A 144,179-nucleotide genomic window follows, 5' to 3' on the forward strand; every position below is an offset into this window, starting at 1 on the left:
TTTGATAGCACAACAGGGTGACTATAGTCAACAATAATTTATAGTACATTAAAAAATAACTAAAATAGTATAATTGGAATATTTGTAACACAAAGAAATGCTTGAGGTGATGGATACCCTATTTACTCTGGTGAAATTATTACACATTGTATGCCTGTATCAAAATGTCTCATGGACCATACAAATATATACACATATTATTTACCAATAAAAATAAAAAATAAAAACATCTAAGAATAATGAACTTTTTGAATAAGTTTAGATTTACAGAAAAGTTGCAAAAATAGTACAGATAATTGCTGTATACCTCTAAGTCGCCCTTAATTTTATCATCTTATTTTACCATGTTATATTCACTAAACCTAGGAAACCAACACTGATATATAACAAAACTCTAGACTTTCATATTTGTCCATGAATGTCATTTTTCTATTCCAGGATCCAATCCAGGATACCACATTGCATTTAGTTGGCATGTCTCCCAGTGTCCTTTGATCTCTGATAGTCTATTTTTGGTTTTCATGACCTTGACAGTTTTGAGGAATACTGGTTAGCCTTTCTGTACAATGTCCCTCAGTTTGGGTTTGTCTTATTTTTGTTTACTTGATTAAACTGGGTTTATGGGATTTTACATCATAACAGGGAGTACAGGATATCCACATGACATCATTAGTGATGTTAACTTTGATTACTTGGTTAAGATAGTGTTTGCTAGATTTATTCACAATCCTATTCACAATAAAATTACTATTATCCCCTTTCCATACTTTGTTCTTTAGAATTAAGTCACTAAGTTCAATCTACAATGAAGGGGTAGTTAACCTCCACCTCCTAGTAGTACAGAGTGGCTACATATTCTACTTGAAATTCTTCTTTAAGAAAGATTTGTGTCTTCTCCTACATTGATTTATTCATTATATTATTTATCAGTATGGCCACATGTATGTGCTTTAAATTTTATTTTATTATCCATATTTTTTGAAATCCAATACTACATCATTTATTTTCTTGCTCAAATTGTTTCAGCTTTGGCCACTGGGAGCTCTTTTGAGTGGGCTCTAGTGTCCTTTTGACATATCCCATTCCTTTGTTTTTTGAGTATTTCCTTACTTTCTTGTACTACAAGATGTCACAAGTTCACTTTGTATTTTTTTTTTAAAGCCTAGTCCTAGAATCAGTCATTTCTCCAAAGGGCTCTGGTTTCTTTTATTGGAAAAAAATATTTAGAAATCACTATCTAAGTGATGGGTTTACTAATTGTTATTGGGGGTGTTATTATTTCTAGGCCTTCTCAATGAGAGCTAGGGAATGTATTTCTTCTTTATGCTTAAACCATGTATGCATAGATATATTTAATTGTTTCTGTATTTATCCATCTGTGTGTATATTAAACTAAACATATTTTTTTTTGAGACAGAGTCTTGCTCTGTTGCCCAGGCTGGAGTGCAGTGGCCTGATCTCGGCTCATTGCAACCTCCACCTCTTGGGATCAAGCGATTCTCCTGCCTCAGCCTCCCAAGTAGCTGGGATTACAGGCATGTGCCACCATACCCAGCTAATTTTTGTATTTTCAGTAGAGACGGGATTTTGCCATATTGGCCAGGCTGGTTTCAAACTCCTGACTTCAGGTGATCTGCCCACTTTGGCCTCCCAAAGTGCTGAGATTACTGGTGTGAGCCACTGTGCCTGGCCAACTAAATATAATTTCATACTGGAGTTTCTGACTTCAATTCAGGACTGCATGCTGAGTTCTAGCCTACCCATCTTACTTATCTGTAACTTCTCTCTCTGATGGTAAGAAGTCTGGCTCCCACCATCTACCATCCCTTTACTTATTTATTGAACCCCAGTATACATGTAAAGCAGTTTCTAAATTACTAACCCACACTACAATGATGAAAATAATTTACAACCTAGACTACAACATGTATATAAAGTTCCTTTTGTCTTTAGCCTTTCAGTTTCCAGTCAAAACACAGTTTTCCAAAGTTACTTGGATAAGCTCTTCCTTTTCTTCACATCTTCACAAAGTTACTTAGGTAAGCTCTTCCTTTTTTTTTCCTTCACTTCCTTTTTCAACCTTCACCATGCAAATATATGTCATTGTAGCATATATTTGTAATATAGTTAGATTCACTTGTCACTGTCTATGTTTCATCCAGGGATCCCTGTATATCCTGGTTAATTGTTTCCTTTTTCTTTTTTTTGCGTATATTGATGTTTAGTCTTTGTGATGTATAGTTCTATGGGTTTTGATAAATGCATAGAGTTATGTATCCACCACCCCAATACCATATAGAACAGTTCCCAGACCAAATGCCTATCAATGATAGACTGGATAAAGAAAACTGGTATATACACACCATGGAATACTGTGCAGCCATAAAAAGGAATGAGATCATGTCCATTGCAGGGACATGGATGAATCTGGAAGCCATCATCCTCAGCAAACCAACACAGGAACAGAAAACCAAACACTGCATGTTCTCACTCGTAAGTGGGAGCTGAACAATGAGAACACATGGACACAGCGAGGGGAACAACATACACTGCAGCCTGTCATTGGGGGGCGAGGGGAGGGAGAGCATCAGGACAAATAGCTAATGCATGCAGGGCTTAAAACCTAGATGACAAGTTGATAGTTGCAGCAAACCACAATAGCACACGTATACATATGTAACAAACCTGCATGTTCTGCACATGTATCCCAGAACTTAAAGTAAAATTTTTTTAAAAAAGGAAGTAATGGGTTTTTCAATTTGGCTTTCATGGAATTTATATTGTCTTGGGGTAACTGAGATTCTCATATATGAAAATTTATCTTTCGCCTCATTTGGAAAGCTTTTGGTTATTACTTCTTCAAATGTATTTTCTGCCCAAGTCCTGTCTCTTTGGAACTCCAATTATACATATGTTAGCTGCATTGATAATGTTCATCAGGTCTCTGAGTTTTGTTTATTTTTTCCCCAACATTTTTCTCCATGTTACTCAGATCTAATAATTTTTATCAATCTATCTTTAAGGTAACTATTTTTTTCCATCTGTAATTGGCATTCTGTTATTGAGCCCATCCAATGTATTTTAATTTTACTTATTGCATTCCTCAGTTCTAAAATTTTCATTTGTGTTTTTCTTACAGGTTCTATTTCTCTTCCAAAGTTTCTTTTCCCTTCATTCATTTCAAGTATGGTTTTCTGTACCTTATGGAGTATAGTTACAATAGCTGCTTTAAAGTTATGTCTCATAGTTCCAACATTTGAGTCTTTTTTGTTTTGTCATATATTGATTTTCTTCTTCCTTGAGAATGGGGCACTTTTTCTGGTTCTTTGACATGGAGTAATTTTCTATCATATCCTGGACATTGCAAATGTTATTTTGTGTAGCCTCTGGGTTGTTATAATCTTCTGAAAAATCTTGATGCTTTTCTTTTAGTAGGCAATCAACTCAGTTAGATTCTGGCCATCAGTTCTGTCTTGCCTTTTCTGGGTTATAGTTAAAATCTCAGTATAGTTCTTAAAACTGGCATATATATATATATATATATATATATATTTGAGGCTGAGACTTTTGTAGGCGATTTAATTCTCTGCTCAGTTCCCTAAGCCTTTAAATACTTGTTTGGTTAATTCTTGAACATGCATTGTTTAATGGTTGGGGTGAGAATTGTGTGGTTTCATACACATATATGGGAATATTTTCTCTATCTCTTTTCCTTCTGAGATTTCTTGTTCATGCTGCATCCTACCTAGGTTATTTTTTGTGCTTCCTCTGGCCAGAAAGATGGCAGAGAATCCCTCAGAGTTTTAGTCATATTCTCTGCTCCAGTCTGTGAGTGGGACACACTCATGGCAAGGCTGAGAGGAAAAAAAAAACCTTGGACAACTTACCCTTATGCAGGTCACTTCTCTATGTTTTAACTCTCTTCCACAATCTGCCTGGTTTTAGTTACTTTGCAGAGTGCTTAGGCAGGTTTTCTTTTCTTTAAAAAAATTTGACCAGAGTTTTTAGGTATAATTAATGAGTGTGGTGGTGCCTGTAGGGGGTTTATACTGCCATAGCTGAGTGGGAACTTCTAAGAGCACTGTATTTTAAATTTCATTCTATTTCTCACTTCTTTATTTAACATTATGTTGATAACTATCCATGTTGTTATATACAGATTTAATTATCTTTTCCCACTGCATGAGATCATTGTATGAGATCAAATGCAAATGCTCATTCAACAATTTACATATTTATTCTGTGATTATACACTGCTAGGTTGCCCAAACTTTTTACTACCACAAATAATGCCATGATAAATATCCTGTACATGTCACTTAGTAGGCCAGAAAGAGATCTTTTCTGGAGTGGCATTTCTCAGTTATAGTGTGAATGATTCTTAATTTCACTAAATACTGCCAGATTGCTCTTCAAGATGACTTCACTGGTTTGCATTCTCAATTGAAGTACCTAAGGGTTCTTGTTTCCCCTCATCAGTTGACATAATCTGATTTGCTTATTTTTCCTATTTTATGGGTGCTGAATGAGGTCTCAGGCACCACATTGCCTGACTTCAAACTATGCTATAAGGCCATAGTCACCAAAACAGCATGGTACTGGTATAAAAACAAGCATGCAAACTGATGGAAATGAATAGAGAACCCAGAAATAAAGCCAAATACTTGAAAGCCAACTGATCTTCAACAAAGCAAACAAAAACATAAAGTGGGGAAAGGACACTCTATTCAACAAATGGTGCTGGCATAATTGGGAAGCCACAAGTAGAAAAATAAAACTGGATCCTCATCTCTCACCTTATACAAAAATCAACTCAAATGGAACAAAGACTTAAATCTCAGGCCTGAAACCATAAAAGTTTTAAAAGATAACATTGGGAAAACATTCTATACATGGGGAAATGCAACAAAAGCAAAGATAAATAGATGCAACTTAATTAAACTAAAAAGTTTCTGCACAGCAAAAGAATTAATCAATAGGGTAAACAGACAACCCACAGAGTGGGAGAAAATCTTCTCAATCTATATATCCAACAAATAACTAATATCCAGAATCTACAAGGAACTGAAACCAATCAGCAAGAAAAAACAAACAATCCCATCAAAAAGTGGACATGAATAGACAATTCTCAAAAGAAGATATACAGATGGCCAACAAACATATGAAGAAATGCTCAACATCACTGATTACCAGGGAAATCCAAATCAAAACCACATGCAATAACCAACTTACTACTGCTAGAATGGCCATAATCAAAACAATAAAAAAAAATAGATGTTGGCATGGATGTGGTGAAAAGGGAACACTTTTACACTATTGGTGGGAGTGTAAACTAGTACAACCACTATGGAAAACAGTGTGGAGATTTTTTAAAGAACTAAAGGTAGATCTACCATTTGATCCAGCAATCCCACTACTGGGTATCTACCCAGAGGAAAAGAAGTCATTATATGAAAAAGATACTTGTGCACGCATGTTTATAGCAGTACAATTCACAGTTGCAAAAATATGGAAACAGCCCAAATGCCCATCAATCAAGTAGATAAAGAAATTGTGATTATATATATATATAATACCATTAAAGGAGATTTTAAAGATCATTATATATTATATATACATTTATATATGAATATATAATTATGTATAAAATAATAATATAATATCTATATATAATAATGTAAGAATATATTATAATATAATATCTAATGTAATATATATTATAAATTTATATATAAATATTTATACATATAATATATAATATACAAAAATTATATATAATATTATATAATATATATTATATATAATATAATATAATATATAGTATATATACTAATTATATTATATATACATTATATATTATATATTATATATTATATATATTTTATATATATAATATATATATTATATATTATAATATTATTATAATAATATATTATATTATATAATATAATTATAATATATATAATATATAATATATATATTATATATAATATATATATAATATAATATGTATAATATAATATATAATATAATATATAATATATAATATATAATATATAATATATAATATAATATATAATATATATAATATAATATATAATATAATATATATAATATAATATATATATAATATAATATATAATATATATTATATAATTATAATATATATATATTATAATATATTATAATTATATATAATATATATATTATACATATCTATATATAATATATATATTATATATAATATATATATTATATATATTATATATACACATTATATATTAATATAATATATAATGTACGTTATATTATATTCTTATAATATACATTATATTATTATAATATATAATAATATAATATAATATATAAATTATATATATTTATATATTAGTGTATATATGAACTTTATATATTTAGTGTATATAATGAACTTTAAGATCTTCTTTTATGGTTATTATATATATATAATCACAGTTTATCTACTTGTTGATTGATTGATGAGCATTTGGGCTGGTTCCATATTTTTGCAATTGTGAATTGTACAGCTATAAACATGCATGCACAAGTGTCTTTTTCATATAATGACTTCTTTTCCTCTGGGTGGATACCCAGTAGTGGGATTGCTGGATCAAATGGTAGATCTACCTTTAGTTCTTTAAGGAATCTCCACACTGTTTTCCATAGTGGTTGTACTAGTTTACATTCCCACCAATAGTGTAAAAGTGTTCCCTTTTCACCACATCCATGCCAACATCTATTTTTTTTAATTTTTTTTGATTATGGCCATTCTAGCAGTAGTAAGTTGGTATTGCATGTGGTTTTGATTTGGATTTCCCTGGTAATTAGTGATGTTGAGCATTTCTTCATATGTTTGTTGGCCATCTGTATATCTTCTTTTGAGAATTGTCTATTCATGTCTGCTTTTTGATGGGACTGTTTTTTCTTGCTGATTGGTTTCAGTTCCTTGTAGATTCTGGATATTAGTTATTTGTCAGATATATAGAAATATATATTAGTATATATATACTATATACTAATATATATATTAGTATACATATACTATATACTAATATATATATTAGTATACATATTAGTATATATATCTATATATCTGATATAAGTTATTTGTCGGATATATAGATATATATTATATGTTATATTATATAGTATATAACATATATAACATATAACATATATCATGATATACTATATAATATATAATATTAAGTAATATATACTATATATTATATATAATCACAGTTTATCTACTTGTTGATTGATGGGCATTTATACAATATACACACACACATATTCTACCCAGCTATAAAATGGTATGAATGCTACCCAGCTATAAAAAGGTATGAAATAATCACATTCTCAGCAACCTGGATGGAATTGGTGACCATTATTCTAAGTGAAGTTAACTCAGGAATGGAAAGCCAAACATCACCGTATGTTCTCACTTAAGTGGATGTTAAGCTGTGAGGACGCAAAGGCCTAAGAATAATACAATGGACTTTGGGAACTTGGGGGAAAGGGTGGGAGGAGTTGAGGGATAAAAGACTATACATTGGGTACAGTGTACACTGCTCGGTGATGCATGCACCGTAATCTCAGACATCACCACTAAGGAACTTATTCATGTAACCAAACACGACTTCTTCCCTGAAAACCTATTGAATTTAAAATTAAAAAAAAGAAATACAACTGATTTTTGTATGTTGAATTTGTTTCTTAGTTATTTTTTGTGGATTCTTTATCTACATTTAAAGTTATGTGGTCTGTTAACAGGGACAATTAAACTTCTTTTTTTTCCAATTTGGATTACATTTCTTTCTCTTGCTGAGGATGTCAGTACTATGTTGAATATAAGTGGCGAGAGCAGGCATACTTGCTTTATTCCTGACCTTAGAGAAAAGGCTTTCCACTTTTCACCATTGAGTAGGATGTTAGCTATAGGTTTGTTGTATATGAGCTTTATTGTATTGAGGTATGTTTCCTTTTATACCTAATTTACTGAGAGCTTTTTTTTTAAATCAAGAATTATTGTTGAATTTTATCAATGCCATTTCTGCATCTACTGAGACGATCATGCCGTTTCTGTCCTTTATTCTCTTAAGGTATTGTATCACATTTAGTGATTTGCATGTGTTGAACCATCCTTGCATCCTTGGGATAAATCACACTTGATCATAATGAATGATCTTTTTAATATGGTGTTGAATTTGGTTTGCTAGTATTTTGCTGAGGATTTTTGCATCTATGTTCCTCAGGGATACTGGTCTGTAATTTTCTTTTCTTCTAGTGTCTTTGTCTGGTTTTGGTATCAGGGTAATTCTGGTTCTGTAAAATGACTTTGGAAGTGTTTCCTTCTCTTCAATGTATTGGTAGAATTTGAAAAGGATTGATATTCATTCCTCTTTAAATGTTTGGTAAAATTCAGCAGTGGATCCACCAGGTCTGGGGCTTTTCTTTGATGAGAGACTTTTATCACTGATTTAGTCTCCTTTCTCATTACATATCTGTTTAGATTTTCTGTTTCTTCATGCTTCAGTCTTGGTAGGTTTTATGTGTTTAGGAATGTACCCATTTCTTCTAGGTTATCCAATTTCCTGGCATATAATTGTTCTTAGTATTCTCTTAAAATCTTTTGCTTTTCTGTGGTATTAATTGTAATGTCTCCTCTTTCATTTCTGATTTTGAGTCTTCTCTTGTTTTTTCTTAGTTGATCTAGCTAAGGGCTTGTCAATGTTATTTATCTTTTCATAAAACCAACTCTTGGTTTCACTGATTTTTTTCCTATTGTTTCTCTAATCTCTATTTCATTTACTTCTGCTCTGATCTTTATTATTTCCTTTTTTCTACTAATTTTGAACTTATTTGTTCTTCTTTTTCCAGTTCCTTGAGGTGTGATGTTAGATTGTTTGGGATCTTTTTTCTTTTTGATGTATGTATTTATTGCTATAAACTTCCTTCTCGGAAGTGCTTTTGCTGCATTCCATAAGTTTTAGTATGTTGTGTATACATTTTCACTTGTCTCAAGATATTTTAAATTTTCCCTTTAATTTCTTCCTTGACATATTGGTTATTCTGGAGTATGTTTTTTGATTTCCATATACTTATGAATGTTCCACAATTCTTATCATTAATGATTTCTAGTTCCATACCACTGTGCGTATATTACTTGATGTGATTTCAATATTCTTAAATTTGTTAAGAATTGTTTTTGGCCTAACTTATGATCTATCCTGGAGAATTTTCTATGTGTGCTTGAGAATAATGTATATTCTATTGGATAAAATATTCTGTAGGTCCTTTTTGTCTGAAGTGTAGTTCTAGTTCAACGTTTCCCTATCGATTTTCTGTCTGGATGATCTGTGAATTGTTGAAAATGGGGTCTTGAAGTCTCCTACCATTATTGTATTGCAGTCTACTTCTCCCTTCAGATCTATTAATATTTGTTTTATATATTTAGGTGCTTCTATGTTGGGTGCATATATTAAATATATTTATAATTATTAGATATTCATGATGAATTTATCTCATTATCATTATATAATGACCTTTAAGATCTTTTATGGTTTTTGACTTGAAGTCTATTTTATTTGACATATGTATAGTTATACTTGCTCTCTTTTGAATGATTGAATGAATAAATAAATGCCACGAATTGTTTTCTGCATGGGGGAACAGTGCACCATGTCACAAGAGACAGTCTAAGTACAAGTCGATATTTTTAAAACATCAATATAGTCATTGTGGGATCAATAAAAACTTTTCATAGATTTTTATACATTACTGTTTTTATTCTGAATTGCATAAGATGGACGGGCACCCTATCTTTTAGTGTTTAGAACCTCTAAATGTTTTAATGTGGTAATACTTGAAAGACAGAAATGAATATGACCTAGTCCCCTGCTCCAGAGCAGCTCTAGGGAAGAGAGACATAGACATAAGGTATAACAACACTATGTAAATAGTGTTGGGATAGAGGGTCTGTAGGAAGGGTTGGTGTGGGAGTTCAGAGAAGCACATTCCTCCTAGGGGAAACAGGAGAATCAAATAGGAACAGAGATACACAGTGGGGAATAGAGAAGTCAAATGGAGAATAAGAGGGAGTGATAACTGAATAGGGGTAGTAAGCAGAAAAAGGGAGCTACACTAAGGAGAATGGAAAGTTCAAAGTAGGTATGGAGGGGAGGAGACTGACAGGCAGGAACGGAGACCCCCCTCTGGAGGCGGAAAGAGGCAGGACCACTTCCGGCCAGGGAGGGGGATAGGCTCAGACACAAGGAGAGGCTTGGAGAGAGCAGACGCCTTCTGGATTCAAGAAGACGAGGTGAGCTGAGGTGCCTGGCTTTAGTGAAGACCCTGTGGGGGCTTCCTGGCTGCGGCTCCGACGTGCCTGACTCCACACGCCCCTAAGGTTTGAAGAAAACCTGCTGGAGGTTTGGGACCTAACCGCATCAAAGTCGCCTTTAGCGGTGCCTGGACCCAGTTCGCACGGGAGAAAGTAGGAGGCAGAATCCCCTTTGGGCCACAGAAAGGAACGATCTGGACTCGGTTCGGGCTGTAGAAGGGAGGGATGCAGACCTAGTTGGGACCGCAGAAAGGAAGGATCGAGAAATCCTTCAGAAGGTAGCAAGAGGGGAGGAGGATACACACAGTTCGGGAGGGAGATAGGAGACGGCAGGACTCCGTTTAGACTGAAGAAAGGGGGCAGGACCCTGTTTGGGCCACAGAATGGAGGGATCAGGACCCAGAGAAAGGAGTGGGCAGCATCCCTTTTGAGCAACGGAAAGGACCAGACTCAGACAGGAGAAAGGAGGGGATATGACCCGGTTGGTTCCGGTTTGAAAGGGAAGAGACGGGACCTGGTAGGGTTTGAGAACAGGAATACACAGAAGGTTCATACAGTTGGATTTGGGGGTGAGGTATTCATGTTGCAGAAAGGGCGGAGCTGCACACTTGCAGACGTGGAAAGAGGGGGGAGTGGTGTTGGTTGGGGAAGGGGTGGTGCAGAGACGTACCGCAGAGCGGAGGGAGGGGGCTTATTAAAGGAAGGGAAGGTGAAGAGAAATGCTGCAGAGCGGAGGCGGGGGTGTATTGGGAAGGGGCGGTGCGTGGCAGTACTGCAGAGGAGAGATGGGCGGTGTTGGGGTAGGGGCGGTGCGGAGTGGTACTCCAGAGCGGAGGGAGGGGGCTAGTGTTGGGGGAAGGGTTGGATCGAGATGTGATGCAGTTAGAAAGAGTAGGTTGGGGTGGCGCCAAGATGTTCTGTTGCTCTGAGAGCAGGGGGCAGATGTGGGATTGAGCTGATTATAAACTGACCGGTTTACCAAGGCGCATGCGCGCGGAGGGCCTTGAAGAACCGGTTCTTTTGGGATAGAGGTGGGCCTAAGATGGGTGGGGGCGCCTCTAGTCGGTGCGCATGCGCACTATCGAGTTGCGGAGGGGGCGTGCAAAGGGGCGGGGTCGTAGAACTGACCCTCTTGGAGGCAAAAGGAGCTGGGCCTTGGAAACCGGATGGCCTGGGTTTTTTAGGTATGAAAACCCAGGAGTTGAAGGGATTAGGGCCCAAGGTTACATGAGACTCCCCTAAGTCAGGATAGGTGAGATGTCTGATGAATCTCCCCCTCCCTCTCATTCTCTATCTCAGGCCCATTCCCCTCAGGCTCACCTGTTACTCGGCCTCCCAGAAAGATGGATAGGAGAAATGACTACGGATATAGGGTGCCTCTATTTCAGGTGAGGCCTCTCTGCATTCTCTCTAGGCCATCTGCCCCGTCCTGAGTTCACTTACTGCTCTTCAGACCCCTTCCACCGTGTAGTTTCATGATTCCCTGCCTAACTCGTCTCAGTCCTCCCTTACATGGTGAAGGTGAGGAGAGGAAAACCTGCCTGACTCTATTCCTTCCTTGCTCCCTACCCCTTCCCCTACCCCATTTTAATTAACCACTGCTCAGAGGAAGGGAAGGCCTTTGTGGAAAGGGATGGGCTTTAGGGAGGCCAGATGGCCCAGAGGATGGTAATCCTAAGTGTGTAGGGCCCTCTGCCTCCCCCGGGGAGCCTGGGGCTTCCCTTCCCTCCAGATATACAGACTGAGACCACAGAAGAAGACAGTGTCTTGCTGATGCATACCCTGTTGGCGGCAACCAAGGACTCCCTGGCCATGGACCCACCAGTTGTCAACCGGCCTAAGAAAAGCAAGACCAAGAAGGCCCCTATAAAGACTATTACTAAGGCTGCACCTGCTGCCCCTCCAGTCCCAACTGCCAATGAGATTGCCACCAACAAGCCCAAAATAACTTGGCAGGCTTTAAACCTATCAGTCATTACCCAGATCAGCCAGGCTTTACCTACCACTGAGTTAACCAATACTCAGGGTTCTTCAGTCACTGCTCAGCCTAAGAAAGCCAACAAGATGAAGAGAGTTACTGCCAAGGCAGCCCAAGGCTCCCAATCCCCAACTGGCCGTGAGGGTGGCACTACACAGCTCAAGTCACCCTTGCAGGTCCTAAAGCTACCAGTCATCTCACAGAATATTCACGCTCCAATTGCCAATGAGTCAGCCAGTTCCCAGGCCTTGATAACCTCTATCAAGCCTAAGAAAGCTTCCAAGGCTAAGAAGCCTGCGAATAAGGCCATAGCTAGTGCCACCGAGGTCTCACTGGCTCCAACTGCCACCCATACAGCTACCACCCAATGCCAAATTACCAATGAGACAGCCAGTATCCACACCAGAGCAGCCTCCATCCGAACCAAGAAAGCCTCCAAAGCCAGGAAGACAATTGCTAAGGTCATAAATACTGACACTGAGCATATAGAGGCTCCACATGTCACTGAGGCAGCTACCAGGCAGATTGAGGCCTCAGTAGTAGCCATTAGGCCCAAAAAATCCAAGGGCAAGAAGGCTGCCAGTAGGGGCCCAAATTCTGTCTCTGAGATCTCTGAGGCTCCACTTGCCACTCAGATGGTCACAAACCAAGCCCTGGCAGCCACCCTGCGGGTCAAGAGAGGGTCTAGGGCTCAGAAGGCTGCCACTAAGTCTCGGGCAACTGAAAGCCAGACTCCAAATGCTGACCAAAGGGCCCAGGCCAAGATGGCCTCTGCTGAGACCAACGTAAGTGCCCTTGAGACTCAGGTTGCTGCTGCTGTCCAGGCCCTGGCAGATGACTATCTGGCTCAGTTGAGCCTGGAGCCCACAACCAGGACCCGGGGCAAGAGAAACCGAAAGGTGAGATCTCTGACATTGCCATCCTTAACTTTGTGCTTTTTTTCCATTTCTACCCTTCTAGTTTGTTCATTTCTTCTATAAAAGTTTTACTTTGAGCTAGTTCCTGTGTTCAGATAGGCTGTGGAAGATGCTGAGAAGAAGGTGATATAGTTTCTGCCCCCTAGCAGTTCACAGATTGGTGAGGAAATAAGACATCCATACACTCAGCTACAACCTGTATGTAATACTACTTGTATTTAAATAGTAGTTACCACGTGCCAGGCTTTGTGTTGGGTACATTTACACAGGGTATGTCTGAATGTCTTGAAAGTAACTCTTACCAACAAGGATCATAGGTCCCAGTTTTACACTTAAGAAAACTGAGTCCCAGAGAAATGAAGTGACTTGTCCAAGAGGTACCAGCCAGCATAACTGGTGGTAGCCAAAGGAAGAGAAAGACCCTTAGGCTCTTATCTTGAGTTGTTCCTGGCCTGGCAGAGGAATGAAACTCCTTCCTGGAAGACAGTGAAAGATAAGCTCAGGACTCAGGGTGGCCAATGGCAAGGTCAGGATCAGGCTCCACTACAGCAAGGCTGAGGGAGGGGGTTAGAGGGACTTTCTGTCTAGAGCAGGCAGGCGAGGTGAGGAGACAGAACCATCTCTTTCACCTGGTGACTCTGGACCTTCCTTCTTTCTGATGATGAAGTCCAAGCATCTGAATGGGGATGAGAGAAGTGGCAGTAATTACAGGCGGATCCCATGGGGCCGGAGGCCTGCGCCACCGCGAGATGTGGCCATTTTACAAGAAAGGGTAAGAATCCAATGCTGTCCAGTCTTTTCTCTTCTTCACCTGCCCTCTTCTCTGCCACCTTCCAAGTTTTCTGCAAGCATGTTAAGATCGTTCCATCTATTCCTGTCCTCCCAGGCTAATAAGTTGGTGAAATACCTGTTGGTTAAGGACCAGACAAAGATCCCCATCAAACGCTCAGGTAGTGTCCTACCAACCCTCCTCCTTGAGCTCTCCTCTCCAATCCCCTCTCCTCCCATAGTCTGGGAGTAACACTTTATGGCCTCTTTGTTCTGTCATATCTCCACACCTGCCCTCCTTGCACTCTGCCATGGCTGGCATCTCCCATTAACTCACTTCAGGTCTCTGATTGCACTGACCCAACAGGACTGGCAAAAGGGCTGCAGCTCTGTGGCCCCTGCTAAGCTCAGCTACTCTCACCTCTCCTTTTCTACAGACATGCTGAGGGATGTCATCCAAGAATATGATGAATATTTCCCAGAAATCATTGAACGAGCAAGCTACACTCTGGAGAAGGTGACGGGGCAGTGCTGGTGGATGGGCGCAATGGGGAAGCTTTGAATCGAGCAAAGACATACATGTCCCTTTTGGAGAGAATCAAAGAGACATGCTAATCCAGCCCCATTACGGTGTGAATGGGCAGACAGTGGCCTAGGGAGAGGTGTAGACTTGCCATGGGTCACACAGCATGTCAGTGATGAAAGCATGGCTAGGACAGAAGCCACTCAAATTAGTCTCAGCTTCTATTCATAGTTGGACACATTCTGCATGTATTTCAGATCTCACCTCTCCCTTGTATCCCCATTCTCTGTCTCCCTAGATTCCTGCTCATCACAAAGATGATGTTGATGACAATAGTACATTTGCTGCTTGTTTACTGGTTGCCAGGCACTTGGCTATGTGCTTTATGTGCATTATCTCACTGATTTCTTACACATGCAAACCCCCTAAGTACACTGGGAGTTTTAGGAAGCCCGGAAAGTTCACTGATACCTAAGCTGAATTTTGTGATCTCACAGGCTATTCTTTTACTTGGCAGATGTTTCGAGTCAATCTGAAAGAAATTGATAAGCAAAGTAGCTTGTATATTCTCATCAGCACTCGGGAATCCTCTGCAGGCATACTGGGAACGTAAGCTGGGAAAGGGCTGGAGTGGGAAGGAAGCTTCTGCTTTTATCTGTGCTGCTACCCCTTCTTTGTCCTACTTCCCCCATCCTCTTAGAGAGTCGGGAAAAACAGGGTCTCAAAAGCCCTGTCTCAGCACCTGCACATAGTTGGAGCCCTGCTCACAGTAGTGGCACCTGATTATGATTGACTGAAGGGTATAGGAGCCTAGGGTGGGACATTCCTGCTGTCAGGTTTGCTGTCTCTGTAGAAGCTTTCCAGGAAAGCAGGCCTGTCATTGCTTGCCTCTTCCTACTGGGTGCCTGGCCTGGCTTTGGCAGAGTGGTTCTTAAGGAGGGCTTCCTGGTGTGGATGGATCAGGATGCATGAAGCGCGGGAGTGTCAGTGGGGCTGAAGGTGCTGGGAGAGAAAGAAGGGACTCACGTTGACTGAGTGCTTGTGTTGTACCAGGTTGACAGCCATTCTTCCATCTTCTTGGCAACCTGAAGAAGGGAGAATATGATTTTCCCATTTTACTGAATAATAGACCAAGGCTTGCAAGGTCTAAGTGCCTTGCCCAGGGTGGTATAGAGCTGGAAGCAGAGACTGGGCAGAATTCTGTATCTGAGGAATCTGGGAGAGGTTGGCCTGGTGAGCTGGCTGGTGTGTCTCTTGCGGATGGCTGCTGAAACATAAACCTTCTTTCTGTCCTGTTGAAACATAAACCTTCTTTCTGTCCTGTTATTCCCTTAGGACCAAGGACACACCCAAGCTGGGTCTCCTCATGGTGATTCTGAGTGTCATTTTTATGAATGGCAACAAGGCCAGTGAGGGTGAGTGGCTGGGCATGCAGCTGAATGGGCGGCCATGGTCTGGATTCCATGTGTTCAATTTCTGTCCCTGTCTCCTCTTCCCTCTCCTCACAGCTGTCATCTGGGAGGTGCTGCGCAAGTTGGGGCTGCGCCCTGGGTATGACTGGGCTCTCTCAGCGCTTGCTGTCCGTGTTGTCCTTTGGCAAGAGAGGATGGTCCTAGGATTGCATCAGTCTGGTGGTCTGGTGGAGTGGGTGGGGTGCTGGACTGGGTAGAGGGCCCAGGGTTCTGACCTGGGTGGATGATGGGCAAATGGTCCTGAACTCTCTGCTGTCTCTCTCCTTTATGTCCTCTGTCTGTTCTAAGCTGAGGCGTTAGATAGACCTTCAGGGATCCCTGACAAAGAGGCATCTGGTCTTAACTGCTTGCTTCTAGTGGCCATGTGCTCACTACTTTCTTTGCTTCATTGAGACTGCCCCATGTGCTACAGAGGTCTCTTCCATGTTGGGAAATGCCTCTGCCCTCATCTGGGCAGTTCTGATCTGTGTTCATGGGTTATTTTTCCCATTGTCAGGGTGAGGCATTCACTCTTTGGGGAAGTGAGGAAGCTCATCACAGACGAGTTTGTGAAGCAGAAGTAAGTGGTGTTTGGGGCTTTGTCTGGCCCTGAAGTGTTCTGGGTATACTGATCTGGTTCAGAAAGTGCTTAGTCAGTGCCTTTCTTATACTAGCTTTAGAGGGATGGGCATCCTGTGTCCTAGAACTGATACTGTCTAAAATTCCCATGGGCAGACCTTTCCAGGACTGGGCCAGACTCAACACAGGGCCCTTGCAGTGGGGTGCGCTCAGAGCAGAGGGCCTTAAGAATGGCTCCTCTGTTTACAACACACCCAATAGGAATCTGGGCTTACTCCTCACAGGTGGCATGATACTTTGGCCTTCCTGTGACATCATGCCCTATACATGTCTCCCCTGGAGAAGCCCAAGGGACTGCTTTGCACAGGGCGAGTGGGAAATGGCTCAGTATTGGAGGCCAAGACCATAAAATGTGTTTGGTAATGAGTCTGGGGCTGGAGGGTCTTAGAAATCCTTCTCCAGGGGCTGTTTATATTTGTTTGGAGGAGGTTGCCACCTGGTGTCTAGTGCTTAGACAGCAGGCTTGCTTGGTTAGAAACAAGTTTCATTTCCTTTTTCCAAGGTACCTGGAGTACAAGAGGGTCCCTAACAGCAGACCACCTGAATATGAGTTCTTCTGGGGCTTGCGCTCCTACCATGAGACTAGCAAGATGAAAGTCCTCAAGTTTGCATGCAAGGTAAGAGGAGAGCTGCCCGAGCTTGGCATGTTAAGGCAATGGGATACCCTTGGCTGAGGCAGGCAATGCACAGGGATAGGCAGGCAATGCACAGGGATGGGCAGGTACAGAGCAGCCTGCAGCTCATATATAAATATGTGGAGCCTCCTTTATGTCCTAGGGTGCTGCTAGATATATAGTTTACATCATCTCATTCATTCTTCATACTTTGTATTAATCAGCATGGGCTGCCATAACAAAATACCATAGACTGGGTGGATTAAAAAACAAATTTATTTTCTCATAGTTCTTGAGGGCGAGAATCCTAGGTCAGGGTCCACCAGGGTCAGTTCCTGGTGAAGGCTCTCTTCCTGGCTTGCAGATGGCTGCCTTCTTGCTGTGTCCTCACATGGCTTTGTGTGTGAGAGAGAAGAGAGCAAGCTTTCTGGTGTCTCTTCTTATAAGGACACTAATCCTGTTGATCAGGACCCCACCCTTATGGCCTCATTTAACCTTAATTATCTCCATAAAGGCCCTATCTCCAAATACAATCACACTGGGTGTTAGGGATTCAACATATGAATTTGGGGGCGGGCACAACCCTTCAGTTCATAACATATTTACTCTCTATCATTTCCCATAATTATAAAGACACTTAGGCTAAGTGAGGTTAAGTAACTTGTCCAAGGTCATATAGCACGTAAGTCATCAGAGCTGAAACTGGAGTTCAGAACTGACCCATGATAGAGCCCCAATAACTAAGAATTTTAAAAAAGTATTGCTACCAGTTTAATACAAAGCCCATAGGTTAATACGTGATTACTAGGGTTGTTTTCTTATTATGATTATCATCCCCATTTCAGGTGCAGAAGAAAGACCCCAAGGACTGGGCTGTGCAGTACCGCGAGGCAGTGGAGATGGAAGTCCAAGCTGCAGCTGTGGCTGTGGCTGAGGCTGAAGCCAGGGCTGAGGCAAGAGCCCAAATGGGGATTGGAGAGGAAGCTGTGGCTGGGCCCTGGAATTGGGATGACATGGATATCGACTGCCTGACAAGGGAAGAGTTAGGCGATGATGCTCAGGCCTGGAGCAGATTTTCATTTGAAATTGAGGCCAGAGCCCAAGAAAATGCAGATGCCAGCACCAACGTCAACTTCAGCAGAGGAGCTAGTACCAGGGCTGGCTTCAGCGATGGTGCTAGTATTAGCTTCAATGGTGCACCCAGCTCCAGTGGTGGCTTCAGTGGTGGACCTGGCATTACCTTTGGTGTTGCACCCAGCACCAGTGCCAGCTTCAGCAATACAGCCAGCATTAGCTTTGGTGGCACACTGAGCACTAGCTCCAGCTTCAGCAGTGCAGCCAGCATCAGCTTTGGTGGTGCACCCAGCACCAGCACTAGTTTCAGCAGTGAAGCCAGCATTAGCTTTGGTGGCATGCCTTGTACCAGTGCCAGCTTTAGTGGTGGAGTCAGCTCTAGTTTTAGTGGTCCACTCAGCACCAGTGCCACTTTCAGTGGTGGCGCCAGCTCTGGCTTTGGAGGCACACTCAACACCACGGCTGGCTTTAGTGGTGTACTCAGCACTAGCACCAGCTTTGGCAGTGCACCCACAACGAGCACAGTCTTCAGTAGTGCGCTTAGCACCAGCACTGGCTTTGGAGGCATACTCAGCACCAGTGTCTGTTTCGGTGGCTCTCCCAGCTCCAGTGGTAGCTTTGGTGGTACACTCAGTACCAGTATCTGCTTTGGTGGCTCTCCCTGCACCAGCACTGGCTTTGGAGGCACACTCAGCACCAGTGTCTCCTTTGGTGGCTCTTCCAGCACCAGTGCCAATTTTGGTGGTACACTAAGTACCAGCATCTGCTTTGATGGCTCTCCCAGCACTGGTGCTGGCTTTGGTGGTGCTCTCAACACCAGTGCCAGCTTTGGCAGTGCGCTCAACACCAATACTGGTTTTGGTGGTGCTATGAGCACCAGTGCTGACTTTGGCGGTACATTAAGCACCAGTGTCTGCTTTGGTGGCTCTCCTGGCACCAGTGTCAGCTTTGGCAGTGCACTCAACACCAATGCCGGTTTTGGTGGTGCTGTCAGCACCAGCACTGACTTTGGTGGTACACTAAGCACCAGCATCTGTTTTGGTGGCTCTCCCAGCACCAGTGCTGGCTTTGGTGGTGCACTCAACACCAATGCCAGCTTTGGCTGTGCCGTCAGCACCAGTGCCAGCTTCAGTGGTGCTGTCAGCACCAGTGCCGGCTTCAGTGGTGCACCAAGCACCAACCCTGGCTTTGGCGGTGCATTTAGCACCAGTGCTGGCTTCGGTGGGGCACTTAGTACCGCTACTGACTTCGGTGGTACTCCCAGCAACAGCATTGGCTTTGGTGCTGCTCCCAGCACCAGTGTCAGCTTTGGTGGTGCTCATGGCACCAGCCTCTGTTTTGGTGGCGCTCCCAGCACCAGCCTCTGCTTTGGCAGTGCATCTAATACTAACCTATGCTTTGGTGGCCCTCCTAGCACCAGTGCCTGCTTTAGTGGTGCTACCAGCCCTAGTTTTTGTGATGGACCCAGCACCAGTACCGGTTTCAGCTTTGGCAATGGGTTAAGCACCAGTGCTGGACTTGGTGGTGGACTGAATACCAGTGCTGGCTTTGGTGGTGGCCTAGGCACCAGTGCTGGCTTCAGTGGTGGCCTAAGCACCAGTTCTGGCTTTGATGGTGGGCTAGGTACCAGCGCTGGCTTCGGTGGAGGACCAGGCACCAGCGCTGGCTTCAGTGGTGGACTGGGCACCAGTGCTGGCTTCAGTGGCGGACTGGGCACCAGTGCTGGCTTTGGTGGTGGACTGGTCACTAGTGATGGCTTTGGTGGTGGACTGGGCACCAATGCTAGTTTCAGCAGCACACTTGGCACCGGTGCTGGCTTTAGTGGTGGCCTCAGCACCAGCGATGGCTTTGGCAGTAGGCCTAATGCCAGCTTCGACAGAGGACTGAGTACCATCATTGGCTTTGGCAGTGGTTCCAACACCAGCACTGGCTTTACTGGCGAACCCAGCACCAGCACGGGCTTCAATAGTGGACCCAGTTCTATTGTTGGCTTCAGCGGTGGACCAAGCACTGGTGTTGGCTTCTGCAGTGGACCAAGCACCAGTGGCTTCAGCGGTGGACCGAGCACAGGAGCTGGCTTCGGCGGTGGACCAAACACTGGTGCTGGCTTTGGTGGTGGACCGAGCACCAGTGCTGGCTTTGGCAGTGGAGCCGCCAGTCTTGGTGCCTGTGGCTTCTCCTATGGCTAGTGAGGTTTCAGGTAACTGCAATATTTCCATAGCCAGGACCCACAGGGATGGGTATAAGAGCTGGGAGATGTTATAAGAAACACTAAGGCAGGAGAGCCGGGTGGAAAGGTGAGGGCAATTAAGGAATTATGAGAAGACAGTGTATTTGGTGCTAAAATATGTTCCTATTTGTTTTGTTTTCAGGTTTATTCCCCATGTTTATAGATACCGCTAATAAATTGCAGTAGTCCTTCCTGTGGAGCCAAAGTACATCCTTGGAATCTTTGTCCACACAACAGTCAAGGCAGCTATGGCCAATCAGCTGAGGGTGTCATGTGATGGAAAAATCTGTTTGCTGTTCCTGCTTTATTGTTTGCTTTCTGTGTGCTGTCATATTTTGGTATCAGAGTTACATTAAATTTGCAAAATGAATTGGAGTTTTTTCTTTTAATGTGCTTAGGTAGTTGTGGAGTGGCATCTTGGGTTTGTAGAAGAGCTGGAGATCAGCATAGCTCTTTGGAGAATGTGGGGCTCCAGCTTTTGGCTCAAAGGCAAATACAACTTCAGCAGGATAGAGGCCTGGGGAAAGCATGGCAGGCAAGAGGATAACAGCTTGAGGAAAGATATGGAGAGGGAAAGCCTGGAGCAGAAGGCAAACGGAGAGGCTTCTGGACAGTAAGTACAGATTCATTTTGAATCACTGGTGTAAGAATGGAGGGAAGGGCAGAGGTCACTAGGGGTGGACATAAGAACAAGGGAGGGTTTAATTGGGATAGGAGAGGAAAACTTGGGCATATTGTATAGACTGTGGGGCAAAAGCTAACAGGAGATTATATGGGAACAGGAGATTGATATGGAAGAGTCAGGAATTGACTGAAGTAGCCCATCCCTGAGAAGGTGGGATGGAACAGGGTACCAGAGAAGACGACCCTGACTTTGAACAGACTTAAGGGTGGCTGTGGATGCAGATAAATATAGATCTGCTTCAAGCAGGGATCAGCAACTTCTGTAGTAGACAACAACAACAAAAAAAAGGAGAGGTGGATTATACAAGGTTTAGGTCTTGCTGGGTGGTTGTGATGGAAGGACAAGGGAACAAAGGCAGCAAGTGTATGAGTCTGTCTCTTTACCACTGGGTCACTGGTACCTGGCTTATGGTAGCTGCATGGAGAGTGGCTAAAGAGATGGCCCATAGTATCCAACATAGTTAGGGACAGAACACTAAGGATAGATTGGGGGACAATAGAGCATTCAAAGAACTCTGCTCTTGATGCTGTACAGCAACAAATATTGTTCATTCAAAAAATACTATAGGGCTGGGCACAGTGGCTCATATCTGTAATCCCAGCACTTTGGGAGAGGCCAAGATGGGAGGATTGCTTGAGCCCAGGAGTTCAAGACCAGCCTGGATAACATAGTGAGACTTCGTCTCTACAGAATAATTGAAAATTAGCCTGGCATGGTGGTGTGCACCTGTGGTCCCAGCTCCTTGTGAGAGAGGCTGAGGTGGGAGGATCGCTTAAGCCCAGGAGTTTGAGGCTGCAGTAAGCTGAGATTGCACCACTGCACTTCAGCCTGGGTGACAGAGTGAGACCCTGTCTCAAAAAAAAAAAAAGAAGGAAATACTACATATATGCCTACTGTATGGAGGCACACTACTAGGGATTCAGTGGATGACAGAGAGTTGTAAGGACTGGGGTAGTGGGTGGGCAGTGGTCAGACAGTTGGATGCTTACGTTTAAGAAGTCAGACCAGGGAGATGATACCAAAATCCATGGAGTAGGTGGTTGAAGGGGAGAAGATGATCACTGGAGTTGAGGGGGTCAGGGGACTGTGAGGCCAGAGTATTGGTTGGTTCATTCACATAAACAGTGAAATCACTCAGGATGGCAGCAAGAGTTGGAGAAGAAAGGAGCACTTGGCTCAAGTGCCAGATTCTTCTCTGAGTGTAAGGATGAAAGTGTCATGCCCACAGCCACCTTGCTGGAACAAGGCCCACAGGAACTCACAGGCACCTATCTTCGCCCCCATCTTTGGAGGTGCTACTGTAGAACTTTTCCCTCCAGGAAGTCCTCACCCATTCCATGCCCTCATAGCAGCAGAGCTGGGTCAGGATTAGGATCAGTACCTTGAGAACAATTGGAAAAGCCTCGCCATGACCTCCTCCTCTCTTGTAGGCAGTAAGTCTTTATTCGTCAGAGAATAGGAATTAAGAAAGAAAGTTTCCTCCAGAGCTAGATAGCTCCTTGGTTGCGGCCAGTAAGCGAGGCTTGTTTGGGAGTTGTGGAGGACTTCTTCACTGGAAATGGGGTGCCTCAGTGAGGCCAAGGCAGAGTAGGAGAAGAGCAAGGATAGCATTTCCTAAAGGTGGAAGGTGATGAGGACACAGGCAGTTTGACTTCTTGGAAAGGGCTCAGTAGTGGGCTGGGACAGTATCCAGGGCTTCCTCAGGTTCCCGGGTGATGTCCACATTCTGAGGAGAGAGCGCAGGATTAATAGGAAGGAGACAGCAGTGCAGGGCCCCAACCTCTCCCCTGCCTCTTGTCCTCATTGCCAGGCTCCCCTCTTTCAGCCAGGCCCGGATCCTGACCCTCAGGTAGGCCTGGGGGAATCTCAGCCTGAGGCCTTTTTGGCGGGAATTACCCCAGCCTTGCATCTCCATGGTGCCTCGGGTCTGGACTGTGGTTTCCGCATTTCTGGGTGCTGGTTGCTCCATCTGTTGGTGCAAAACACCCAGGCTTGGTGGGGTTGGGGCAGCCTTTCTGTGGATAAGGTGCTTTCACCATGTGCTTTGTCCACAGCCAGCTTGGGCCATGGAGTCCCCCACCTACCTCAGGCTTCTCCCGGTGTGTGTTCACGGCCTCCACATTCAGGTAGATGGATTCCACTTTGCAGCCTTAGAAAAGAACAATCCATCTGTCCATAAGCCCCCAGGGTAGGCACAGGTCTTCCCTGAGGTATCACCTCCCCTGCCCCATTACCAGCCACACCCCCAGCTTCATACTGTGTACAGATCGTGACTCGCCTGTACGGAGGAGAATTTAGACAGCTATGTGATGTGTGGGGAAGACACCAGGCCTAAGAGGCAGCCAACAGGGCATCCTGTCACCTCTGCCCCTAAGAGTCTTAGTTCGCTGAGCTTCAGGTGCTCATTTGTAAATGGGGATGGAGATGAGAGATGAACTTTGGCTGCCCACAGCTCTTGAGGTCTGCAGGACAGCAGTCTCATCTATGTAATATTGATGTAGCTCTGCAGATCCTCCAAGCCGTGTTAGGTGGTGAAGAGGTGGAAGAGTCCTGGGGCCACTGCCTTGGGCGATCAGTGCAAGGCAAAGTTTATCTGGAGGACAATGTGGTTGTGGCAACACCAGGAGTATGGAAGTTCACCTGGGAGTTTTAGGGAACCTGAAGATGGAGGAGGGTGCATCATTGGGGCTTGGGGCTGACAGGGGGGGCCTAATGCCTGTGGAAGCCCCCTTAGCTTCATCCCTGTGGACTGCACCTTACTCCAGGCTTCAGTAGGTCATCTGCCCTGTTTGCACCACCCCAGAATAGATTTGATTCTGTCCCTCCCTTGTTCATGAACTTTTCATAGCTAATGTCCCAAGAAAGAGCCTAAACTGCCCAGGCTGGTCTTTGTGCTCTTTCTCCAATACGGCCCTAACCTACAATTTTCCTCTGGTCCCCTTTGGGGAATCCCCCTTCCACAGCTTGGTGCTCTGTGCTGGGTGCTCTGGCAGAGACACAGAAAGTCAGAGCCAGCCCCAGATTTAGAAGCCATCCTACTCTTTTCCTGTTATCCTACTACAATCAGTCCCCCCCCCACCACCCACCCAGGAAACCTCCTGCAGGATTCTTCTGGGCAAATGGTAGGCACTAGGGCCATGCTCATAGCCTCTATATGCCTGTCCTTCGATCAGGGTGGGAGTACTTACCATAAGCCACAGGAGTGAGTTTGAGCACTGTGTGCAGAGGGCACTTGAGATATGGAAGCTCATCTAGAAAGGAACAGGAAGCGGCCCTCAGAGGCAGGGTGCTGGCCAGGACACAGCCTCCCCAGGCCCCCAGGCTTGCTGGATGCTCCCCATTCCATGTCCCCTTGCCGTGGTGGGGCCTCACCAGGGGCCCACTCCCCCTACCCTGCAGGAGCAGCACTGAGAGCACCTGGGAAGGGAGGAGGAGAGCAGGGAGGCAGGAATGCCCTGGAAAATGGTGGTGGACTGGACTGCGTGTCCTGCAGGAGGGTCGGGCCGGCCACCCTGGAGACGGCCACCACATCACTCACAGGACAAACGTGACCCAGGCAGAATTCTCTCCCGCCCCAAGCCTGGGGCCTTCGGCAGACCCCACACCGCAAAGGCCCACAGTTCACGTCAGCAAGTGTTTTCTGAGACCCTGCTGTGGCAGTGGACAGCTCCCACAGCCTTCTCCCAGCCTGGCCTGCTCCCTCTGATCATCCCTGCCCCAGGCCTGGCGATAGATGAGCATTTGTGCATTCACTTGTTTCCAGTTATTGACATTATGCATAAAGTTGTTCTGAATATTCATGGCATTCTTGTCTGGGTCTATGTTTCCATTTCTCGGGCAAGCCCAAGAGGTGGGGACAGTAAGCCCATTTCATGGTCTCAGCCAACTGAGGCTCTGAGAGGGAAAATGCCCTCCTCAAGTCACACAGCCAGGAAGCAGCAGAGCAAGGCCTTGAACCTGGGACCCTGTGAGGCCAGAATGCATGCACTGGCCCCTACTGTCAACTGCCCCTGCCATCCAGGGGCTTGCAGTGTCCTGGGGGTGATAAACCCACCTGCTAGGCACTCTCTCCTGACACCCACTTTCCTGCCCACCTGCACATAATTTTCCTTCATTTTGCAGGATCACCACCCCTCATGGCTTCCCTCAACAGCAGGTTCCACCCTAGGTTTCTGAGGCCTGCCACTGCCTTCCCAGCCTCCTGAGACATTAGGTTGGCTTTTTTCCTTCCTGGGCATCCATCCTGCTGCTCCTCCTTGTTTTTGTCATCATCAGGCCCTGGGCCAAGGGTGTTTTGCCCACTACCTCATGACACCCTTAAAGATAGATTGAGGTACTACTGTACACCCTCCTTGTACAGTTGAGGAAACAGACTCAGAGAAGGGAAGTGACTTGCCTGAGATCTCTGACCCAGCTCTGCCACTGCCTCCACTAGTGACCTTGGCCCAGGCTCTTCTCTCTCTGGTCCTCAGTGTTCCCATTTCACAGGACAGGATTGGACTAGATGTACTCTGAGGGTGCCCCAGCCCTGAGGTTCTGTGGGTCTGCATTCTCAGTCACATCATCTCTCTGGGCTTTGTTCCAGCATTCACCTAAATAATGGGGTGGGTGGGTGGGGGGGTGAGAACATCTGTCCAGTGCTGCCCTGTCTGGCTCCCAGGACAGGTAGCCTGTGTGTAAAAAGCACTCCACACATATCTGAGACGGGAAGTCCTCTGGCATGTACAAGGGATCAATGTCTATCCCTCACACTCTGAGCCCCATGACCTTGTACCAGTCACTTCACCTTTCTGGGTCTCCCATTTCCTCATCTGGATAATGGGAGTTACAGCACCTGCCTCATGGTCTCAAAACATTGCCCTGAAAAGTAGAGATGGGAACAGAGAGAAATCTACCAGTGCAAGGACCCCCACCGCACATCTTATCACCTACTTCCAGCGAGGAAACTGAGGACTAGGCAGAGAAAATTCCTTATTTAATGTCAAGTTCTCAAGTGCCCTGGGTTCCAATTCTGGATGAATCCATATTACAGTGTTCTTTATTTTCAAACTAGCATCGTAGAAAAGAGCCAAGACTGTAAAATACTGTAGACATTGAATATAATTTTGCATTGTTCTGAGACACCTTAAAAATATCCTGGAAATGCTAACACTTCAGCATCCACACTGGAAATGGAATCTCATGCCTGAAAGTGATATAACAGTTTTTTTTTGCCAGGCAGCTGCCCCAGTTTGCAGTTCAGCCTATGCAGTCAGTGTGTAAATACTCTGTAAATGCAATGCCTAGATATTTTTTTAAAATAAATTATAATTTGAAAAACAATTTAAAATGAAAACATCACTATCTTGGGGAAATTACCCCTATAGCAAGGACAGAAACTTGTAATCAGGATCATGAAGCTATGAAAGGCCCTACTATCACCTGATGATAGCATGCTTCACAGAAATACTAGCTCATCTTTTCCAGATTGAGGCAGACTGTTAACGTTGGCTTTGAAAATGTTAGCTAAGAATAATACTATACTAATAATAGCAGTTAACATATAGCCCATACAATGTGTCATGAACTGTTCTAAACTTTTTACTTATGTTATTTAAAATTCATCATTATTCTCCCCATTTTACAGATGAGGACACTGAGGCCAGAGAAGTTAAAGTAATTTGTGAAAGGCAGTACAGCTAGTATGTGAAAGAGAAAGAATCTGAACCTAGGCATCCTTGTTCTAGATACTCCTAAGTACTAAGATATAGATATCTAATTGTTGGTGTCAGTGTCTCAAATACCATCAAACTTTCCCAAAACAGAGATGAGGGTAGTACCTGAACTTTTATCCAGGAAATAGGCCAGGAGGCACCGCATGACAGCCTGGTGGCAGATCACCAGTATATTCTCCTGTCGTTCTAGCTCCATTATCACTGGCTCCAGACGCTGAACCAGATCCTCATAGGACTAAACATAAGAGAGATACTTGAGTGAGAAAGGAAGATGAGGCACATTTGCCCAGAGGGGAAGAACTCTAAACTAGGAATCAAGAACATTTGGTTCTAGTGCCAGTTCAATTGTTGACCCAGCAGTATGACCTTAGGCAACTCACTTCCTTCTTAGGGTCTTAGTTTCATTATCTGCTAAATGGGGGCTATCAATATAGTGGACCAAATAAATGTATCAATACAGTGGACTAAATAACAATAACAACAATACAACTCCCCACTGCAAATTGTCTTCTTAAGTGCACTGCTGACCTTTCACAAAAATAAAGAAAATTTTATAAATATAGGGCCCCAAAATAGAGAAAAACTGAAAAAAAAAAGTGATAAGTGGATGTAGCAGCCACAGGTGCCTTGGGAGCATTTGCCAATCATAGTAACTAAGAGTTTTGAGTTTTAAAAACCATACAGAAGTAGAAGACAAGGCCTTGGGTGTGCACAAGGTGAGGAGTTAAGACTGAGACTCTCACATAAATCTGAGACCCTCAAAGGCCAAATCTTTACACTCTAAGTGCAAACTAGAAAAAGTTCCTTAACAAGCAAAAAGAAACAACAAGAAAATGTGTCTGTCTCTCCTTGGCTCTCAGGGGAAATAAGTGAAAATCCTCCTGTATTAAATTCACACATAACAATATTAACCTTAAATGTAAATGGGCTAAATGCTCCAATTAAAAGACACAGACTGGCAAATTGGATAAAGAGTCAAGACCCATCAGTGTGCTGTATTCAGGAAACCCATCTCACATGCAGTGACACACATAGGCTCAAAATAAAGGGATGGAGGAAGATCTACCAAGCAAATGGAAAACAAAAAAAGGCAGGGGTTGCAATGCCTAGTCTCTGATAAAACAGACTTTAAACCAACAAAGATCAAAAGAGACAAAGAAGGCCATTACATAATGGTAAAGGGATCAATTCAACAAGAAGAGCTAACTATCCTAAATATATATGCACCCAATACAGGAGCACCCAGATTCAGATTCATAAAGCAAGTCCTTAGAGACCTACAAAGAGACTTAGACTCCCACACAATAATAATGGGAGACTTTAACACCCCACTGTCAACATTAGACAGATCAACGAGACAGAAAGTTAACAAGGATATCCAGAAATTGAACTAAGCTCTGCACCAAGTGGACCTAATAGACATTTACAGAACTCTCCACCCCAAATCAACAGAATATACATTTTTCTCAGCTCCACACCGCACTTATTCCAAAACTGACCACATAGTTGGAAGTAAAGCACTCCTCAGCAAATGTAAAAGAACAGAAATTATAACAAACTGTCTCTCAGACCACAGTGCAATCAAACTAGAAGAACTCAGGATTAAGAAACTCACTCAAAACCGCTCAACTACATGGAAACTGAACAACCTGCTCCTGAATGACTACTGGGTACATAACGAAATGAAGGCAGAAATAAAGATGTTCTTTGAAACCAACGAGAACAAAGATATAACATACCAGAATCTCTGGGACACACTTAAAGCAGTGTGCAGAGGGAAATTTATAGCACTAAATGCCCCCAAGAGAAAGCAGGAAAGATCTAAAATTGACACCTAACATCACAATTAAAAAAACTAGAGAAGCAAGAACAAACACATTCAAAAGCTAGCAGAAGGCAAGAAATAACTAAGATCAGAGCAGAACTGAAGGAGATAGAGACACAAAAAACCCTTCAAAAAATCAATGAATCCAGGAGCTGGTTTTTTGAAAAGATCAACAAATTTGATAGACCGCTAGCAAGACTAATAAAGAAGAAAAGAGAGAAGAATCAAATAGATGCAATAAAAAAAGATAAAGGGAATATCGAAAACTGATCCCACAAATATACAAACTACCATCAGAGAATACTATAAACACCTCTACGCAAATAAACTATAAAATCTAGAAGAAATGGATAAATTCCTGGACATATACACCCTCCCAAGACTAAACCAGGAAGAGGTTGAATCTCTGAATAGACCAATAACAGGCTCTGAAATTGAGGCAATAATTAATAGCTTACCAACCAAAAAAGTCCAGGACCAGACAGATTCAGAGCCTAATTCTACCAGAGGTACAAGCAGAAGCTGGTACCATTCCTTCTGAAACTATTCCAATCAATAGAAAAAGAGGGAATCCTCTCTAACTCATTTTATGAGGCCAGCATCATCCTGATACCAAAGCCAGGCAGAGACACAACAAAAAAAGAGAATTTGAGACCAATATCCCTGATGAACATCGATGCAAAAATCCTCAATAAAATACTGGCAAACTGAATCCAGCAACACATCAAAAAGCTTATTCAACATGATCAAGTGGGCTTCATCCCTGGGATGCAAGGCTGGTTCAACATATGCAAATCAATAAACGTAATCCAGCATATAAACAGAACCAATGACAAAAACCACATGATTATCTCAATAGATGCAGAAAAGGCCTTTGACAAAATTCAGCAGCCCTTCATGCTAAAAACTCTCAATAAATTAGGTATTGATGGGACGTATCTCAAAATAATAAGAGCTATTTATGACAAACCCACAGCCAATATCATACTGAATGGGCAAAAACTGGAAGCATTCCCTTTGAAAACTGGCACAAGACAGGGAAGCCGTCTCTCACCACTCCTATTCAACATAGTGTTGGAAGTTCTGGCCAGGGCAATCAGGCAGGAAAAGGAAATAAAGGGCATTCAATTAGGAAAAGAGGGAGTCAAATTGTCCCTGTTTGCAGATGATATGATTGTATATCTAGAAAACCCCATCATCTCAGCTCAAAATCTCCTTAAGCTGATAAGCAACTTCAGCAAAGTCTCAGGATACAAAATCAATGTGCAAAAATCACAAGCATTCTTATACACCAATAACAGACAAACAGAGAGCCAAACCATGAGTGAACTCCCATTCACAATTGCTTCAAAGAGAATAAAATACCTAGGAATCCAGCTTACAAGGGATGTGAAGGACCTCTTCAAGGAGAACTACAAACCACTGCTCAAGGAAATAAAAGAGGATACAAACAAATGGAAGAACATTCCATGCTCATGGGTAGGAAGAATCAATATTGTGAAAATGGCCATACTGCCCAAGGTAATTTATAGATTCAATGCCATCCCCATCAAGCTACCAAGGACTTTCTTCACAGAATTGGAAAAAACTACTTTAAAGTTCATATGGAACAAAAAAAGAGACTGCATTGCCACGTCAATCCTAAGTCAAAAGAACAAAGCTGGAAGCATCACGCTACCTGACTTCAAACTATACTACAAGGCTACAGTAACCAAAACAGCATGGTACTGGTACCAAAACAGAGATATAGACCAATGGAACAGAACAGAGCCCTCAGAAATAATGCCACACATCTACAACTATCTGATCTTTGACAAACCTGACAAAAACAAGCAATGGGGGAAGGATTCCCTATTTAATAAATGGTGCTGGGAAAACTGGCTAGCCATATGTAGAAAGCTCAAGCTGGATCCCTTCCTTACACCTTCTACAAAAATTAATTCAAGATGGATGAAAGACTTAAATGTTAGACCTAAAACCATAAAAACCCTAGAAGAAAACCTAGGCAATACCATTCAGGACATAGGCATGGGCAAGGACTTCATGTCTAAAACACCAAAAGCAATGGCAACAAAAGCCAAAATTGACAAATGGGATCTAATTAAACTCAACAGCTTCTGCACAGCAAAAGAAACTACCATCAGAGTGAACAGGCAACCTACAGAATGGGAGAAAATTTTTGCAATCTACTCATCTGACAAAGGGCTCATATCCAGAATCTACAATGAACTCAAACAAATTTACAAGAGAAAAACAAACAACCCCATCAACAAGTGGGTAAAGGATATGAATAGACACTTGTCAAAAGAAGACATTTATGCAGCCAACAGACACATGAAAAAATGCTCATCATCACTGGCCATCAGAGAAATGCAAATCAAAACCACAATGAGATACCATCTCACACCAGTTAGAATGGTGATCATTATAAAATCAGGAAACAACAGGTGCTGGAGAGGATGTGGAGAAATAGGAACACTTTTACACTGTTGGTGGGACTTTAAACTAGTTCAACCATTGTGGAAGTCAGTGTGGTGACTCCTCAGGGATCTAGAACTAGAAATACCATTTGACCCAGCCATCCCATTAGTGGGTATATACCCAAAGGAGTATAAATCATGCTGCTATAAAGACACATGCACACGTATGTTTACTGCGGCACTATTCACAATAGCAAAGACTTGGAACCAACCCAAATGTCCAACAATGATAGACTGGATTAAGAAAATGTGGCACATATACACCATGGAATACTATGCAGCCATAAAAAAGGATGAGTTCATGTCCTTTGTAGGGACATGGATGAAGCTGGAAACCATCATTCTCAGCAAACTATCGCAACGACAAAAAACCAAACACTGCATATTCTCACTCATAGGTGGGAATTGAACAATGAGAACACTTGGACACAGGAAGGGGAACATCACACCCTGGGGCCTGTTGTGGGGTGGGGGAAGGGGGAAGGGATAGATTTGGAGATATACCTAATGTAAATGACGATTTATTGGGTGCAGCCCACCAACATGGCACATGTATACGTATGTAACAAACCTGCACGTTGTGCACATGTACCCTAAAACTTAAATTATAATAAAAAAAATCCTGTAAGAATTTATAACCACCAGACTTCCTTCAGGTGGGCTGGTGATTCAGAACTACACTATCCATGTGGTTTGAAGAATGTTATGCTGAGAGTTTAATAAAAAGTGATCCCAAGTCGTTAGCTCCCAGGACTGCTTAGAAGAAGCAAATGGAAATCTCTCTGGATTCTCTTAACTCAGGCTGCGTGAGATTCCCATAGATAAATTCTTGCCAAGCTGGAGCTCATATAACACACAAGGAAATAAGCTACCATGAGTGAGAATAAGCAGAAACAAGAAGAGAATCCTAAAAACTTAAGATAAGGGATGCCGCAATATAAAATAAATATGTTTGAAACTTTTAAAGAAAGAAAAGGTGGAATAAAAAATATAAGGAAGAAACAAGATGTCATCAAATATACGATGTAGATTTGAAAAATAACTAAATAGAATTTCAGAAATAAAAAAATAGTCATTAAAATTGAAAACTCAGTGGATGGGGTAAGGAGCATATTGGATACTACTTAAATAGTGACTGGAAGATAAAGCTGAAGAAATTACTCAGGATGCAGCAAAAGATACAAAGAGCTAGAAAATAGGAAGGAAAAGTTAGGAGACATGAAGAACAGAGGCAGGAGTAACATACATCCAATTGTATTTCCAGAGGAAGATAATAGAATGTGAGAGATGAATTTTTAAAGATAAATTGTCTGAGAGTTTTCCAGACTTGAAGAAGAATCCCAATCCTCAGATTCAGGAAGTCTCACTAATCCCAAAGTATACACTAATAAATGAAAAGAAAAGAAATTATCATCTAGACATATTAGAGGAAAACTTTAAAGCAACAATGACACAAAAACCTTAAAAGTAGCCAGAGGAAAGAAAACTAGACTGACAGCAGATTTCCTAGCCACAGTAGAAGCCAGAAGACAGTGAGGGTAATACTTTCAAAGTGCTGAGAGAAAACAATCGTCAACCTAGAGTTTTTACCCAGCCAAGCATCACTAGGATTGAGGACCCCCTCCTACCAAGACATTTTTAGACAAAAAGAAGGGTGTGTTTACTCACTGAAAAAGCTTCTAAAGAAAGATGGAAGGCTGGGCGTGGTGGCTCACGCCTGTAATCCTAGCACTTTGGGAGGCCGAGGTGGGTGGATCATGAGGTCAGGAGATCGAGACCATCCTGGCTAACACGGTGATAGCCCGTCTCTACTAAAAATACAAAAACTTAGCCAGGTGTGGTGGCAGGTGCCTGTAGTCCCAGCTACTCGGGAGGCTGAGGCAGGAGAATGGCGTGAACCCGGGAGGTAGAGCTTGCAGTAAGCCGAGATGGGGCCACTGCACTCCAGCCTGGGTGAAAGTGCAAGACTCTGTCTCAAAAAAAAAATAAATAAATAAATAAAATAAAAAATAAATAAATAAAAATAAAAAAGAAAGATGGAAAATGAACTCAGAGGGAAGATTTGAGGTGCAAGGGGCAAGAATGATCAGAGGAATTGGTAAGCATGTGGTTAAATCTAAATAAACATTGACTGCATACAATAATAACAACAGTAATAATTCACTTGGGGGTTAAGACCAAATTTGGCCTAAAATACAAACAATTAACATGTAAATTAGCAGACACAATGGCCAGAGTTTTAAAGTTCTTCTGTTGTTTAGGTAGAGGGTAGAGATATTGATTTTGTTAATAATGAATATTAAAATGTTGAGGATTCAAGTTGGTTGCATAATAGCACTCAGCAAAAAATTATTATGAGTGATTTTGAAATACATTTTGACCTTACATCCTTATTGAGATATCGACTAAAAATTGAAAGAATCATGATGAAAAACTTTTAAAATGTTAAGGGTAATCTCTAAATGAATGGAAACAAATTATATAACTTAAATATGGACATAAAAACTTTATCAATCCTAAAGAGGGCAGGAAAAGAGAAAAAACTAAGCAGAGAGCTCAAGACAAGATAATAGTAATAAACTGAAAAAGTTAGTAATTACAATAAAAGTAAATATACCAAACTTACCATTCAAAAGACATATATTTTCAGTTTGGATTAAAAACAACGAAACCCAACTATAAGCTGTTTATAAGAGACACAAAACAAAGATACACAGAGAAGTTGAAAGTAAAGAATAGCTAAAAGTGAACTAGGTAAGCAGTCACCAGAAGTCACTGAATCTTGTACAGCTATATTAATATCAGATAAAATACGTTTTTAGGCAAAAAGGATTATCGAGGAGAAAGAGGTTTGGTCACTATGTAATAATAAAATGTGCAATTCACTGAGAAGATATAATTGCTTTAATTTTGTATACCTCTAATAACATAGCCTCTAAATACCTAAAGGAAAATGAGGGCAAATTAAGATGAATTTTATAATGTCATCTCTGTGGGTGAAGATTAAAAATGTGAAAGTGTTGTATAACTGAATAGAATATCTATTGTTTTATCTTCCCAGATGTCCTTCTTTTCTAATAACTTTTCCCAGCAATTTATATCAGAAATAAAGTATGACTAATAAATGCTCTAAAATGTGGAACTGGCTAAGTGGAGGCTTGATCAAAAGCAATGAGCATTCATCTCATATGGGGATAGGGAACTGAGGGTCTGGTTCATGTAGTGGCAAAGAAGTTGATTAAATTATTAGCCATTGTCCCTTGGGACAATGCCAACTGCCCAGACAGGCTAGAGCTTTAGGCAACTTGGCAACAAAGTATCAGGAAATCAGAGTATGTTGAACTATTTAAAGTGTCTTCATGAAGGGATACCAGAAACAAAGCCCAGGATAAAGTGAGCACTTCTGAAGCAGAAAGAGAATAAGCAAGAAAATTATGTAGCTTTTAAAAGAAAGGGATGGATCTATTGCCTATAGCCAAGAATCTAAAACAACCAAGGGCCAGAAAATCACGTGCCTTGTGGGATGGCAGCTGCTGCAAGATAATGCTTACTCTGTTTCTAAAGCTGTCTAGACAATTGTGGAATCCTAGCAGTTGCAATGAAGACACTGGGGAGTAGTCCTAGGCATTAGGCCACCCCCCCAAACCTTACCTCTCCCTTGGGATAGCGGTAGCGATATTTATCTTGGTCTCGCAGTGCAAATTCTTCAGGGTAATGTTCCTGGATTTCTTCATAGGTCATCTCCTCACAGACACCCTGAGAAAAAGTATTTGGGGGCAAAAGTATTCACAAGATGAAATTCCACAGAGTCTTTGCCATAATTCTTCGATGATTGTGAAACAGTAGCACATGAGCACCTGGGTCTCTGTGAACACAGCTCTGGGTTTGTGCCTGTTGTCCATAAGTGTGTATGCGTGTGTATGTGTGTGTGTGTGTGTGTATGAGGTGTGTGGCTGTGTGGATCTGACAGTGAGTGTATGTGAATAGATGTGTTCAGGCTGAGTGTATGATGTTTTTCTATGATTGTACAGATAGGTTTGTAGGTGTACATTATACATATAAGTATGTATTTTTATAAATATATGGGCATAAGGATTTGTGGCTGTGTTTACAAGTCTGTGTGCAGCATGCTTATGATATGTACTTGTGGTATGTTTAAGGACTTATGCCTTGTGTTTGTGTATTTGTCTCAGCATATGTTGTGTGCTTGCGTGTGTGTGTGTATGTGTGTGTATAGGGTGTCTAAGCATCTGAGAATGTGTCCATGTGGTCTTTCCATGCAGGTCTCAGTGTGTCTGTGGCATGTGTGTCTGTTAATGTATATGTCCCTCATTATGTCTCTGGTGTATATGTGAGAGTATCTGTGTGCCTGTGTCTGAAGACCTCTACTTTGGGAACTCTGGCAGATAAACAGGCATCCACAGATATCTCAGACAGGAAAAATTAATAAATTCCTAATGGTTTCAGAGTGGATTTGAGGGAGATACACTCTCCTCACTCAAAAAAGGAATTGAGTCCTCAGAGAATGAGTTCCTAAGGAGCTTATGAGAGATTCCAAGTCTGCTGAGAAACTCCCAGAGGTGAGGTGACTGCTGCTGGTGGTGGAAAGTGATGTTGGGTTTCTAAGGTTTCCTTCTGGGTATGTGGATTCCAATTAAACCTCCCTGTAGGGGGCCAGTGGCCTCTGATTGTTGTCTATTGGGCCTATCTACCATGCCCCCATCAGGGGTGAGGAAGTGAACCCCTACCCCAACCCACAAACATCTCTGCAGTGTGAAACTTCTCCAACCCACACTGCCCATGGAAGAAAGTGCACCCTACGGGGTACATGAAGTCCTTCCAGATTGGCTTCAACTTTCTATTCTGAGGAGTATTAGGAGCCTGTTGCCTATGGAAATGGTCATTGGCTCCTTATTGACTCAAATTGCTTAACCTCTCCGAATTTTACTTTCCTTATCTGCAAAATGTGGAGAATTAGAACTACTTCATAGAAGTGTTTTGAATATTGGAAAAATGAAAGTAAAAGATACTAGTACGGAATGTGCAAGGAACATTTTAAAGACTCAATCATTAGAATGAAGTATTAATACTTTATTACTCATGGAAAATAAACCAGAAACGTAAATTCTTGCTTTATCTTCATCCTAAATTCTTGCTTCTTTCTCACTCACCCCTCATAGCCAATTCCTGAGATTCCACCTCCTAAAGCTCTCTCAAATCGATTCCTTTTTTCCTCCCTCTCCATTTGTACTACTACAACCTTAGCATTTCCACACACATACAATACCCTCTTTGTTTATGAAGTTCCCTATCCCTGTCTCTCTGCCTGGAATGTCATTCTTGATCCTTTCTACTTGGTTCACTGTTACTCAAACCTGAGGCTTCAGCTAGGTATCACTTCTTCCAGGTAGATCTTGGCTGAGTTGGGTGTCCTGCCCCAAAGTCTATGCACCCATAGTCTTACCTATCAGAGCCTGTATCACACATGCTGTTCTCTATTTCTCTGTTTATTCCTCTGTCTACCCTATTTAGCCTGAAAATTCAGTGAAGACAGGAATGAATTAGATCAATTTCCACCTCCAGCATCACTCCAGAACCTGAAACAAGGAGGGGTTCAATAAATGTTTATACCACATGTGGGCCAGAAATAAGAAGCCACCAAACTTATGATGAAGAAATTTCATATTTGCTTGCATATATTTTATAGCAAATGTATGTGGTATACAGAACAATGCTGTATAGCCCTTTTCTAACTATGTGTATTTCTGTACCTCTATATTTATATACACATATGTATGAATGTACACACACATATATGTCTGTTTCTATAGAGGCATATCTAGCAGGCAAGTAAGTTAACCTACCCACACGCAAGTTATTTACACAAGTGGTGAAGCTTTTATGTTGATGCCTAACAATCATAACCTGTGCACTGCTGCCCAGTGCCATTGTACCTACAGTGCAGGTGAACAATGGAGAGGAAGCAGCTCCTTTCTCAAAGAGCTCATGCAAGAACCTGACCCTGAAGAGAGATTGCTATGCCACCAGGGTTGGGTCCTTCACATCTCCCTCTTCCTCATCCCTTACAGCCAGTGCACCAGCAAGCCCTGCTGATTCCACCTTAAATTTTTTTTTTTTTTGAGACAGGGCCTTGATTGTCACTCAGGCTGGAGTGCAGTGGCATGATCACAGCTCACTGCAGCCTCAACCTCCCAGGCTTAAACAATCCTCCTGTCTCAGCCTCCTGAGTAGCTGGGGTCACAGGCATGCACCACTACACCCAGCTAACTTTTAAATTGTTTGTAGAGATGGGGATTTACTATGTTGCTCAGGCTGGTCTCCAACTCCTGGGCTCAAGTGATCCTCCCACCTAGGCCTCCCAAAGTGCTGGGATTACAGGCATGAGCCACTGCACCTGGCCTGATTCCACCTTTGAAACATTCTCAAAGTCCTTCTTCATTCCATCTCCGATGCCACTACTCTGGTCCAACATGCTCCCACCTCTTGCCAGACTAATGAAGTCAACTTCTTACTGGTCTACTTGTTCATTCTGGCCTTCCTCCCACCAAGTTTCCACACATGCCCAGAGTGGGTTTTCTTTAAAAATGTGCAACACATTCAGACTACTCCTACTTGATGTGGACCCCATCAATGGCATCTCGTTGTTGTTAGGGCAGCATTTGAATCCCTCAACATGAACTATAAAGTCTGGTGGCCTGGCTTCCTTTCTAGCCTCATCTCCCTTTTCTTCAGATCTCACTATTGCTGTCCCAGCCTCTGTGTTTTTCTTTCCTTCAATTCCCTGAAATTGCCATGCTCTCTTCTCATCTCTGGGTCTTCACATGAGTTATTGTCTGTCTCTGAATTAAATTTATTTCCCCACTCCCCAGACCATTTCATCTCGTTCTTATATCACCTCTAGCTTCCTCCAGGAAGCTCTCCTTGTAAATTCCCCAACACCAAGTTGAGTCAGGAGCACCCTCACCCTCTGATCCTCCATAATCCCTTCTACTTCTCCTCTCATAGCCCTTTGTCACACTGAGATGTAATGTCCTATTTACTGTCTGTCTTTAGGATGAGGGCAGAGACTTTGTCTATTCTGGCCTTCACTGAATCCCCAAGACATAGAATAAGGTCTGGCACATGGCTAGTTGTCAAAAAAGTTAGTTGAATTAATTAGGCTCCCCATAGGGGCTGGAGCAGAGGCAACCCAGGGGATAATCCCAGACTCAAGTCACCCCCACACACAGGAGATTCACCCCATGCATCTCACCGCATCAATCTCATTCAGGGCCTTCCACTGCTCATAGGGGACACCCAGGGCCTCAGCTGTCTGGATGGTCCTCTTCATGTGACTGGTCCACACCTTCAGGGAGCTGATGCCCTGGGACTGAATGAAGTTGGCCAGGGCATAGGCATACTAGGGTGTGGGGATGCAGAGGAGGAGAGAAGGGGAAAAGGAGAGGTGAGAGAGAGCAGGGTGGCCATCAGAACAAACTCAGATCTGCCACAAATTGAGTGGTGATGAACAAGCAGAGCAAAGAGTTTAAATGTTCCAAATTTATAAAAAGCCATACTCTTTCCCATGTGATGGTGGGCCAAGGGAATAGAAAAGAGCATGACAGAGAGACAGAGTGTGTGTGTGTGTGTGTGTGTGCACGCTCATTTGACGATTGCTCACCGAAGCCCCTACTTGGTTATTCACTCATTCAAACAGGCCCACCTCTAATATTTGTGGAGCCTGGGACAAGAGTACCAATGGAGGCACTCCATGCACAGTCTATCTCTCTATTTCTGGCTCTATCCTGCACTTCTATGTGCCTTTAGTACATGCTTGTGGATAACCAAGTCACATGACCGAGTTCTGTCCACATTTCCACCTCCACTGATCCCTATGCTCCACAAACAGCAACCCCTTGGTCATGTGATATGGCCTGACCTCAAGTGGACAGACTCTAGGATAGGCCCATGTAGGCACTGAAAGCGGACTCTAGATAATAAGGGCGAAGAATTCTAGGGTTGGGGGTACCCAGAGTATGGACTGGAAGTAGGGGTTGTGGGATTTGAGATACATTACTTTTTGACACTGTGAACACTTATTGCTTAAGCAGGGTTCCTGGTACCCAGGTTCTAAGGGCATTCACACAAGTATTGAGTGTTCATGGCCCTGTGCTGGGTGCTGGGGTGTTCTTGTTCTCAAGACATGGCCAGTCCAGTAAGGGAAACACTGGCAGCACCGAGGGGAACCATAAAGGGCTGTGGGAGCCCAGAGGAGCTAGTGGTTTCCTCCTCTGTGTATAGGTGTGTTGTTAACTGTCGATGGCATGTGTTAGGAACATCTGCACAGGTGCATAGGTCCAGGCACACATTTCTATATGCGGCTATAGGCGTTTCATACATACATTTCATTATGGACATGAGTCAGGAGTCAGCGTGCTCTGGTGGAAGAAGCCCTTGACAGGGAGGTATGAGCCGTAGGTTAAACTCCCTCAGCGCCCTTACATGGTCCCCTGTTCCCTTGGACACATCCCTGCCCCTCTCTGGCCTCATATCCAAAGAGCACTGGCTCACCTGGCCTGCTGTCTGGGGGCCGCACTTTAGATAGTGGATGGGGAGCACCCAGACCACAGCCTGGTACAGTGGGTGCTGCACAAGTGAGAGCTACCTCGACGGGGAGGTGCTTTGTAAACTGGGCCTGGTGCTCTGTGAGAAGCGTCAAGGTGGCGCCAGCTGTGTGCATGCACACACACACAGGTTTGTGTGCAGGGAGGCATGCCCTGTGGAGACAGCCACGTGTCCAGCTGGGCTCCGAGCTGTGTGGGCAGGGCCGGTCTGGCTCCACCCAAGACGGCGGTGGCTGCAGGGGCTGCCATGGGCTGGGGTCACACCTCCAGCAGCCTCTGACTCTGCTCTGAGGAGCGGGACATGAGGGAGTCACAGATCAGTGTCTACCTCGAGGGGAGGCTGTCAGTCTGGAGGTAACAGAAAGGGAGACACCAGGGCGTGGCCATCCACGGTAGTGCCTTTCCTGGGGCACCCCCCCATCTCCAGTGGGGGAGCTGAGGGCATGCCAGTAGGCCCGGCTTTCAGTCCTGGCTCTGTCTCATCCTGGCTGCCTGCCCTGGGGCTTCTCTCTGCTTCTTCATCCATAAACTGGTGGCAGGAATGCCCACCCCACAGAACTGTGGTGAAGATGAAATGAGCCACACATGCGGAAGCAGATGGCACCGTGACTGTGCATAGGTGTCCAATAAATGACAATCATGACAACTGTCCTTCCTGCACTTCATTTCCCACCTGTTCCATCCCCAAGCGGCCCTGCCAGCAGGAACAATACCTGTGCTAATAAGCCCAGGCACAGGGCCAAATGCTGTGGAAATGGATCCCTGTATTCAGCCAGCAACCAGCCAGTAGGTCACTGTGCTGGGCTGGGGAGAAGATACTCAGGCCAGGAGAGCCACACATAGGCCAGAACTGGGAGAGCTGGAGCCCAGGGCATGGCAACCTGCCTGGGAGGGAGGAGAGGATGGGGAGGGCTTCCTGGAGCAGGTGCTGGGCCTTGGAAGGGAGTGGGGAGGGCAGGAAGGACACTGTCATGAGTGGGGACAGGGGCTGCCAGTGTGACACCTGCGTTGGGGTAAGGCCGGGAAGGCAGAATTGGGGAGAAGAGTGATTCAAGGGTGGGTCTCTCAGGGCAGCTGTCTGTGCCACTGACAGTCACCCACTGACAGAGGAGACAGAATAGGGTAGACTAGGTGGGGGAGCTGCACCAGCAAAGGCACAAAGTCATGAGAAAGATGAGGCAACCAGTCAGGCAGGGCCAAGGGAGTCACTGTCATGGAGCAGCTGGCTTTGGGCAGGCCTTGGGTGCCAGGGCCAAGCTCTTAGACCTGCAGAACAGGTGGCATTGGGAGCCATTCGGCGGCTGGGTCGAGACTGAGTGGCTGATGGGTGGAAGAGCAGGAGTGATGGAATCTGCTTCTACCCCATCCCTGGGTCATCCCACCTCAGGACCCAGAATGTGGCCACCACTACACCTCCAGCCCACCTAGGACAGCCCAGCCAACCCATCTGGGTGTGTGTGGCCCACCCTACCTGCTTGCCGCGAACTGAGAGGCCAGAGTCACCTCCGATGCGGCCTCTGATGTTGAGTTCACTCTCACCATGTCGGCATAGGTAGATGGAGCGAGGTGTAACATGGATATTCATGAGGTAGTAGACTGTGCGGCTCTGGATGTGATCCTGCACTCGGTTCACCATGTAGCGTGTGCCCACGTCGAAGATCTTGATGTAGGACAGGTGGCTGGGCCAGACCCAAGCAGGAGCAAGGGCAGCTCAGGGGCTAATGGTGGTAGGGTTGACCCCGAGAGAAACTCCGAACCACACACCCTTTCAAACCTCTTCCACAACCCAGCTGTCACCTAATGTGATGCCATGCCTTGCCCTGTACCGAGTACCTGTCCTAGAGACTTGGTTATTGGCCACCCAAAGGAGCTCATTGCATGCTACCATTTCCCCGTCTCCTTCCTTCAGCCTCAACTTGAGCCAAACTGCCTTTTCACCTTCACTCATCCTATTACAGGCAGCTGGGTTCTCTCTTCTGTGGTTCATACCCCTAACATAGTCAGAGAGAAGCAGTATCCTTTGCATCCCTGGCTAGCTCCAATGTCTTACTGGCAGCTCCTGACCTGTTCACTCCCCTACCCTTTCCCTTTCTGATCCTGAGTTGAGCTCTTCACTCCTTTTTTTTTTTAGCCTCTGCTACATATTGTCCTTTATACTCTACACACAGCTACCAGATTGTGTCTGTGTGCATATGTGTGTCTGTGCATGTGTGTGTTTCTCTCCTCATTCAGAAGTGGGGTTGGCCTGGGTTATTTTCCTATTTGCTATGCAGTCAACAAACATACTCCAAACATACTCCTCTGTTCTAGGCATTGTGCTTGGCATGGAGACCCACTGTCTGTGCTTTGGGAGCTCTCTGGCCAGTCAGGAACAAATACTTGGAAACACATGATCAGTGCTCAACATTCATTCCATAAATAGTCACTCCCTCTAAGGTGTGCCAAGTAGTGGGGCATGGGGATACAGAGGTGGTCCACAACATCATTGGGGAACTTGTGGTCCTTGTCCCAAGTTCCTTACTGTATCCTCAATTCTGTGCTCTGTCATGAACTAATACCTATATAATGAATGATATTTAAACTGTTCAACCACCTGTTTGTGTAGAAGCTGGAGGGTGGAGTATAGGCACTGACTAATCAGAAGACTAGAAACATGGAGCAAGACTTCTGAGGCCTATGCCGTACCAGGCATTAAATCCTTTAGTTGTTGCCCTGTACAGAGTTCAGAGAAATCCCTGGGAAGAGGAGTGGAAGGCTGGGGCAATGGGGTGACACCAGCAGCCCTGGTTGCATGGTAACAAAACCAACTGAATGGAAAGAGCTGCACTGCACTAACTCGAGGCAGGTAAGGTTGCTGATAGGTTTGGTTTCAGAAAGCCTCTCCCTAGATCTTCCTAGAGAAGCCCTTTATGGCTGCACCACACTCATCATGCCCATCTGTGCCTAATGGCTTCCACAGGGCACTTGTATTTGTTGAACACTTTCTGTGCATCTGGCAGGGAGTGGGAACTTTTAAGTGCATGAATCCTCATAATATTGCTACAGAGCAGAAATTATCACCTCTGTTTCAAAGGTGAAGAAACTGAGGCATAGAGAGAGAAAGTGATTTTCCCAAGGCCACCTTCTCGGGAAGAAGAATCCCAGAATGCTCCCCTCTCCAATCATTTCTTCTAGAACCCTCAGAGCCTAGGGGTAGAAAATATCTGATGTAAACTTGTTGCCTGGCTACTGTCTGTTCCTAACACTAGGTCCTTTGAGGCTCTAGGAGCTTCCAAATTCCTCAGCTTAGTCTGATCTTCTGGTTTTGCCTTCTCACATTGGGCCCAGTTGGCCTCACTTTATGGTCCCATGCCCATACCCATATCTTCTCTGTTTCATTCTTGTCTTCATACCTTTGCTATTACATTTGGAATATTTTCTGTATTTCTCTATTCTTGTTCAGATTTAACTAGGCACTTACAAAGTGCTATTCTCTTTGCCCGATTTCCAAAGTTGAGCTGCTATGCATTTATACCTCAAGAGCTGGCATATCCACTCTCTTTTTTGAGATCACGATCATGTGAAGTCATTTAGAGGTGTTCCACACCAAAAATAGTAGAGTAGCTAATGCCTACCCTCATTCAAATTTTTAATTTTATTTTAAAAATTTAAAAATTTTTTAAAATTTTTATTTAAAATAAAAATTATAAACTACAGAATATGGGGAAGTCCTCCCAAGTTCTGGTTTTATATTTTTCCACTTTGACTACCTGGATGCTGTTTTTGAAATATCCAATATTATAAAAGCCTTTAAGCCAGCTGGGTGCGGTGGCTCATGCCTGTAATCCCAGCACTTTGGGAGGCCAAGGAGGGCAGATCATTTGAGGTCAGGAGTTTGAGACCAGCCTGGCCAACATGATGAAACCCTATCTCTAATAAAAATACAAAAATTAGCCAGGCACGGTGGCGGGCACCTGTAGTCCCAGCTACTCAGGAGGCTGAGACAGGAGAATTGTTTGAATCCAGGAGGCAGAGGTTGCAGTGAGCTGAGATCACACAACTGCACCCCAGCCTAGGTGACAGAGTGGGACTCTGTCTCAAAAAAAAAAAAAAAAAAAATAAAAAATACAAGTTTTTAAGATAGTTTTTTTCTTAGTTTGGTAGCCCCTATCTTGCTGGTAACCTCGGTGTAGTCTGCCTATTGGGTAATCCAGCTCCTTTAGACCTTCTTCCTTCAAGCTGGACTGGGTCCCATGTTCCTACAGCCCAGTTGGTTTACTGTCACGAGTTGTGACCAACTGTGTACTCATTGTCTTCTCCAACTAACTGGACATTCTGTCAAATCAGGGACAGCCCTTTCCTCTTTTGATTCCATGTTCAGGGCTGGGACCTGATGCATAGACTGTAAATGTCTGTTGATGGAAAAATGATGACATAAAGCTGACCTTCTAGATCTGTCTTCTTCTGGCCCCAACTAATTCATCAAACAGCAACCTAGCAACTGTAGGGTCTAGGCCCAGGGCTGGGGCTTTGTCAATGCCGTTCTTTCACTTACACCCTTCACCCCGGCCTTCAGGCTCCTTTCACCATATGCTGTTAGCCCATGTTGTGCCTTTGTGATAATTTTAAAAAGCTGTACTTTCCTTAGGGTCACACAGCCCTACTTCAGCACACATCTTGGTGAGAGAAGCGAGTGTACCCTTGACCAGGGTGCCTGTACAATGAACAGTCTGCACAACTGGGATATGGGTTCGAGTATATATTGTGCTACTGATTCATTCATTGTGTAGCCCAAGGTAAGACTTTGACTTGATCTGGGTCTCAGTTTCTCCATCTAAAGAGTGGGGCAGTAACAGTGCTCATTTCTTGGTACTTCAGTTGGGTAAGGCCACTCTTTAGATTTATTAGAGTGGTGATGACCATTTGAAGCCTCTTTATACTTCTCACTTGGGGTCTCTTATCATAATACATTTTCAAAGAGAGTAGGGTTCTGGGAACATTCTACATCTAAAACTCACATCTGCTGTCTCCTATCTTTAGTTGGTATTATGACAGAGCATTTCTTTTTTTTTTTTAAATGGGTCTTCTCATATGTCGAAGCACTATAGAAGCTATCCGAGGATAGAAGCCACCTCTTTTGCCCCTATTTATACCCCCTACATACACCACTGCCCAAAGGGTCCAAATACTTGTTGATTGATGAGACATGGGAGTGTTGTGAAAAGAGACATGACTAGGAGACAGAACATGTAATTAGAATCCTAGCTCTACCCCTTGTGGTAGGAGCTTGGGAAAGTAATTTCAGCTCTCTAAGACTCAATTTCTTTTTATTGAAATTTTATGATCATAAGACTTATCTCAGCCTCCTTTACAGGAGTCCTAGAGGATTAAATGTAAGAAAGAAGGTAAACATGTTTGGAAACTGAAGTGTCATTCATGTGTGAAGAACACTTCTGTAATAATAATCTCAACACCCACAGGAGGGGGGCATTTGTTCCCAGGGTCCTGAACTGTTCATATTGCTCAGGAAAGCACTATTTTAGTCATCTTAGGAACACCTTACACATCAAGGAATCAGAGCTGAAAGGATCCTTGAAGAAAGATCATCAAGTTCAGTTTCCTAATATTACAGATAGAGAAGTTGAGGCCCAGAAAGGGAGGATATTTACTGTAGGTTCTACAGGATATCAAAACTGGGTGAAAGATCTAGACCTTGACTTTGGGGTGCTGGCTCTTACCTGTCCAGTTCCTCATCCAAGGGTTGGTAGTTGACCTCATAGCACTCAATTCTCTTTAGAAAGTCTTCCAGAACCTTTTCCCGGTCACAGTCTATATAATCAGGGCTGCCAAGTTTCACTTGCTGGGAGCAGGGAGAACAGAGGTATCAAGGGAGACATTGGGAGACAGTCGGTTTTCTTTGGAAGGTCCCTTAGAGACCATTGAGTACAAGATGCCTCATTATAAAGATGAGGAAATTGAGACCTGGAGAACACATCTTGCCCAAGTTTACAAAAATCAGCCAATTGAAAAGAAGCTGGTTGTGTGACTCCTCATTCCTAATCTCAAACAAGGCCTGTTACATTTTACTCAGTCCCAGAGCATACACTGCTCATAAAAGAAGAACATTTATAAGAGGACCAGAAATTGTGATATGAGAAATGGCTGAAGAAGAGGAACTAGAGATCTTGGCCAGGGGTCATTATGGCTTACATGTATCAAGTGTTTACCGGGAGATTATGACGTGCTGTCTTTGGATTTCTGAAGACTGGCCTCTCCTAATCCACCAATACCCACGTCTCCTCCCACAGTCCTCATCTCAGGTACTGGCACTATCACCTACCCAATCATATGATCCTAAATGGAACCTGGGAGTCATCCTAGATGTCTGTCTTTCTATCATCCCTCACCTCTTAGCAGGTACCAAATCCTCTCCACTCTATCATCTCCTCCAAATATCCATTCTTTCTTGCTTGTGCTCACTATAGCTTTGTGCCAAATTACTTTGTCTATATACTTTTTACTTCTAATTTATTCACCATACTGGCAGCCAGAAGGGTATTTCTAATATGAACATCTGGCCAAAGTATTCTCCTGCTTAAAGCCCTTCTACATTTTGTCATACCTTTTAGAAAAAAGTGTGAATTATTTTAGCAGGTGGCTCATGGCTTGTCATGATTGGGCCCCAAATTATTTCTTCATCCTTATCTCCCATGGCTCCCTTATTCCTCCACACATTTGGCTTTAGCCAATTTAAGCTACTTATAGTTCTCCGGAGATGCCATACTTAGTATATGCTTATATCCTTATTTTCCATTCTTCACCCACCAAATTCCTATGTGTTCTTCAAGGAACCATTCATTTTAATTTTACCTCCATTAGGAAGGCTTCCCTGATTTCTGCCCCCATGCAAAGTTAGGCCCTCATCACTGTCTTCCCAAAGTTCCTCTGTTCCCTCATATCACCTCAGTTCTCAGAGTTCTGTATATACACTTGCCAGTCTTCCTTACGAGACTGTGTGCTCAAGGGAAGGACTCTCCACTATCCATATATATGTCTCTAATGCCCAGAATGGCCAAGCCCAGGTATATAGTCAATTTCTATTGAATCAATAGATAGATAGATAGATGGGAGGATGAGGAAGGAAGGGAGGAAATGGACATGCTGTATGTCCCAAAAAGTTAAAAAAATGACTGATTAATAAAAATTACAGGGAGGCAGATTCCAGCTTGACTGGACCGCCTTTGTTGAAAGCAATGGGCCTCTTATCATTGCAGGTATAAAAAGAAAATCTAGATATACATTTAGGTAAGATTTCAAGTATCTGATGGAGTGTAGAAGAAAATTACCCTTAAGGTCTCTTCTGTTCTTGAGCTCCAGTAATTTGATGAAGTAGGGAACAACAAAATGTGGTAAATGACCTAGTTCTAGACCACATGCCTAGAATCTAAGAGCAGTGATAGTTCTGGTATGAATTTTGGGGCAGAATAAAAAATGTAGGCTTTTGAGGCAGACAGCCAAGCCTGAGGTCCAGTCCCACTTCCATCCCTTTCTATCTGTATGAATCTTTGACAATTCATTTATCATTTTGGAACCTCAGTTTCCTCTCTCTAACATGGAAATAATCTCTAATATGCAGTTTTGTTGTGAAAATTAATGACAGTCAAGTTTGGTATCTGGAGCATACAAAGGGCACTATATATGTTGGCTTCATTAAAATTAATAGAGTCATTGTAGGCCAGGATGGTTAGGGAATGCTTCCTATGAAAACTCAGAGGAGAAGATCAGGGAGGAATACTTTCTTTAATCTCATGGAGTTGCCTTAGGCATAATCTCACCTCTGCCTTAGGCATGATCTAAGCCTAAGGCAGAGCAAAGTGGAAAAGTAACTGGTGGTCCTTACCCTGATGTTTTCTGCAATTATGCCAGGGTCATTACAAATGGACTCAATGAAAAACACCTATAAAAGAAACAGAAAAGAGATTTCCAGCAGGAAATTATGTTTGGTAGGAGCTGAACATAGCTTTACTCCTTTTCAATGGCTCTAAGTCATCTCCAGGGGCATCTCTGACAACATAATGCTTTCATACAGTGGTACTTTCAGGCTTCTGAGTTTCATGAGGCAGATTGGCTCTAAATTGAATGACCCCAGATTGTTGTTTTATATCTTTACTGGGTTTAGGTCTTGTATAAGTTCTTTGTAGTGACTCTCTCCACTCTTTCCCCATAGCCAGCCTGTCTGCAGTCATCTTCCATTGCCTAATGTGGCACCCCTCCTTTCTTGTTCTGCTTTGCTGCTTCTGACTATATCCTGGAAAGTTAGAGAACCAAATTAAAATGTTGAGCTTACGGTTGCTCTGAGTCCCCTGGTTTGCCTTTCTTTGGGGTTTGTGCTGGAGAAATAGGCTCTAGATAAGAGTTGGAGTGTTACCATACCTTGTAACCATGTTCTTTTGCAAACTGCAGGATCAGTGACCGTCGTTCTCTGGTAGTGTTGGTGGCATCAAAAACCTAGAGGCAGGTAATAAGATTGGCTTACTCTGAGTCTGGTGCTAACAGAACACCTACTCTTTTCCCATCCCTGTGCTAAGTGGAGGGCTTCCATATGGAGGTAGAACTTGAACAAGGTCTTGAAGGATAGAAAGGATTCATGATTGCCTTATGACAATTTCACAAGCACATATTGGGCCCATATGGTCTGTCCAGAAATGTATGCTACCCTGTGAGTGTAATAAGGCAAGAGGAAATTGTGGGTTTTTATTAGGGTCATTTTATAGGTGAGGTAACTGAGGTCTAGAAGAACTTGGCTTGACCAAAGTCACCGAGAGTTGCTGACAGAGCAGAGCTAGAACTGGTTCTCTCAATTCCTAGCTGAAGCTTCTTCCTTCCTTATCACTTTAGAAGCCCTCAAAAACAGGAAACAATTCCCAGTCCTCAGCACCTGAGATTGGACCATTTGCATATTTGAGAATCTCCTCCCCTTTTATAATTTGCAAATCCTAGCCAAAATATTGACTAGATATTTAGGTAAGTCTCTATAACTCAAAACGGTTTGTACTGCAGTTTTAAATTCTAATATAGTCCTGCTGAATTATTGGGGGTAGACTGGTAGCGTATAGTGGTTAAGAGCAGGGATTCTGAAGCTACACAACCTGGATTCCACTTCTGGCCCTGCCAGGTATACGTTGTACCACCTTGGGAAATTATTTAATGTCTCTGTGAACCATTCTTCTGGGCTCTGAATTGGGGCAAAATAACAACACCTATCTCAAGGGGGGAACATAAAACTAAATTATTAATATATGCAAATACTCAGAACATAATGTTCTGTACACATTAGTAAATTTTCAGTACATATTAGCTAATTCCCTTCCCAGTAGTTACCCAAGGAAAAAATAAAAAATTTCTTTACCGCAACATGACCTTCCTCACGGCTGAGATAGTTGTGAACATCCTTCAGGGCTGCCAGGGCACACTGCCTGAAATAGACCAGGAAAGAAAAAGAGGCAACCCTTATCCCCCAGGATGGATTTCTCTCTCATTGTCTGCAGTATCTTCTGTACCATCTCTCATGTCTTAGACTAACTTATCATGTATTGAACATCTACACAGGGTGCCCTACGCTTTAGGCACCATGCTAAGCACAGAGGGGTCAAACAGTTGAAAGTGGCTCTGTGTGCACAGCTTACCCAGTTTAGGGGAAGGTATAAAGTGACACAATCAGGAAAAGCTGAGCAATGACAGAAGCCATAATATTAAGGGCTCCAACCCTTGAGCTAATGGAACTCAAGCTGAACTGTTTTATGAACCCAAGTAGAGCATGTGGTCTGTGAAGTAAAAGGCATTCCTGGCATGGGTAACACACAAGCATGACAGTGGCAATGTATTTATGCTTTCAGCAAAAATCTCTTTAGTGATTACTCACTGCTGGGTTCTATAATGAGGGCATAAGGCCCAGGCTCTATTCTGCAAGTACTCAGAGTCTTGTAGTGCAGAGAGACCTTGAGGTTGAACTGATGAGACTACAGAAACTAGAGTAGGCCAAGCTATTGAGATTCTTGCCTCAAATGCTAAGCTGAGAAGTTTCTACTCTCTCCTGTCAGAAGTAGAAGACCATTAAAGGTGCTTGATAAGTGGATGGTTATGACCAGAAACAGGATTTGGGCAGGAACATGGAAGGGCTGTTCCAACTACTGTTTGAGAGTCTAGAGGGCCTCCTTTCTGGTCCAGATTATTCTGCCCTACTCCTCCAATATCTGAACAAGAGCCTTTCAGCCATGAGACAGCACAGGTTCCTAAAATATTGGGTACTTACTTCCTGATTTGCAGGGCCTCCATGTTGTCTGGAAGAAAGAATTCATAGTTCTTGTAGCTCACTGCCTCTCGTCGATATTGGCCTAAATTAAACACTGAAAGCAGGGAGCGCCAGTGAAGAGGTTGGGAAGATCCCAGTGGCCAAAAAATGTCCTTGCTAGGAGGGACCTCAGAGGTAGAAGAAGGCATAATTTGTAGCTATAAAATGTGCTTTTAAAACTTCAAATTATGGCTACCAGTTTATTTATTCCTCACAAAAGCCCTGCAAAGTAGAGATCACTATTACCATTTTATAAATGAGGAAACTGAAAGTTCAGAGATGGGAAATAATTTGCACAGTTATTTCCTATCTGTGGATATCTGAGATTCAAACCCAGGTCTATTTGGCTCCATAGCTGGTGGTCTTTCCATTATTCTACTTTATCATAAATGCCAATTCTTAAAATGCCCTACTCCAGTGGAAAGATGAAGAAATGGAGATCTAGGGAGTAAAATTAATCACCAAGGGTCAAACAGTGAGTGAGCTGGTGACAGATATAGACTGGACCTCCTGACTTCTAGTCCAAAGTTATTTTATTTTTCTATATTATGAGGAAGATTTTAAATCTAGATCTCTAGGCCATACTTTCCCACTTGCAATGATGAAAAACTAGAGAGGAGGGAAGGAAAGGAGGAGAAAGAAGATAAGCAGCCAAAGAGTTAATATTTCATTCACTCATCTAACAAATACTTTTTGACTCCTACTCTGTGAAGCAGGGTATGAGCTCTGGGTCTCAGGGATTAGCCCGATCTTCATGATGGGGCCCTTAAGGCACTCACAGTCCAACAGGTAACACAGTGAGTAAACCAGTAAATGGAGAGCTCCCACAGAGTTTGTTAAATGCTCTGACAAAGAAAATATGAAGCCATGGAAGACAGTGAGAGGGAAGGAAAGACTAATTGTACTTGGAATGATCTGAGAAGGTTTCACCATTTGAACCAGGCTTTTTAGGGTAGGCACCTTTTACAGGCAGATATGGGCAGCGGGAGTCAGGAACAAAGGCATTCCAGGTAGAGGAACAGCTTGAGCAAGAGTATGGCATTGGCAGAAGGAAGAGCATGTTTGGAGGATGGTGAGTCATCCACTATAGCTGAGGCCTGAGATGCTGGAAGGGGCCAATTGTGGCGGGCCTTGAACAACAGGCTAAGGAGCTTGAATTTAAACCTGCAGGCCAAGGGGACCTTTGGAGGCCACAGGCATGTTCAGCTTTGTGCTTTGAAATATGACTCTGGAGGCCTTTGAGAGAATTGAGTGGAGTGAAGAAGATAGAAAGCAGGGGAATCAGAAACCCTGAACCCATGATGGGGCCCTTAATGCAGAAACCCATCTGCCAGTGTCCCATGTGCCTCTACACTCAGCAGATTTTCCTGAGAGCTTGCAGTCCTCCATGAGAGCTGCTCCTTCTCTCCTTCCCTTCTGCCAATGTCTTATTCCTCCTACAAGACTCAGCTCAAACATATCCTATGTAGGAAGCTTTCCTTGCCTTCCAGTTGGCAAATCCCTTTGTGATTTCATACAGCACCCTGCTCCTGCTCTAGAATTCCTAGATGATATGAGGTATTCTTATACATCCCAGCTAAACTCAGAACTCCTCAAGGACAGGGTGTGAGTCTCAACCAGTTTTGTATCCCCATTGCCTAGCAGGAGTTTGGGCACATGGAAAACCATTGGGAAACTCTTCACCAGTGAATTAGATAAAGAGAACATAGATGAACGGAAAGAAGAAATGGGAAAAAGAAACAAAAATTGGGGAGAGGAAGGAAGGGGGGAGAGATAGAGGGAAGCGGGGCAGAGAGACAGGATGTTGAGATTAACAAGAAAAAGAAGGAGACAAAAAGAATGGAGAAAAGGAGACTATAGGGCTAACATGGGATTCTTTTCTCTTCCAATCAGTAGAATCATGCATTAGATTTGGCACAGTGAGTATCAGGCTTAGAATCAAATAGACCTGGGTTCATATCCTGGTTCTGTAACTGGCCATATGCCCTTAGACAAGGCACTTCACTCCTTGGGCCTTAATTTCCTCAACTATGAAATGGTGAAGAAGTGGTAATGCTAATAAAAGTAGTAATATTGGTATGGCAATAATAGTAATGGCAATAAAAATAGTATGTTACTCACAGGGTTGTTTTGAGGTCATGGAACTTCTTGAGAGAAGACATTTAATCTTAATACTAGTTTTCCTATGCTTAGCACCTACAGTAGTGTTGGGCACAAAGTATGTGCTCAAGGAGTTATAAAATGTGTAAGAATGTAGTAATAGTGATAGCAGTAGTCCTAATGCTGGTAATAATAATGATGGGGCGTTTCTGGTATTGAGGACTTTGGCCTTCTACCTAAGTAAGGTTTTCAGCCAGTAGCTTTTGTGGGGTTGTTGAACAAAGGCTTTCAGAGACATACCTTTAGTTGGTGTTCCTATCCAGTTGAGATATCGTGTGAGCTTCGTGGAGATATAGGTCTTGCCTCGAGCTGGTAAACCCACCATGATCACCATTGTAGGGGAATTGGTAAACTGGGGTATGGATGCTGAAAAATAAACAGACCCTCAAAAGCTTATCCTCAGATTCATAGGCTCTTCTCGTATTAGGCCAGAAATGTAGAGTTGTAAAGAACATGTCTCCCACCATTACAATAAGGAAAAAACTGGGAAAGTGAAAATTAAGAACTTCTCTCAGACTCATCAGAAAACTGAGGTTGCAGTACCACAAACCTGTAGAAACAACCATCTTCAAGGGAGCCACAGGACCAGGCATTTTCTTACCTGGTGCAGATACCACTGAACAACATACAAACTCATAAGAAGATTCAGCTAAAAATTATGATGAATTGCTAAAGGCTGGTTATGTGCTAGTGTGAGAATGTGAAGCCTGTAGGGGCTGCAGACATAGGCAATTTTGCACCCCTTTGCAGAGTTTTCCTCCAGGAACTCCCCCAGGTGCTGACAAGAAAGACTGAGAAGAATCCTGAGAAAGATATCCTGTAGTTCTGGCTTGGGGAGAACAGTACAATAGCTGTTGCTGAAATTCTGCACAGACTATTTTCTCTGTATTCTCTATGGAGCAAAAGCCTTACTATTCAGGGAAAAGGCAACAAAAACTAGCTTGAAAGTACTGGGAGAAACTCACTGCAGCTGGCAGAGCAGAATGGCCAACATCACTGAAACTCTGCCCATACCAATCTACCTTATCTTCCCAAAGGGAAAAAAGTCTTAGTCCTCAGAAGAAAGGGCAACAGAAACTGAGGGCACTGGTGAAAACTCACTACAGCTGGGGGAGAAAATTGAAAAAAAAAAAAGAAGTCCTAACCCAGGAGGGGCAGGAAAATGTGCTAAGCCCACTTGGGTTAGAACATAGGAGGAGGGGCAGGAACACTTGTGAAGGTCATACCTCCCACACTCAGGGTAAGCCTGCCTAAGACTGAGACTTAATCAGCATAGCATAGAATGTCCCAGCTCCCCATTCCCCCACTACCAGGCTAAAAAGCATCAGTAAAAATAATAGTGGAATACATCTATAAGAGATTTAAGAGATATATTATCTCCAGGGTGTAGCACAAAGGGCAGAATCAAGGCAAGGAATAAAAACAATGTCTGAAGAGAAAAGCAATCATTAGGACCACAGTAAGTTATGACACAGATGTCGGAAATATCAGACAAGGAATTTGTTTATTTATTTAGATTATTTTGCTTTCTTTTTTTACATTATAGATTCAGGGGTTATATGTGCAGGTTTGTTACCTGGGTATATTGCGCAATGGTGGGGTTTAGGCTTCAAGTGAACCCATCACCCAAATAGCGAACATAGTACTCACTAGGTAGTTTTTCAACTCTTGCTCCCTCCCACTGTTCCCCCTTTTGGAGTCCCCTTTGTCTACTGTTTCCATCTTTATCAGATAGGAAACTTAAAGTAGCTATGATTAGTATGTTAAAGGCTCTATTGGAAAAAGTTTATCATGAAAGATCAGATAGGTAATTTCGGCAGGGGGGTGAAAAGTATAAGAAAGAATCAAATATAAATGGGAGAGAAAAAAACACAGTAACAGATCTGAAGACTATCTTTGATGTGCTCATCAGTAGACTCCGCACAGCTGAGGCATCAGTGAACTTGAAGATAGCTCAATAGGGATCACACAAACTGAAAAGCAAAGAGAAAAAAAGAGCAAAAAAAGAAAACAGAACAAAACATCCAAGAACTGTGGGACAATATCAAACAGTATAACATATACGTATTTAGAACACAAGAAGGGGAAGAAAGAATAAGGCAGAAGAAATATTTGAAGACATAATGGCCAAAATTTTCCAAATTAATGATTGACACCAAACCACAGATTCAAGAAGCTCAGAGAACACCAACCAGGGTAAATACCAAAACCAACCAAAAACCACACCCAGACAACATCAAATTCAAATTGCAGAAAATCAAGACAAAAATAAAATCTTGAAGATTGCCAGGAAGAAGGCGGTAGGTGGGGAACATCTTACCCACAGAAGAACAAAGAGAAGAATTATACCAGACTTCTTGTCAGAAACCACATAAGCAAAAAGACAGTGGAATTAAACCTTTAAAGTATTGTAAGAAAAAAATGCCAATCCAGAATTCCAAGTTCTGCAAAAATATCCTTCAAAAATTAAGATAAAATACTTTTTCAGACAAACAAAAACTGAGGAAACTCAACATCAGCAGACTGTCTTACAGTCTAAATATTAAAGGAAATTCTTCAGACAGAGGGTTATGATATAGGTCAGAAAATTGGGTGTACATAATTAAAGGAAGAGTGTTGCAAAAGGAATAAATGAAGAAAAATATAACTATCATATTCTTAATTGTTCTAAAATATAACTGATCGTTTAAAGCAATAATAGTACCAATGTATTATATGTTTATTGCATTTGTAAAAAAATAATGGAATACAACAATGAAACAAAGAATGGAAGGAAGGAATTGGGGATAGTCTTGTACTACACACATGAAGCAGTATAGTATTATTTAAAGGTGAGCCAAATTATATAAAAATGTACATTACAAACTTTATGGAAATGACTAAAAAAGTTTCTTTAAAAGATACCTAAATAATAAATAAATACATGAGACAAAATGGGATCATACAAAATGACCAAATAAAATAATGAAAGGCAGAAAAAAGAGGGAAAAAGGAAACAAAAGCCAAATACAGTAAATAGAAAACATCAAGAACAAATAATATAATGAAAAGAAAACAGAAAGATGGTAGATTTTAATCTAAGTATATTGATAATCACTTTAAATGTGAATCGACTAAACATTCCAATTAAAGACCAAGGTGGTCAGATTAGATTAAAAAGTAGGATCCAACTACATGCCATTTACAAAACATATATAGTTGAGTCCAATTCTCAGACCTTTTATCTCTCACTAACTCAAATATAAAACTCTGATAGAATGCATGGACAACTATATGAAAATTGAAAGGTAAATCTAAGTAGGTAGATCAGAGAAGACACCAGAGTTTGAAGTACCAACTAAACAATTGCAAATTCAACATTACTTTTCCCCCATTCAGTATCCTGAGCCTGAATTCAACATGGTGTGCAATCCAAAATGAGCATTGTTTAGCAGACAGAGATGCAGGAGAAGTCTTGGAGTTTTGGCTCAAGGAATGTAAAAGAGAACTAAAATTCAGAGAGAGTGGGGGAAATCCATTGGGTTTCCTTCTTTGTTTCCACAGTGGAGGTAGTAAAAGCAAAGGTGGCTCAGAAGCAATAGTGGCCCAGAATGGGAGCCTCCAGGAATCAAAACTCTGTGGGATAAGGTCCTTCCTCTAGGTGAAGCCACGATGTCAAGAAGACACCTTTATACCAGTTTTTCCTCTCCCTCTCCCTCTCCCTCTAGTTCTCACTCTCCCTCTCCCTCTCTCGTCCTCACTCTCTCCTCCTGCTACTTGTTTCTGGAAATGCTACAACCATGACAGTGGGTAGTTTTTGAAGAGAAAACAGAAATGAGAGCCCAGGGAACTGGAAAGTACTGAAAAGATAAAGGAGAGGGAAGAGTTTTGAAAAAGCAACAGTGTAAAGTTGATTTGAACCCCAGGGCTTACCTCTGACTTGTGACTGCTTTGATCTTCATTAGCATACCAAAGATTTGGAAACTCAACTAGAAAGTACACCTCCACCCAAGTCTCAGACTAACCACTAGATGGTACACATGCAGGACAGACCTATATAGTACTGAAAAAGGCTTGAAAATTGAATTGATGTTGGAACCAAAATATATAAAAGGCTAAAACAAAAATATAGACCTTTTCCATAGGATATAAACAAGATACAGAATCTCAACACAATACTCACAATGTCCAGGATACAAACTACAATCCATCAGCATGCAAATAACCATAAAAGTTTCAATTAACATGGAAAAAGACAACAGACATGAATGATGAGATAACACATTAAATTATCTTAAATTAGCTATAATAAAAATGCTTGAATGAACAATAACAAGCGATTTTGGAACAAATATTTAAAACAGAAGCACTCAGTGAAGAAACAGAAGATATAAATAAGAATCAAATGGATATTTTGGACTAAAAATATAATAGCTGAAATAAAAACTCAGGAATGAAAGAGTAGATAGAAATTTCATAGGTGTTACAATGACAAGAGTATATAATAGCAATTCTAAACACATAAATTCGACAACATAGATGAAACAAATTCCTCAAAAAGCACAAACTGGCAAAACTTATCCAAAATGTAACAAATAATCTAAATAATCTAAATCCTTCTATAAATATTACTGAAATTGAATTTGTAATTAAACATCTTCCCCCAAAATACCCAGGTCCAGACGGTTTCACTGGCAAATTTTACCATTCATTTAAAGAAGAAATAGCATCAATTCTATACAATCTCTCTATGAAACTAGAAGACAGGAAAATACATATCAACTTACTCTGTGAGGCCAGCATTACCCTGATATAAAAACCGGAAAAATAAGTGATACAAAAAAAGAAAACTACAAATCAATATCCCTCATGAACATAAACATAAGAATCCTAAAAAAATGCAAATGAAATTTGGCTATATATAAAATAGATAATTAATATACCACAAGAAAGCATGGTTTTTCGCAGGAATACAAGGCTGGTTCAATATATGGAAATCAATCAAAGCAATCCATTCCAAAGATGTAAAACCCCATGGTATGGTTTGAATGCATCCTCCAAAGTTCATGTGCTGGAACTTAATCTCCAATGCAACAGCATTGAGAGGTGGGACCTTTAAGAGGTGATTAGGTCATGAGGGCTCTACCTTCATGAATAGAGGCTTCTGCCCTCATGAATGAATTAATGGCGTTAATAATGGAATGGTTTAGTTAACTCAGAAAACAGTTCCTGATCAAAGGATAAGTTTGGCCCCACACTCGCATGCACAGGCACGCACATAAGCACACTGTCTCTTGCCCTTTCACCTTCCACAATGGGATGAAGCAGCAAGAAGGCCCTCACCAGATGTGGCCACGTGATCTTGGACTTCCCAGCCTCCAGAACTGTAAGAAATAAATTTCTGTTCTTTATAAATTAGCCAGTCTGTGGTATTCTGTTTTAGCAGCACAAAATAGATTAAGATGCCCCAAATTATATCAGCAGATGAAAAAAAACTTTTTACAAAATACAATATCCATTCGTAATAAAACTCTTAGCAATTTGGAATAGAAGGGAGCTTCCTTAACCAGATGAAGAATAGTTACAAAAAATCTACAGCTAATATCATACTTTATGTTGACAGACTAAATGCTTTCTCTCTAATATCAGGAACAAGGCAAGGATGTCCACTCTCACCACTCCTATTCAACATAGTACTGAAACTCCTAGTCAATACTATAAGGCAAGAAAGGAAATATAAGGCATGCAAATTGTAAAGGAAGAAATAAATCTGTCCCTGTTCATCCATAATATGATTGTCTGTGTAGAAAATCCCAGGAAATCTATATTTTAATTTATGTTTTATTTTTTGAGACACAGTCTTGCTCTGTCACCCAGGCTGGAGTACAGTGCCATGATCACGGCTCACTGCAACCTCTGCTTCCCAGGTTCAAGGGCTTCTCATGTCTCAGCCTCCATAGTAGCTGGGATTACAGGCATGTGCCACCACACCTGGCTAATTTTTGTATTTTTAGTAGAGATGGGGTTTCACCATGTTGGCCAGGCTGGTCTCGAACTCTTGGCCTCAAGTGATCTGCCCACCTCAGCCTCCCAAAGTGCTGGGATTATAGGCATGAGCCACTGCGCCTGGCCCAAAATCTATTTTTAAAAACCCTTCTAGTACTAATAAGCAAGTTTATCAAGTTCATAGGATACAACGTCAACACATAAAAGTCAATCATAATACTATATACAATCAATAAACAATTCAAAATCAAAATTAAAAAAAATTTACAATAGTTCTAATAAGATAAAATCATTAGGTATAACACCAATAAAACATGTATAAAAGATCTGTATGCTGGAAATTACAAAATGCTGTTAAAAAAAATCAAAGATCTACATAAATAGACATACTGTGTTCATGGACTGGAATACTCAATATGGTAAAGATGTCTATTCTCTCCAAAGTGACCTATATACTTAACACAATACCAATAAAAAACCTATCAGGATATTTTAGATATAGACAAGCTGATCCTGAAACTCATATGGAAGGGCTAAGAAACTAGAATGGCTAAAACAATTTGCAAAATAAAAACAATGTTGCTGAAACTTCAAATTATACTGCAAGGCTATAGTTACCAAAACAGCCTGGTACTGGTATAAAAACAGGCACATAGAGCAATGGAACAAAATATGGAACCCAGAAATAAAGCCAAATACTTACAGCTAACTGATCTTTAACAAAGCATACAATAACATAAAGTAGGGAAATGATACCCTATTCAAATAAATGATGCTGGGATACTTGGCAAGCCACATATAGAAGAATAAAACTGGATCCTCCTCTCTCACTTTATACAAAAATCAACTCAAGATGGATCAAAGACTTATACCTCAGACCTGAAATCATAAAAATTTTACAAGATAACATTGGGAAAACTCTTCTAGACATTGGCTTAGGCAAAGAATTCATGACTAAGAACCCAAAAGCAAATGCAACAAAAACAAAAATAAATAAATGGGACATAATTAAACTAAAATGCTTCTGTGCAGCAGAAGAAATAATCAGCAGAGTAAACAGACAACCAAGAGAGTGGGAGAAAATATTTGCAAACTATGCATTTGATAAAAGACTAACATCCAGAATATACAAGAAACTCAAAACCACTCAGCAAGAAAAAACAAATAATCCCATCAAAAAGTGGGCAAAGGACATGAATATGGAATTCTCAAAAGAAGATATATAAACAGCGAACAAACACATGAAAAAATGCTCAACATCACTAACTTTCAGGGGAATGCGAATTAAAACCACAATGAGATACCACCTTACTCCTGCAAGAATGGCCATAATTTAAAAATAAAAAAATACATCTTGGCATGGATGTGGTGAAAAGGAAACACTTTTATAGTGCTGGTAGGAATGTAAACTAGTACAACCACTGTGGAAAACAGTATGGAGATTCCTTAAAGAACTAAAAGTAGAACTACCATTTGATCCAGCAATCCCACTACTAGGTATCTACCCAGAGGAAAGGAAGTCATTATATGAAAAAGACATGTGCACACGCATGTTTATAGCAGCACACTTCACAACTGCAAAACTATGGAATCAACTTAAATGCTCATCATCCAACGAGTGGATAAAGAAAATGTATCCATTTTCTTTATATCATATACCATGGTATATATACACCATGCAATACTACTCAGCCATAAAACAGAATGAAATAATGGCCTTTGCAGCAACTTGGATGGAGATGGAGGCCATTATTTTAAGTGAAGTCGCTTAGGAATGAAAAACCAAATATCGTTATGTTCTCACTTATAAGTGGGAGCTAAGTTATGAAGATGCAAAGGGGTAAGAATGATATAACGGACTCTGGGGACTTGGGGGGAAGGATAGAAGGAGGGTGAGTGATAAAAGACTACATATTGGGGCCAGTGTACACTGCTCGGGTGACGGATGCACCAAAATCTCAGAAACCATCACTAAAGAACTTACCCATGTAACCAAAAACCATCTGTACCCTAAAAACTATTGAAAATAAATAAATAAAACAATGTTGGTGGAATGAACTTTACTACATGATTTTGAGACTTATTATAAAGCCACTTTATACTCAGGCAGTGTGGTATTGGAAAAAGGATAGCAATCTAGATCAATGAAATAGAATAAAGAGCCCAGAAATAGACTCACTTAAATTTTAGACAAAGTCAACTAATGTTGGACAAAGGTACAAAGTCAATTCAATAGAGAAAATAGAGTCTTTTCAACAAATGGTGCTAGAATGATTGGAAGTCCACTGCAAAAATGAACTTGAATACTTAAACCTTACCCAAAAAATAATTCAAAGTGGATCATAGGTCTAAATATAAAATGTAAAACTATAAAACTTCTAAAAAAAAAAAGACTTGGGAGAGAATGTGTAAAACATTGGATATGCCAATTAGTTTTTAGTTACATCATAAAAAGCATTATCCATACAAGAAAAAAATAGATAAATTGAACTATAAAAATTTAAACATTTTTATTTATGAAAAATTTTAAAATAAAAATTGTTAAATATTTATATATTAAATTTTTTTTATCTGTGAAAGACACAAAGGAATGAAAAATGCCACAGACTGAAAGAATATACTTGTACATTATATATCTGGTATATCCAAAATATATAAATAACACTTAAAACTGAACAATAAAAGATAAAATTTAATTTTAAAAATTAGCAAAGCATCTGAACAAACATTTCACCAACCCAAATGTACAGATGGCAAAGAAGTGTATTAAAAGATAATATCAATCATTAGGAAAATGAAAATTAAATGTGTAATGAGAAACACTTCAAGATACAGCTATTAAAATGGCTAGAATTAAATACATATATAAATTTACATGACAATATGAAATGCTGGCAAGGATGTATTGCAAAAGGAACTCTCACTCATTGCTAGTGGAAATGCAAAATGGTTCAGGCATTTTGGAAAACAGTTTGGCAGTTACTTTTAAAATTTAACATACACTTGACATATGACCTAGCATTTTCACTCATAGATACCTTTGGAAGGGAATTGAAAAATTAAGTTTACACAAAAATGTATACGAGAATATTTATGGAGCCTTACTAAAAATCACTAAAAACTGGAAACAACCAAGATGCTCTTCAGTTGGTGAATGGATAAACAAATTGTGGTACGATCATAAACTAGAATACCATACGGCAATTAAGATAACTGTTGATATTCATACAGTTAGGATGAATCTTAAATGCATTATACTAAGAGAAAGAAGCCATATCCAAAAGATGACATGTGATATAATTCCATTTATATGACATCCTGGACAAGGCAAAATTATAGGAACAGAGAACAGGTCAGTAGTTGCCAGGGGTTGGGGGAGGTCTGAAGGGTTGACTATAATGGGCTGTACAAGAGAATTTTTAGGGTGATGGAATTGTTCTATACGGTACTATGGAAGAGGATATCTGACTTTATACATTTGTCAAAACTCACAAAACTGAATTTTATTGCATTCAAGTTTTTATAAATCAACCAAAATGTCTGAGCAACTCAATATTGAATGCAGTTTGCAACAAATGGTTCTAACTATATTACAAGTGTATATATCATAATCTCACTAAATGGGGTGGAGAAAGAAAACCTGAAACAAATAACCACGAAAATAGTGTTTTGCTGAATATTTTAAGACTAATGACAGAAAGTAATTGTGTGTTGACACTGTACTCTAATTGGTAAAATTGTTTCTCCCAGGGGTATGAGTTAACAATTCTGAAACTACCAGTGTAGTAGGGTGGAATAAATAAATAAATAAATAAACAAACAAACAAATAAATAAATAAATAACTTGTAGATAATGAGAGTCAGGTATTTCACAGTCTAAGAAAGAAGCTCATAGTAAACAAGGGAGAAGGTCTAGAATGATGCCTTATAGTGCAATTTAGGGTCAGAAATGGTATTAACTCATGTTTATTTTAACGTATATATAAATAGACACCAAAATACAGATGGGTTAGCATGCACACAAATATTTCTTAGCTCTGTCTGCTGAGAGGGCTAGAATTAATGATACCCTAAAAGTAACAAAAGCATCCAGATCTTGGTTTCCAAATACCAATTTTCAATTACAGGAACCATGGTTTCTTGGAGAAGAGGCCGGTGTTATCTTGTAAAAAAGTAACGAAGTGCTAGAAAAATAAGGAGAATAAGAGTATATCAAAGGGACACAGGAAGGGAAAAGACAGGGATGAATAAGTGGAGCATAGAGGATTCTTAGGGCAGGGAAACTACTTTAATACTGCATACATGTCATTATAAATTTGCTCAAGCCTATAGAATGTGCAACTCCAAGAGTGAACCCTAAAGTAAACTATGGACTCTGGGTGATAGCAATGTGTCAATGTAGGTTCATCATTTGTAACAAATACCCCTGTGGCAGTGGATATTGATAATGGGAGAGGCTATGCATGTGGAGGGGAGGAAGGGAGAATATGGAAAATCTTGGTACCTTCTGCTCAATTTTGCTGCAAACCTAAAACTACTGTAAAATATAAAGTCTATTAAAAATAGAACAGAACGCAGGAGCCAATATGAAAGAGTTCCTAATGGGCAAAGCTGGGACAAGGTGACCAACAAAATAAATAAGTTGAGTATTATAACCCAAATAATTAAATATTTATGAGTACATACTTATATACATACATTGTTGAATAAATAAGTAGGGGAGAAAGGAAAAATCTTTATAGAGGGATTCCAAATAATAAATGTAGAATAAATAAGGGAAACAGAAAATCATCATTTGAACACTACTGTAATAATTGCCACAGGCACGATCCACTGATTATAGAGGGATTCCAAATAATAAATGTAGAATAAATAAGGGAAGCAGAAAATCATCATTTGAACACTACTGTAATAATTGCCACAGCCACGATCCACTGATTAATGCCAAAATTAGTGAGTGAAACTTTAAGGAGAATCTGAAGAGTTGCATAGGCTCAAATAATTTTACCCAAATTATTACAGTGTTTTAAATAAATTTCCACAAATTAGTTGATACTTCTCCCTCTAGGGGGTGGCATTTAATTTCCCTCCCCTTGAGTGTGGGCTGGACATAATGATTCACTTCCAAAGAATACAGTATGGAAAAGAAAAACAGTAACCTGGCAGACCACAACTAATCTAAGAGTTCAAGGTTAATATCATCAGCAATAAGTCATGTTGATATCATCTTCCCTCTGATGTGATGTGATGAGAAGGATACCTCACCTCTATGGTATTCTCCTTAAAACCCACAGCCCCAGTCTAAACATGAGAAAATATCTGAAAATCTCAAATTGAGGGTCATTTCACAAAACACTTGACCAAAATTGTCAAAGTTATGAAAAACAAGGAAAGACTGAAAAGCTGTCACAGATTGGATGATTCTAAGGAAATAAGACAATTAATCCCAACATGGTATGCTGGATTGGATCCTGGAACATAAAAAGGACATTAGTGAAAAAACTGAAGAAGTCTGAATAAATTATGTAGTTTAGTTAATAGTAACTTACCCATGTTAATTTATTAGTTTTGACAAATATACCATGCTTATGTAAAGTGATAACATTGGTGGAAGCTGAATGAAAGGTATAGAGCAATTCTACAATTGTTCTGTAAATCTAAAATTATTTCAAAATAAAAAGCTAAAAAATAAAAAAGCTTACTCCCAGGACAGACTTAGGTAGTAGACATTCACTTCCTGAATGCTTTCCCTTCCTATCTAGTCACTTCAGGTGGATGAAACTCTTATTTCTCCTATCATCTAATCATGTTTTTAGAAAAGGATCTTATGACAGCTGGTCACATTTTCCTCAAGCTCTTCTGTAAACTTTCAGGTAATTTTAAGTAGTACGGTATCTTACTCAAGTTGTATATGGTAGAATATAGAAGAGAGATTTCTATTTCTGGTGATATTTTAGGCTATATTTGTAAAGAGTCCTTCCAAATACAAAACACCTAAAAATACTGGATTTTAAACAAATAAAGCATGGCTGAGCTGGTGTGAAAGCAACGGAAATCCTCAGAGGCCAGGAATGAGAAAATAATTACTGATCTAAAGAGATAAATAAGCACTAAAGTCCATGTTTACCCTGGTAGCCTGGAGCAGTGTTTCACAAACATGAAATCAATTCAGTGGGTGCAACAGGCAGCATACAATATCACCCTTAATGATCCATACCTCTTGTTATTCATGACATTGTGTAGTCACTTACTTTTGAGTGTGGGCTGAATCTAGTGACTTGCTTTTAATGCATAAAATAAGGCAAAAGTGATGGGATATCACTCCTGAGATTTTATCACAAAAAGACTGGCTGGCCATTTTGTTGGTCCTCTTTGGCTCTCTCATTGACTTGCTCTGTTGGAAGCCAGCTGTCATGTTGTGAGCTTCCCTAGGAAGAGACCCACATGGCAAGAAGTTGAGGATGGTCTCTGGTCAACAGCTAGTGAGAAACTAAGGACCTCATTCCAATATGTTACGAGGAACTGAATCTTGCCAACAACCTTGTGAGTAAGTTGGAAGTGGATCCCTATCCACTCACTCCTACCCAGTAGAACCTTGAGACGACCAAAGCTTCAGCCAATACCTTGATTGTAGCCTTATTAGAGATCCTGAGCCAGAGGACCCAGCTGAGCTGTGCACTGATCTCTGACCCACAGAAACAGAGAAAATCGATGTTTACTGTTTTAAGCCACTACGTTTTGAGGTTAATTTATTACACAGTAGTTGACAAAATAATACAGTGGATCATAAAAAGCATATTTTTTGATTTAACACACACACAAATGTGTGTGTTTATTGAGTGGCAAAGTAAAAAACAATGTTTCTTCTCTGGGCCATTGTCAAAGGATTGACACATTTCTGGCTTAAAACTTGGGCTTTAAGAGATAGCACGTATAGAGGATAGTAAACAAAACTCTTTGGGCTCAAAGTAGGAAGTTGGATCTGAGAACCTGACTAAAGTGTGGACCAGACAAAGGTGACATAATCAGTGGGTGAAGAAGCAGCACCTAACTGAGACTGTCTCAACCTTGGCTCAATCATGGAGGGAAACAAAAGAGTGAATAGTTACTGAGATTTTCTAGCCCAGTCCTGCATTTATGTGGGTTTGGGGCTGGGATGTACATTACCTGTGTAGAAAAAAAAAAAGCCAACACACACACACACACACACACACACACACACACGAGAAAAACCTGTATGAATAAGAATCCACAGAAACAAACCAAAGAATCAGAATTGCAAAAGCTATAATTGGAATTATCTGATTTATACTGTGAAATAAGCATTGGTTGTATGTTTAAAGAAATGAAGAAGGTATCAAAAGTATGTCAATGAAATGTGAGACTATCAAAGAAAGACTACATGAATTTTTAAAAGAATCAAATACAGCTTCTAGAAATTAGAAATGAGAGCATTAAAATTAAAAACTCAATGTATGAGGGTTAAACAGCAAATTAAACAGAGGTGATGAGATAATTAATGAACTGGAAAATAAATCTGAAGAAATTATATAGAAAGTACTATAGGAATAACAAGATATGGAAATATAAAATAGAGATTAAAACACATGGCTAGAATGATAAAGTCTACCATGGGTTTAATTACAGTTCCAGAAAGAAAAGAATTGATGAAAGATACCAGTCCTCAAGTTAGGGAAGCCCAGCTTTAAACAAACAAACAAAAAAAACAAGCAACATTTAGAAAAATCATAATAAAATTTCAGAACACTAAAGCCGAATAGATCTTAAAAAGCAATCAAAGATAAAAGAGAGTTTACCTAACGGGTAACAATTAGATTCGCAGTTGACTTCTCAACAGCAATAATGAAAACCAGAGATAGTGAAATAATATTACTTAAGTTCTATGAGAAAATAACTTTTAACCCAGAATTGTACACTCAGAAATAAGTCTCTTCAAGAATGAGGATGCCATAAACACATTTTCATGCAAACAACTCTAAGAGAATTTATTACCAACAGACCCTCAATAAGGGTTCTATGGAATGTACCTCAGAAAGAAGAAAAATAGTACCAAAAGAAAGGGCTAAGAGACAAGAAGAAATGGTGAGCAAGTAAAATGGTAAACATGTGTGTCAAACTAAGCCAACATTGACTTGAGAAACAACAATAAAAATGTCTATTTCATGGGCTTATAAAACAACTAAGCAAGGAACTTCTAGTTTCAGTTCCAAGAGCTTGGGAGTTCTTGCTCTCATCTTTACAATAAGGAAAATTTGGTCACACTGAAAATCAATGACTTTTCTGGGACCCATTAGAGAACTGAGGCCATAGAGAAAACTACTACCTTGAAATCTGAAGAGTCAGGCACTTTCAGAGAGAGAAAGCATCTGAAATTTGCTTATCTCGTGCGGAAAGCACTGGATGCCAGAAGCTAGTTAATACTTAACTACTACAAACAACTTTACACTTGTAAATTTATCTATTTAGAATATATGGATCAATTCCTTGAAAACCACAGCCTCTCACAAGTCAGCCAAAAATAAAACAGAAACTCGAGTAATCCTATAAACATTAAAATAATTTAGTTCAACATAAAATCTCCAGAAATAGAAATCTCCAGACCCAAATGTGTTTACTTCAAAAGTCTATAACACTTTTAAAGAAGAATTAATGCAAATTTTAAACAATATTTTCAAGGAAATAAGAAGAGGAGGGAATATTTTCAACTAATTTTATGAGGCCAGAATTACCCTGACACCAAAACCAGACAAATGGATTACCAAAAACCCAAAAACTCTATAGTCCACTCTCTCATAAACTTAGATGAAAAAATCCTCAACAAAATATTGGCAGACAGAATCCAACATCACATGAAAATAATTACAGTCAGTCCTCCATATCTGTTGGTTCCACATCTGCAGATTCAACCAACAGCAGATAGAAAATACTTTTAAAAACAATAAAAATAACAAGAACAAAACACTACAAATAAAAAGCAATACAGTATAACAACCATTTACATAGCATTTACATTGTGTTAGGTATCATAATTAATCTACAGATTATTTAAAGTATATGAGAGGATATGTGTAAGTTATTTGCAAACACTAGGCCATTTTATAAAAGGGACTTAAGCATTCATGGATTTTGGTATCTGCAGGGGTTCCTAGAACCAATCCTCTGCAGATATTGAGGGATGACTGTATATGCAATGATTAAGTGGGATTTAGTACAGGTATGCAAGACAAGAATAAAATTCAAAAAATCAATTAATGTAGTCCACCCTATCAACAAACTAAAGAAGAAAAATCAATACATACTGACAAAGCACTTCATAAAACCCATTAATGATAAAAACTTTCAGCAAGTTAGGAATAAAGATGAATTACCTAAACTTGATAGGCACTCCTTTCTTTAAATAATTTTAATGAGTTTGAGCATTCAGCAATTCGCGAATTGGGAAGCACAATACACAAGCAGCTCAGGGCTCCACTGAGGGGGATCAAGGGAAAACTTTTATAAGGTGTTCTCAGAAAAAAGATGAAATAAATATTTGATTGCTTAAAGTAGAAAGTCCATAGTTAGAGGTTAGTTGGTGGTTTCTGAATGGTTAAGCTTAAGATTTTATATTTTTATTTTTTATTTTAAGTTCAGGGGTACATGTGCAAGTTTCTTAGTGAGATAAATTAATGTCACAAGAGTTTGTTGTACAGATTATTTTGTCACCCAGGTGTACCTATTACGTATTAACTAGCACCCATTAGTTATTCTTCCTGATCTTCTCCCTTCTCCTACCCTCCACCCTCAGGTAGGTCTCAAATGTGTGTTGTTCCCCTCTGTGTCCATGTGTTCTCATCATTTAGCTCCCACTTACAAGGGAGAACATGCAGTATTTGGTTTTCTGTTCCTATTTTAGGTTGCTAAGGATAATGGCCTCCAGCTCCATCCATGTCCCTGCAAAGGACATGATCTCATTCTTTTTTATGGCTGCATAGTATTCCATGGCATACACATACTACATTTTCTTTATCCAGTCTATCACTGATGGACATTTAGGTTGATTCCATGTCTTTGGTATTGTGAATAGTGCTGCAATGAACATATGTCTGCATGTGTCTTTATAATAGAACGATTTATATCCCCTTGGGTATATACCCAGTAATGGGATTGCTGGGTTGAATGGTAGTTCTGTTTTTAGCTCTTTGATGAATCACTACACTGCTTTCCACATGGTTGAGCTAATTTACATTCCCACCAGCAGTGTATAAACATGCACTTTCTTCTGCAATCTCGCCAGTATCTGTTATTTTTTGACTTTTTTATGATAGCGATTCTGACGGGTGTGAGATGTTATCTCACTGTGGCCTTGATTTGCATTTCCCTAATGATCAGTGATGTTGAGCGTTTTTTCATATGCTTGTTGGCTGTATGTGTGTCTTCTTTTGAAAAGTGTCTGTTCGTGTCCTTTGCCCACTTTTTAATCAGGTTGTCTTTTTCTTGTAAATTTGTTTAAGTTCAACTTGATAAGAAACTTCTACAAAGCAAACAAAAACTATCACCAACATTATACTTAAAAGTGAAAGACTAAATGCTTTCCCCCTAACATCAGGACTAATGTAAGGATTTCCACCTTCTCCACTCTTTTGACATAGTACTAGAAGTTCTAACCACTGCAATAAGGCAATAAAAGGAAATAAAAGGCATACAGTTTGGAAAATAATTTTAAAAAATTCCCTATTTGCAAATGTCATGATTGTCTACATAGAAATATCCCCCTAAATTACAGAAATTCCTCGAACTAACAAGTGAGTTCATCAAGGCTGCAAGATACAAGATCAACACACAAAGACAATCTTGAGACTTTCATTTCTGGCATGACAGCATGAGGAGCTCTGAAGACCCATTCTCTAATAAAACAAGCTCAGCTGGCAAAAATTACAACATAACAACATTTTAAAATCTCTGGAAATTGTCCTAATGGAATACAGCACATGAAGATATTTTTATTCAAGAAAATCTACTGAAATTTGGTAAGAACACAGTCTTTGACACATGTGCCATGCTACTGTTCCCAACCTTACTACTGTCCCCTCACTACTGGCTCCAAGCTTAGCTTGATAGAAGCTCCACTTAAGGCGTGTATAGCCAAGATGAAGCTCCCTTTTGTCTTGGAGAGAATGTCCCATCAATACTTTGGCATCTTACTGGAAGGAGCAGAGAGCTAGCATTTAGCATTCCCTTCAGCTCAGAATTGCAGAGGCTAAATTCCTGGCAAGTGTGGTTAAGAGGCTGGAGGATCCCTTCCTACTCCCAGTTTTTACTCATAGAATGGAGGCTATATACCAGGTGCAATAGGCTAAGAATACTGAGGTCCTGATTACCCTCATTCCATCTTGCTCATAGGGTAGATTCCACACCAGGACAGGCAAACTAAGACCAGAAGCTGCTGCCTTGCCCAGAACCCAGAACAGTGCTCAGACAGTATACCCATGGAGAGAGGAAATTCATAAGATGAGAGAGCTCTGAAATTCTCCCCCCAAAACTAACTTTATTTTTAACATAGTACAAAGAAGCTCAAGCCCAAGGATGTTCTCAAAAACTACAAGTTCACTTAACTAACAGCAACATAGGCCAGCTCGTTCATCAGAGAGAACAAGAGAAAGAGGGACAGGTAAGAAGAGCCCTTCTGGGGTATGAAGAAACCTCCAAGACTTACTTCACAAACTACTCGTGCTAGAGTTTAATTAGATAAGGCTGCTGGGCAATGCATGCTTCAGGACACTGCCAAACAAACAAACAAACAAAAAACAAAAACAGAATACAGCGTTCAGCTAGTAATTAGTGGAGCCTAGAGTGTAATACCCCCATGTGGGCTGACAGCTTAATAGAGAGACTGGGAAAAAGTCAAAGAAAGCCCAAATTACCTGCAAGCCAAAAACTATGCACTCCAAGAAGCAACACTGAAGGGTTCACACTGCAGGGAAACATACTTTAAAAATAGCCTAGCCAAGTCACAAAGCAAAGAGTTATATAGAAATAAGGAAATGATACCAGAAGGTAATTCAAACCCACAGGAACAAATGAAAATAATAGAAAATAATACATACATGTTCTCCTTAATTTTCTCAGCTTCCTTAAAACATAAAATTATATAAAATAATAATTATAATGCTGTATTGTTTACTTTTTAGCATATACAGATATAATATATATATTATAATAGCTCAAAAAGGAAGGTGAAAGAGAGCTATATAGGAGTAAAATTTTCATATCTCATTGGAATTAAATTAGTACAAATCTGAAGCACACTGATGTATGATGTATGTGAAAAGCCCTAGAACAACCACGAAGAAAATACCTCAAAAATATATAATAAAAAATGATCAAATGAATTAAAAAGTTAAACTAGAATAATTCATTTAATGCAAAAGAAAGCAGTAAAGGAGGAATAGAGGGAAAAAGACATGAGCTCTATGGAAAAATAAAACTGCATATTTAAACCAACTATATCAATAATGATTTTAAATCAGAACAGATAAATCAAACCAATCAAAAGGTAGAGAATATCTAACTGAATACAAACAAACAAGATCCAACTGCATGCTGCCTACAGAAGATACATTTTAGACTGAAAGATACAAGGCAGGCCTGGTGGCTCACGCCTATAATCCGAGCACTTTGGGAAACCAAGGTGGGAGGATCCCTTGAGCCCAGAAGTTTGAGACCAGCCTGGGCAACATAGTGAGACTCCATCTCTATTCTAAAAAAGAAAGAAGAAAAAAGAGAAAGAAGCAAATGGATTAAAAGTAAAAGAATGTTAAGTAATACATCATGCAAACAGCAACCACAAGAAATTTGGAGTGACCATACTAATATGAGACAAAATGGATGTTCAAAAACATTACTAGAGATATACAGGGACATTTAATAATGACAAAAGGGTCAATCCATAATGAATATATCACAATTATAAACGTATATGCCTAAACAACAGAGCCGCCAAATACATGAAGCAAAACTGGCAGAATTGAAGGGAGAAATAGACAATCTACTGACAATAGTTGGAAACTTCAAGACCACTCTTTCAATAATGGATTGAACAACTACATAGAAGATCAACAACAGGGAAATAGAGGACTTCAACACAAAGTAGTAATAACAAACATCTGTAAAACACTCCATCTCCAAACAGCAGACTATACATTTTTCCAAAGTGTACATCAAACATTCTCCAAGACAGACAATATTCTAGGCCATAAAACAAGCTTTAATAAATTTGGAAGAATGGAAATCATATAAAGTATGTTCTCCAATCATAATGGAGTAAAATAAAAAATTAATAACAGAGAGAACTTTGGAAAATTCACAAATATGGGAACCTAAAGGAAACAGAAGAAGGATATAATAAGGATTAGAGGTGAAAATAATAAAACAGAGACTAGGAAAACATTAGAAAAAAATCAACAAAATCAAAAGTTGGTTATTTGAAAAAATTAATAAACTTGACAAACCTTTAGTGAGACTGACCAAGAAAAAAAAGAGAAAACTCAGATTAATAAATTCAGGAAAAAAAGAGGAGACATTACTACTGACTTCATGAAAATAAAAAGAATTATAAGGGAATATTATGAACAATCATAAACTGTATGCCAACACAATAAACGCCTTAGGTGAAATAGACAAATTATTAGAATGATACAAACTCTCAAAACTGACTAAAAAAGAAATGAAATCTAAATAGATCTATAACAAGGGGTTGAATAAGTAATGAAAAACCTTGCCAGAAAGAAAAGTCCAGGATTAGATGGTTTCACTGGTGAATTCTAGCAAACATTTAAAGAATAATACGATTCTTCAAAAGCTCTTTCAAAAAGTAGAAGAGGAGGAAGCACTTCCCAACTCATTCTATGAGGCCAGTATTTCTGTGCTACCAAAGTTAGGCACATATATTAGAAGAAAAGAAAATTATAGACCAATAGCTGTTATGAATATGGATGTAAAAATCCCCACAAAACACTAGCAAACTGAACCCAGGAATGTATAAAAGGATTTATATGTATACATTATATATATGTATATATTATACTTATACTTTATACATCACAATCAAGTTAGATTTATTATAGGAATGCAAGCTTGATTTAACTTTTGAAAATCAATTAATGCAACAGACCATATCAATAGAATTAAGGACAAAAACCATATGATCATCATAATAGGCACAGATAAAGCATTTGGGAAATTAAATATCCCTTCATAATAAAACCAACAACAAATTAAGAATAGAAGGAAAGGTCCTAACCTAATAAAAGACACCAATGAAAAACCCACAGTGAATATCACACTTAATGGTGAAAGACTGAATAGTTTCTCCCATGCCCACTGCCAAGATCAGTAACAAGAGAAGGATGTCTGTTTTCATCCCAATTTCAAAATTACAATTAAACTACAGTAATCAAGAATGTGTGGTACTGGTATAAGGGTAGAGATACATATAAATCAATGGAATAGAACTGAGAGCCCAGAAGTAAATCCTTCAACTTATAGTCACCTGATTTTCATCAAGGTTGCCAAGACAATTAAGTAGGGGAAAGAAGAGTCTTTTCAAAAAATGCTGCTAGGACAACTGGATATCCACATGCAAAAGAACGAAGCTGGATTCCCATCTCACACCACATGCAAATATTAACTCGGAATAAATTGAAAAACCTAAATGTAAGAGCTAAGACTATAAAACTCTTAGAAAAAAGCCTAGGCATAAATCTTTGTGACTTTGCATGCTACAACATGGATTAACCTTGAAAACATGCCCAAAGAAACGAGCCAGATACAAAAGGCCACATATTGTATGATTCCCCTTATATAAAATGTCCAGAATAGGCAAATCCATTGAGACTGAAAGTAGATTCGTGGTTGCCAGGGGCTAAGGGGAGAGGGTCATCTGGAGTGAGTCTAGAGTATGGAATTCCTTTTTGGTATAAAGAAAATGTCCTGGAATTAGTGATGATGATTAAACGACTATGTGAATATACTCAAAACCACTGACTGTATACTTCAAAATGGTGAATTTTATGGTATGTGAATTATATCTCTATCAAAAACAATTTTTTAAATGTAGGAAAACACATACCAGGCAAATATTAAGCTAAATAAAGCTAATGTAGGTATATTAATATGAGAAAAAAGATCGATTATAGGGCAAAAACGTCAATGATACCAAATTACCAGGTATTACCAGAGTTAATAATTTCCTTACATGGTGATAAAATATTCAATTCACAAGGAAGATATAGCAATTCTAAATTTGTTTGTAACTACGAACTTTCAAGATTGACAGAATTACAAGTAGACATTAACAAATTTTCCATATCAACAGGCAGCCAAAACCCCAGAAGAATATAGAACATTTGAGCCAGATTAACAAACACAACTTAACCGAGGTATATAGTACACTTAACACAACTGTAAAATGCACATTCTTTTCAAGTGCTCTTGGAACATTTACCAGATTGTCCATATGTTGGTTCATAAACCAAGTCTCAACAGATTTCAAAGAACTGAAATAATACAAAGTTTGTTCTCTGACCAGAATGGAATTAAAATAGAAATGACAAGAGCACTGATCTATCAAAACAGAAGCTGGTCCAAGGGCTGGCACCAAGTACTGGAGGCCTCCTGCTGTGGTAGGCATTAATCCTTTAGTTGCTAGATGATAATCAGTAGGTCCTGGCTGTCCTGGGAAACGAATTGAGGTGGCCAGGGTAACTGGGTAAGTGTTGGAGAGACTGAAAAAGCCTGGGACAGTGCCTATTTATAAAATGGACTAGAAATATTTTGAAAATTCATATGGCCATACGATTGTGAATCTGTGGAATATCAGCCCTGTTTAGTAGGCCAATTATAGCATTGGATACTTAAATTAGAAAAGAAGAAAGTCTAAAAATGAATGAACTGAGCAGCATGCAACTCTATTAGTTAAAAAAGAACAACAGAATAAATCCAAAGAAAGTAGGAGAAACAGAATAATGATGAAAAAATAGTTAAATAGAAAATAAAGATAACAAAGGATGAAAAAGTCAAAAGTTGATTATTTTAGAAAAATTATAAAAGTGTCAAACTTATAGCAAGATTGATCAAGAGAAAAAAGAAGGTGCAAATAAATAATATTATAATGAAAGAGAAGCTATAACTACAAATGCAACAGAGATAAAAAAGATACAAAGATAAGAACTTTACACAAAATAAATTTGAAAACTGATGTGAAGTAGAAAAATTCATAGAAAACCATAACTTAGGAAAGCTTAAGAAAGCTAACTTTAGTGGAAATAGCAAACTGAAAGGATTCTATAACTGATAAAAGAGATTGTATCAGTTAAAATGTTAAAGGAGACACCAGGTCCAGATATTTTACCTGGAAATGCTGCCAGGTAAAATATTTGAGGAATGGCTAGTTCTGCAGACAACCTCTGTCAGAGGACAGAATGAAAGGAAATAGTTCCCACCTGATTTTATGAGGTTAGTATAATCTTGACACTCTTGGAAAAATTACAGGCCAATCTCTTTCCTGAGCAAAATGCTAAAATCCTAAACAAAATATTAGTGAAAGAAATTCAGAAGTTTTTATTTATCCCAGGACTGCAAGATTATTTAAACACAAGAAAACCTCTAATGTAATGTACCACATTAATGGGTTAAAATAGAAAATTAATGTCATTTCAGTGAATACAGAAAACATGTTTAATAAAATTCAATATTCATTCATCTTTTAAAAATTGTATTGGCAAACTCAGAATAAACAGGAACCTCTTTAACCTATTAAATGATACCTACCAAAAAAACTACAGCAAATTTGCTCAATGGTGAAACTTAAAATCAGGATCAGCATAAGAATACACACTATTAACATTTCTTTTCAACGTGTACTGCACATCTCTTGTGTGTATATTAAAGGTGGGAGGTCTTAGCAGTGTAATACTATAAGAAAGATAAAAATGAGCGTTGTGGGGAAAATGAAAGCTGTCATTTACATACATATTATCAAAATTCATAAGAAAGTTTAGCAGGTTTGCTAGTTACAAATTCGTTACATGAAAAACAAATACAGTTGTATACATTAGCAACATACTGCTATAAAATTTAATTTTCTAAAAAGGTACTGCTTAAGATAGCAACAAAAAATAAGCCAAAAAAATCTTACAATGGCATGGAAACCTTTTATAGATTAAATTATAAAACTTCACTGAATATGAAAAAGTCTGAATATATGGAGTGACATACCATGTTTAGGGAAGACTCAATGTCACAAAAATGGCAACTCTCCTCAAATTGACTGATTTACAGATTGAATGTAATTTCCATCAAAATCCCAAAAGTTCTCTCTCTCTCTCTCCCTCTCTCTCTGTCTGTGTGTGTGTGTGTGTGTATATGTGTGTAACTTGGAAAGCTGATTCCAAAATTTATGGAGAAGAGCATTGGGCCAAGAATAGCCAAGACACTCCATAAGAAGGACAAGATGAAGGGACTTGCTCTACCAGGATAAAGGTACAAGAATGCCCATTGGATTATTCTTCATAATCAAAAATTAGAAACTACCCAAATGCTCAACGATAGTAAGATAGATAAACTGTGGGATATTCATAAGGGGAATAAACAAACTACAACTGCTTGCAATGATAACATGGGTGGTTCACATAAACATAATGTTGGATGAGAAAAGAATATGCACAGCTGTTCAAGTACTTTACATGTTAATGTATTTAATCTTCAGAATAACATTAAGTAACTGTGTGTCTTCTAGAGAGGATGCTCCAAGAAAAAGGTGATTCAGACCTTACAGGGACCAACAGATTGGCCTCCCCAACAAGAAGTGAACCAGACATTGTCCAGACTTGGCAACCACTATCTAAGTTTTTTGCATCTATGGTCTGATAAAATTTAGTCAAATATTAATGAGTGACTGTCTTGTGCACACAGGGCCCCATTCTTGGCTATGGTGAGTGGTAGAGTGGAAGTAGCACAGAGTGACAATTTACTGAGCATCTACTATGTGCCAGGATCAGGGCCCGATGTTGAGGATATGATGGTAAATGAGACCACACACACACTTTCTTGTTTAAATAACAAGAACAATAATAATTAGGATAATTAACAATTACTGAGTATGTACTATGTGCTGGACACTCTTCTAAGCACGTCACATGCTTCAGCTCATCTAATCTTCACAACTACACTGTTATTAACTTCCTTTTACAGGTGAGGAAACAGAAGCCCAGAGAGGTTAAGAGAGTTGTCCAAGGTCACAGACACAGGGGGAGATAGAGCTGGAACTCAAACCTAGGCAGTCTGGATCCAGAACCTCTGAATCAGTGAATTACTCCCAATAACACTGGGTTGCAGGCATTAATCCTGTTTTATAGCTGAGGAAAATGACACTCCAAACTAAAGTGAGCACATATTTATTTTTCACCTTCTATTTGATAGAGACTATATTAGGTGATTTATGTATATTATCTCTCCAACTTGAAAGACACCGTTCCCAGGACTATAAGCATTCTAGCTCTGGAGGACCCGTGTATGCAGAGAATGGCTTGCTTGTTTGTCAACTAAACAGCCCCTTGGAAAAGGCCAAGAGTGGCTGGCTGGGTGAGGGTACCTCTCAGTCTCCAGGCTCCTAGATCTCCAGATGAGTGAGTGAGAGAGCTGGTGGAGATAAGAAAGAGAGAGAATAGGAGCCTAGTCTTTTTTCTCTCTCTTCCTCCACCCACACCCTACATCCTGTATATTATAACTATATTTAACATCCTATATGCTCCTGGATCCTCTAAGCAACTACTGCTACCCCCAATATCCCTGAGCCTGGGCCTCCTCTAGCATTAGCAGACTGGAAACTTGGTTAGCTGGCCTTTGGGGTGTCTGAGTCCCACAGTCCACAGCTGCCTTATCTTAACCCACCTTATGGCCACTCAGGCCACAATCCCTGGGCTGGATGCACCTTGGTCCACCACTGTCGCCTGTTATCTATGGGAAATGGTATACTCCAGTTTTTATTTTAAATATGTACAGGTTTTGTTTTGCCCTTGATCTTTCTCAAATTTTCAAAGTGAGCACCACACCAGTGGGCTGGCCCTGAGAGACTGTCTCTCTCAAATTCCCAGAGCAGCAAGGAAGTCCATATGTGCCAGGAAGGCAACACTGGAGACAGGACATTAAGTGTTTCCCAACCTAGGAAGGTATAGAGACTCAGAAAAGGCCTGAGAAAGGAGAGGAGCAATACTGACCAGTGACATGGCACTGTTGTGTACCCAGCACCTGTCCCCTGAAAGATGATGCCAGGAGCCATCACCTTATTTCACCCAGGCACTATCAGTCAGGCAAGACCAACTCCCAGACACTTCACAGAAGTCACCAAAATGAAACATACTAGGCTATCACTGAACAGTCCTAAACTAGAAATCTTAAATTCCAAACAAGAAGCATTCCAAACAAGCTCTGCATAAGAAAGGAAAAGTTCCTAAAGATTCCTCTGATTAAGATGGTCTTAACCTAATCCTCCTTCTTTGTCTTCATCTCTTTCTTTCCGCCTGTCTTCTCTCTCATTCTTTCCTCACCTTTTTGACACTAGCCTCTATGTCATCCAGTTGTTCACCTATTCCAACTTTTAGGGTGAGATAGGAGTGGATGGCAAGGGGAGGTGCATCCTTTGCTCTTCTACACCCACTCTACCACCACCACCTTGAAACCCACGGAAGCAAACCCCACTTACAGCCCCTTCTCCGTTGCAGCCTGCTGCTGCCGCTGCTGTGTGGAATCCAGATCTTCTGCAACCTGGTTTGGGTGAGCTCTCCCATCTCTGGAGACATCTTAGGAGTCGCAGCTAATGACATCACTGCCCACAAGGTACCTGGCCTCACTTCCTATCTTACTAGCTGTTTTTTCTCTTGCTGTGGCCACAGCAGAAGGTGGACAGGGCTGGGACAGCGGTTGTACTGGGTTTCTGAGCCCTTTCAAAGTCTGTCTTCAGTCCCCTCTCTTCTTTCCTCTGGTCCTAGCCTGCCTCTGCTCCTGTATGTACTAGTGGGGTATTGGGTGCAGAGGGCAAGAGGTTGGGCACAGGTCAGAAGAGGCCTCTGAACTCCAAGGGCTGTGTACATAGGAGGTAAGTTGGAGCCCAACAAGGAAGGCGGCCAGCAACACAGCCCAGGTCTGACCAGTCACTTCCCTCCAATGAAGACAAGACTAATAGAGTATGCAAATAAAAGACCAAAGATCATGTGCTTACAGCCTGTGTGGGGTAGAGAGGCAAAGGTGATGGAGGTAGGTCTCACCGGCTTTCCCAGCTTTGAAATAAAAAAATGGGCCCAAGTAGAATGTCAAGCTCCAACCCAGAAACCAAGATTCACATCAGAAATGCAAGGTTCCCAAGGACAAAAACACAAACACAAAGTCCCTACTGGGGAATGCAGTGTTTTGAGCTGGCAATTAGAGGCCCAAACTGGACATGGAAGGTCCACTACTTCTCTGCTTCCCCGACCCAAAATGGCATTGCATCCCTTGTCTTCTCCAGATTCTGCTGCCTTCCTTGCCACAGGGCCTCTCCCACCTGAAATGTGCTGCCTGGGGCACTCTTGAAGAGATGGGCACTATCTGATCATCTTTCTACTCTCTCCAGCCAAGGGCTAAATAAATAGGAGTAAACTGAAACCTTTGGAAGAGTGCAGCCATTGCCTGGGGCTGGAGGTGGGGGAATGGTAAGCTCTGCCCACATGGCTGTTAGCCACCATCAGTTGCCCTAAGGAGAATGACATTGGCATCATGAACTGATAGAAAATTTCGCTAAAGTTCCTCATGCCAAGCCATTAGGATGGAGATTTAAGAGGTGGAGGCTGCAGCAGGGAACAGAGAGCAATCGCCTCAAAGTAGGACAAGTCCATAGGCCAGAGTCATCCAGCCCAGATGACTCACTCTCACCTGCCCTCTCTCCCGCTCCCCTGACCCGTTGTTTTGAGGCTTTTATGTGTATAACTCATAGAACTGCACAGCTTGCCTGGAAGATGTGCAAGTGTGCTCTTACTTCACTCTTTTGCAACCTTCCCACCCCCAATGAACCTCCAACGATTGGCTATGAAGAAGCTCAACTTTCTTCCACTGAGCTGGGCTACACAAGAGCAATCTTGTGGGGACAGAAATTTCCAATCCCTGCCCTCAAATGCTCTCAGTTCCACTTTGCCTTTTAAGAAGTTCCCTAAAATACATTTGCAAGCCTTAGTCTACAAAAGGGTCAGATTCCCTCCAGTTGTTGTGTATAAATCATACCAAATTTTTAATACATTCCAGAGCCCACCTATCTAAATGAATCAACTGAGATAGCAGATCATGATGGTTAAGAGCAATAGGCTCTGGAGCAATATTTCTTGAGTGGAATCCTACCTCTGCCCCTTGTTGGCTATGAGGCAATGAGCAGAAGACTAAACTTTTCAGTGCTTCAGTTTTCTTATCTGGAACATGGGAATGATAGGAGTACCTACCCTCCTTAGGACTGTTGAAGATTCAGCGTGTTAAAAAATGTAAAGCAATCTGGGAAATGTTAAAAATATATTATCTAACACTGTTACTCCCTTTGGGAGGTAAATGATCAAACACCTCTTTGACTATCTGAAACTTCTAATATAATGCTGACCATACAGAAAACTCTCAGTTAAGGAAACTTACAATATTATGGCAAAGGCTTAACATTTATAATACACAAAGAGCTCCTGCAAATCAATTAGAAGGATGAATTTGGTTTTACTCTTTTGATTTTGCGTAAAGACTTGCGAGATCATTTCATCTCACCCTCTCAGGTAAGAAAACTGAGGTCTAGAAATATTTTCCTAAGGTCATGTAGTAAATCAGTGGCCAAGTCAGGAATAGAACACTAGGGACTTAATTTCTCCCAGGCCAGGGCTTTTATTTAATTAATCAAACAAGCCTGATCTAAGAATGTGGTCTTACAGGTTAGCTCAGAACCTCTAGAGTCTCAGAACTAGATTTTGTAAGAGTTACAACTCTTTTAACTCTAATAAATTTCCTGACTGGTATAAATCTGTTAATATTAATAATCTTAATTATAACCCTTGCCCTGTATGTTTTCCATTGCCCACAAGGCAACAACATATTCCTTATCTTATTTGATCCTTACAAACATCCTTGTTACCCTTACAGGGAAACTGAGGTCTGGGGAGGGGAAGCGGCATGTTCAAGGTAATCTAGCTGGTCACATGAACGTCTCTTCTATGTTTACAATTTTGTTCTCATGGCCCTGCCAACAGGCAGAAGGATAATTTTAGCAGCAGGAAATCTGAGATAGGAAGCTGGCAGGCTTTTAATAAAGTCTTAAAGGGTAAACCTGGGGTCCAGGCTTGAAAGCCTAACTTAAAATTGCCTGGAATTAGCTATGAGATTCCTCACTACTGTTACCAATTCTGATCCCAGAAGCAGGAGACCAAAACAAGCTTTATGGAAAGACGTCAGCTTGGCACTCAAGACTTTTCAATCAAGCTTCAGCCTACCTGTCCAGCCATGTCTTTCCTTAGATCTCCATCCTTAAACTGCACTGGCTGACTCACTGGCCTCCAAAATACATGGTGTATTTTCCTGTTTCTTGGCCTTTGCTCAGCCTGAAATGCCATTTTTCTCCTTCTATTCCCAACAAAATCTGACCCACTTTTCAAGGTCTAGTTTGACGTTCACTTCCTCTGGGAAGTGACCCCTGTATCCTTGGGACAGGCCTTGTATTTGGTTCTTATATTGCCCACATGCTCCTATCTGAGCAAGTATCCACCAGTATTTTCCTGGTCTGCTTCCCCACTAGACTGTGAACTCCTTGAGGATGGAGACTAGATCTCAGTGATCTGTAATTTGTGTTTCCAGTGTCCAACTCAGGCCCTGGCACAGAGGACAGAGAAGACACTTGCTTATTGTGTTTGTGCAGTCTACATCTCTCTGCCCTAGATGAGATGAACTTGTGGACAACTAATCCTAGTTCAACAAGGTAAATATTATAACAGAGAGCTGTGCAGGGAATTAGATGGGAGAACTAACATATCTGAGGTAGGAGGTGGCATCCAGAAAGGTTTCTCTACCTTGAATGGGACAGAAGCAGATAAAAAAAAGAATGAAGTCCTCTCTGAAAAGGGCCAATGAACTCGTGGCAGAGAAAGGGTTCAGTCAGTACCAGATTCTCATTCAAGATCAAGCTCTGACCTGCAGCTCTTGGTCTAAAATTCTAAAATGGGGCTATCTCTAGGGAAGAAAAGATTACAATGTGATTTCCCAAGGCCCCCAGATCCTGACCCCATACCCCTCTCAAAGTATAGGGCATGTGTATGGGGGGAGAATACCATGTAAAGCAGCATATGACAGTGCTGATGGATAATAAAGTCACGAATGGGGTCTCCATATTGGTAGCTCTCAGACTGTTTGGGTATGAATGCATTTGTGGAGAGTGAAGGTGTGAGGGGAGATCGACCACACACTTACAAGCTAGGTCCATGTATATGAGTGCCAGGCCTTCTGTGACAGCAGGCTAGGATCCCCTTCCTTCTCACTCACTGTCCTGGCCCACCATCTCTCCACTATTTTCGGCCTCATGCCTGGGCCCCAAACCTCACTGAATCCTAGTCATGGAAGTGGCTCTTCACAGACTATAGTCACACAGCAGCTGGAGGGTTTTGGGTGGGATTGCTTGTGGAGCCTATAGAAAAAGCAAGATCACTATTCTTAGAGCGAGGAAGTCCTGAAATGTCTCCAAAGAGCTTTGGTTTCTGCCTTTCCACTCTTCTTGATCGTGACAGCCCTCTGAGGAACGTTGGCTAGAGACTTTGATTTCCATTTTACTGAGGAAGCTACTGATGCCCAGAGAAGCTAGAGAGCTTGTTCAAAGCGCCACAGCAAATCAACCCCACTTTACACATCAGTGGGGAGGTAAGAACTATAATATCAATCACTCAGTTCATTCAAAACCAGACTAGACCAAATTAGAGAGACTTTCACAGGTGCTAGTGAACTGCCCTGGGGGCCAGTGTCCCACAAAGGCCAGAATGGACTTTTAAAAATATACAGACAGATAAATAGGTTACATATAGATATAATCTTTTCCCCCACTTTCCCATGCCCTTTAATGCACACGACAACCAACCATCTATGCAAAGAAAACTTTCCAGAGGGCCTGAAGAATGGATGTGGATTTGTGCAACTCCTGCCTACTTTCGGTTCTTTCTCACCTACCTTTTATTCTAGAGGTTTTTTCTTCCATCGCTAATTATCCAACACTCGGTTCTCTTGCATTTACAGAACCCCAAGGCAGGTCCAGTGGGTGGCATCAAAGAGGAAGCCTGGAGGTGTTCGTTGGTTCCCTGAGAAGGCTGAGGATGTACCCTTGTTAAGTGGGGGGTGTATGTGCTCTGTTGAAATATCAGCTGTTGTAGTTGCCAAAGAAGTTCCTGAGCCACCCGAAGCCTTTTCTCTTCGGTCCAACCATGTGTTCACCTTGCCCCAAAGGTCAGAACTAATATTAACAAGCCACTGCAGAATGGGGAAATTAAAACCAGCTATGGAGACAGGCAAGTTCTGGATTTCGCTGGGGCTGAGTTTCAGATCGGTCTTCAGTGTAAATGGGCATAATCCCTTACTGGAAAGCAATCTGGCAATATGAAGCAAGAGCAATAAAAATGCTCATTTCCTTTGTCCTAGTTATTGCACTCATGGGAGTCAATCCTGAGTCAATAACCCCCAAAGCATGAAAAAGCTCAGGACATACAAATTTTTATTTTAATCACAGAGCTATTTTCTGATAGCAACAACTGGTAACCTTTTATGTCCTCCAGGAGGAAAAGCAGTTTACTGCGTCTTTGCTGTAACCATTGAGGATGATGGCTCTAAGACTTAAATTCTGGGGAAAAAATAATTATGCTGCAATTCTGGGTGAGGAACCTAAAGATGCAACGTTATGCTTTTCCCTGGACATTGGGCATATCCATTACTTCTAATTTTTGTGCTCTCAAAAACAAGCCATGAACCTGTCGATGCTCTTGCTATTATCCTTTGTTCATTCATTCACCTGACAAATAACTATTGCTTCCCAATATATGCTGTGTCCAGTATTAGGGGACGGGGCTAACAAGATGAACCAGACATGGTCATTGCTCTCAAGTTGCTGGCAGTCTAGTGGCAGCAGAAATAGAAGTCAATGATAGCTGTGTATTATAAGTACTGTGACAGAATGGACCATAGGGTGCCTTGGGGCCCCAGAGGAAAAGACTTAACTGGGGAGTTGTGTGCTCAGTAAAAACACTCAGAAAAGTAATTATTGAGCTAATTAAGATAGGGTTTGAATCCTGGCTCTACTACTTCAGTGTAAGAGAGAGTGAACTGTGAGAATGAAGTGAATTCATTCGACGTCTCTAACTTAGCCTCCATGTCCCGAACTGGGTTGTCCTGAGAATGAAATGAGATAACATATATAGAAGAGCCATGGATGCATCCGGAGACAATGCTGCTCACGAGCTTACATTTCCTGGGCCTCGATTTCGCTTATCTGAGAAACAGAACCAAGAGCAAGGATGTGTCTGGCTACATCCTTCAGAATGTTAAGAGCCAAGACAAAAGCTACAGGGCGGCTTGAGACAGCCTCCTCCTCCTCCCCTCTGACCCAATAAAGCCAAAGGCCCTCCTCCTAAGTCTTATCTCAGTGGAGCGACTCTTACTGCTCCCTCCTCCAACCATGAACGTCCCTTTGCCCAGTCCAACGCGAGCACTCAGCGCCAGCTATTCCTGGGGCTCAAGCGCTGCTGCCATCTGTGAACTTAGGTGGGCGGTCCGCCGCACTGAGGGCGGGGCTTTGGCGGCTGAGCAGTTCCGCTCAGGGTTCCGTCGCTTAAAAAGTGGCAAAATCCCGTTTGTAAGTAACCGGACGCACCACGTGGACTTCTGAGTACACGAAAAACGCACTGAGACTCAGGTGTCCGAGCGGAAGGAGCGGGAGCCCAACTGGAAACTCCTCTCCGCCATTCATTGCCCCTAGGCTTCCGCTCTGCTTCCTTCAGCGTCCACCCAGTTCCTCCTCCCGCCAATGAGAGCTGAGGAAGTTGAAGTCCCCGCCCGACGTGCGTCAGACGCTTTCGTGGTACGCACGAGAACGCCTGCGCAAACGCGCGCGGGAGGCGGGCCTGGCTAACTTCTGAACAGCAAGCAGTTCGCTCGCGCCTAGGTTGGCGCGGGCTGGGAGGTGTTCCAGCCCGTTAAGATGTTGCGCGTGGTGAGCTGGAACATCAATGGGATTCGGAGACCCCTGCAAGGGGTGGCAAATCAGGAACCCAGCAACTGTGCCGCCGTGGCCGTGGGGCGCATTTTGGACGAGCTGGATGCGGATATCGTCTGTCTCCAGGAAACCAAAGTGACCAGTGAGCGCTCTGGATTCCAGGATCCTTACATACTTTTTCTTTCCCGCTAACTTTTGTCCCCTGTCCCATGTAATTTTACTTTCCCAGTTTCCTATTCTTAGAGTCCTGCCCTTAGACCCAGGTCCCTTGCCTCTTAAACTCCCATTTCCCACCCTAGCTAGATCCCCTAATTGCACTCCATCTCCTGTCTTCAGCAAAGTTTAGCTCCTTCTGGAAACCCCATATCTAGTCAGATTCTCACTCATTCTCCGGCCCCAAACTCAGTCCCCTGAATTTCCTCCTTCCGTACGCTGTCCATCTCCTCGCCGCCAAGTCAAACCCCCGAATTCTTCATCCCTGCCCCAAGCTCAGATCCTCGAATTCCCACCCCATCTTTGACCCCAGCTCATTCTTTCTAATTTCCTCTTTTTCACATCTCCACCTCAGAACCCCAGTACCCCTTATCTATTCCCATCTCTCCTCCCAGCGGAAAGTCCCTAATTCCCACCTCATTTCCCACCCCAAGCTTAGATGTCCTCTTATTTCTTCACCCTCCTATCTCCCCTTAGAATCCCCTAATTCCTTTTCCCTCCACCCCCAGTTCAGATCCCCTAATTCCCTCTCTCTTACCTCTCACCCTTAGCTCAGATTCCCACTGTCCTCTCATATGTCCATCCCCATCCCCAGCTTCCTCCTATCGTTCGGACCCCCAGGCTTAGCTCTGATTCTTTCCCCTTCCCACCTAATTCTCCACCTCCACTTCATAGTCTCTAACCCCCCCTCCAAGCCTTCTAATTCTGATATCATATTCCTCTCTGACATTTCCCATCTTTCTAGGTCCTCCTCTAGTCATAGATACTTCATTCCCGTCACCCCCAACTCTGGCTCTGATGTGTGCAAGGAATTAGCCTACAACTGTAATTCCAGGCCTTTGTGTTTCTCGGATGCTAGTTTTACCTCTGACTTAATCTTACATTTTTTTTCCAGGGGATGCACTGACAGAGCCCCTGGCTATCGTTGAGGGTTATAACTCCTATTTCAGCTTCAGCCGCAACCGTAGTGGCTATTCTGGTAAATGGGGCTTTCTGTGGACTTTAAATTAGTGAGGGAGGCAGATAGGGGAAAAGGGTTTCCAATATTTGATGAGAGGGTAATAAGAAATGTAGACATTTAGTTTACAGAGCTAAAGCTGCATAATAGTAAATTATGTGAAATATAATTTTTATGGATAGAATTATCCTACTGGACCTCAGAAGTACAGTAGTAGTGTGGTGCTTAATTGTGTGAACTGTGGAGCCAGACAGCCTGGGTTTGAATCATGGCTCATTTCCTAGCTGTGCACCCTCTGGCAAGTTACATTACCTCTTGGTGCCTCAGGTTCCTCAGCTAGAAAATGAGGATAATGTTTACCTTCAAGGGCTGTTACAAGGATTAAATGAATTAATCCATGTGATAATAATAATTGCTAATACTTCTTGAGCACTCACCATGTATCAATGTAAAACACTTAGAACATTCTGTGGCTTTTTTAGATGCAGGAACTGAGATTCCAGGGTTTGAATAAGGTTGCCCAAGAACCATACTTTATGAAGATGACTTAGGTGACTTGTGTGGGGACAATTGGAGTGGGACAGGCTGTGCAACAGGCTATTGACTGCCATGTCTGCTCAGAGTGCCCTGTCTGTTCCCAGGTGTAGCCACCTTCTGTAAGGACAACGCTACCCCAGTGGCTGCTGAAGAAGGCCTGAGTGGCCTGTTTGCCACCCAGAATGGGGATGTTGGTTGCTATGGAAACATGGATGAGTTTACCCAAGAGGAACTCCGGGCTCTGGATAGTGAGGGCCGGGCCCTCCTCACACAGCATAAGATCCGGTAATAGCTCATATCTCTCTGCTACTGAGCACTGCTGGTGCTACTCTTTGAGTGTGAAGATTCTAAGGCTTGCCATGTAAACATACATGCACTGTGGAGAAGTTCCCAAATTTGCCTTTCCTGGTTTAGTCCTGGCTGGGCTACTCACTGTGTCACCCTGGCAAATTTTTCCCCCTCTGAGGCTTGAGTTTCCATCTCTACAGTGTGGGGCTCGCCTAATGATCCAGCTCTTATTACCATAGACATCTCAAAAGCAACTTAGTGCTGAACTCACTGCCCCAGGTTGCTCTCTTTCTGGGTGTTCTGTCTTTGTGAATAGCAACACCATTACCTGATGGTAATCCTTAGATATCCCTCTCCCTGCCTTATCAGTAGTCAGTCCCCAAGTCCTGTGCATGCCAGATCATTTGTGTCTCTTTAACCCCTTTCTTTTCCATCCCAGACAGTCACAAAATGGAAGTCATGTGGTATGGGGAAGGGACAGAAGGGGAGGTTTGAAACTGACCCCTTTTGGGGGTTTCTGTTTTCTCCAGCACATGGGAAGGGAAGGAGAAGACCTTGACCCTAATCAACGTGTACTGCCCCCATGCGGACCCTGGGAGGCCTGAGCGGCTAGTCTTTAAGATGCGCTTCTATCGTTTGCTGCAAATCCGAGCAGAAGCCCTCCTGGCGGCAGGCAGGTACTGCAAGTCGGGGCAGCAAGGCTTCCTTGAGTTGGTCCTGGGTGCCCAGCCCTGTGTCAAGCTCCATTGAAAGGGATATGGACCCTTTGTCTCTGAGTTCTTTCACAGCATAGTTGCAAACACCAGTATGCCCACCTGAATAGGCTCTGCTCAAAACAAACATGGGTTTTGTACTCTGAGCACCTATTCAGGCTCCTGCTCTTACTCATTGTGAGCCCTAGGGCTAATCTTGCCTCTGTTTTCTCTTTTGTCAAATGAATATATGAATCTCTACCCCACACAATAGTTTTAAGGGTGAAATGAGATGAGAATGGTAAAGTGCCTGGGAGCAAAGGAAAGTCTTGTTCCAGGGAAGGACAGGAAAGTGAGGGTGGGTTAGAGCAATCAAGGGGAGGTGGTATCTGAGCTCAGCTTTGAAGGACAAGAAAAATGCCCATTGGATACTGATTAGTGAGGCAGTCATGTCAAACATGGAACACTGTCACCTTTGGAGATCAGAATTAAGTTGGTCAGATATGAAAGGCAGCAAGTTTGTGGTAAGATTGGAGAGGTAGGCTGCTATGAGTTGCTGTTGGCTAGGAAGCCTCAATATGGGAGAGGGCCTGTCTGAGCTCTTGGGCCCAGGAAAAAGTATATGGGCCAGGACTGCTGCACCCCTTTCTAACAATCCCACATTGTGTTTTTCAGCCATGTGATCATTCTGGGTGACCTGAATACAGCCCACCGCCCCATTGACCACTGGGATGCAGTCAACCTGGTAAGGCTCCCTCTAGGTGCCTGGCCCCACTCCTGACTGATTCTGTTTGTCCAGCCAACCAGCGCTGAGTTTTTGGCCCAGGGACAGCTTCCTTTATGGGAAAGTGGAGCTTGGCTTGCAATACTATTCTTATAGTACCGAGGATTGGTCATTTATTCAATAGACAATACTGACTCTGCCCATGGCCTGGCCCTGAGCCACATACTGAGGACTCAGGAGTCAGATCTAGCTCTTGGCTCCTAGGAGCTCTCCAGCATGGTGGTGGGCTACAGATACATGGCTAGCCAATTATAGGATGGTATTCTCAAGGCAGAGGCACAGATGGCATCCCAGAAAGCTATGGGAACTCAGAGATGGGATTCCTAGGTGAGCTCGGACATCAGGATAGGCAGCTGAAAATGGCTGAATCTTAACAGATGAGTAGAACAGAGCTTTGAAGTAGAAAGCATTCTAGCATGGGCAAAGGTTTCAAGGTAGAGTTTGCATTGTGTGCATGGGGAACCACAAGTCCCTTTCTTCTTAGTGACACGGGAAGGGAGGTGAGTGGCAGAAGGTGGGGCTGGAGAGTTGTTGGGGGTCAGATTTCAAGGACTGTGAATTCCACATTGCCTTGGTCATTTCCTTAATACACTGTATTTCTTGTTTATGAACTTTCAATACCTCCCTGTTACCTCTGTGATGCAGAGAAAACATGGAGACCTAGCATTCAAGGCTCTCCTTGGTCTGTGACCTGTCTCTTATTTCCACCTTCAGTGTCCCTGCACATTTTGTCCTCTCTAGACAGGTTGTCTCCTGTCGGCCCGTTGTAAAAGTTATTCTCATTCTGGCTTTTCTCACTGTGCCCTGAATTGGTGGACATGACCCCCTCTCTGTCTTTTTGTTATATGAACCTCTTATCTCTAAGTTCCCCTAGGCCCATGGTTTTTAGCCCCTAACTGCATATTAGAACAAAAATATCAATATCTTAGCACTACTCCAGACCAGTGAACTCAGAACTCTCGGGTGTGGGGCCAGGGTAGTGGCACGTTCTAAAAGCCCCCAGTGTGACTTTATTGTGCAGCCAGGCTTGAGAACCACTGCCCTAGAATCTACAAGCCAGCTCTCATCTTGGCTTGCCTTATGTCTCATGATGGGGGATCAGTGATTTATGCTGGTACAGTCCCACTCAGCACTGGGCTTGGCTTAGAGAAGGGACCGTGGGAATATTCCTTGATTAATTCGCAGAAGAGCTACATAAATGTAGATATGGCTCCCAGGTGGGAAAATGATCAGAAGTGAGAGAATGAGAGAATGGTGGTGGTGGTGTGGTGGGGAGCGGAGAGAATGCTACAAAGTGCGAGCCTTCAGTCCCTCCCTGCCTCATTCCTCTTATGCATTCATTCAGTGTGTTCTTTCAGATTCCTGTGATAGCATCATACATCTTTATGCCTTTTCTACTTAGTTCAGAGGTATCCTAGATCTCTCATGTATACCTCCTTCATTTTCTCCTCCAGGAAAAGAGAACTAATAGTGCCAGCTCAGATGACTTACACAGTCTTTCCAAAATAGCAGAACATACCCACTTTCTACCAGGCTTGCTCTTTCAGTCTTGTCATTTCTCTAAATGGCACCATCATCCCCTTGGTTGCTTCAACTTAAAGCCTGGGAATTGTGCTAGTATTGTCTTTCTTTCTTACTCCACTTCCCACATTCAGTTAAGTCAGCAAGTACTGTTTATTCTAGCTACAAATCATCTCATAATTTCATGTTTCTGTCTCCTCTGGCACCCACCCTAGTCCAAGTGACCATCATCTTGCTTGTGTGACTATGGTAGCCATTTCCTGCTGGTATTCTGGTCTCCAGTCTGGTCTTTCCTCAAGTCTTTTGGGTACGCAGCACACTCCCTCCACAGGCCCAGCACAGAGACTGTTCTTAAAGTTAGGAGCACCCTCCACCTAGGTTACTCTTACTCAGCCGCCACACCTCAGCTCCGGATCACTTCTCGAAAGGAAGCCTCCTTGGTCCCCAGGAGTAGATCAGGTTCCTACTTTGTCCCTGGCATCATGCATGGCACATAATAGGTATTCCATGAACATTTCTTGCATTGAATGAGTGGGTGGGTAGGTGGATTGAATGGATGGACTGATGGATGATGGATTGGGGATCAGAGCCTAAGGAAGTATTCAGACCTGGATCCTTGCAGGTCCTCAGCTCAGGAGGTAGGGATGGTCATTGAGGGCTTTGACACACTAGATAAACCAAATAGTGCCAGAGGGTTTAAAGGAAGAAGCTGACAGTCTTCCTAACTCTTAACCCCAGCCCTGCTTCCTAGAGACAAACACTTTTAACTTCCTGTTTTCCGTCCTTTTGAAAAGCAGTTCCGGGAATTGCTCTGAGTAAACAAACTTTCAGATTTGCCATTGACGGACCAATGCAAGACAAATGCAAGCTCATGCAGAGGGAAAACCAAGCATGGTCTTTTAAATCAGTAAGGATGAAAATCAGAATCCCAGCTCTGCCAATTCCGGACTGTGTGACCTTGAGCAGTAGTCCTCTTGGGACAACCAAATTTTCTTATTTGCAAAATGCAGCAGTTAGTCTAAGTCCCTTCCAGTTCTAGGTATCTAGTTCTGTCTCCCTCTCTTCCAACCCCCTTTCCTCCTCACCTAGGAATGCTTTGAAGACGACCCAGGACGCAAGTGGATGGACAGCTTGCTCAGTAACTTGGGGTGCCAGTCTGCCTCTCATGTAGGGCCCTTCATCGATAGCTACCGCTGCTTCCAACCAAAGCAGGAGGGGGCCTTCACCTGCTGGTCAGCAATCACTGGTGCCCGCCATCTCAACTATGGCTCCCGGCTTGACTATGTGCTGGGGGACAGGACCCTGGTCATAGACACCTTTCAGGCCTCTTTCCTGCTGCCTGAGGTGATGGGCTCTGACCACTGCCCTGTGGGTGCAGTCTTGAGCGTGTCCTCTGTGCCTGCAAAACAGTGTCCACCTCTGTGCACCCGCTTCCTCCCTGAGTTTGCAGGCACCCAGCTCAAGATCCTTCGCTTCCTAGTTCCTCTCGAACAAAGTCCTGTGTTGGAGCAGTCGACGCTGCAGCACAACAATCAAACCCAGGTACAGACATGCCAAAACAAAGCCCAAGTGCGCTCAACCAGGCCTCGGCCCAGTCAGGTTGGCTCTAGCAGAGGCCAGAAAAACCTGAAGAGCTACTTTCAGCCCTCCCCTAGCTGTCCCCAAGCCTCTCCTGACATAGAGCTGCCTAGCCTACCACTGACGAGTGCCCTCATGACCCCGAAGACTCCAGAAGAGAAGGTAGTGGCCAAAGTGGTGAAGGGGCAGGCCAAGACTTCAGAAGCCAAAGATGAGAAGGAGTTACGGACCTCATTCTGGAAGTCTGTGCTGGCGGGGCCCTTGCGCACACCCCTCTGTGGGGGCCACAGGGAGCCATGTGTGATGCGTACTGTGAAGAAGCCAGGACCCAACCTGGGCCGCCGCTTCTACATGTGTGCCAGGCCCCGGGGTCCTCCCACTGACCCCTCCTCCCGGTGCAACTTCTTCCTCTGGAGCAGGCCCAGCTGAACCAATGGAGGCCTGGGGACATCTGGCATGGTCACCCCTGCACAGGATCTGAGGCCAGCTCCCCTTCCCTGAGCTGCCTCCTGCTTCTCCCTGAAAGTCTCCTACCCTTCTCTTCCTCTTTTAAGCCCTCTCTTCCTCGCTGTCCTTCCTACCTAGCTCCTTGTTGGTGAGCTTCTTGTGCCTTAATCCTGTGACCCAGCCCCCTACACCACTTTCCACCTTCCTGTCCGAAGTACACGGACACTAGCTGCCCCGGGAAGTTGTGTAATTTTAAATCACTTCTGTCTTTGCTGGAAAATGTATTTGTGCGTAAATAAAGTCTGTGTATTTGTTTCAGGGTTGCACTTTGGACATTGTGGATGTACTCCATAAAGTTGAGTCAGAGAAGCTATCTCAATACTTGGTTTGCTGGCTGGCTGTAGCCCAATGATATAATTCCCAGGGAAAGGGGAGGAGGGAGGAGGGAAGAGTGAGGAGTGAGGAGCAGTGCTCACCATAAAGGGTTCTCTGCTCAGTTGTAGGAGTTTCCTGTACTGCTAAGGTTAAATCAGCAAGGAAGGTGGGCTGTGTAGCCTTAAACCAGAGCTTTCCAACTAGTGCATCCCACGGCTGCCACAGTGGGTTACAGGGTTGAAAGAAACAGGGTCCTCAGCCCTCAGAGATGCCAGGCAGGGCCTGGGACCACACAAGTCTCAGGGAAGATTGCCTCCTTAGCAAGTAGTATCATTAGTACCCCTAAGTGTGCCATGGAAATGTTTCCTGTATACTATGACCTGGAAAGTGGGAGCATTGCTTTGAACACAGTGCTTGCTCTAGCCAAGCCTCTTCTCATCTTTGAAAATGGGACTGGTAGACCAGGCGCAATGGCGCACGCCTGTAATCCCAGCACTTTGGGAGGCTGAGGTGGGTGGATCACCTGAGGTCAGGAGTTCACAACCAGCCTAACATGGTGAGACCCCGTCTCTACTAAATACAAAAAAATTAACTGGGCATGGTGGCACGTGCCTGTAATCCAAGCTACTTAGGAGGCTGAGACAGGAGAATAGCTTGTACACGGGAGGCAGAGGTTGCAGTGGGCTGAGATCGCGCCATTGCACTCCAGCCTGGGCAACAAGAGCGAAATTCCGTCTCCAAAAAAAAAAGAAAAAGAGAATGGGACTGGTAAATCTTGTTCTGTGGGATGCCGTGGGAGGGAGAGAGGATAATGGATTGAGGAAGACATCCATATCCCCTTATGGAAAATACCTCTTTGGTTTTGGGGAACCACTCCTTTCTAGGGAATTTGGTTAGGGCTGACTCATTTCCTGGCTTCAGGGGCTACCCTGGGCCCAGATTTCCAGGGCCCAGATTACCAGTGAAGAGTCAATCCCTGGATTTTTATTGAAACCATTGGAAAAGAGCCATTTCAAATAAATCTGCCAAGTATCCTAGCTCTTTTCAACTCACTGTAGTTTTTGGGCATTTCCTTCCTCTTTCTCATTCTGTTTCCCTGTTGGTAAAATGGAATGGTGACCAACAAGTGACCTATGGTTTCCTCATAGATCTGCCACTTGTCTGAGGGAGTCAGAGTGCATTTGTCTGTTCCCTGCCCAATAAAAGGCTACACATGCTGCAGTTTGTGCTTTATTTTTAGGCTCAATTCAGCTAGAGGCACACAACAAAGCAGAAGACAGGAGGAGGCCTGGACCTAAGTGAAGTGCAGGTGGGGTGTGAATCCTAGGCAGCTGGCTTCTCAGGCATAGGTGGTGACATACTGGGGCCCCATGTTCCCAAAGTAGGAACGTTCCCACTCACTCATGAGCTCAAAGTGTACAGGACGGCGACAGAAATTGCAGGCAGCCACAGACACATCCTGGAGGGGCAGGCCCACCTCAGTCCAAGCCAGCAGCAGCTTCTCTGAAGGTGGTAGGGGGAGGGGAGGGAAAAAATGGGTTAGACTAGATCTTCCAAATCTGTCACAGTACAGATGTGCCAAGATATTGATCCCCCTCAACCCTTCAAGATACCTGAGGGCCAGAAGTAGCCTACTGTTTGCTTCTCTGTGTGCCGTGAATATTACCATTTGTATCTGGATGCTGGGATATATATTATAAAAGATTGGGAAGCTCTCCTTTGACACAATTTGAAGCCATACTGTCCTGGCCTGGACCACTCCCTAAGTATAGGATGTGCTGTGGCCCAAGAATGACTCTGCTTGGGAACTCCAAGCCCTATGAGGACAATGATAATGACAGTAACCATACTGTGTAATTGGTGCTATGACCAGGAAACCTGGGGTAGGGGGTCCACCTGGGGGTGTAAAAACCCAGAGAAGGGAACCTGACCTAGCTGGAGGAAGTACCCCAGGTACGTTCCAGGGCTCTGTTCTTGGCCTTTTCTGTGTTCATGCCCTTGTTGATCTTGTCTAGTCACATGACTTTAAAGACCATCTATATGCTGATGGTTCAGAAATTTTAATCTCCAGCTCACGCCACTCTACTGGTTTCCAGTCTTGTCTATCCAATGGCTTTTCTCCATCTCCACCTAGATGTCTAGTATGCATTTCTAACTGATGAGTACAACTGAGCTACTCATGTCCCTACCCTCCACCAAGCTATTCTACTTTTAGCTTTTCCCATCTCAGTGGATGGCAATTCCAGTTGCTCAGTCCAAAAATTTCAGAGCTATCCTTTATTTTTCTCTTTCTCTCTTACCCTATATCCCATCTATCAGCAAAGACCCTTGGCTCTACCTTCAAAATCTGATCACTTCTTATTGCCTTCATTATGATCAAGTCTGAGCCACCATCATCTCTCACCTGGGATATTACTGTAGCCCACTCTTGGGTCTCCCTGCTTCCACCGTTGCTCCCTTTTAGTGTATTCTCTACATAGAAGTTGGAGCAATTTTGTTAAAACCCGAGTCAGATATATCAGTCCTGTGCTCAAATCCTTTCAAGGGCTCTCAGAGTAAAAGCCAAAATCCTTCTGATGGCCTACCATACCCTATACAGTCTGGTCCCACATTGCCTCTATGTACTCAATTTTTCTGTCTCCCACTTGCTTATACCATTCCACCCACACCCATCTTCTTACTGTTCCTCAAATATAAAGGGAATACTCCTGTGTCTTCCCTGCCTTAGGATGTTCCCTCTGCCTGGGATGCCATTCCCTTAGATATCTGCCTCACTAACTCCACCTCCTTCAAATTTTTGCTCAAGTTTCACCTCAGCGTCTTCTACCCTTGCCACTCTAATACTACAGCCCTTCTCTGAACTCCCCCCAGGCCCCTTATCCCATTCTCCTTATCCTGCTTCATTTTTTTCCCATAGCGCTTAGAACTAATGTGCTATTTAATTTGCTTATTTTTGGTAATTTTTTTTTACTATCCCCTTCCACTAGAATGTAAGCTCCAGAGGGTAGGAATTTTGTGTCTGATTTGTTTGCTACTGCATCCCCAGTGCCTAGAACAGTATCTAGTACACAGTTGGTAGTCAATAAATATTTGTTGAAAGAATGCCTAAGTTAAGTCTACAAGATGAAGGAAAGTAAGCCAGAGGAAAGTGTGAGGGAGGGCATTCCAATCAAAAGAGAGCAGCATGAGCAAAGTCCCAGAGGTAAGAGAGCAGAAAAAAATGAGGGAACGACAAGTCCTTCAGTGTAGCTGAAAAACCAAAATGCATGTGGGGAGGAGGTGAGGGCATAGAGATCACCATGTGGAAGGCATTGAATGCTATGCTGAAGAGCTTTAACTCTGTCCTATATGTCAATGGTTTCCAAATTTTGGACTATACATCCCTATCAGTACAAATGTTTTAGCATATACCTCCAATCTGTATATTTGTTTATATATTATATACATGTATAACTGTCAATCTGTATATTAAAGATCAGTATCAGTGATGCTTGATTTCCTATTTTTAAGATAAAAAACATAAAATTCTAATACATATTCTGCTCCTTCACCCTGTAATCATTTTGCATACCTCACCTTGGAGGCCACTGCTTTAGAGTCTAGAGGGAAACATGAAGGGGTTTAAGCAAGGGAGCAATATAGTCAGAATTTTAGAAAAATACCTCTAGTGGTCATCATCGAGAAAGGATTTGAGAGGAGCAAGAGAGAAGCAGAGAAATAAGGAAAAAATCATGTTGACATGGATTGAAGAAGTGGCAGAGGAGAAAAGCAAATAGGTTTGAGAGAGATTATAGATAACTTTTGCAGGATTTCAGGATGGATTGGCTGTGGAACTTAGGGACTGGTGGAGCCATTGTGGATGCCTCTCATATATTCTTACAAAAGCCTAGCCTAAGTGGACATTCAGAGAACCAAGAATACTGAGAGCTCTATAATTGAAGCCCAGAGCAATAGAGAATACTGAACAAAAAGCCCAGGTGTCTGGGTCATCAGCTCAGAGAGGTGGTAGACCTAGCAGTTATGACCATGGAGGTAGAGAGAGACCTCCCAGTTGCAACTTAGAAGCTGTGTGACCTTGGATCAGCCACTACATATTTTTGTGCCTCAATTTCCACATGTACAAAATGGAAATAATAAGAGGATCTCTAACTCTTGAGGTTGTTGTGGGGATTAGATGAGTTAATACGTGTAAAGTGTTTAGAACAGTGCTTGGCACATGATAAGTACTTAATGTTAGCCAGCATTATTTAATGTTTTTGAATGAATGAATGGCACCTACCTAGCTTGTCTTCCTTGAATTCTCACACTGTCCATGCTTCAGACAAACAGAATGATGTTGTCAATACATACCCCCTGCTGTCCTATCTCTAGGTCATTGCTCATGGAATTCCCTTATTCTGGAATATTCTTACAACATATTCACATGTACTTCAACATGCATCATAAAAACTTCCTTACTCCCAAAGCCTCTCCAATTTCATCCTTCCCACCCTCTCTCGCCATAATGTGTCCACTCCCTCTAGCTCCCAGAATACTGGAGCTCATCATACTGGACCAGTACCATCTATATCTGGCTCCTCTGCTAGACCATCAACTGCCTACATGTCTTTCATCCAACAGGCCTGGAATGAGCACCTATTCAATGTCAGGCCCTGCATTAAAAACTACCCAGGCCAGGCATGGTGGCTCACGCCTGTAATCCCAGCACTTTGGGAGGCGTAGGCAGGTGGATTACGAGGTCAGGAGTCCAAGACCAGCCTGGCCAACATGGTGAAACCCCATCTGTACCAAAAATACAAAAATTAGCTGGGCATGGTGGCACGTGCCTGTAATCCCAGCTACTTGGGAGGCTGAGGCAGGAGAATTGCTTGAGCCAGGACCCGGGAGGCAGAGGTAGCAGTGAGCCAAGATCGTGCCACTGCATTCCAGCCTGGGCTACAGAGCCAGACTCTGTCTCAAAAAAACAAAAACAAAAAAAAAACAAACAAAAAAAACCAAAACTACCCAACAGAAATCCAGCAAACATTAGATGAATTGACTAAACTGGCATTTTCAGGGTAAATCTCAAACTACTCAGCTCTACAAGCCTCTCAATCCAGTCTCTATCTCATGTTGTCTTTGTAGACTCATAGATTGATACTCCCCTACCCCACTCCATTCCTATGACCCTACATTCCAATACCACCTGCTTATTGTTCTTGATATATCCCTGGCTGCTTCTCATTCTCCTCACCTTTCTTCATGCTCTTCCCTCTGGTAGGAATACTTCTTCCATGCCCTCTTTCTTTTAATACCACTCACTTTGCAAGACTCAGCTCAGGTGTCATCTCTACTAGGAAGCGGGTCTTGGATCCCTCAGGCTGAGTCAGGCCCCTCCTCTCTGCTCCAACAACTCTATCATACACTGCGTTGTGGAGCTTTGATCATCCCTTAATGTCATTGTTTGTGTTCGCTATGGTATCCCCAAGCAAACTGGAGCCCTACAAGTGTAGGGGCTGCTTCTCATTTATTTGTGACCCTAGTATAAGTGCTGGCACACATTAGATGTTCCAGAAATATTTTGTAAACTGAATGGTCTCTGTCCTCTCAGCTTCTCTTTCAGATCCTGGGGCTGAGGGGAGGGAGGTCCTGTAGGCACCCATGTTGAGAACTTACCCACAAAATCTTCCATCATCTGAGGGCTGTGGTGGGGGGAGGGTGCCAAGCGCAGGAGCTCTTCACCCCGGGGGACAGTTGGATAGTTGATGGCCTGCACATAGATGCCATGCTTGGAGAGCAGGAGATCACAGAGCTTGCTGTTGAGTGCTGCATTGCCCACCTGGACTCAGGAGAAAGGCTTATCAGTACCTGCCTCTCTGGCTCCACCATCACTGGCTCCATTAAGCAGGCAGAGGGAACTAGATGAGGGAACATCACTAAATTTTGGGATAGATTTTTTTTTTTCATTAGGGGCTTAGTGGCAGCTCCAGAATTTCTATCAAGGAGGAGCTCAGAGCTGGCAATTTGGTTTGAAAAGGATGGAGCAGAGGTGGTACCAGGAGCCCTGTTTGGAAGCTGTTTGCAGAGCAAGCACACTGATTTTACTTAGCTAATATCTTAGTTTGGGATGGTGCTGGGTGAGAAGATACCCCCCACCAAGCCAATTCTGGAAACCCCCCAAGCCAATTCTGGGGTGCTGTCACTAAATTAATTCATAAAACGAGTGTTTAAAGGAAATACTAGGTTAGTCTAAAGAGCAGTGACTATTTCTCATCCACAAAATTGTCACAAATACACGTGTCCTTTCCCTGCCCTGGCTTACTGACTCACACAGATACTTGTTATTTAAGAAAGAAGTAGCAGTTCATTTTTAAAGGCAGTAAATGCTCATATTGAGGATCCAAAGTAGCAGCTAGTCCTATGGCTTTTGATTTTATTTTTCTGCCCTCAATTCTCAATAAGAAGTACGTTTTACACCATGACCATAAACACACACATACACATACATGTATATATGCGAATACACAACACGCATACAAATTTTTCACAAATTGGTACCCTTAGTATGTGTGATGTACTCCAACATTTTCTATTTCTTTTCTTTTTTAATGCTAATGATAACCCACTAAGCTGATTTTGTGACCCATTAATTGTCTTGATCCAGTTTGAAAAACTCTGAATTATAGGCTGTGAGCACTTGCTATTGTTAGGGTTAGGATAATCTAATAAGCATGAGGTAATGGCTAATGCAAGGAAAAGACTGGTTAATCCAGAATGGCTGATAATTTTTCAAAAAGGGAAACAAAGCTGGCAATAAGGGGAATGGTTAGCAGGAAAGCAAATAATTGAAGACAGCAACACATGTAGGTTTGTTGGGAGTGTGAGGCTCCCAGAAGAAATAGGTGGAGAGGGCAATGGGCATGGTGGGGCTCTCACCCGGATGGGGATGATGTGGCTGGGGCAGGGGATGACAGGAAGGCCCCTGTCCATGAGTAGCTGGCGCATGTGCTTGACATTGCGCTGGTGGGCTCGCCTCAGGGCTTGGCCCTCCTCTCCCTTGAGCAGCCGCACAGATTCTAGAGCTCCAGAGAGCACCATGGGGGGCAGAGAAGTGGTAAAGATGAAGCCTGCAGCATAGGAGCGCACCATGTCCACCAAGTCACGGGTGCTGGCGATGTAGCCGCCCACACAGCCAAAGGCCTTGCCTGGAGACAGAAGGGAAGAAGATATACACAGATCCCATAATCAGTCCCAGAGGAACAGGATCATGTGCCAGATAACACAAGGGGGTGCACCAGAAGTTGGGGCTCCAGGCTGTCTTCCCAGGCCTCTGCTCATCTGTCCATGACAAGGCAGTCAGAGCTGATAATTCTGCTGCTTTGAGATAGGACTTTCAAGTCTTGCCATATGCAATGACTAGATAGGCAGGAGCTGGGTGGGGACCTTTAGCTAGATAGGGTCAGGAGTGGAGCTAAGATGAAGCTTGGGGCTAGGGTTGGGGAAGGGTTTAGAAACACAGCTCTTCACATACTCAAGTTGAATCTAACTATTTGGCCTAGTTCAAGGTCTTTTCAAAAAACTCCACCAGACTTTCTCATCAACTCTGCAGTGGGATGCGAGTGGAGAGAGGGAGTCCAGGATGGCAGCAGCCTGGGGCTGTGAATTGTGTCCAAACAACCCCTATAGCTTTGGGGAGGAGGGAGAAAAGAATTTTGTAAGGGCCTCCTCTCTGGAGGGTATATAAGAAGGCCCAAAGCATTCACTTACCAAGAGTTCCAGAGATGATGTCAATCTTATGCATAATTCCATCACGCTCCCCAATCCCAGCGCCCCGGGACCCATACAGTCCTACAGCATGGACCTCATCCACGAAGGTCAGGGCCCCATACTGGTGGGACACATCACACAACTCCTCGAGGGGACAGATGGCACCTGAGCAAAGCCAAGGGATAGAGGTAGGACATCATAACCCTTCCCCAGCTCCATCTCCAGTGTGGAATTTCCCATCCATGCGTACTTTGGGTTGGAAAAGGGTGTTGTAGAGAGGAAGGAGGATGTGCGCCTTCATTTAGAACTATTACAAACCTCTGTGTATGGATCGATCGCCTGTATCTCATCCCTGCCTTCTCTCTCTCTCTCTCTGTGTGTGTGTGTGTATGTGTGTGTGTACGTGTGTGTGCGCATGTGTGTGTGTTCCCCAGCCTGGGATCAAGGCTTGACTCTTTGTCTTTCTATTTTTACTTCATTCTGACAATGTCTATTTTCCTGTTTCTGCTGTGTTCAGCCTAGCATCATTTCAATGGGAGAGATTCAGCCTAAGGATCAACAGTTTGGGCAGAGTTTGCACCCCAAAAATAGGTGAATAAAGAACTATTTATTTGCAAATGTAACAAGGTAGAATGGTACCAACATAGTTTCCACTAGAGAAATAATGAATTTGAATAGTCTCAGTGGTAGAAATATACAAAAGGGATAGGATAGTTTTACTTTATTGCTAGTGTTAGAAATGTGGGAGTGGGCATAATAGTAAGTTCCTTACATATATTAACTCATTTAATTTGCATACCTATTTAATTATTATCACTTACATTTTGCAAATAAGCAACTGAGAACTGAGACACAGAGCAATTAAGAAGCTTGCCCAAGCTAGTAAATGGTCATGCTAGGATTTGAACATGGATAGTCTGGTTTTAGAGCCTGTGTGTATAGTCATTACATGCCACTTAAGATACCTAAATCAGGGAATACTATGGACCCTTTTGTTTCAGTTGGAAAAGGGACAAACTGAAATGAGTTGAGGACCTTTTCCCTTAAATAAATCCATAAGAGGATGCCTAAAATACATGATTTCTACACAACAGGGCCAGCAATAGAAAGCTTTGGACATTGTTTCAGTTGAGCAAAGAAAGGAGGTAGGAGTGTGAAGATCATTTATTTCTACTAAAGCATAATAACTAGAATGGTTTCTATCATCTCTAATTCTTACAACCAGATATTTTACCTTTGGGAAAATTGAGGCTTAGACAGTTAAAGAGTTACCTATGGTCATAGCCAGTAACTGTCAAAGGTGGGATTTGAACCCAGGTCTCTCTGACTTGAAAACTGTTTTGACCCCAATGCTTCATACTGGACCTTGAAAAAAATCCTAGGCAATGGTTTTTGAAATTTCCTTCATAAAAACCAAACACTGGGATTATTGATTTACATATCATTTCTAACAAGAGAAGTGTTACTCGAGGAATTGGAGTTATATGTGTTAGGGTGCAGATACTCACTTTAGCACCAACTTGCTGAGCCACTTGAGATGTATTGGATGCCAACTCTGAACTTTAGTTTCTTTACCTATAAGATGAATGTAATAGCTGCCTCCATTCTTTGGCATTTACTAGCTGTGTGACCTTGGACAAATTACTCTTATGTCTCAGTTTCCTCATGTAAAAAATCAAAATAATAATAACACCTATCTCATAGAATTGTTCAGAAAATTAAATGAATTAATACATGTAAAATACTAATAATTTTGCTTGGCACATAATAAACACTATAAATATTAGCTGTTATAATGTTATCATCATCATCATCATCATCATCATTATGGTTTTTGTGAGACCAACACTAGTAAACATACACTTACTCATATACATACCATCCATGGAGTGGACAGTCTCAAAGGCCACAATTTTGGGTATCTTAGGGTTGGACTTCTCTAGAAGTTTCTTTAGGTGGTCAGGGTCATTGTGCCTAAAGACAAACTTGGCTGCTCCACTGTTACGGATACCTTGGATCATGGAAGCATGGTTGCCTGCGTCTGAGTAAATCTCGCACCCTGAGGAAGCAGATGCATAATCCTTAAGCTTCTGTCCCAGTACTCCCACTTCAACCTTCAGGTTTGACCTGGCAAAAAAAAAGGGCCAACCTTTCTCCCCTTTGAAGACCTTGCTCTGCTTCTTCCTTCTCTGGGAACCTTTGTGACACTTCTTTCTCTCTTGGAAGGACTTCACTGTTCCCAAATTCTGACCCCTACATCCTTCCCTCCAGTCATTTGTGACCCTGGTCTAGCCTCTGACTGCCTTGGGGTGGGAGAACATTTAATTTCCCAAGAAGCTTCAGAGTTTTTTGAGGACAGGACCTATTTTCCTTTTCCCCAATATATAAGATCAAGACTTGGAAAAGGGATTACCCCAGGGAATGCTTGTTGACTTGGACTGATGCTAGATTGTTCCTAGTCTAGATGAAATTCCATCCATTCCAGGTAGCATCCATCTGCTTGTGGTTACAGGGATGGATATTTATCAGGCTTTTACTGTTGGAATCATAAGCTCGTGGCATGTCAGAGCTGGCAGGGCTGTTAGTGATCATGGGATTCATCCCCTTTACAAGTGAGAAAGCTAGGGTCCAGAAAGATTTGAAGAATGCGGGGCTTTTTACTGGGCAATCCTGGTGGGGCAGGTGGGCATGTGAAATTGGTAGAGGGAGTTGATTCCTGGACCTCCCCAACCCCTGCCACCAACTGCACTGCCATCAAGGAACTGTGGCCTTTTTATAAGATTAAGGGATAACTTCCACCTGAGAAAATGAGTTATGGCTTTCTGGAGAACATGGCTTGAAAGACAAGCAGACTGGGAGTTGCATGAGAGCAAAAACATCTTATTATCTCTCTGTCTCTGGTGTCCAGTATAAGACTAAGCACATAGTAGATGCTAAGTAAACATTTATTAAATGAATGGATAAATAAACTGATGACTGATTTATAAGTAAGTGAATGAGTATATGAATGAAGGTATTACTGAATGAAATAGTGAGAGGAGGGGTGCAAAAAGGTGAGACCGAAGAGATACATAGAAGCCAGATTATTGAGAACTTCAGAAGCTGTGATAAGAAATTTGGATTTGGTCCTGGGGGAATGAGGGTCCACCAAAGGGTTTTGACCAGGGCTGGGGGTGGGGTGACAAAGATAGTTTTGCATTAAAAAAAATTCTGACTGCTGTAAAGAATAGATTATCGGAGGGCAAAGGTAAAATTTTCTTTAAAAAATGATGTTGGATCAGGCTAGGATGCTGGCAGTAGAGATGGAAAGAAGTTTAATTCTAATGGTTGAGGAGGGGATGGACTAAAATCAGCTTAAAGATGTTGAGTTTAGTTGGGGCTTATGGGTGAACTCAAAAAAAGTTTCTGAGAAGTGGTGGTAATATTTTTGCTGTGCTGAAGAATCAGCAGGAGGCGAGGAAGTAGATAGTAAGAGCGGAGACTTCTCTCCAGAAGTTTGCCTGTTATAGGGAGGAAAGAGGGCAGTAGCTAGAGAGTGATCAGGGGTTGAGGCAATGTTTTTTATAAGATACAAGAGACTTGAAAACACGTTTAAAGAGAGGGAGAGGCTGAAGATACAGGAGAGGAGGAGAGAGCCAATAGGTCAAGATTCCTAAGGTGGTAGAGGGGAATGAGGCACAGAGCAACAGTGGAAGGATTAGTCACAAGAAAAAGGATACTTTTTCCACTATGACACAAGAGAAGTAGTGAGGAGAGGACATTTGAAGATGCTTATGAGTTTGTAGGTGATTTGTGGCTGGGAGTCAAGGACATTGCGGTCTGGTATCTTCTATTTTGAATGTAGTAGAACATGAAGTCATCTGCTGAGACAGATGGGGAGGAGGGGGTGCGGGAAGGCTGAGGGTAATGGTGGTTTGGCAAAACTGCCCCATAAACTTCGAGAACTGACCAGGGAAATGGGATTGCCAGAGACCATGGAGAACCCAGTAGAGGTTAAGACTATGAATTTTTAGTGACTCCTGTCTGAGCAACTGTATGAGCCCAGAATTGATATAGTAAAGATGGAGAGTTGTATTCATTCTGGATTGGGCCTTGGCAGAAGGACAACAAGGCATATGAGGTGAGGACATTATAGACTAGAGAGTAGGAGACTGGGAATATGGGAACCAGTGTACAAGTGAAGGGATTGGCTTTAGGCAGAAGGAGAGATATGCCTTCCATTGTAAAAGGAAAGAATGAGGCAAGGCTAGATGAACAATGAGATAAGTTTGTAGGTTTGGTGGCAATAAATAAGGATTCTCTGTCTGGGGCTTCTGTTTTTATTGTGAAGTAAGATGTGAGGTTATTTGTTAAGTGTGAATGAGAAGGTAGTCAGAGGTTTTAGAAGTGGAGAAAAAGTTTGAAAAAGCTCCTGTGGAGACATAAAATAACTATGTAACTATGTATGTGTGTTAAGAGCTCAGTTGAGTTGGGAGGTGATGAATTTAAAGTGTTTCCTTTCTGTGAGGTGGGGTAATGTTCCCTGGTAATGGTCCTCTCTACGTGCAGAAGGAGAGAAAGCAGAGGGATATAATTATCCAGTGTTGAGGATATGCAAGGTGGATAAGAAGGAAGAATAATGGGAGTGAGGGAACTCCAAATACAGGGAAGGAGTGATGGAACCAGTGAAACTGGATGCTGCATTGCGGGATACCAGCCCTGAACAAAGCTCAGGCCTCAGGCTTACCTGGCAGGATCTTGGCCAAGGTGAAGAGAGTAGAGTCATTGGCCACAAAGCAGGAGGAGAAGAGCAGGGCTGAGTCCTTCTGGTGCAGCTCAGCCAGCTCCTGCTCAAGCTCCACGTGAAACTTACTGGTGCCTGAGATGTTGCGGGTGCCACCAGCTCCAGCACCATGACGCTGCAGGGTCTCCCTGGCCAGGAGAAAACAGGAGAAAAGGAGAAAAAAAACCTCTCATCAGGCATCGAGGAACTGGGTAGGTTTCCCTTCCTTGATGGGAGTCAATGTTGAGTTAGTGATCCTACATAAACTGTGTCCTATGAGACAAAGTAGAGGGAAGGATGGGGAGGATAGGGAGACATGTGCCTTCCTTCTAGGACTGGAGGTACTCAGGGAGAGAGGGAGAAGCTAGGTTGAGCTTGAGTAGTTTGGAAGACCTAGAAGAAGTCACACTCCATCTCTGGCAATACTAACTCTGCAGCTAGATTAAAAACTCAGGCAGAGTGGGCCTTGCTTGGTCTCCCATCCTTCCCCTCCATAGCATTGGACACCGAAGAGTTTGGGAAACATGGTGTGTTGACTTATTTCATATCCAAGGAATAGATATGGTGGAGGACCTTGGACAAAAGAAGTGGTGGTAGAACCCAGGTTTCCACTGCCAGCTCTGCCTTTTTTTTTCCATGTGTGGTTTTTCATCTCCTCTGGCCACTGCTGATGGCTGAGAGCCTACTACTCACTGTGTGGCTTGCAAGACCTGAGGGTGTCGGCTCATGCCCAGGTAATCATTACTACACCAGACGGACACATCCTTTGAGGCTACAGATGCCTCAGAGAAATGTTGGGCAAAGGGATATGCATCAGCCCAGCGGTTCACAGTCTTGAACACACGGTAGGTGTGATCCTGTTTCTTCTCCATGATCTTGTCCCTGAAAAACTGGTCATAACTGAAGACATAGTTTCCTGCAGGAGCAGATATGAGGATGAAAAGAATTCATTTTAAGTCTCTCCCTGGCTAGTCTGTATTTTACCCATGTTGCTGATTTTGAGTTCTCCAACTCTTTTTGCATATATTCATTTATTTGCTCAGTCATTGACTTATGGACCACATTAACTCTCTACTACTTCATTCAGCCATCCTTTTGCTTACTCATTCACTCATTCACTCAGTAGTTCATTCACACATTCATTTAGACTTTCTTATGGCCTCATCTCTCTTCCCGGGTTGGTGTGGCAGCCTCCTTACTAGAATCACTACTTTCAGTCTCACTGGAAGGAGTATCAACAGATCTTGTTTCTAGCAATCTCTTTGCCACTTCCTAGCTGTGTGGCCTTGAACAAGTCATGAATCTTCTTTCTTACTTTAAATTTCTTTATTTGTAGAATGAGGCTAATAATACTTTCCTTGGAGAGTTGTGAGCATCTGACAACCAACGACATGTAATATATTCAAACTAATAAATGGCACATGGTAATAGTAGTATTATTACTGCTATAGTATTAGTAGTCATAATAATACTAATAAAGATAGCTAATATTCAATTATATTATTATAGCTAACATTTAATGAATGCCTAATACATGTAAGTTCTTTCCTAGGAACTTTATAAATATTTAATTTATTCCTCACAACAATGCTCCATGGACAGTTCTATTAGTATCTCCATTTTACAGATGAGGGAACTGGGGCATTAAGTGTTAGGCAACTTGACCAGGGTCATGCAGCAAGTAAGTGTTCATCAAGTAAGTAACTCAGAGCGCACTTCTTTAACCATTACCACTACAAAATGGGGTAACTTTATTTCTAGGATAAATTGAAATAACGTTTGCTAAAGAGCTTGTTAAACTCTAGAACTCTTTACATGAGACAGAAATCATGTTGCAGACAGCAATTTATATGGCTGCTGGAGGTGCAAATTGGTAACATCCTTGCTGCAGAGATGTTTGGAAATACATATCGAAAGTTTTTAAAATGCACATACTGACATATCTAGAGAAATATTTGCAGCATACTTAACAGACAAATGATTGATACTCAGAATTTATTATATAATCTCTGAAAAATTAACATGAAAAATTTCAACTCAGTAGAAAAATGGGCATAGGATATGAACAGACAATTCAATAAATGTAGAAAAAGATTCTTAATCAGGAAAAATAAAACTGGGAAAACAAAATTTCACCTGTCAATTGATAAAGATTTAAAGTTTGATAATATCAAGGGCTGGTAAGGGTATGAGACTATGGATACCCTCCTTGATAACTGGTACAGCCATGTTGGAGGGCTAATTGACAAAATTTATTAATATCAAAAATGTACACATCCTTACATCCCAAGAATTTCCACCACTAAGTGTCTATCCTGGAGAAACACTTGCCTGTGTACACAAGGAGATACATTCAAGGATGTTTGTTGCACCACTGTTTGTAATAGAAAAAATTGGAAGCAACCAAATAGAGGAGTAGCCAAATAATCTCTATTATATCTAAACTACAAAATATTTTGAAGCATTGAAAAATAAGGTAGATACATATGTGTTAAAGTGGAAGCATCTCCACAGTATATTGTTGAGTGAAAAAAAGGCACAGAGTAAAATATATAGCAAAATATTATTAGGTAAAAATAAAAATTGAAAAAAGTAATACTATACATTTTCTTTGAGTACATTTGTATGTATGTAAAACCAGCCACCTACAATCTAAACTGAGAGAATACAAAAAATTGGAAACAACAACTTAAATTATAGATGCTTGATTAACTGAATGATATTGAATCCGTACTATACCCATGACATATTTTTAAGTGAACAAAACAGCATAACGAACTCCAGGTAAAATAAGATCACACTTCTAACAAAAACGTGGGTGTGGTGAAGAGAGCAGAGGGTGTGTGTGTGTGTGTGTGTGTGTGTGTGTGTGTGTGTGTGTGTGTAGCCATAGAAAAATATCTGGGAGAAAATATAACAAAAAACTTAATGGTGGAACTCTGCATGACTTAAATTTCCCTCCTTATACTTTCCTGTATATGTTGAAAAATATTTTACCATGAATCATATTCCTTTTACATTAGAAAATAATGTAAATGTCATTATGAAAAGGAATATAAACACATATAAGAATGGGGAAAAGGTGCTCTATGAAGGGTAAAAGTTTTTGAGGGAAGCATGGAGAAGAAATAATGGGAGTAAGCCTAATATTTAATGAAGCCTCATTAGAAACACTTCCATAAATGTAATTTTATTTTCTTCTCATGGTAACCTATTGAGGTAGGTATTAAATGCCACTGAAGGAAAGTGTCTTACTTGCCAAAACACCTAGATCTAGCAAGTGCCAGCATTAAATTTTAAACTCAAATTTCCTTTGGTTCCAAGGCCCTTCTGTACTGTTTCCCCTACTATGACAGAGGCCCTTTCAGAATGCCTTCCCTATTCTGATCCCCTTTTTTTCCACCTCAGCAAACTCACCAGGCATATTGTCCTGAATCAAGTGTGTGACCTTCCCAGAAATCTGCTCCTGCTCCTGGGGACTGGAAAATGGCTTCTTTAGGCTGGCTGAGACCAGGGAGCTAGGCAGATCTGAGATGGAATGTGAGATTCATTGGCCGTGAAGAGAATGGGGGGAAAAGAAAGCATGTGTTGTCCTCTTTAAGCTCAATGCAACATGTGAAAATTCAAGTTTATAAGGTAAGGGCAGCTTCTACAGCAAGAAGAAATCTTCTCCAAGATGAGCTTCTATTTATCCCCCCGAATGGAGACTATTACATTGTTAGGAAGCCTTCTATAAGGTGAATCATACTTCTCTCCACTAGGATTTTCCCTTGGGTCAGGTAACTGGGGCAGCCACCCTGCGTCCTGCATTTAGAAAGTAGATGCAGGATAATGTACCTTACTCTTCTTTTCTAAACATCATTAAATTTCAATTTTGAAGTTTTTGTCCTTAATGATATCCCAAAGGGGCCTATGAAAGATGTCAACAGTATGGCCATATCTCAAGGGTGATTATCTTGGGTGGTCTGCACTAATTAAGTTGACCTGGGGATCTGCACCCTGGTTAAAGGAGGTACCTACTCCCAGCTCTTTCTCTTTCATGCAAATCCATATTCTCATAGAGTGGTCTTGCTGAAATGTGGGACCCCAGCCTGTTGGGATCAATTTAGCCACCTGAAAAAGAGGAGTCAAAATTCTAGAGGGCTCATCTTAGAATAATGACTAAAAGTTTCAGGAGCCCGTACATGTGTGTTTGTCAGGAATGGTGTGCTTCAGCATACAGCCTAAACTGTTGCCTACCATGGCTCCCCTGGAAAGACTGGACTTCTCATCATGGGATGTGTACTGTCTGCTTTTGTATTAGCGTAGCTCAGGACTGTGACGTAGTGCGTTCAAGCATTAGGAGTAAAGGTTGCATAAGGTGGAACTTGACTCCAACCTGTCTTGAAAGCCTTCACATCCTCCTGGACTTCTGGGGCTGCCTTCTGCACAATCTTGCTCTTCCCATCCTGGAGTTCCGACAGCATGAAGGGACAGTGGCCCTTGGCCCAAGATGGAGAATCTATGCAAAGGTAAGAGAGTAATTTGGGGTGCATTTGTAGTCATAAGTTCAGCTCAACAATAATTACTGAGATCTAATGTACCCCTAAAACCCTATCTCAGGCTATTGTAGAGACACAGAGATAGATGAGTCTGGTCCTTGTGCTAGGGGAGCTCCTAAGTTAGTGGGAATGGCATACACTGAAGACACATTGTGAACAGTGCTGGGATAGAGGAAGTACATGGGCTACAGAAGTCCAGAAGAGGGAGGGGAAATGAGCCAGAATTGGAATTAAGACAGTTTGGAGGTCTAAGCAGGCTTTGCAGAGGAGATGATGGCCAAGCTTAGTGTCAAATGAGAAGTATGAGATTCTCCAGTACAGGGTCTGGGAGAGGGTAATCTGACAGGAGCAAAGGCACAAACTCTTGACAGAATAGTTGATTTAGGCAATTTTAAGTAGTTTCAGCATGTCTGGAGTATAGTGTGTGAGGGACATGACAGTGAGAGTTTTTCTTTTCTTTTCTTTGACAGATTCTCACTCTGTCACCCAGGCTGGAGTGCAGTGGTGAGATCTTGGCTCACTGCAACCTCCGCCTCCTGAGTTCAAGCAATTCTCTGCCTCAGCCTCCCAAGCAGCTGGGATTACAGGCGCCTACCACCACGCCCGGCTAATTTTTTTATTTTTAGTAGATACGGGATTTCACCATCTTGGCCAGGGTGTTCTTGAACTCCTGACCTCGTGATCCACTCGCCTCGGCCTCCCAAAGTGCTGGGATTACAGGCATGAGCCACTGCACCTGGCCGAGAATGAGACTCTTTCTAGAGAACCCGGCAGAAGACAGATCCTGGGTATATTTTAGGGCCAGTTCATGCTATCTTGACACTTTTCACATGAACTGTCCTAATTATTAGGCAAAGATGGCCAGTATGACTTGGAACTTTTACCCCAGGACCCTAACATTCTCCCCTTTTGTTAGCAGCCTCTTCTTACCTCCTCCAGCCTTTGTTGCCTTAAGGTGGATTTGAGAACAGTTTGGTCCTTGGGTAGCCAGGATGGGACAGCGTCCAATACCAAACAGGAACTGGTGAGTCTTAACCACCTTGCCTAGGAGGCTTGTGGGGCCCCGGGCAAGCACTGGGCAGCACTGCAGCAGCATGGCTGCAGTCACCATCTTGAGCCCGAAGTCCTGCAGAAGACATGGAAGAGATGAGATTCCATCATGAGGGTCTGGCAAAAAGCCAAGCCTTTGATCCTCATCTTCAGCTTCCCACCCAAAACTTGCTGCCTCCGAGATGCTCTTATTGCCCTTCCAGGGAAAGAACTTCTTTCCCAATGTTATGTACCAATAAATGTACCAATAAAACATGTACCAATAAAACATCAGAGAGAAAGAAATAGGAAACTGACTACTGGGCAAAGGGGTGAAGGAAAGAATTCTAACTGGAGGTCAGAAGGCCTGGATTCTGACTCACATTCTGGCACTGACTACGTCTGTGATGATGAGGATCACTGAAATGTGTTTTTGTGTGGCAAGATGAGAACTGCCAACCCACTAACCCTTTGATCAATACTTAAGGCCAAGAATCTTTCTAAGAATGTTGGTCTTAGCCAAGTGAAGATTCAGCCTGCTAATGCAAACATATGTCATTGAGTAGAGCTCCTGAGGCTTGGCCCAGGGTGTTTCCTAAGCAGGATCAGCCAGAGAGGGAGAAGGAGCTTGAGGTCACATGTATCAGTTTAAGGAAATCGAGGGAACAGGAAGGAAGGGTAGGCTCTAGGTCCTATAGAATGTTTGCCACCAGCCTGATATTATGCTGTCTTTGAATTTGCTCCTGTCTCTTGGATAAGCACAGATATAGGAAGAGGTGAAAGCAAGTCCCAGTGGGGCTGGAAAACAAGGGACAAAGACATAGTCTATGGGTTAGCGAAACAGGCAGAGGCCAAGACAGAGAAGAGAAAGGGGGCAAAGAGATCAGAAAAAGAGAAAGCAAATGACACATAGGCACTCAATAAATATTTCTTGAATTTTGGGGTAAATTGATGAATGAACAGAGTCTGAAATTGAGGAAGGAGAAGGGACTAGGAGAAAAGCCAGAAGAAAAGAAAATTTAGGAAAGATAAAAGGAGGAAAGTAGAGAGAGAACAAAGATGTGGTGGTGGTGGTAGAGTTAAAAGAACAGAAATTGAGGGAGAAAAAGAGATCAAAGGTAGAGGGAAAGGGAGCAGGGTAGAGATGAAAACAGAGATTGAGTTGAGAGAAAGAGAAAATGAAAAAAGAAAAAGGGGGTGGAAATAGTGCACACAGGGATAAAGGCAGAGACAGATAGACCAAGGGACACGAAAGGGACATGAGGAGAGATCAATGAGTCTAGAGGATTATACAAAGATACATAAAAGTGAGAGCAGGAGTGGAAAGGATCCAGCAGGTTTAGAGAGTCAGTCAGACACAAAGATAAAAAAATGCTGCCAGAAATTGCAAACGGCTAAGTGAGTTTAGGGAACAGAATCATGGCCCTAATTGAGGGAGATGAGAGAGAGACCAAGGGACAGAGAGAAGAGAGTAGAGAAAATGACAAGATCAAAGGATAGAGACAGAGAGGTGACTAAAGCAGGGGGATGAGGGTTAAGAGGGGTGAGAGCTGAGAGACACCAAGAGAAAGACAGCTAGAGAGAGCAAGAAGGAGAGACAGATGTAAAGAAAAAGGGCAAATTGGAAAGACAGAGTCAAAAAGTGAGACAAGATAAGGGACAGTACAATGGGAGAGACATGGGAGAATGTGAGAAGACTAAAGCCCTGACACTGTGAAGAAAGTTACTGAGTAGAATCTACTAGCACCCTCAGCCTTATGTTCTGAGGGACAGGTCAGCTCATGGCCCTGCCCTCATATGGCAACCTCCTTCATCTCCCTCCCTTCCTGATCTCATAGAACAAGCACCCTCCCCCTACCTCACAAAACAACCTCTTTTTCTTGTTCCATCCCAGAGCAACCTCTCCCTCTCTCATGGGCTGTCACAGCAGCCTGGGTTGGTATGTGGGGCCAAGGTATGTGGGCCCTGAAATTGGAAAAGACAGAAGGGTTGTTGGAGGGACTAAATGAAACCATCCAAGTTAAGCCTTTAGGGTAGTGTTTGGCACATAGTAAATCTTCAATAAATGTTAGCTTTTCTTATTAAAATTCCAGCTCTCCAATTTCATTGTTGGATGTTCTTGTACAAATCACTTCCCCTCTCTGGATCTTGGCCTTCATCAGCTGTCAAACGTGAGGTAATTATGGCCACTTCACATGGTAGGTAAGGAATTGGATCCAGTGCCTGCCTCATATTTGGAGATATGTGTTTCCCTTCCCCTGCCTGCTGGTGAAAGCTAAAGCACTTGGGGCTGAGCCTGCAGACCACAGATAAAGTTGCCAGAGTTTATCGCCGCTGGGGTCTGACCACTCCCCAAGCTGAGACCAGGGCGTGGGAGAGAAGAGGAGCCCCTTCCTGGAATCATGTCTGAGCATCTGGCTAGAGCTGGCCCTGGCTATTGGTGGTAAGAAGTGGATGGCCCAGAAGTGCAGGCAAGGCAGATGATGAGGCTCCAGGCTCCTGTAAACTCCCCCAACATCAATACTGGCAACAATAATGCCAACACCATTGGGATTTGTAGTGGGAAGGAAAGCCCCCAATATTGGAGGCAAAGTCCAGTCCTGCCTTGGGATGGTGGAGACGACCTACCTCCTGTATATAAAAACAGAAGAAGTTAACACACATCATTACTAGGGGGCTTTTGGCCATGATATGCTCAGGGTTTTGGGAAAATATAGACCACTTCTTGGAATTTGTTGAATTCTCAAGTTCTTTCAAGCTCCTGTTCTCATTTCTCTTGTTCTGTTACTCCTTTCCTGAAATTTGCTCTGCCTCTCTCTGCCTGGCCATCATTATACCCATGACCTTGTAGTCTAGTTACCATGGGCTCTGGTTCTATTCCATCTCATTACCTACCAAGAGACTAGAGTGAGTAAAATTGAATCAAGGAAACATTTTAGTCAATTTAGGGTATAAAGAGCATAGGCTCTAGAGCCAAACTACTTGGGTTTGAATCCTGGCTCCACCACTCACTAGCTTTGGGACCTTAGAAAAGTCACTTCCCTGCTGTATATCTTATATCTGGAAAATGTTGGTAATAACAAGGACAATCTGCATCACAGAAATGTTGTGAAGATTCAGTAAGATAATCCATATAAAGCATTTAGCAGAGTACCTATCCCAGAGTAAACAGTAAAAAAAGTTAGCTATTATATTTAATTGATAGACTTTATTATTTTTATTTTCTCCATTTCCCATGTAGAAAAAATGAAGGTACAGCCAAAGGAAGTCACATGAATATACCAGGCTGGGTTTGGGAAGCTAGAGAATTGATTCTTGTCCCAATCCTGTTACAATTTATTGTGTGAACTTGGGCTCTGTAATTCCCCTCTCTCGGCTTCAGTTTCTCCACTGACATTGGACTAGATAATTTCATAGATTTCGCCTAGTTCTGATAGTCAAACACTTACAGAGCCCTCTGTGCCAGGCCATGTTCTCATGTCAACCCTGTGATGATAGGGAAACTCAATCCCCAAAAGATTGAGTAACCTGTCTAGATCAGAAAGCTAGTACATAGGAGAAGCAGGATTTGAACCTAGGCAATCTGTTTCCAGAGATTCCTAACTTAACCACTATGGATCTGTGATTCAAATATCTACCATTTTTTCTTGACTGAGGGCCTGACTCTAGACATTTATCTCCTCTGCTGCACTAACATAGGCCTCTTTCCAGGTCATATGCCATTTGTCACCAATGCCTTACCAAAGGAACAGATCTGTAGCTACAGTGGAATTTCAGGTACTGTTGAATAATCATTTAATCTACCATTTAATAACTTATGCACCTAATGTGTGGTAATGCTTGCCAGGCATCTTCTTAAAACAATACTTTTAGCCAAAGAGATGATGGCGAAATTTGAGACCAAGTAACTGATCATTACTGAAAGGTTTTCCCTATGACTTTAAAATCCTCTCTCCTGTCAGCACCCAATCAGTACTCCCAGAGGTCAAAAGGGCCAACTGCAACTCTACCCCAGCAGAGAGCCAGAAAACACTCATTGCAGCATTCCTTGTCCCCCACCCTCCACCCCTTTTGTGGCCTGCTTTGCGAAAGTCAATTAGGTCTGGAAGGGAAGTGATAATTTCTCTTCAGGAGTTGGAAACATCAGGCCTTACTTCTCTTCCTAGTACCCCTTTCCCACCATGGAAGTATCATACAGAACTTTAGATAACTGTAATCAGAGAATCAGAAATTCTTAGAAACAGGAAAATTTAGAAGATCACAAAATCAAAACTAGAAAGGGTGGTGGAAATTACAAGCCAAGCCTTTTTTTCAGAGGATGAATGACTTGCCTAGGGTCTCACAGTGAATTAGGATGAGAATAGAAATCTGTTTACTTTCTGTATAGTGACACTACATTCCTCTTCCACTTTCTTCACTTATTTCTGCTAATTATTCATCTCTCAATTCCCCAAATCTCTCCTTACCCAATTCATCATTCCCATCACCCCCACATCCTCTTAGTTTCCCTCCCTAGCTCTTCCGCCCACCCCTAGGCTCCCCATGGGCTCCGACCCACTGAGCTCTGCTGTCAGCCCAGCAGGTAGAGAGAGGAATGGGGAATTGCAGGAAGAAATATTAAGCCATCGTTCTTGATAGAGGAAGAGAGAGACAAACACAGAGACGGAGAGATACAAAGCTGAGGAAAGAGACAAAAAGGGAGAGAGAAAGAAATTTAGAGAAAAAGGTAGAATTCAGAGGAGGGAAAAATAAGAGAAAGCAAGAGTGTCAGAGAATGATGAAATGAAATGAATGATCTTGAAAACTAACAAAAGAAAGTAACGAAGGGAAAAAGGGAGAAGAAAGCTGAAAATGAGGAAAGACAGAAAAAGACATGGGAGATGAAAATGAAAAAGAGACACTTTCTAAGAAACAAACAAAGGAAAAAGTCAGATCTACTCAGACCAGAGAGTCAGTGTGTACAGCCCTGAGAGACCAGCTGGCAGACCAGAGAGAGGGTGCCAGGCTGAAAGCAGCTCTTACCTGTTGCCCTGCACTGAGGACGAACGAACGACGGGTGGGTACTGTGGGTTAGGACCTGGTATTTATCCCTTCTCCTCTGACTCAGCACCACCCACCCTGCCTTCTGCTGGCCTGGCCCTGCATTGGCCCCAAAGGTATCTCAGTCCCTTCTTTGCTAGAGATAAAACCCAAAGTAGCCCCTCCCTCTAGTGTACCCCCTCCCCCAGCTCTGGCTCTTCCCTATTTTCTTCTCTCTATAGGACAGTAAAATTAGCTCATTTGGGCTTTGGAATCAGACCATCCACATAGAGCTGGGGTACCTTGAGCAAAACCACCTCTCTGACTATAGATCTCCTCAACTATAAAAGGAGGGCAATAAAACCCAGAAGTGACTGTAGCACAAGTTGGGAGGGCTCTGGAGTCAGACCTAGAATATAGTGTTGTGCTTATGAGCTCTAACAGTCAGCTTCCACAGACTAGATCCCTGGTTGTTGTAACAATTTGATAATATCATGCACGGAAAACGCATAGCACAGTGCCTGGCCCAAATAAATAACAGCTACTGTTGACTGAGTGCTTACAATGCACCAGACCCTTCACTAAGTGCTTTACATGAATTAATATAGCCAAGTAAGGACCTTAAAAGATAGGTACTATTATCCTTGTGTTACAGATGAAGAAACTGAGGCTCAGAGAGGTGAGGTAACTTGTTGATAATTACCCAACTAGAAAGTACAGAGCCCGCCTATGAACCTAGGCAATCTAGTTACAGGACCCACACTCTTCTCTTCCTCTCATACAATTAAAAATGTGAAGTTCTCTGTCTTATCTTTTCTATTACCTTCTCCTCCCTTTTTCATTTTCTTTCCCTTTTGTCACTCTCTTTTTCCCCTTCCCTTATCAATCCTAAGGCAGCAGGACCGTGTTATAACCAGATAATTTCATCTTTAGAGCAGATTGTCATCATTAATATTATATTTACATAAATAAGACCATAGTCTACATATTGATCTGCAATTTCTTTTTTTTTGCTTTTCATTCAACCATATGTCAATATACCATGGAGGTTACAAAATCTGAATGCACTATAATTTATTTAAACACTTCCTTATTGCTATAAATTTAGGTTATTCCCAAGGATTTTCCCCCCTCCATTATGATTAATGTTGCAATAAACATCTTTTGGCATTTGTGAGAGCATTTTTTTAGAGGGTGGCATCCTAAAATATAAGCATTCCTGGATCTAAAGGTAATAGACATTTAAAAATTTTGATACTGCCAATTTGTCCTATACATGTGTTATACACCCCTCCCTACCCAGTGGTGTATGAGTAAATGTGTATCTATTTTCTCACAAACTCACCAATACCATTTGTTATTTTCAATTTTTAAAATATTTGTTAATCTTATAGGCACTAAAACTAGTATATCAGTCTTGCTTTGATTTGCTTTTCTTTCATTATTAATGAGATTGGGTGTCTTTTCATAGGTTTCTTTATCATTTGTCTATTTCTCTTCTGAGTGGTCTACTTTTTGCCCATTTTGGGGATGAGTTGGCAGTAAAATATAGTGGACTAAAAGCATGCAGTCTGGAGTCAGACTCACCCAAGTCACCAAGTCACCAAAACACCTTAGCTATTTGGTTCACTTATCTCCAGATCTCTCATATATAAAATGGGACAGTCATAGAACCTACCCTACTGGATTATTGTGAGGATGAGATGAGAAGAACTTTGAATAATATGAATATTAACTCCTTTTCTGTGATATTTGCTGCTTCATCTGGATTAATTTATTAATTCAACAAATGTTTATTGAGTGCCTATAGCATGTCAGGTGTGGTGCTAGGTACTGGAGATGCAGTGGCATGTAAATTGGAGAGTATGGGGATAGCATGGTGTATTTAACCATTTTTAAAACTAAAGATTAATTCCAGTTCTTCTAGAAGGTATTTCAAATGCAGCTGCAATAACCTTGACCTCCAACTCTTTAGCTGGCTAACCATTTGTCACTTTGAAAATTGAGCTCAAAGGTCATCACTTCTGGGAGGCCCTTTTAAACCCCCACACTGGATCTTGTTCCCTCTTCTGGGTCCCCACATCTTCTCTCTCAGAATTTATCACACTGTACTACTGGCACCTTGTCTTATGTCTTCCTCCCACATCAGACCTTGAGCAACTTGCTGACAGGAATCTGGAACCATTGACTAGAGGGGCTGTCAGAAATGCCTGTTGCATTCAGATGCATTTCCTCTGTTCTTTGTACTCTGTTCTGCCTGTACCCAGAAAAGGAACTGGAAGAATAAAATCTACTGAGGTTAACAAACCTCTGAGGTGACGTAGAGAAGAACTCGAAGTGCCCTAATGGAGGAAATTGCCTGGGACTTCCCAGGTCATTGGGAAGGATACTTAGGTTGTGCCTCTCTGTACTATTCCTGGTCCAGCTGAGCCCGTGAGTGTAGGTGGCTGTGGTTGTGCCTGATATCTCCTCTCCTTTAGAGGAAAATGTCTCATTTTCTCTTTGGGTGGTGGTTGTGTGATTCTCACCTTTTTATGAGGCAATGTAGTCTGGAGGGGGAAGTAAGTTTCAGTCCCATATGCTCATGTAGCATGTCCAAAGGAAACACTTTCCTGGCCCTTCTCTACATAGTCCCCTCTCTCTCTGCATTGATTTGTTCTGTGTCTTGGCTGACTTCCTACCTGTGTGGGAATTCCTCTGGAATCAGAGTCTAGGTCTGATTCATTTCTGTAACCCCAGTGTCAACCTGACAATAAGTAGATATTCAGACAATGTTTGATTGAATAGACTTCAGTGACTTAGGAGTTTCAACTTTTTACTTTGCAGTTGCACTGCAGTAAACATCATGGTACTTAAAGTTTTCTCTGCATCTTAGGTTATTTTCTTAGCATAGATTTTCTAAAAGTTTATTTATAAACCATAAAATTCACCCATTTTAAATGTGTAATTCAATGATTATTAGTATATTTACAGAATTGTGCAACCATCACCACAAATATTAGTATTGATTTTTAGAAATGGGATTATTTGACCAAAGGATATGGATCTTTTAAACATTTTTTCTTACATTTTATCCAATATCTCTGTAAAAGGTTGTCCCAGTTAATGATAGTCTCAACCACTTGTGATGAGTGGGGATTAAGGAAGACACACAGGCTTTGTTGGGTTACTTCCTGAAGGGTTGGTCTCACTATCAGCATCTCTCTCCTTCATTAGCTATATCCCTTACCCACATTCTGGAATGAAACTCAGAGAGTAGCATGATAGCTATGTCCCAGACGTGCTGTGGTTTCTTCTTCATGTAAGATTGGTCTGTAGTTTCTATTTTAATTTAAATAACACATCTGTTCCTGTAAGTTTTGGTAATACCAGCCAATATAGTTATTTGCCCTAATACCATTTGGTGATGGTAGCTGGGCTGTTCTTAGACAGCTTTTCCAATGGTTTCCATGACAATTTGTTTATATGTTTTTTAAAAAACTTCTTCCCATATCAATTTTAGTAATCAATATTTTTCAAAATATCATAGAGTAATACAGAGAATTCTCTTATAATTTTTGGTTACGTATAAAATTCCAAAGTCTGGTTTTTCACCCCTCAGAGTGTTATAAATATTATTTCATTGTTTAATAACACTTATAATTAGAGCTAAAATGTTCAATGTCAGACTCATATTCTTCCTTTTATAAGTAATCTATATGCTTAGTAGGAATATCTTCCTATTAGGAGAATTAAAAAAGGTCCTGGTATATTAGTCAGGGTTCTCTAGAGGGACAGAACTAATAGGAGACACACACACACACACACGTGAGTTTATATATAACTCTCATATACATATATATGTATGTATATATATATACATGTATATATATATATACACGTGTGTGTGTGTATATATATATATATATATGGGAGTTATTAAGTAGTATTAATTCACATGATCACAAGGTCCCACAATAGGCCATCTGCAAGCCGAGGAGCAACGAAGCCAGTCTGAGTCCCAAAGCTGAAGAACTTGGAGTCCAATGTTCAAGGGCAGGAAGCATGCAGCATGGGAGAAGGATGTAGGCTGGGAGGCTAAGCCAGTCTAGTCTTTTCATGTTTTTCTGCCTGCTTTATATTTGCTGGCAGCCAATTAGATGATACCCAACCAGATTAAGGGTGGGTTTGCCTTCCCCAGCCCACTGACTCAAATGTTAATCTCCTTTGGGCAACACCCTCACAGACATACCCAGGATCAATACTTTGCATCCTTCAATCCAATCAAGTTGACACTCAATATTAACCATCACACCTGGCATATATCTTAATACAGCTAGTAACTATTTATAGTTTTTGTCTTTTGGTAAAGAAGAACGTGTTTTCTTTCTCAGTCCCCTATTCAGCAGGCAGAGACAGCAATATGAGCAAAAGGAAAAAAGTTTAAAAGTCCCTAATGTATTTCAGGAAACACTACAGAGAACAGATGATATTTTAAATGGGTTACGAAGCATGAGTTTACTGGATAAAGCACAGGGAGAGGTGCAATCCAGGCAGAGGGTACAATATCAACAAAATCAGGGAGGTCTTAAGATGTTTACTGCATTTCAGGAACAGTCAGTTTTGTAGATGCTGAGGGAGGAGGAAGAGTCTGGAATTACTTGCTCAGTCACTTTATGGAAGATGAGATCTCATCCTGGTACTTGGTTCTTCTAAATGTTACTGCAAGAATGAACAGTGATTAAGAACATCAGCCCTCGAGCCAGATTAACTGGGTTCTGCCATTTATTAACTGTGTGAACTTTGGGAGGTTACTTCACCTGTCTGAATTTCAGTTTCCTTGTCTGTAATATGAAGATACTGATAATATCTACTTAATAGTGTTTTTATGAAGTGTAAAAGAGTGAATCTCTTTAAAGTAGTTTTTTCCAATTCTGTGAAGAAAGTCATTGGTAGCTTGATGGGGATGGGATTGAATCTATAAATTACCTTGGGCAGTATGGCCATTTTCACGATATTGATTCTTCCTACCCATGAGCATGGAATGTTCTTCCATTTGTTTGTATCCTCTTTATTTCATTGAGCAGTGGTTTGTAGTTCTCCTTGAAGAGGTCCTTCACATCCCTTGTAAGCTGGATTCCTAGGTATTTTATTCTCTTTGAAGCAATTGTGAATGGGAGTTCATTCATGATTTGGCTCTCTGTTTGCCTGTTATTGGTGTATAAGAATGCTTGTGATTTTTGCACATTGATTTTGTATCCTGAGACTGCTGAAGTTGCCTATCAGCTTAAGGAGATTTTGGGCTGAGACAATGGGGTTTTCTAGATATACAATCATGTCATCTGCAAACAGGGACAATTTGACTTCCTCTTTTCCTAATTGAATGCCCTTTATTTCCTTCTCCTGCCTGATTGTCCTGGCCAGAACTTACAACACTATGTTGAATAGGAGTGGTGAGAGAGGGAATCCCTGTCTTGTGCCAGTTTTCAAAAGGAATGCTTCCAGTTTTTGCCCATTGAGTATGATATTGGCTGTTGGTTTGTCATAGATAGCTCTTATTATTTTGAGATACATCCCATCAATACCTAATTTATTGAGAGTTTTTAGCATGAAGTGCTGTTGAATTTTGTCAAAGGCCTTTTCTGCATCTATTGAGAAAGTTCATATGGAACCAAAAAAGAGCCCGCATTGCCAAGTCAATCCTAAGCCAAAAGAACAAAGCTGGAAGCATCACACTACCTGACTTCAAACTATACTACAAGGCTACAGTAACCAAAACAGCATGGTACTGGTACCAAAGAAGAGATATAGATCAATGGAACAGAACAGAGCCCTCAGAAATAATGCTGTATATCTACAACCATCTGATCTTTGACAAACCTGAGAAAAACAAGAAATGGGGAAAGGATTCCCTATTTAATAAATGGTGCTGGGAAAACTGGCTAGCCATATGTAGAAAGCTGAAACTGGATCCCTTCCTTACACCTTACACAAAAATTAATTCAAGATGGATGAAAGACTTACATGTTAGACCTAAAACCATAAAAACCCTAGAAGAAAACCTAGACATTACCATTCAGGACACAGGCATGGGCAAGGACTTCATGTCTAAAACACCAAAAGCAATGGCAACAAAAGCCAAAATTGACAATGGGATCTAATTAAACTCAAGAGCTTCTGCACAGCAAAAGAAACACCATCAGAGTGAACAGGCAACCTATGGAATGGGAGAACATTTTTGCAATCTACTCATCTGACAAAGGGCTAATATCCAGAATCTACAATGAACTCAAACAAATTTACAAGAAAAAAACAAACAACCCCATCAAAAAGTGGGCGAAGGATATGAGCAGACACTTCTCAAAAGAAGACATTTATGCAGCCAAAAGACACATGAAAAAATGCTCATCATCACTGGCCATCAGAGAAATGCAAATTAAAACCACAATGAGATACCATCTCACACCAGTTAGAATGGCAATCATTAAAAAGTCAGGAAACAACAGGTGCTGGAGAGGATGTGGAGAAATAGGAACACTTTTACACTGTTGGTGGGACTGTAAACTAGTTCAACCATTGTGGAAGTCAGTGTGGCGACTCCTCAGGGATCTAGAACTAGAAATACCATTTGACCCAGCCATCCCATTACTGGGTATATACCCAAAGGATTATAAATCATGCTGCTATAAAGACACATGAACATGTACGTTTATTGCGGCACTATTCACAATAGCAAAGACTTGGAACCAAGCCAAATGTCCAACAATGATAGACTGGATTAAGAAAATGTGGCACATATGCACTATGGAATACTATGCAGCCGTAAAAAATGGTGAGTTCATGTCCTTTGTAGGGACATGGATGAAGCTGGAAACCATCATTCTCAGCAAACTATTGCAAGGACAAAAAACCAAACACCACATGTTCTCACTCATAGGTGGGAATTGAACAATGAGAACACATGGACACAGGAAGGGGAACATCACACACCGGGGCCTGTTGTGGGGTGGGAGGAGTGGGGAGGGGTAGCATTAGTAGATATACCTAATGTTAAATGTCGAGTTACTGGGTGCAGCACACCAACATGGCACATGTATACATATGTAACTAACCTGCACGTTGTGCACATGTACCCTAAAACTGAAAGTATAAAAAAAAAAGTGAATCTCTGCAAAACTTATACTGTCTGACACATAGGAAGCAACTAGCAAATATTCTGTTCATTTAATTTCAATTCTCTTTATGAATTCCTTTTTTGTGTCTCCAAGGACATTGTTGCGGTTCAGGCTTCATCATCTGCATCCTCCCCACTGGATGTTGGCATGATCTTTCTATCCCAGAAATATGGCCATGTCACTCTGCTGTTTAGACTCCTTCAATGGCTCCTCAACGTTGCCAGGAAAAACAACAAAGTGTTTTACAGGATCTATAAAGTTGGTCATAAACTGTCTTCTGCTTATGTCCTGTGTCTTACCTGTTGACACTTTTCTGTAAGCTTCCTTTAGTCCACCTATGCTTGCTTTCTTCCTGGTCTTTACATTCTTTTCTTTGGCTAGAATTGTCTTCTCCAATCCCTCTCTTTTTTCCCTGATATAATCCATAGGTTCACACAATCCATCTTTGTTGTTGTTGTTGTTTTGGTCTAGCTTATTAACTCCTGCTTGTCCTTTAAGACTCAATTCAGGGCCAGGCGTAGTAGCTCATGCCTTTAATCCCAGCACTTTGAGAGGCCGAGGCGGGCAGATCACCTGAGGTAAGGAGTTCGAGACCAGCCTGGCTAACATGGTGAAACTCCGTCTCTACTAAAAATATAAAATTTAGCTGGGCGTGGTGGCAGGTGCCTGCAATCCCAGCTACTCAGGAGGCTGAGGCAGGAGAATTGCTTGAACCTGGGAAGCGGAGGTTGCAGTGAGCCAAGATCGTGCTACTGCACTCCAGCCCAGGCGACAGTGCGAGACTCCGTCTAAAAAATAAAAAAAATAAAATAAAAATAAAAGATTCAATTCAGATATCACCTATTCCAGAAATCTTCTTTAAGTTGCTCTCTTGTGATAGTGGCAGATGTTTCTCCTCCGTGCCTCTATGATTCCCTGTTTATGTGCCTGTTTCTCCTACAAGACCTTGAGCCCTTCAAGGACAGACTTCTTATGTTATTTGACTCTCTTTGTATCCCCAGTAACCTAAAATAGACCGTGCAACATAGCAGGCATTCCACAAATACTTGTTGAAGGAATGTATATTGAAAGGAACATGTAGTGTTTTTCTGTTTCTTGTTTTCAAACAGTGGGGGTACTGGTTAGCTAGCTATGGCTTAGCACAATTTACAGGGTTTTCTGGAGGTGACACTGCTTAGATGTCTCAGACTTGGGCCTCTATCTTCAGCCTCCATACATGTGTTCCTGTATCTGAGGATTTCCATCCTCTTAGGTTCCTGGGAACCTATTTCTGAGTTCTCAGAAGGTCCTGTCTAAATTTTTCCTGCAAATTCTCCTGTATGGCTAGGGATGGGTTTTAAGAGGGCTCAGCATGCCAAAGCCAATTACCATATATACCTATTTTTTTTCAGATGATAAGACTGACAGCAAGAATTCTATTCCAAAGCAAGACATGTTAGTCATAGAAAAATTTCTAGAGATGTTACAAGCAGGGACATTCCCTAGGCCCCCAACTCTGGAACAACTTCTGAGTATTAAGGCAAGACAGAGTGCTAGGTTGAACATAGCGTGATATGTGTTTCCTTCCAAGAAAACTGTTTTGGTTCTGTCACTGAACAGCCAGTTCTTCCTGGGGGAGAGTTCCTGAAATAATATCCACGAGAAGGACTGAAGCCTTATGACCCAAAGGAGAGCAGCTATAGGCCAGAGAGTCTGGAGTAGAAATTCACAAAATTTTATCATCATACCAAACTCTGAATTTTTTAGGTAGTCAGATAATTAGTCTTAAGGAAATATATTAAAAGTATAACTAGTGTTTAAAAGCTTTTAGATAGAATTCAATTCTTATTCTCCACCAGAGAATTCATAGTAGGAAAAAGTCCTATAAATGCAGTGAATATGCAAGGATAATCATCAGGAGCTCTAAACGTAAAAGAATCAATAGTAGAGACAAATCCTAGGGATATAGTGTCTATGGGAAAAACTTTTACTTGGAGCTCAAACTGTGTAAACTTCAAGATTATTCACAGTAGAGAGAAGCCCTTTGAGTGTGATCTATGCATCAAGGCCTTAACTTAGGCCTCAGGCCTGATTATGCATCAGCAATCTATAGCAGAGAAAAACTTTATGAACGTCATGCATATGACAAGCCTTAACCAGAAGGACCACCTTATTAATCACCAGAAAATTCATGACAGAAGTCATTGTAGTAGATACTATGACTATTGATTCCTCCAAATTCAAGCCTCGTGTCTTGCCTGGACTAATCTCTTCACTGGTCTGTTTACCTCCAATTCTTACTCCTTGTTACACCAGAACTTTCTTTTTTTTTTATTTTAATAGGTTTTTGGGGAATAGGTGATGTTTCATTTCATGGATAAGTTCCTTAGTGGTGATTTCTGAGATTATGGTGCATGCATCACCCAAGCAGTGTACGCTGTACCCAATGTGTAGTCTTTTATCCCTCACCCCATCCACCCTTCCCCCCAAGTCCTCAAAGTCCATTGTATCATTCTTATGCCTTTGCATCCTCATAGCTTAGCTCCCACTTATAAGTGAGAACATACAATATTTGGTTTTCCATTCCTGAGTTACTTCACTTAGAATAATGGTTGCTGTGAATGCCATTATCGCATTCCTTTTCATGGCTGAGTAGTATTCCATGGTGTGTATATACCACATTTTCTTTATCCACTCATTGGACGGTGAGCATTTAGGCTGGTTCCACAGTTTTGCTTTTGCGATTGTGCTGCTATAAACATTCATGTGCAAGTGTCCTTTTCATATAATGACTTTTTTTTTCATTTGATCAAATGGTAGATCTACTTTTAGTTATTTAAGGGATCTCCACACTGTTTTCCATAGTGGTTGTAATAGTTTACATTTCTACCAACAGAGTAAAAGTGTTCCTTTTTTACCACATCCATGCCAACATCTATTATTATTATTATTATTATTATTATTATTATTATTATTTAGAGACAGAGTTTCGCTCTTGTTGCCCAGGCTGGAGTGCAATGGTGCGATCTTGGCTCACCGCAACCTCTGCCTCCCGGGTTCAAGTGATTCTCCTGCCTCAGCCTCCTAAGAAGCTGGGATTACAGGCATGCACCACCACACCCGCCCAATTTTGTATTTTTAGTAGAGAGGGCGTTTCTCCAGGTTGGTCAGTCTGTCTCAAACTGCCGACCTCAGGTGATCCGCCCACCTCAGCCTCCCAAAGAGCTGGGATTGCAGGCAAGAGCCACTGTGCCCGGCCCTATTATTTTTTGATTTTTAAAATTATGGCCATTCTGCAGGAGTAAGGTGGTATCACATTGTGGTTTTGATTTGCATTTATCTGATAATTAGTGATGTTGAGCATTTCTTCATATGTTTGTTGGCCATTTATATATCGTCTTTTGAGAATTGTCTATTTATGGACAATACTTTTGGATGGGATTGGTTTTTTTTTTTCTTGCTGATTTGTTTGAGGACCCTGTAAATTCTGGATATTAGTCCTTTGTCGAATGTGTAGGTTGTGAAGATTTTCTCCCACTCTGTGGATTGTCTATTTACTCTGCTGATTATTTCCTTTGCTGAGCAGAAACTTTTTAGTTTAATTAAGTCACATCTATTTATCTTTGTTTTTTTTGCATTTGCTTTTGGGTACTTGGTCATGAAGCCTTTGCCTAAGCCAATGTCTAGAAGAGTTTTCCTCATGTTATCTTGTACAATTTTTATGGTTTCAGGTCTTAGATTTAAGTCCTATCTTGAGTTGATTTTTGTATAAGGTGAGTGATGAGGACCCAGTTTTATTCTCCTACATGTGGCTTGCTGATTATTCCAGCACCATTTATTGAATAGGATGTCCTTTCCCTACTTTATGTTTTTGTTTGCTTTGTTAAAGGTCAGTTGACTCTAAGTATTTGGCTTTATTTCTGTGTTCTCTGTTCTGTTCCATTGATATATATGCCTATTTTTATACCAGTACCATGTTTTGATGACCATGGCCTTATAGGATAGTTTGAAGTCAGGTAATATAATGCCTCCAGATTTGTTCTTTTTGCTTAATCTTGCCTTGGCTGTGTGGACTCCTTTTTGTTCCATATGAATTTTAGGATTGTTTTTTCTAGTTCTGTGAAGAATGATGATTGTGTTTTTATGGGAATTGCATTAAATTTGTAGATTGCATTTGGCAGTATGGAAATTTTCACAATATTGATTCTACCCATTCATAAGCATGTGATGTGTTTCCATTTGTTTGTGTTGTCTATGATTACTTTCAGCAGTGTTTTATAGTTTTCCTTGTAGAGGTATTTTACCTTCTTGATTAGGTATATTCCTAATTATTTTATTTTATTTTTTGCAACTGTTGTAAAAGGGGTTGCATTCTTGATTTGATTCTCAGCTTGGTCGCTGTTGGTGTATAGCAGAGCTACTGATTTGTGCACATTAATTTTGTATCCTGAAACTTTGCTGAATTCATGTATCAATCCTAGGAGATTTTTGGAGGAGTCAGTAGGGTTTTCTAGGTATAGGATCATATCATCAGCAAACAGCGACTGTTTGATGTCCTCTTTACTGATTTTGATGCCCTTTATTTCTTTTTCTTATTTGATTACTCTGGCTAGGACTTCCAGTACTATGTTGAATAGAAGTGGCGAAAGTGGGCATCCTTGTCTTGTTCCAGTTCTCAGGGTAATGTTTTCAACTTTTCCCCATTCAGTATAATGTTGGCTGTGGATCTGTCATAGATGGCTTTTATTACCTTAAGTTATGTCCCTTCTATGCCAATTTTGCTGCCGGGTCTGAGCTCCTTCAGCTGCACCTGCTCCTCTAGGGCCATGGTTGTGAAGAAGATCGAAACCCGTGATGGGAAGCTGATGTCTGAGTCCTCTGATGTCCTGCTGATGTGAACCGCCACGGCAGCCGCTCCCAGCCTACCCCTACTGTGGCTGCCCCAGAGCCTGTGGGGAAGACCACTGTGCGGGGGAGCACAGGGGACAGGAGACCCACCAGAGGCTCAGCCCTAGCCCTCAGCCCATCTGTAGGGGCAGTTTACTGCTTGGGGTACTTGCCTTGCCCATGCCTTCAGCTACAAAACAATTCAGTTGGGTTTTTCCCAAAATAAAGCCTCAGCTAGCTCTGCCAACTGTCAAACAAAAACAACAAGAACAACAAGGAAACAAAGAAATAAAATGCCAACTTAAAAACCTTTTAACTTGTATATTATTAGGAAAAAATTGGAAATTATAAAAATAAACCAGTATTTTTAGTCTTTGTAATTCAATAAGAATCATTGAGGCCGGGTGCGGTGGCTCATGCCTGTAATCCCAACACTTTGGGAGGCTGAGGGGGGCGGATCACGAGGTCAGGAGATTGAGACCATCCTGGCTGACACGGTGAAATCCCATCTCTGCTAAAAACACAAAAAATTAGCCAGGCATGGTGGCAGGCGCCTGTAGTCCCAGCTACTCGGGAGGCTGAGGCAGGAGAATGGCATGAACCCGGGAGGTGGAGATTGCAGTGAGCAGAGATCACACCACTGCACTCCAGCCTGGGCGACAGAGCAAGACTCCGTCTCAAAAAAAAAAAAAGAGTTATTGAACACTACTAATGCTAATGTAACACTGTATGGGAGATTAAGTTCTACCAGAGATGCTGGCAGTCTGAATAGGTAAATAGCATTAAATACCATTTCACAATGTAGAAACTAAAGGTAGTTAAATAGATACAGCTAAAATACTATAGAAGGTCAGACCTATCAGAAATCAGGTTCAGATTTGGGGGAAGAACGCAAGCAAACCTTACAGCATTTTATATAGTTTTGTTGATTATTCTTTTTAGTCATGGTAAAATATACTTAACATAAAATTTACCATATTTACATATAGTTTGTTGAGTGGTTAAGAACAATCACATTGTTGTACAACTATCATAATCATCTATCTCTAGTACTTTTTCATCTTCCCAAATGGAAACTCCGTATCCTTAAACAGTAACTTCCATTCTCCCCGCCGCCCCGCCCCTGACAACCACCATTCCTTCTATCTCTATGAATCTGATTGCTCTAAGTACCTAATTTATGTAAGTGGAATCATACAATGTTCATCCTTTGTGACTGGCTTATTTCACATAGCATAATGCTTTTAAGATTCATCCATGTTGTAGCATGTGTCAGAATTTTCTTCCTTTTCAGAGGAGTTCATGCCCTTTGTAGGGACAAGGATGAAACTGGAAGCCATCATTCTCAGCAAACTATCACAAGGACAGAAAACCAAACACTGCATGTTCTCACTCATAGGTGGGAATTGAACAATGAGAACACTTGGACACAGGGTGGGGAACATCACACCCTGGGGCCTGTCGTGGGGTGGAGGAGGGGGGAGGGATAGCATTAGGAGATATACCTAATGTAAATGACGAGTTAATGGTGCAGCACACCAACATGGCACATGTATACATATGTAACAAACCTGCACATTGTGCACATGTACCCTAGAACTTAAAGTATAATAATAATTAAAAAAAAAAAAGAGAGAAGTAGCTAAAGTAGGCATATCCTGATCCAAAATTTAAAAAATAGATTAAAATCCGCCTCTGGTTTATGATCTCTTCAAAAAAAACAGAAAATATTGAGTTCCTTTAAGTGAATTGACAGTAGTGGTGTTCTGTTTAATACGTAATATACTTAAGCTATATTTTCAACTTTTTAATTATTTTCCTGATGCTTTTAAACAAAAACACAAATTCCTATGTCATAAAGCATGGTCCATTGGCAAATGGAAAGCAATAAGCAAGTGACAGTGAAGAAGCTATTGAAAAGAACAAGGACATGGGCCAGCCCCGGGCTGAATCCCAGCCTGGCCCACACTGTCTATGTGACCTTAGGCAGTGACTCAGTTCTCTAAGACCAGGTTTCCTCTTCTGGAAAAGCAGTATTTGCAAAATCCCATGAGAAATCGACAAGATAGTAATATTTGCAAAGAATCCACACTGCTCCGGGCACCATAAATAGTAACGGTAACATGTAACAATAACATTCATTTCAGAAAAATGTGGCATCAGCAAAGAACTGGAAATGCTTGTTTTCAGGGTTAAAAAAATACCATTAGGGTTTCTTCACTAAATAAACTAGTAATTTTAGTGGCCCAATCTGGAGGCCTGTGGTTTAAAAAAAAAAAAAAAAAGAATTTTCTTTCTTTTCAAGGCTGAACAGTGTTCTTTTGTATGTATATACCACATTTGGTTTATCCATTTATCCTTCAATGGACCCTTGGGTTGTTTCCACCTTTTGGCTATTTTGACTAATGCTGCAGACATTACTTTTAAATATATCTCAGTTCCATTCACTTCTGTCCATCTTCATCGCTACTGTGAAAGCTGATTATATGAATTGGGTCATTCTTGTCATACCCAACTAAAACAGAGTCAAGAAGCCGGGCGGGGGTGGAGGGGGGAAATCACTCAGGGCACATAACATTGCTCCGAAAATATAATTCTCTACAAGCCTGACTGCCGAAACTGCCTGCTGTAACCTGAAAGCAGTTTTATCTCATGGCTACTGAAACAGCCTGCTGCAACTTTTACCCACCACGATCACTCAACAATAAGAGCTTGCCACCTCCCCAAAAATCTTACTAGTGCCAATGTACTGTCTCAAAGAGCAATATGTAATATTTCTATTTTTAAATAAAAACTCTAAATTTCTCTTTGTTCTTTGGACATACTGAAGAACACCTGGTCTGCATGTATACTCCAAATTGCAATTTTTTCTTCCCAAATTAAAAGTTTTAATCTCAGAGATTTGTCTCTATATTTTATTTGACTTCAGTGCTACCTCCTTATTCCAGGTTACCATCAACTCACACATGAACTAGTACAACAAATTTCTAACCATAAAATATCTCATTGTAAAATACTAAATATAAGAATATTAAATATCTAATATTGGATCTAAATGCATTTGAAGCATCATACCTAGTAAATTATGAAATTACAAAAGCTACAGAAAATTTGACTCCATCATCTTATTTATTTATACCTGCCTCTTCACGGATAGGTCAATTTCACTGATTGAAAGTAAGAGACAGTTAAACCCTCATGTGGCATTCATGCAAGTCCCTATTTAAACTTCCCGATTTAAAAGTTATCATCAAGTGTAAGTTGACAATTTGATTATTTCCAAAAACATAGTATCTCAGTAAATATATGCTAGGTCTAACAGTGTTGAGCCTATCATTTTATTGAGAGTAAATATAACGAACATATTCATATTTTATAACTTGTTGAGTCCAGTGATGTTTTTAACCAGCCAGTTTAACCTAATCAGCTGCCAACTCATACAGGATGGGTGCTTAAAAAATTTCTTTATTGACAAATGATGCTTTTTTTAGGCATAAAGTAAATATCATGCATCATTTATTAAATGGGGAAAGGCAAATTTTTTTACACATTATGAATATGTGAATTACATGAGTAGAGGGCAGAAATGGATAAGCTTTTTTCTTTCCAGGTTTTCTTAGGTGGTGGGGCAGGGAGGGATTTGCTGGGGATAGGGGAGGATGTGGATGGAATTTGGTGACAGTTTTCATCTTGCAGTTTTTATTTGTTTTATTTTTTATTTTTTTAATTATTATACTTTAAGTTTTAGGGTACATGTGCACAACGTGCAGGTTTGTTACATATATATACATGTGCCATGTTGGTGTGCTGCACCCATTAACTCCTTATTTAACACTAGGTATATCTCCTAATGCTATCCCTCCCCCCTCTCCCCACCCCACAGCAGTCCCCGGTGTGTGATGTTCCCCTTCCTGTGTCCATGTGTTCTCATTGTTCAATTCCCACCTATGAGTGAGAACATGCGATGTTTGGTTTTTTGTCCTTGCAATAGTTTGCTGAGAATGACGGTTTCCAGCTTCATCCATGTCCCTACAAAGGACATGAACTCATCATTCTTTATGGCTGCATAGTATTCCATAGTGTATATGTGCCACATTTTCTTAATCCAGTCTATCATTGTTGGACATTTGGGTTGGTTCCAAGTCTTTGCTATTGTGAATAGTGCCGCAATAAACGTACATGTTCATGTGTCTTTATAGCAGCATGATTTATAATCCTTTGGGTATATACCCAGTAATGGGATGGCTGGGTCAAATGGTATTTCTAGTTCTAGATCCCTGAGGAGTCGCCACACTGACTTCCACAATGGTTGAACTAGTTTACAGTCCCACCAACAGTGTAAAAGTGTTCCTATTTCTCCACATCCTCTCCAGCACCTGTTGTTTCCTGACTTTTTAATGATCGTCATTCTAACTGGTGTGAGATGGTATCTCATTGTGGTTTTAATTTGCATTTCTCTGATGGCCAGTGATGATGAGCATTTTTTCATATGTCTTTTGGCTGCATAAATGTCTTCTTTTGAGAAGTGTCTGTTCATATCCTTTGCCCACTTGTTGATGGCATTGTTTGTTTTTTTCTTGTAAATTTGTTTGAGTTCATTGTAGATTCTGGATATTAGCCCTTTGTCAGATGAGTAGATTGCGAAAATGTTCTCCCATTCCATAGGTTGCCTGTTCACTCTGATGGTGTTTCTTTTGCTGTGCAGAAGCTCTTTAGTTTAATTCAATCCCATTTGTCTATTTTGGCTTTTGTTGCCATTGCTTTTGGTGTTTTAGACATGAAGTCCTTGCCCATGCCTATGTCCTGAATGATATTGCCTAGGTTTTCTTCTAGGATTTTTATGGTTTTAGGTCTAACATGTAAGTCTTTCATCCATCTTGAATTAATTTTTGTATAAGGTGTAAGGAAAGGATCCAGTTTCAGCTTTCTACATGTGGCTAGCCAGTGTTCCCAGCACCATTTATTAAATAGGGAATCCTTTCCCCATTTCTTGTTTTTCTCAGGTTTGTCAAAGATCACATAGTTGTAGATATGCGGCATTATTTCTGAGGGCTCTGTTCTGTTCCATTGGTCTGTATCTCTGTTTTGGTACCAGTACCATGCTGTTTTGATTATTGTAGCCTTGTAGTGTAGTTTGAAGTCAGGTAGCGTGATGCCTCCAGTTTTGTTCCTTGGCTTAGGATTGACTTGGCAATGCGGGCTCTTTTTTGGTTCCATATGAACTTTAAAGCAGGTTTTTCCAATTCTGTGAAGAAAGTCATTGGTAGCTTGATGGGGATGGCATTGAATCTATAAATTACCTTGGGAAGTATGGCCATTTTCATGATATTGATTCTTCCTACCCATGAGCATGGAATGTTCTTCCATTTGTTTGTATCCTCTTTTATTTCATTGAGCAGTGGTTTGTAGTTCTCTTTGAAGAGGTCCTTCACATCCCTTGTAAGCTGGGTTCCTAGGTGTTGTATTCTCTTTGAAGCAATTGTGAATAAGAGTTCACTCATGATTTGGCTTTTTGTCTGTTATTGGTGTATAAGAATGCTTGTGATTTTTGCACATTGATTTTGTATCCTGAGACTGCTGAAGTTGCCTATCAGCTTAAGGAGATTTTGGGCTGAGACGATGGGGTTTTCTAGATATACAATCATGTCATCTGCAAACAGGGACAATTTGACTTCCTCTTTTCCTAATTGAATGCCCTTTATTTCCTTCTCCTGCCTGATTGCCCCGGCCAGAACTTCCAACACTATGTGGAATAGGAGTGGTGAGAGACGGCATCCCTGTCTTGTGCCAGTTTTCAAAGGGAATGCTTCCAGTTTTTGCCCATTCAGTATGATATTGGCTGTGGGTTAGTCATAAATAGCTCTTATTATTTTGAGATACGTCCCATCAATACCTAATTTATTCAGAGTTTTTGGCATGAAGGGCTATTGAATTTTGTCAAAGGCCTTTTCTGTATCTATTGGGATAATCATGTGGTTTTTGTCTTTGGTTCTGTTTATATGCTGGATTACATTTATTGATTTGTGTATGTTGAACCAGCCTTGCATCCCAGGGATGAAGCCCACTTGATCATGGTGGATAAGCTTTTTGATGTGCTGCTGGATTCGGTTTTCCAGTATTTTATTGAGGATTTTTGCATCAATGTTCATCAGGGATATTGGTCTCAAATTCTCTTTTTTTGTTGTGTCTCTGCCAGGCTTTGGTATGAGGATGGTGCTGGCCTCATAAAATGAGTTAGGGAGGATTCCCTCTTTTTCTATTGATTGGAATAGTTTCACAAGGAATGGTACCAGCTCCTTCTCGTACCTCTGGTGGAATTCAGCTGTGAATCCATCTGGTCCTGGACATTTTTTGGTTGGTAAGCTATTAATTATTGCCTCAATTTCAGAGCCTGTTATTGGTCTCTTCAGGGATTCAACTTCTTCCTGGTTTAGTCTTGGGAGGGTGTATGTGTCCAGGAATTTATCCATTTCTTCTAGATTTTCTAGTTTATTTGCGTAGAGGTGTTTATAGTATTCTCTGATGGTAGTTTGTATTTCTGTGGGATCAGTGGTGATATCCCCTTTATCATTTTTTATTGCGTCTATTTGATTCTTCTCTCTTTTCTTCTTTATGAGTCTTGCTAGCAGTCTATCAATTTTGTTGATCTTTTCAAAAAACCAGCTCCTGGATTCATTGATTTTTATGAAGGGTTTTTTGTGTCTCTATTTCCTTCAGTTCTGCTCTGATCTTAGTTATGTCTTGCCTTCTGCTAGCTTTTGGATGTGTTTGCTCTTGCTTCTCTAGTTCTTTTCATTGTGATGTTAGGATGTCAATTTTAGATCTTTCCTGCTTTCTCTTGGGGGCATTTAGTGCCATAAATTTTTCTCTACACACTGCTTTGAATGTGTCCCAGAGATTCTGGTATGTTGTGTCTTTGTTCTCATTGGTTTCAAAGAACATCTTTATTTCTGCCTTCATTTCGTTATGTACCCAGTAGTCATTCAGGAACAGGTTGTTCAGTTTTCATGTAGTTGAGCGGTTTTGAGTGAGTTTCTTAATCCTGAGTTCTAGTTTGGTTGCACTGTGGTCTGAGAGACAGTTTGTTATAATTTCTGTTCTTTTACATTCGCTGAGGAGTGCTTTACTTCCAACAATGTGGTCAATTTTGGAATAGGTGTGGTGTGGTGCTGAAAGGAACGTATATTCTTTTGATTTGGGGTGGAGAGTTCTGTAGATGTCTATTAGGTCCACTTGCTGCAGAGCTGAGTTCAATTCCTGGGTATCCTTGTTAACTTTCTGTCTCGTTGATCTGTCTAATGTTGACAGTGGGGTGTTAAAGTCTCCCATTATTATTGTGTGGGAGTCTAAGTCTCTTTGTAGGTCTCTAAGGACTTGCTTTATGAATCTGAATCTGGGTGCTCCTGTATTGGGTGCATATATATTTAGGATAGTTAGTTCTTCTTGTGGAATTGATCCCTTTACCATTATGTTATGGCCTTCTTTGTCTCTTTTGATCTTTGTTGGTTTAAAGTCTGTTTTATCAGAGACTAGGATTGCAACCCCTGCCTTTTTGTGTTTTCCATTTGCTTGGTAGATCTTCCTCCGTCCCTTTATTTTGAGCCTATGTGTATCTCTGCACATGAGATGGGTTTCCTGAATACAGCACACTGATGGGTCTTGACTCTTTATCCAATTTGCCAGTCTGTGTCTTTTAATTGGAGCATTTAGCCCATTTATATTTAAAGTTAGTATTGTTATGTGTGAATTTGATCCTTTCATTATGATGTTAGCTGGTTATTTTGCTCGTTAGTTGATGCAGTTTCTTCTTAACCTTGATGGTCTTTACAATTTGGCATTATTTTGCAGTGGCTGGTACCGGTTGTTCCTTTCCATGTTTAGCACTTCCTTCAGGAGCTCTTTTAGGGCAGGCCTGGTGGTGACAAAATATCTCAGCACTTGCTTGTCTGTAAAGTATTTTATTTCTCCTTCACTTATGAAGCTTAGTTTGGCTGGATATGAAATTCTGGGTTGAAAATTCTTTTCTTTAAGAATGTTGAATATTGGCCCCCACTCTCTTCTGGCTTGTGGAGTTTCTGCTGAGAGATCCGCTGTTAGTCTGATGGGCTTCCCTTTGTGGGTAACCTGACCTTTCTCTCTGGCTGCCCTTAACATTTTTTCCTTCATTTCAACTTCAGTGAATCTGAGAATTATGTGTCTTGGAGTTGCTCTTCTCGAGGAGTATCTTTGTGGCATTCTCTGTGTTTCCTGAATGTTAATGTTGGCCTGCCTTGCTAGATTGGAGAAGTTCTCTTGGATAATATTCTGCAGAGTGTTTTCCAACTTAGTTCCACTCTCCCCGTCACTTTCAGGTACACCAATTGGATGTAGATTTGGTCTTTTCACATAGTCCCATATTTCTTGGAGGCTTTGTTCGTTTCTTTTTATTCTTTTTTCTCTAAACTTCTATTCACGCTTCATTTCATTCATTTTGTCTTCCATCGCTGATACCCTGTCTTCCAGTTGATCGCATCAGTTACTGAGGCTTGTGCATTCGTCACGTAGTTCTCATGCCATGGTTTTCAGCTCCATTAGGTCCTTTAAGGACTTCTCTGCATTGGTTATTCTAGTTAGCCATTCGTCTAATTTTTTTTCAAAGTTTTTAACTTCTTTGCCATTGGTTTGAACTTCCTCCTTTAGCTTGGAGTAGTTTGGTCTTCTGAAGCCTTCTTCTCTCAACTCGTCAAAGTCATTCTCCACCCCGCTTTGTTCCGTTGCTGGTGAGGAGCTGCGTTCCTTTGGAGGAGGAGAGGTGCTCTGATTTATAGAGTTTCTGGTTTTTCTGCTCTGTTTTTTCCCCATCTTTGTGGTTTTATCTATCTTTGGTCTTTGATGATGGTGACGTACAGATGGGTTTTTGGTGTGGATGTCCTTTCTGTTTGTTAGTTTTCCTTCTAACAGTCAGGAATCTCAGCTGCAGGTCTGTTGAAGTTTACGGGAGGTCCACTCCAGACCTTGTTTGCCTAGGTATCAGCAGCGGAGGCTGCAGAACAGCGGATATTGGTGAACTGCTAATGCTGCTGCCTGATCGTTCCTCTGGAAGTTTTGTCTCAGAGGAATAACTGGCCGTGTGAGTTGTCAGTCCACCCCTACTGGGGGGTGCTTCCCAGTTAGACTACTCGGGGGTGAGGGACCCACTTGAGGAGGCAATCTGCCCATTCTCAGATCTCAAGCTGCATGCTGGGAGAACCACTACTCTCTTCAAAGCTGTCCGACAGGGACATTTAAGTCTGCAGAGGTTATTGCTGTCTTTTGTTTGTCTGTGCCCTGCCCCCAGAGGTGGAGCCTACAGAGACAGGCAGGCCTTCTTGAGCTGTGGTGGGCTCCACTCAGTTCGAGCTTCCCAGCTGCTTTGTTTACCTAATTAAGCGTGGGCAATGGCAGGCGCCCCTCCCCAGCCTGGCTGCCACCTTGCAGTTTGATCTCAGGCTGCTTTGCTGGCAATGAGCGAGGCTCCTTGGGTGTAGGACCCTCCGAGTCAGGTGCGGGATATAATCTCCTGGTGTGCCGTTTGTTAAGCCCGTTGGAAAAGCACAGTATTAGGGTGGGAGTGACCCGATTTTCCAGGTGCCGTCTGTCACCTCTTTCTTTGACTAGGAATGGGAATTCCCTGACCCCTTGCGCTTCCCGAGTGAGGCGATGCCTCACCTGCTTCGGCTCACACACGGTGCACTGCGCCCACTGTCCTGCACCTGCTGTCTGGCACTCCCCAGTGAGATGAACCTGGTACCTCAGTTGGAAATGCAGAAATCAGCCGTCTTCTGTGTCACTCACGCTGGGAGCTGTAGACTGGAGCTGTTCCTATTCGGCCATCTTGGCTCCACCACAGTTTTCTTTTGAGATGTTTTTTGCTTATTGATTATTAGTAGTTATTTTAAAACTTCATAATTTTTATCTTTTGTACTTCTACAATGTGGCAAATATTTTTGAGGTTGTTGTTTGCATTTTACATATGTTTATGTTCTTTAAAATCTCTGTTAAATAGCAAAGACATGGAATCAACCCAAATGCCCGTCAATGATAGACTGGATAAAGAAAATGTCATACATATACTCCATGGAATTCTATGCAGCCATAAAAAGGAATGAGATCATGTCCTTTGCAGGAACACAAATGAAGCTGGAAGCCATCATCCTCAGCAAACTAACACAGGAACAAAAAACCAAGCACCGCATGTTCTCACTCATTAGTGGACACTGAACAATGAGAACACATGGACACAGGGAGGGGAACAACACACACTGGGGCCTGTCAAGGGGGCGAGGGGAGGGAGAGCATCAGAATAAATAGCTAATGCAGGCAGGGCTTAATACCCAGGTGATGGGTAAATAGGTGCAGCAAACCACCATGGCACCCATTTACCTATGTGACAAACCTGCACGTCCTGCACATGTATCCTGGAACTTAAAACAAAATTTTGAAGAACTCTGTTGAAATGTAGCACATATACAGAGAAGTCACAAGTCATACATGTACAGGTCAATATATATTTTCCCAATTTCAGTATACTTGTATAATCAGCATACAGAGGAAATAACAACATGGACACCATCCCAGGATTTCCTCCCATGTCCATTTTAAATTATTACCCTGTCCCCTATCCTGACATATTTTTTCTACATTCCAATGCATTTATTCTGCAAAAACAATGCATCTATTTCTTATTTTTTACAGTAAAATTTTATACTACAAACCTCATATACTTACTTGAAAGATGTTCCAAGGATAAGCAGAATGAGATTAATAAAACCCAAATTGACTAAATGTGTTCTCACAATATAAGCTGGCATAAAAATAAATAAATTTATCTATTTTCAGCCAGATGCGGTGGCTCATGCCTGTAATCCCAGCACTTTGGGAGGCCAAGGCAGGTGGATCACAAGGTCAGGAGATCAATACCATCCTGGCTAACACAGTGGAACCCTGTCTCTACTAAGAATACAAAAATTAGCCGGGTGTGGTGACACGCACCTGTAGTCCCAGCTACTTGGGAGGCTGAGGCAGTTGCTTGAACCTGGGAGGCGGAGGTTGCAGTGAGCTGAAATCATGCCACTGCACTCCAGCCTGGGCGACAGAGTGAGATTCCATCTTTAAAAAAAAAAAACAACCCAAAAAACAAAAAACAAGACAAAACAACAACAACAACAAAAATTATCTATTATCACAGTAGTGGCAATAATGCACACATAATAGTGACTTATGGATCAATGTTAACTATTCTAATTCTACTTTCCAAAGAAAACAGCAGTTCATTTTAAAACTTTATTTACATGTCAATGTTTTGTCTGGTTTTCCAGAGGACTGCTGCTAATTCCAGCATTAAAATGTAAAGTATCCACTTTGAGTGATTAGCTAAAATTGTGTTGGCATTGGGAAAAAATAAATCATTGCTTTTATTTTGGAATAACACAGAAAGACTCACTTCACATATAGAAACTGAGTCTGTGTTGTACATAACAACATGAGTTTGGGAAGTAAAGCTTTCAGCTAACTATTTCTAATACTGAATAGATATTTTACAACATAAACTTTACACATGGCCTCAAAACTGAAATCGAATTATAATTTCATCTTCAGTATACCAGCATTATATATTTAAGAATTACTTCCTAAGTTCTGTCATAGACAGAAAATCCCATTCTTAAGCATTATGTTGAGTGGTCATTTAAAAGAAAAACTTATTTTTAACTAAGTATTTGGTGATGATGGGTGCGCCAGAGAATGGTGGATATAACTGCCTTGATAAAAGGATCTTAGATATGCACAAATGTGTGCAAAAATCTTGATAATCCTTTATGGTTAAGGGCAACTTCATGCAACCAAATGACATGAAATTAAATCAATAACCTTTAAAAAGGATAACATATTTTTTTCAACCACAACAGAGAGGAATATGAATAATGTACATAAAAACTGGGGTTCTGTCGATAATAACAAGGACTATATGTTGGTTCATATAAAATCTAAGAACGTCGGCCAGGTGCAGTGGCTTATGCCTGTAATCCCAGCACTTTGAGAGGCCAAGGTAGGTGGATTGCCTGAGGTCAGGAGTTCGAGACCAGCCTGGGCAACATGACAAAACCTCATCCCTACTAAAAATACAAAAATTAGCCGGGCATGGTGGCACATGCCTGTAGTCCCAGCTACTCGGAGGCTGAGGCAGGAGAATCTTTTGAACGGGGGAGGTGAAGGTTGCAGTGAGCCGAGATCACGCCACTACACTCCAGCCTGGGTGACAGAGTAAGACTCCATCTCAAAAAAAAAGCATATATATATATATAAACATAAGACAACCAAACATTTAATTTTTTTATGATTTCTTTTAATATGCAGCGTTGATTATGGTAGGTAGGTCCCTTCACTGGTTTTCTGCAAGTTTGAGGCTGTGTTTTTTGTGTCATTGCAGGTATCTCCATCTTCAGATCTGCTTTTATCTCTTCTTTGCATTCTTTGTCATCTTCATCTCCAGGAGATTTCTGGACATGTTTAGAGGGCTTCTTTGAAGTGTATGACTTTATTTTTTGTTTTGAGACTGCTTTTTCATTCTTTCTTTTGCTTTTTCCATCTTCTTCTACTCTATCACCTTCTTCCTCATTGCTTGCCCTGGCAGTGTCTTCTACCTCAGTTTCTGAAGATTATTGTTGCTGAATTGCCTGGCTTCCAGTAAACTTTATTCCTGGGTTGTTTTCTATTTCCCACAATCCTTCATTAAATCCTTTCTATTTGTTTGACTTTCTAAACTGTCTTTGTATTTCTTATATGGGAAAAGGTCTTTGGAAACTAGAAATGCAGTCATGGGTGCCAAAAAAAAAAAAAACTTCAACTTTACCTCAAGATAATTTAGGAGAAGTTCGTTGTTTTTAATCTGTGGATATGAGTGATGTTAGCTGATGTGGAGTGCACTGCAGGGTTCCAATACCAGTGTAGTAATATGGACAGCTGGGCCTCTGAAAGAGAGAGCAGGTGTGGATGAGTATGAGTAGAGACACCTCGATCATCTGGGAGTGGAGAGGAAGTTGGGGGGCATATCCTTAGCTCTTCAAGCTCTTTCCTCAAAATTTACCCACGAGTCCCCTCCTTTCAATTACTCTATTTTCCACAGAGAAGATATTAGTAACAATATCCTTCTTCTACATTTCCCCCAAGGCCCTGTGGTCCTGAGGTTGGGAGAGTGGTGGGAGAAAAAAGAGAGGAATGGGAGAGAACATGGAAACCCTGAAGTCCAGGTCAGTAGAAGAGGTAGGAGTCTTTTAGGCCAAAGAAAAGAGGACCCAAGTATTTCCTTGAACTTTGTAGCAACCAAGGATTAGACTACAGCAATGGAGAATCTTGAGGCAAGCCAGATACTTGCAGAGAGCCCATCTGAGGGACAAATATGGGGCTTATCTTAGAGAGTTTGATTTCTAGAAAGCCCCTTAGGATGGGATAAGGGTCACAGAGTGGGCAATTGTGGGAGGGTTCCTGGTGGAGGTTGGGGATTGGAGTGGTGGCCTGGGGGTGATTTAAAGTAAGAACACAACACTGGACTGAAGAAGATGGGGAAGGGTTCCAGCAAGAAAGCCTCCCTTCAGAGTGCAATGTGGAGGCAGCGGCTGCAGTGCCCGAGAGCCTGAGTTTTGGAATACGTGCCACTGTGGATTCTAGAAGTAGTACCAGATTTCTTCCTTGTAGCGGTGAATTTCTTCCCTGCTCTCATTTATTTCAATAGGGTGGAGGCAGGAGAGCAAGAAAAGATGGAGCCTTTTGCCTATGATTAATAATAAAACCACTATATTCTAGAAACAGAGAGAGGCAGGATGAGGTACAAAGAAAGATACCTGTTCTGCCGAAGATTCTTAGTCTCTGGATCTCTTGTCAAGATAACCTTATATTTACTCGCATATGGATGAATTGACTAGTTAGTACCAAATTGATGCAGAGAGGAAGGAAGACAAGGGGGCAGGAGCATACACAGGTGGGATTAATTTTACTCAACTTCACCAACAGACTTCGTTCATTTCTGGTGGGGGATGGCTGTAGTGGTAGAGAAATAGACTGTGGTGGGAAAGGGGAGAGGGGATAAGGAATACATTTTCTAGCCCTTCCTCCCCCATTTTGTGTTTTTCCTTTTCTCTCCTCTCATGACCAGAAGTCTAGACAGGAAGCAGAGGTCCGTTACCAGGGAAACTGAAGCTGAGTATGCTTGATTCACGAGCTTGTGAGATAAAAGCAAAATTGCTACTCAAAATGCAAGACTGTATGGAGGATGGGTATTAACCAAACAAGCAAAGATTTATTTATCCTTATAATTATTGTAATACATATATAAATCCACAAAGATGAATAGCTTTTCCTAAATGTTTAATTGAGAATCAGTCTACGGAATGGCCTTGAATCCTGCCCCTGCCGCCTTCCATTCTCTCTGCTGGCCCCATGCTGTTAGTCTCCCAACATGTCTTATGTCTAAGTATGATGGAGTCCTAATGATATTGCCTCTGTACATGGCTCTGTCAGTTACAGGGAAAGAAACTAAGGGGAAAAGAAAGCATCAATTCATCTAGCTTTAAAAGCAGCAGAGAGATAAACCTCAACCATCAAAATCTTTCCCTAGAATTCCACCTAAAAATCCCAGAAAATCTAACCAAAGTACTGGTCTTTCAGTGTCTAATTAATATGTATTTGTTTTGGGTCCAGTATCAAAGAGTTCTACGAAAATGCAATTAGAATACATCACCATTCCTTATACGCTGCTGCCCCTAGTGTAACACATGTGGATTGCACTCTCTTGACAGTTGTAGCCATTTTTTCCATTTCACTGCTGTATGACGGGTTTTAGACTTGTATCTGTATTTTTCAAGATATGCAGTTGAATATTTCTGTTAATCTTTTTGATTATAGAGAAATGAAACAGATAGCCTACCACTGGCCATAATATTTTTCTGATGGGAAAATACATTCTGCTCTGTGGCAACTGCTTTCTGCTGCAGTCTCTATTGTTGCATTTTAATAAAAACCATCCTCTGCTTGTATACTCCCATATGATTTCAGAATATTTATGCTGATGTCAACTGGGTTGTAATAATGTGATCTCCACTGAGACCTTAGAAGTTAATGTGAACCTGCATTTACAGTTTAATTAGGGAGTAAAAAGTGTCGGGGGTGTTCATATCTGTGTGTACTCTCTTCTACGACTGGAAAACTTTCCCTAAAAAACAAAAAACTTGTATTTGAGTAGTGTGTGTGTGTGTGTGTGTGTGTGTGTGTGTGTGTGTAGATGGGGCATAAAGGTAGAGTGATAAGAATTGACAAGCACCAATATTTATTGAGCACTACTAGGTGTGATATAATTTGCATTATTTTATCTGAGTATTACATACACGCAATCAGTTGGGTTTTGGTGCAATCATTGAACCTTTCACAGGCCATTTTTTTAAATTGTATGAGGCTAATTCCTTGTGGATAGCAGGGTGAACAGAAATGTTATTGGTACTGAGATCTTTCTGTCACTTTTAGTTGCCATAGCCCTTTGTAGTTTAGAGAAACTTCTGATAAGGAAATTAATTCTCACAGGCTAGGCTTGCTTTCCATGCAATACTTCGTTTAACCCTTCCTACAAACCCTTTGATGTAGATACTATTACTATCTTGAATTTACAGTTGAGGTACTTGGAGATGAGAAGGGCCCAAACCCAGGTCTTCCTGTTTCTGAAGACTGTGTTTTTCTGCCTCCCTTATGTAGTAAAACCGGAGAACAGTCTGGAGTGTTAGTCTTCGAAAATTTTATTGATGCTATGCACAAACATTTCCTGAAACACCAGGAAGACCCTGACATATCTCAATTCTTCCTCAAAAAGGACCATTATATATATAAATTAACTGCCCTCCACCCACTAATTGAGCACTCATTTCTCCATTCAGCCCTCTCTTCACAAAAAAAAGGAGAAATATTGAATGCCTTCAGGATTGAGAAGCTAAATCTGATGAAATTAGCATGGGACATTAGCATGGTATATTAGTTTGCTAGGGCTGCAATAACAAAATACCACAGAATGGGTGGCTTAAATAACAGACATTCATTTTCTCACAGTTCTGGAGGCTGGAAGTCCAAGATCAAGGTGTATATAGGCTTAGTTTCTTCTGAGGTCTCTCTCTCTTTGGCTTTCAGATAGTCACCTTCTCACTGTGTCCTTACATAGTCTTTCTTCTATGCCTATGCACCCCTGCTGTTTCTCTGTGCATACAAATTTCCTCTTCTTATAAAAGCATCAGTTAGATTGGATTAGGGCCACCTAAAGGTTTCATTTTTACTTAATCACATCTTTATAGGCTTGATATCCAATTACAGTCATATTCTGGAGTAATAGAGGTTAGAGCTTCTCAAGAAGCACTTCAATTAATTAGCTTATTAATTTTTAATTGAAAAATACAAATTATATATATATGAGGTGTAACATGATGTTTTGACATATGTGTACAATGTGGAATGATTAAATCAAGCTAATTAATGTATCCATTGCCTCATATATCTATTGCAGTAAGAACATTTAAAATCTACTTCTTTAGCAATTTCAAGTATATGATACATTATAATTTGCTATAATCAGTCACCATACTGTACAATAGAGCTCTATAACTTATTTCTCCCTCCTAACTGAAACTTTGAACCCTTTGACCAACATTTCCCCATTTCCTACATCCTCCTGCCAACCCCTGGTAACCACCATTCTACTCTCAGTTTCTATCAATTAGATTTTTTTAGAGTCCACATATAAATGAGATCATGCAGCATTTGCCTTTCTGTGTCTGGTTTATTTCGCTTAGCATAATGTCCTTCAGGTTTATGTGGATTGTTGCAAATGAAAGGATTTTCTTCCTTCTTAAAGCTGAATAGTATTCCATTGTGTGTGCCTGTCTCTTTGTGTGTATACTCCACATTTTCCCTATCTATTGATTCGTTGATGGACACTTAGTTTGATTCCATATCTTGGCTATTGTGAAT

At 41.6% G+C, this 144,179-nt stretch overlaps 4 protein-coding genes and 1 non-coding gene across 12 annotated transcripts; 3 read left to right on the plus strand and 2 right to left on the minus strand.

Moving 5' to 3' along the window:
• Positions 1 to 10,193: 10,193 nt before the first annotated feature.
• TRO (trophinin) lies at positions 10,194 to 20,924 on the plus strand. 3 transcript variants are annotated; one of them, XM_054472042.2, is made up of 13 exons: positions 10,194 to 10,339; positions 11,660 to 11,748; positions 12,047 to 13,237; positions 13,923 to 14,027; positions 14,142 to 14,205; positions 14,461 to 14,540; positions 15,064 to 15,155; positions 15,882 to 15,961; positions 16,055 to 16,097; positions 16,515 to 16,577; positions 17,139 to 17,253; positions 18,096 to 18,203; positions 20,697 to 20,924. In XM_054472042.2, exons 2-13 carry the CDS (start codon positions 11,704 to 11,706, stop codon positions 20,715 to 20,717), a joined length of 2,007 nt encoding a protein of 668 aa, XP_054328017.1. In that variant the 5' UTR covers positions 10,194 to 10,339; positions 11,660 to 11,703; the 3' UTR covers positions 20,718 to 20,924. The 3 variants fall into 3 exon arrangements, with proteins under 3 accessions (XP_054328017.1, XP_054328014.1, XP_054328016.1); XM_054472039.2 differs by lacking the exon at positions 20,697 to 20,924 and having other exon boundaries at positions 18,096 to 20,520; XM_054472041.2 differs by lacking the exon at positions 20,697 to 20,924 and having other exon boundaries at positions 10,273 to 10,339; positions 12,093 to 13,237; positions 18,096 to 20,520.
• Positions 16,777 to 16,905, plus strand: LOC129025569 (small nucleolar RNA SNORA11). The gene has a single exon (XR_008497314.1). It is a non-coding gene; the product is annotated as a small nucleolar RNA SNORA11 (small nucleolar RNA).
• A 1,226-nt stretch (positions 20,925 to 22,150) lies between the features above and the next one.
• Positions 22,151 to 78,415, minus strand: PFKFB1 (6-phosphofructo-2-kinase/fructose-2,6-biphosphatase 1). 5 transcript variants are annotated; one of them, XM_054472045.2, is made up of 15 exons: positions 78,120 to 78,415; positions 52,613 to 52,738; positions 50,174 to 50,201; positions 49,271 to 49,337; positions 48,295 to 48,369; positions 47,762 to 47,818; positions 45,600 to 45,721; positions 41,354 to 41,561; positions 38,532 to 38,678; positions 34,910 to 35,014; positions 27,059 to 27,188; positions 24,428 to 24,490; positions 23,324 to 23,388; positions 23,136 to 23,208; positions 22,151 to 22,965 (listed from the first exon to the last, which is right to left on the minus strand). In XM_054472045.2, exons 1-15 carry the CDS (start codon positions 78,238 to 78,240, stop codon positions 22,940 to 22,942), a joined length of 1,413 nt encoding a protein of 470 aa, XP_054328020.1. In that variant the 5' UTR covers positions 78,241 to 78,415; the 3' UTR covers positions 22,151 to 22,939. The 5 variants fall into 5 exon arrangements, with proteins under 5 accessions (XP_054328020.1, XP_054328018.1, XP_054328021.1 ...); XM_054472043.2 differs by having other exon boundaries at positions 50,174 to 50,267; XM_054472046.2 differs by lacking the exon at positions 23,136 to 23,208.
• Positions 78,416 to 84,507: 6,092 nt separating this feature from the next.
• APEX2 (apurinic/apyrimidinic endodeoxyribonuclease 2) lies at positions 84,508 to 91,989 on the plus strand. Its single transcript, XM_054472489.2, has 6 exons — positions 84,508 to 84,795; positions 85,762 to 85,845; positions 86,466 to 86,646; positions 87,180 to 87,326; positions 88,017 to 88,086; positions 90,736 to 91,989. Exons 1-6 carry the CDS (start codon positions 84,639 to 84,641, stop codon positions 91,651 to 91,653), a joined length of 1,557 nt encoding a protein of 518 aa, XP_054328464.1. The 5' UTR covers positions 84,508 to 84,638; the 3' UTR covers positions 91,654 to 91,989.
• Positions 91,990 to 93,260: 1,271 nt separating this feature from the next.
• Positions 93,261 to 115,182, minus strand: ALAS2 (5'-aminolevulinate synthase 2). Of its 2 annotated transcripts, none has more exons than XM_054472488.1 (11): positions 115,147 to 115,182; positions 110,026 to 110,221; positions 108,933 to 109,055; positions 107,972 to 108,082; positions 105,248 to 105,470; positions 104,519 to 104,703; positions 101,672 to 101,851; positions 99,793 to 99,957; positions 98,962 to 99,230; positions 97,702 to 97,864; positions 93,261 to 93,549 (listed from the first exon to the last, which is right to left on the minus strand). In XM_054472488.1, the coding sequence occupies exons 2-11, from the start codon at positions 110,204 to 110,206 to the stop codon at positions 93,386 to 93,388; spliced, it is 1,764 nt and encodes a 587-aa protein (XP_054328463.1). In that variant the 5' UTR covers positions 110,207 to 110,221; positions 115,147 to 115,182; the 3' UTR covers positions 93,261 to 93,385. The 2 variants fall into 2 exon arrangements, with proteins under 2 accessions (XP_054328463.1, XP_054328462.1); XM_054472487.1 differs by having other exon boundaries at positions 93,268 to 93,549; positions 101,660 to 101,851; positions 115,147 to 115,179.
• Between the last annotated feature and the right edge of the window lie 28,997 nt (positions 115,183 to 144,179).

The sequence above is a fragment of the Pongo pygmaeus genome, chromosome X (genome assembly GCF_028885625.2).
Source record: "Pongo pygmaeus isolate AG05252 chromosome X, NHGRI_mPonPyg2-v2.0_pri, whole genome shotgun sequence".
Classification (NCBI taxonomy): Eukaryota; Metazoa; Chordata; class Mammalia; order Primates; family Hominidae; genus Pongo; species Pongo pygmaeus.

What these genes read in the sequence shown, in the direction of transcription:
- APEX2 (XM_054472489.2), top strand. Translation starts at nt 84,639, where the DNA reads ATGTTGCGCGTGGTGAGCTGGAACATCAATGGGATTCGGAGACCCCTG. An exon ending in GCCCTCCTGGCGGCAGGCAG is followed by an intron (nt 87,327 to 88,016) that starts GTACTGCAAGTC and finishes TGTGTTTTTCAG; the next exon opens with CCATGTGATCATTCTGGGTG. An exon ending in ACTGGGATGCAGTCAACCTG is followed by an intron (nt 88,087 to 90,735) that starts GTAAGGCTCCCT and finishes CTCCTCACCTAG; the next exon opens with GAATGCTTTGAAGACGACCC.
- PFKFB1 (XM_054472043.2), bottom strand. Translation starts at nt 78,240, where the DNA reads ATGTCATTAGCTGCGACTCCTAAGATGTCTCCAGAGATGGGAGAGCTC. An exon ending in GCTGCAACGGAGAAGGGGCT is followed by an intron (nt 52,739 to 78,119) that starts GTAAGTGGGGTT and finishes TTTATTTTTCAG; the next exon opens with CATCCATACCCCAGTTTACC. An exon ending in TTGGATGAGGAACTGGACAG is followed by an intron (nt 41,562 to 45,599) that starts GTAAGAGCCAGC and finishes GGTCTGGCCCAG; the next exon opens with CCACCTGTCCTACATCAAGA.
- ALAS2 (XM_054472487.1), bottom strand. Translation starts at nt 110,206, where the DNA reads ATGGTGACTGCAGCCATGCTGCTGCAGTGCTGCCCAGTGCTTGCCCGG. An exon ending in CAGGTCTTGCAAGCCACACA is followed by an intron (nt 104,704 to 105,247) that starts GTGAGTAGTAGG and finishes TCTCCTGGCCAG; the next exon opens with GGAGACCCTGCAGCGTCATG. An exon ending in GCCACATCATCCCCATCCGG is followed by an intron (nt 97,865 to 98,961) that starts GTGAGAGCCCCA and finishes TCCTGAGTCCAG; the next exon opens with GTGGGCAATGCAGCACTCAA.
- TRO (XM_054472039.2), top strand. Translation starts at nt 11,704, where the DNA reads ATGGATAGGAGAAATGACTACGGATATAGGGTGCCTCTATTTCAG. An exon ending in GGGGCAAGAGAAACCGAAAG is followed by an intron (nt 13,238 to 13,922) that starts GTGAGATCTCTG and finishes CTGATGATGAAG; the next exon opens with TCCAAGCATCTGAATGGGGA. An exon ending in GACGAGTTTGTGAAGCAGAA is followed by an intron (nt 16,578 to 17,138) that starts GTAAGTGGTGTT and finishes CCTTTTTCCAAG; the next exon opens with GTACCTGGAGTACAAGAGGG.